We start from the raw sequence: 125,880 nt of genomic DNA on the forward strand, positions 1-125,880 counted from the left end.
GAACTCAGATACACTAGTGTAAATTGGAGGTAACGCATGTATTTCCTCCAGAGTAAATGAGATCAGACTCTAGCCCAAAGTGAACTAGTCGCAGAGTTCAGTTATATTATTATAATAAGGTGAAAAAGAAAAAAACGGATTTGCAAAAACTATTGAGGACACTGGTACAATCTTAGAGTATGTCTACACTGCAATGTTATTTCAAAATAACTAGTGTTATTTCAAAATAACTTACTCCGCGTCTACACAGCAGGAAGCTATTTTGAAATAATGTCGAAATACTGTCAAGCTGGAGGACTTCTTACTCTGACTCCTGTTACTCTCATTGTATGAGGAGTAAGGGAAGTCAGAGGAAAAGTGCTCTATTTTGAAATAAGTGCTGTGTAGATGCTCTAAATTTTGAAATAAACTATGCAATTGATGTAGCTCAATTTGTGTGGCTTATTTTGAGTTCAGCCCTGTTGTATAGACACACTCACGGTATTGCCATCCCTCACAATTTTATTGCAAGTCTCACAATATCTGAAGTTTCTTTTACAGCCTAGGATCTAGATCAGTGTTTCTTAAACTGTGTTCTGCTTCCGTGAACAACCCACAGGTGTTCCACGACCTCTTTTTTGTTTTTGTCTTTTTTTGTCTGACAATTTTTTTTTAAAGAAAATTTTCATAGGTGTTCCACATAAAAAAATATTATTGTTTGGTGTTCTGTGGTGTCAAAAAGTTTAAGAAACATGGATCTAAATCTATGTGACTAGAGAAAACGGTATTTGTTAAGCCTCAGGGTTGCTGAGAAACATTTGAAAATGTGATCCTCAGTGCAACCTTCCATTTCAGAGACCAGAGGAAAATTAAAAAAACCCTTTATTTGATTTGATTTGATTTTTTTAAGACTAATTTAACATTGGAAGGAGTTACTCAGTTTGTTGAGTGTTGCTCCCATACCTGAAAAAGCTCTAAGTAAGCTTGTCTCTCTCACTGACAAAAGTTGGCCTTATAAAAGATAGTCTCTCACCCACTTTGTTTCACTGGAACATATGCACCCATTTTTCATCATAACAAGGAGACTAAAAAAAAAAAACTGCCTTAGGATTGATCCCAGAGGAGGGTATTTCCCCTTCAAATCAGCATGCTCTGGCCAATCTGATGTTTCCTGTAGTTTTAAAGCAGGAGCAGCCCTGAGCAGGGAAGGCAGGAAAAAAAGGCCCTTGCCACTTTAAATGACTCAGGAAGTAAAAACCAGGATGGCCTGAACTTTAAAAGTGAAAGTAGCTGCTTCTGTATAGTGTGGCCTGCTGCTTGCTTTGGGGGCAGCTGGGCGGCCTGCTCACCCCCCATCAAAACTACCGGGGGGACGAGGTCAGTTGGGTGAGTTAAGCCCCAGCTGCTCAGAGGGTGGGAGGCGAAAGGGGATCCGCTCGGCCAGAAATAGAGGGATTGTGGCTGGCGAAGAGGCCGCAGAGCAACTGGGCCGTTCCAGTGTCTCTGGGCCGGCAGCAGCTGGAGGCCCGCGCCGGGAGCGGGGAGGCAGCAGCGAACCAGCCCGCGAGCAGCCGCAGGGTAAGCGGCCAGGAGGGGAAGGGGGCTGCAGCACCAGCCAGGCCGCCCCCGGAGGAGGCTCGCCATGGCCGCCCCGGGGAGGGAGCGCGCCGAGGAGCTTCCCCCCGATGGCACGTGCGATGTGTGCGAGCCCGATGAAGCCAAGAGCGCGGTGGGGCTGTGCGGGGAGTGCGGCTTCTCTTTCTGCCAGCCCCACGCGGCGGAGCACGCCCAGAAGCACCCGGCCCACCGCCTGCAGGGCCCTGCTGCCTCCGGCCGCGCCGAAGAGGAGGCGGAGGAGAGCGGGCCGGCGGGGGAAGAGGCGCCCAAGCTGGAGCGGAAGAAGTGCGAGGAGCACGGGCAGGAGCTGAGCCTGTACTGCAAGGAGCACGAGAAGATCATCTGCGTGCTGTGCGCCGTCACCGGCACCCACAAGCAGCACCAGCTCATCACCCTGGACGAAGCCTACCGGGCCATGAGGGTAAGCGCCTCTTGCACCTTCCCGGCAGGGGCAGGGCTCCTGCTGCCTCCCCCGGCTGCTGACCGCCCTGGGACCGGTTCCTCTCAGGGTTGCAGCATGGGAGCGGGAACTCCTTGAACACCTGGGGAAACTGAACAAAGAGGCGAGGCCCTCCCTTTCCAGGGCTCCTTTAGGCAGTGGGTCAGTGTTAGGGTCTTGTATGGCCCTTGCCAGCATGTTTGTGTGGGGATGGTGGGCCACACGCTGTTGCCCTGGGGCTGCTAGGTGCAGTTGTGTCAGTGCAAAGGGATGTTCCAGCAGGTGGATAGGAGAATCTTATGTTTCCCCCCTCTCCCTGCAAGAGACAGGCCACAGATTGCTGCCTCCGCCAGTCCTGTACTTCAGCAGTTCCCCATTGCCACAAGTTCCTTTGGGACTATGGTATTGGGGAATGTAAAATCAGCTAATCACAGGACTCCAGTATTCTGTGTTGGAAACTGAACTGGCCCATGTGCCTGAATAAGGAAGGCACAAACAACCTGTGCTTTGTTCTTTTGTCAGTGAAGAGGTTAATTTCCCCCTTACAGTCATCTACTCATTCTTGGTATTGTGGGGTTGAGTCTCGTCTCTCAGGAGTTGATTCAGGAGTAATTCCATTGATGGCAGGGAAGTTGCTTTTGAATTTGGTCAGAACCCCAAGAGAGTAAGGCCCTCTATCCTTTTTATCTCTTCAATGCAGCCAGGAAACGGACATAGCCACATTCTTTGTTATGTATTGCTGCTTACAACCAAATATAAACCAGATCTCAACTTCTGCAGTGTCCCATTGTGGAAGTTTCATTTGGACCCATCAGTAGGTTGCTTGTTGGAAGCATAGTCATTGATGCAAACGCAGGCCTGATTCATGCTGCACAGTTTTATCAGTAAAACTTGCCCTCCGTTGGCTCACAGACTGTATGCTGTGTATACCCTATTAAAGATCCCTGTGGAGGTTTTGTCTTCTAGCATTTCTATGCCTCATTCTGAGGGGATGGTTTGTTGTGCCTTATGTATTCTTCCCTTTCCAGAAATTATTATTTTCCCAAATTTTTAAACACGTTGGGATCACAGCTGATCTGCAAATTCCATGATGTAAACAGCCCCATGAGAAGAGCCCTGTATGGATACAAAAATTTGTATCTGTGTCTACAAAAATGAGTTGCGGATACCTGCATCACCTTAAAAACTAACAAAACATGTAGATGGTTGTGCCCATGAAAACTCATGATACCCATTTCTTCAAATGAATGGAGTTATTAGAGGTCCAATTTCTAAATAAATAGGGAATGGGAGGTGGGGGAAGAGAGAAAGTCAATTAGTGTCCCTGCTACATGTTCTTGAAGTTTCACCACTGTCTGGTTTCACCACCACTAATATTCAGCACCAGCTTAGATCATACCTAAGGAAGGCTTTCCTACCATAGGCTTTCAACCTTGACTGCTGCTGGTTTGATTCCAAAGAAGCAGAGAAAAGAATCAGCCCGACCAAGGTTTGTTTCTTTCTCTACTTCTTTAGTATGAGGAGGCAGCTATGGGTTGGCCACAGGGAATTATCAATGGACTGCTTCTTTCTCTCTCACTTCCCACCATTCTGGGTAAGATGGGGAGACAACAGACAGGGCAAGAATCAAGACAGAATGTGGAGTGGAGGTAGGAAAATATGTGGGGAAGAGAGATGGTGAGAGAGATGCACAGCAGCAGTGCTGGGGCATTGGGATGTGAGGATGTGGAGAAAAGTCACTAGCCACCAATCTGTTATAATGATGGTGCCAATGGGAGGGTGGGGAGGAGAAACCCATGGAAACTGTGGAATAAAATTTGACTTCGGCAAGGAGCTCTTGAAGAATGTAGCATTGCTTGGAACAACTTGTTTGCCATCCTGTCATCCCCTCCTGCACTGTGTCTGTCTCCTCCATTCTGATGCCTAGGGAGGCGATCCACAGGTGTAAGCCTCTTGCTCTTGGAAGTGAGAAATTCTTGTATAATTCAGTAGCCTGCTGGGGTAGTGTGCCCTGACAAACCGAAACACAGCTGTTAGATTTAATTTTAGGACTCCCTTACAGCCTTGATAGTTGTTTTCCTACAGTCCCAGGAAAAGTGCTGTTCTGTTTTGAAGTGTGAGAGTTTTTAAAGCCATGGTGTTAATTTTCTAAATACCAAAATAGAAAGAGGAAAAAATACACAGCCGTGCTGCTTCCTCTTTGTTCACTTCACTTCAGATTTACTTGTTCTGTTACCAGCCGAAAGGATGAACTTAAGAATTGCTGTCTCCTTTGGACACATCTCTACTGCAGCTAGGAGCTTAGGGAGTTGCGTGGGCAGGAGATCCCAAACTCCAGCCCATGCTGCTACACCTACACTAAGATTAAGTGTGCTAACGCAAGTCCTGCTAGCTCAAGTTCATCTGCCCGGGTTGGGAAGCTTTCTCCTTGCTGCAGTCTTCCTTGTAATTGCCTTTCAGCCGCCTAACTTTTAAACCTCCTCCTATAGTTCCATAAAGAGAAGACTGGATGATTCATGGGGAATGGGTAATAAGATATTTTAAAAAAGCCTCTGAGTTGTATCCAGCTCCCACTAGTTACTACTCTTGATTAGCTGAGAGTTCCTACCATCTGATGGCTGTTGGGAGGCCTGGGTGAAATGAATTTGTTGGCTCAGTCCACATCTCGTGTACATCATAACAATTGGCAGTGCCTGGGGCACTGTTGTTAGCAGTTGAGCAGAAAGGCCACTCAGAGCATGCTCCTCTCCACTCTTAGAGTGGGTCCTTCACTCTGGGTTGAAGCACACGGGGTGGCTTGTCTGGCTGTTCTCCTTCTATTGCCAGTTTTCTATCTAAAGTTGAGACTTCAGACTCCAAAGCTGTCCAGCCAGCTCCTGTTCTAAGCTCTAAATTCACTTGCACAGTTTATTTTGTTTTGAAGAGGTGGTGGTAGGGGGAGATCTAAAAGTTCTGTAAAAATGCTCCCAAGCCCACGCTTGTTTCAGTCATGGTCAGTCAGTGCTGCTGGTGGAGAAAGGCCCTCAGCCCCACCCCTCTAAGGCCCTGCCCCCCCACTGCTAGGGTAGGAGGCAGGGCAGTACACCGAGCACACCTCCCACCCCCACACCATGGGAAGGTGAAGAGTTGGGAGAGGGCACACACCTGCCTGACCCCCGGAGCTCCAGAGAGGAAGGAGGCTGCATAGCTCCCGACTCCCCAGGCCTCAGAGCATCAGGGAAGGCAGGCGCTAAGGGCCACAACACTCTGCCCCCAGAACACCCCCAGAATGCCTGCTATAGGTAGAGTGTGGATGGGGCCATGCGTGGTGGTTTGGGAAGACAAAGCCTTCCCCTGTCTAGGCTACTGCATGCCCATGGTCTCAATGCTATCACTTGAGTGTCTCAGATTATTATTATTATGCTTCCTTTCCACTAGCTGCAGTCCATCCGCCAGCCAGCCATTCACAAAGGTGATGGGGCAGGTTAACAGACTGAAATCTTGTTCTTGTTTGGCAAGGTAGTACATTGGCTAAGGGTTCCAAGTCATAAGATGATTCCTAGAAAATCAGAGCTAGGTCTCTCCTGCTAAATTTGGATCTCCCAGGGTTTGAGGGGGTGAGAGGGTTGAGACTCTGTTAATTTTTGCAGTCTGAGTAGAAGTGTATTGTCTAGGGATGTAATAATGTAGTTGATTGATGGCTTTGCTCCGCGTCTCCCTGGTCTGACCAGCAGACCAGGGACACGGGGAGTAGCTTTTCTTGCCCTGGAGGATGCGGGCGGCGGGACCGCGGCTCATCTGGGTGTTCCGCTGCTCCCGGCCTCCGGGGCGAGAAAAGCCCTGTTCGTAACTGAGGATATGACATAAGTCGGATCCGCGTAACTCGGGGACTGTCTGTATTTTTTTTTTTTAATTCTTACTTGAATTTCTTTTTGTCCTCAAGTATTTTTTTTGATTAGGACAGGAGTAAGGAACCTTTTTTTTCATCAGGGCTGCTGACCTACAGAAAAATCAGTCATGGGGCCACACAAGTGAGAAGCAAACAAACAAATACATAAATAAAGCCCCCTCCACTGATGTGGACCCTGACTGACAAGGAAAAAGACACTCCCCATATTTGCCTTGCACACCAGAGCCTAAGGGGGCACAGGCTAGTAGATTTTGTGTGCTCCAGCCCCACAGGGAGGCAGTGGAGAATGGAGCTGGAGTGCCAGTGTGGACTCCCCAATACTGAGGGGGAGCCTCAAGCCTCAGGAGTTGGATCCAAGCAAGCCGGGGGCCCGATAGGATCCCTGTCCCTGGACTAGGACAAGATAAGTAATGCAACAGGATGAATGAAGGTCCCTTTCATTAAGGATTTTACTTTCAGATGTTCAGAACATCTGAAGTTTCCCGTGGTTTGAAGTGGAGCTGTGGTGCTTAGCATCTCTTTAAAAACATGGGGTGGGATCCTTGCCCCTCAAAGGGAAAAGGCTGAAATGATGTAAGAGGTTTTAAACCCCAAATACGGAAGGAACAGGATTCACTGGGGCAGGTACTGTGGAAACGGTCATAAGGTAGGGATGTCAGTGTGTAGACAACTAAACCCAGGATTATCAGTGAATTGTGTATCGGTTAATCCTGTGGGCTATACGCACACACCCTCAGTAAGGGGGGGAGCAAAAGGGGATGCAGCAAGGGGGGGAAATAGGCGGCGGTGCCTGTAGGTAGCCAGCCCCTGTCCATGAGGACGGGGGTGTCTGAGCTCCCTGTGAACAGGCTGCTGCTGTGGAGCAACCTCTGTCTATGTGGAGCTCGGCGCCTCCCCTTCCTCCTGCGGACAGGGGCTGCTGCCACCCCACACTGCTGCCTCTGTATGAGTGGCAGCAGGCAGGAACTGGTCTGTGTGGGAAGCCAGTTTTTGAACCGGCTGTTGGCCCCACCTCCAGGGACTATCAAATAATTGTCTCGCTGCTAACAACAATTCAGTTACATGTTATCTAATATCCCTATCATAAGGAGTCCCTGAGAGTTAGCCTTCGCAAGCTTTGGCATGGGGGGGACGGTTGAGAGGCATATTACGGACAGGGCTGTAGCAAGCACATAGTTTTGGGTTGTGAGGCAGCCCAGAGCAGTGTTGTCAATTTAGCAAATTTGTCACTAAGCTGTTTAGGGTTTTTTTGTGGCTTTGTTTCACCAAGTCTCTGTACAGTCGCTTCTAAATAAATCTGTTGGTGCTGTGCCTCTTGCTTTAGTTTCAGTCCGGCTTTCTTGGAGTTGGAGGCATCAGTTCACACGCACTTCAGAGGCATCAGAATTTTTCAGGAGGGAGGCGGGGGGAAATGTGGTCATGCCAGGTGCTCTTTGCGTAACTGTAGGCAGTGGCACACACCAGCTGCAGTTTGACCCATTGCTACTCAGCAACCAGTAGTGTGGAAGCCAGAGTCTCTAGCTGCTAATGGTCTCGCTTGACTCAGCAGGTAGGAAGGAGGGTGGCCAGCCAGGATGCAGTCAGTGAGGGCATCCTCCTAGACACTCATCCCAGCTCCCAGCCTCCCAGAGACACCCATCACTCAGCCCCTGCTTCCCCCGACACCTTCCTCCAGCAGGCACTCAGAACCCAAAAGCCTTCTGCAACCCTGAGCATCCACCACCCCTTGCATCCATCTAGACCAGGAGTTGGCAACCCCCGGCACGTGTGCCAGAAGCAACATGTGAGCTGATTTCCCATGGTATGCGAGGCGGGAGCTCAGCCTTGTGGTCGTTCACCCCCCCCCCCCCCCCCAATCCGGGAGCTCATGCTGCAGCTTCAGCCATGGCAGCTGCAGGCAGGAGCAGTAGCTCTAGCTCCCTGCTGGGAGGGGTAGGGTGGGGGGGAGATGAGAAGTCATGTGTGTAAATCCCTGGGGCTGCCCCTGACCAGCCTGGGTGTGCTACTCCTGGGAGCTAAGGAGTTAACCCCCGCCTTCTTGGCTAGGGTTGCCAGGTATCTGGTTTTGAATTTTCTGTTTGGGAAACAAATTGAGAAAATATAAATGTCTGGTATTTTCTAAATAAGATGTAATGTAGATTGTGATATGATGTCAGGTGTGTTCGGCATTTTGGTTGAAACCATCTGGCAACCCTATTCCTGGCTACAGGTTTATTGCTTCTGGAGGGGGCGGGGCTGGGCGGCCAGTCCCACGTGGGTCACTGGGGCCTAGGCTGCTCCCTGCGGGTTGTGTGCAGAGAGTCCCTTCCGCAGCACCCCTCTGTGCCTGGCTGGGCTGGAGTCAGTCCTGAGCTCTGCCTGCCCCAGACCCAAAGCCACAGCCTGCAAGCAAAGGGCTGGGCCTGGCAGGGAAGAGACTCTGCCCCCCCCCCCTTTGCCCCAGCACTGTGAGTGTGTGTGCTGGGGGTACAGAGGTGTGTGTGTGGGGGGGGGGGGATAGGATGGGCAGGGGAAGGGGTTGCACTGAAGGGCGTGGGGTGATGCAGTGGATCAGGCTGGGGAGGACTGAGGGGAGTGAGGTTGGAGCAGAGGGAAGATACAATTTTACTTTGCAAAAGCTGCACTTTCCTTTACTCCCCACTTCTTTGCCTCCCTCTCCAACTAGCTATTTGGCTGCATTCTCACCCTCTTGCCTTTTCTGTATTACTCCCCCAATCCCCTTCCTATACCACTTGCTGGAAGCCCTGTCCTGCATATTGAACCCCTCATTTTTGTTCCCACCCCAGAGACTAAGGAAATCCACAAATCCACTAACTCTGGAACCCCAGAAAAGTAAATCTGGACTATGGAAAGCCCTGAACCTCAGTCTTACCTGTCCCTTCCCCATATCCTTGAGGCTGGAATGCCAGAGGAGTGAGGTGTCTCAATTGGGGGCCACATCAGTGAGGTTTTGGGAGGAGTTTTTTTGCTTCTCACTTGTGTGGTCCCCAGCTGATTGATTTTTTTTTTTTTTTTTTTTTCCTGTGGGTCTGTGACTCCCAAAAGTTCCCCACTCCTGCCATAAAGAAAGAAAACATTGAAACCTTTTGTGTTGGACATATTTTACCTTTTTTAAAATGAAATTTAATAAACTAACCTGAGGAAGTTAAAATGCTTAATCTGTTTAATCATTTAAATTAAACCATTCTCTCCAGATGCAGCACTAGAAAAATGGCTCAGGCGTAATTATGTAATTAACAGTTTCCATTAACAGCTGGTAGTCCGTGGAAAGGTTTTCATTGACCCAGGTAGTACACCGGGCATGTGGTGTAGAGAGCCACTGCCCCCCTCCTCCCAGGAGTGTGGCATAGCCCAGAGCAAGAGGGTTACATTTTGGCACGCCACTTCCAAAAGGTTACTGACCCATGACCTAGACCAGTGGTCCCCAACGTGGTGCCTACAGGTGCCATGGCGCCCACCAGGGCATTTATATTCGCCCGCCTAGTGACCAGAGCTGGCCCGAGCCAGTGTGGATCAAACGACGAATGATTGGCACCACCGATTGTTTGGCTAAACACTGAAGAAGTACCACCCCCTTAGCAGTAGGAATGTGAGTGACTAGTTGAGTAGTTGACTACCTGATAAGCATACGCTTACTGAGTAGTTGAGTCACTACTTGACTAGTCGCCGCCTCCCCAACTTGCTGCCCCTTAAAAGCCAGTTCCCCCCAGCACCATCTTCGCAGGAAGGCAGAGGCACAGTGGGAGACAGGTGCAAGCTGTGGTTCGTGCCCCTGCTTTTTCAGTGGAGCAAGAGCTGCCCGGTTCTGCTACTTCTAAATCCATGATTGAGGGTGCAGGTAAAGGTTAAAATGTTCCCCTACAGGTTTGTGTGTGTGCCCATTTCTGAGGTGTGATTTATGTCCATTTATCCTTTGTCATGGAGACTGTCCGGTTCGTCTAGTATATATGGCTGAGGGGCATTGCTGGCACTTTAAAGTTACAGACTAACACAACCACCTCTCTGAGACTTTTTAGCAAGTTCTTGTTGTTCATCATGTTTCTTATTGAGTTCCTAGCAGGGTGGCTATATCCAACGTCACCTGCTATAGATGCAATCCTGCAGGATGCTGAGTGCTCTGGACTCAGTGAAATCTGTGAGCATGGAGGTTGCTCTGTACCCTTATTTGTGCAATGGTGGGCCTGCAGTACCAAGGATATAATCAACCTCCTTTATTCAGGTGGGTGGAAGGATAAGGTTGGGGTTTTTTTTTTTTTTTTTTTTTTTTTAACAAACTTCAAATTGCTGGCTGTACTCCTGAATCCACTAGGCTGTACTCCTGAATCCACTATAGAGAGAGAATATTTAATGGGTAGCAAACACTTTTATCAGTGACTTGGATCATCCTAATTTTAAAGTGTGTGTGTGTGTGTGTGTGTGTTTTCAGACTCCGTTTTTCTTTCCAAAAGAGCATGCTCAAAATAGTAGCTGGAAGGACAATTGTAAGTGAGGTGATTGGGTAGCTACTTACCCACTGAGGCATTGCTATCTTATGAACAAGTGACAATAGCCAGCCTTGTTTGACTTTCAAAAGTCACACTCGGATAGCTTATTTATCAAAAATAATTCAGACGATGTCTTAATGCCGTGGAAGAGCCACATGGCAGGTGAAAAGAAAGACTCAGTAAATGCCCTAAGCTGATCCTAGTCGCTGAATAAGGATCATAGGAGCTACTGTGGAGGAGCACAGCAGAAGTTTACATCAGATGCAACACGCTCCCATCTCTATGCTTTGACATTTAATGTCTTTTGAGAGGAAAAATGCTCTTGTTTTCTGTCTCTGTTGTGTCAGAGTATGTGTAAGGATCATTGGAATGCTGCTTGCTTTGTTTAAATCACTCTGCCTTCTGTCTCCCCTCAGATGGACACTTGCCATTGGTGCCTAATTAAACTTTTATTTGGAAACAATCCTTCTTCTATACCATATTTCAATAGGTTACCATTTATTTGGTTGAATACTTGGATCACCTGTATAAAAATGAGATCTTTGTTGCTTTCATTTTTTGTCTGTTCCTGTTGCTTCTATCTCCTTTGAAATCCTAATCTGAACATGTGATGTCAGAATAGAGAATACTGTGCCTGCAAACTGGCCCTATATAAACACCTTTCAGTGAGGATTAAGCAACAGAAGCAAATGACATTGTCAGTACATTCCTGTTTTGATTCAGTTGTGTGTGTGTGTGGGGGGGGGCGGGGGGGGGGGGTTTGTTGGCAAGGAAGACCTCAGAAATATGCAGTATAAGCAAGGGATGTTAACGATCAGTTAATTGAGTAGTGGATGGAATTTCCATTGACTTCTTGATTAGTTGATGGGGAGACCCCCCCCCCCCCCAATGTGGCTCTGCACTTTAAAGTGCAGAACTGCAGCATCCCAGGGGCGGTGTGAACTGGGACTGTTGAATCCCAGTCCATGCCACCCCCAGGAGCTAATCCCACGGTGGGTTACCCTGCGGTAGCTCCCAGGAACGGTGCAAGCCAGGACTGAATAGTCCCAGCTCGTCCCGACCCTGCGGCTCTCTCTCTCCTGCCACCCGCTCCATGCTGCAGAGACAGGTCCCACCAGCTGCTGCTCTCCCTGACTTGCTGCCTCTGATATGGAGGCAGCGGGGTGGGGGGAGGGAAGCGAGTAGTTATTCAACTGCCCAATAGGCTTATGTTTATTGGGTAGTCGACTGCTCGCTTACATCCCTAAGCGATGTAGTACAAGCAGAATATCATGAAATGGAGAGGTATGTTTTGGTTAAGGGACTGTCCATGAGGTATAGAGTGGGAGCAGTTCAGAGGGACTCCTCTGCAGCAGCAATTCCTGACGAAATCCTGTCTGGTTCACCTGGTATATGTTCAGGGAGCAATTGCATCACTGTTGCCACATCTTTTGAAAGAAGCCGTTGCTCTTTGAAGAGGGCCTCCCTTCATTCCCACCCCACATTTAGCTAGTTCACTGCAGCACTTGCTTTATCCTCTCTCATTTTGAAGAGTTCCATGTCAACGCTATCAAACGTCAGGAGCAACAGATTGGGTGGGAGAACTGGAGTGGACTGGGATTGTGGCTAGCCCTTCCATAAAACTGCTTTGCTTTTCAGGCTAGTGATTGATCTGGGGGAGAGGAATGAGTGCTATCCTTCTAAACACTGCACACAAACAAAGCTTTTCCATTTTCAGACCATACAAAATGAAGCAGACTTACACGGTCAGCCCCACTCCCATTACTGGCTCTTGTGGGTTTGACTCGGGGATGTCAGGCATAATAGGTATGCCCATCCTTTGTGCAGTGGGAACAGCATCCCCGCAGGACACTACCACATTGGGTTTATCTACACTGTAGCTGGGACTGAGCCTCCCAATCCAGGTAGGGCTCTAATAAGCGCACTAACAATAGCAGTGTGGACATTGAGGCTCTAGTGGAAACTTGGGCTCAGATCAAGGGAGTCAGTTATGGTGCCTTTGCAGCAACCTCCATGCTGCTCTTTTTAGTGCTCAAGCCCCACTGGCATAAGTCTTCTCAGAGATAGCTGGTACCTGTTGCTGACAGCATGAGTCATGCACACTCTTTTTCCCTTAGGGCCCCTCCTTGCAGCTTCCCAGTGTTTGCTTCTACCTCTCCCCACATAGCTAAAACAATGCTCCCTTCCTGTAACTCCCAGCTGTTTACTGGTGCCTCTCCCCAGGGCTGGAGGAAAGCAAATACCCAAGGAGGAGGCCCAGCCAGCAAATACTGGCAGAAATGGGGAGGGGGATGTGACCTCACATTTTCCTCCCCCAAACTACACATCGCCTCTGAATTTATATGTCCAAGCTGCGGGGCTAGCTCCAAGCTGCAGAGTAGTCAAACCGAATGTGGCCCAACTACTATACGGCTCTTCTCTGGTGGAGTTTGGACCACATTCCTCGGTCATGGTTGGATTCAACTGGTTTGTTGACTCTCCCTCGTGGGGGAGAGCTTGGTTACTGCCTATGCAGTTTTTCCTATGTGCTGTTGGGGTGCTGGTTCTGCCCCCACAGGCAGGCAAAAAGAATTATTGACAGTGAGGTTTTTGAGTAGCAATGGTGCCCATCAGCTGGAGCTGTCAGGTTCCTTGTGGTAATGTGTTGATCTCTCTTGGCTTTTGAACCCAGACATGTATTTGGTGCCAAAGGTCTTCTGGCCAGTAGTGTTGGTGATAACACAGCTGGCTGCTGAGGACTGGGGCGAGACCAGGAAAATTCAAAATGGCAGTTGGCACCAAAAAAAGACCTGGCTTGCTGAGCAACTACAAGCAGGTGCACTTCTTGCACTGGGGTTCTGGGTAGCCTCTGCAGAATGCACAAGGAGATGTACTTGTATGCTTTCCTCCTTTCTGTGCAACATGCCCAAGAATATTTCCCATGGGATGTCAATTGCTCTTTTAAATGCCATTCTGATAGGTGTATCTTTGGAAAAAATTGCCTTAAGACTAGGGATGTTAGATATTGGGTAATAGAATAGTCGACTAACGGCATAAATTCTTAGTAGTTAATTGACTATTCTATAGTTTCCAGGGGCGGGGCCGGCAGCCAGTGAATTCCTGGGGAGCCCTCTGCCATCCTGCACTGCTGCCTCTGATGCAGAGGCAGCAGTGTGAGGTGGCAGCAGCCGCTGTCCACAGGGGGTCCAAGCTCCCTACGGACAGGGGCTACTGCCAGAGCAGCCAATGTCTGTGACGAGCCTGGGCCTACTATGAGCAGCGGCTCAGAGGCAGCAGAACGGGGGGAAGGGAGGCAGATGGCACAGCGGTGCCAGTGCTGGAGGCTCCTTTCTGCCTCTGGTATAGCAACGGTGGGGAAGGGGGAAACGTGAGTAGTCAACTAGATTAACTGATAAACCTAGGTTTTATCAATTATTCGTATAGTCCCCTACTTGTTAGGAAGTGAGTGAATAACTAATCGTGTAGTTGATAGACATTCTATTTACATTTAAACAGCAGAGCCGCAGCAAGGGTAGGTCCCGGGTCTGCCCTGTCCTCCTGGCTCTTACTACATTTAAACTGCAGAGCTGTAGCAGGGGTAGCTACTGGACCTGGCACGACCCGGGACCCCTTTGTGGATGGGATGTGGAGCAGCCTCTGCCTGCAGCAAGCCTGGACCTGCAGCAGAGAGAGTCTGCTTTGTGGCAGCCTCCCCTCTTGCAACCCCATCCCCCCACACTGCTGCTTTTAAGACAGCTCCCCCAAGCACTGGCTCCTGCTCTCCCCCCTCCAGCTTTGCTGCCTCTGATACAGAGGCAGCGGGGGATGCAACTACCAGACAACTCCTTTACATCCCTACATAAGATTCCTGTTTAACTCTTGTATTTGGGATCATTCTTTTCAAATAAGTGTAATTTAATTTTTTGTAGAGAACAGTTGAAGCAAAGAAATGAATATTCCAGGGATTCCATAAGTGCCTCACACTTCACTTCTTCTCTCTTCTGAAGTATGAACTCTTGATTGCTTCCTTAATTAGTTCTTTCCTTTTATAATATCCCTCACTGCTCCCATTTATAAATAGATATACAAAAAGTGCAAGATTAAATTATCAGGCAGCTAGTGCCCATTATAGAAAATAAATGTTACTGGACCTAGGCCACCCCATTCTTGCAGAGCCTCAGGAAGAGCCTTATCCTGTAAAGTCCTGAGTGCATCCTGCAAATTGCTGAGCCATTGGCTTTAGTTGTAGCTGGGGAGCAATGAGCATTTTATAGGATTGGGCCCTAATTCAGTGAACATGGGTGCAGCTGAGCTATAAGACAAAGCAATGAATGAGTCAGCCTGTGCAATTGCATTTCATTTTCATTCCAATAGTCTTCTCAGCTCACTTGGCGGCTGGTTTGGTTTTTTTCTTCCTTGAGCCTTTTGCTTGAACAAAAATAGTCTCAGAAGAGCAAGCAAATGTATTCATGGGTTTGCTGCAATTTGGCTGATAGAATTAGCTGAAAAATTGCTGTAGCCCATTGTCCTGTGAAAATCCTTGTTGTGCTTGGTAAAGTTAAAATGCATGCTGTTTAGTGACCTCTGCCCTCTCTTTCTTGTAGAATAGAGAACCTGTTGACCTGAAGGTGGCCATGCTGGAGATGGTGGAAAGGTTAAAGTTCAAGTGTGCAGACCCTAAAGTAAGTAACTGAAACGATTGTTTGAACGCTCGCTCGCTCTCTCTCCTTTCATTCTCCTTGAGTTAAGCACAGTATTGTTAATGAGTGTGTCAATCAAAACACAAACCAGTCTTCTGATATGCCTAGTGATATGTCATATTTTCCCCTTCTATCTTATGACTTTGAACATGCACTCTTAATTGTTTTTCCTCAATCGCAAACAACTGCATTATTTTTCTTTTCGGTAGCACTTTTCGGTGGCCCACAGCCACTCTAAAACCAGTGTAACAACTGGGAAAACAACTTGGGTGAAGTCAACAACAAGCTGTACCTGCTGCTAAGATGGCCCCAGATAAACATGATCTATTGGGGAAACTAGAATATCATTCTTTCTTCAGTCTGTTAAGTGGCAATAGTAACCAAGAGCCCTTTGGAGAATGTGCTAAGGCGCTATGTGACTAGGAATCTTGTTGGGAGATGTAAAGGTGACAATCTTCCTGGAAATAAAAGGGAAGGTATAACCTCTCGAGTACTTATGCCAGTGCAGTGTCACTAGAGTGACATCTGTTAATACGGACTTCCATTTGCTAGTCAAAAAATTGCAACAGAAATAGCATTTCCAAAGCTTCATCTGATGTAATGGGTGGTGGTCAGAAGGGGGAGCCACAAACAGCTTAGCGAGAGAGAGGAAAGAGGGCTTCTGCTTCTCAATGTTGTAGTAAGTATAAGGCATGCTACATCAGCAAAAGTGAGGCTAAAAGTTTCTTGTATGAACCACATCTCACTCTTGAGGAACAATGTGAGGAAAAACTAGCTATCAGGAGAAACTTCAGAACAGCAAGATCTGTTTGATTATGGAGGAGCATCCCAAGGGAAGCTACAAAAGCCCCATTGCTTGATTTATTGAAAACACAGTGGGACAAAATAGTACCATCACAAAAGGGGACACAATATATAGAGTACAGTAAAATCTAAGAGATGCAAACAGACCAGTCAATCACACACTTCATTTGGAACCAGAAGCATGCAGTCAGGCAGCAACAGAACCTCTCCCTCCACCCCCCCCAAAAAAGCAAAGTATGGTACTGTGTTTAAATGTAAACTACTAAAAATATGAAGGGAGAGCACCTGCATAGTAAAGTTCCACAACGGTATTAAATCAATGTTCAGTTGTAAACTTCTAAAAGAACCATAATATTTTGTTCAGAGTTACACACGGCCTCCATTTCCAAAGTGTTTGTAACTGAGGTTCTGCTGTAGAAAACAGGGTGGCTACGTCTACACTGGCCCCTTTTTTGAAAGGGGCGTGCTAATTTTAAACTTCGGAATAGGGAAATCCGCGGGGGATTTAAATATCCCCCGCGGGATTTAAATAAAGATGTCCGCCGCTTTTTTCCGGCTTGGGGAAAAGCCGGAAAAAAGCGTCTAGACTGGCCCGATCCTCCGGAATAAAGCCCTATTCCGGAGGATCTCTTATTCCTACTTCGAAGATTTCCCTATTCCGAAGTTTAAAATTAGCACGCCCCTTTCGAAAAAGGGGCCAGTGTAGATGTAGCCGGTGGGTCTCACTTATCTCTAGTCCTGTTTACTTGTATTCTTTTGCAGTTTCCGATTTGTTTCCCTGTTTCCCTCCAGTTGCTAAATCATTTACCTATTTTTAAGTATTTTTAGAATTTGCATAGTGTGTGGTAATTGTATCTGGCTTGCTTCAGGCACACCAGTAAATGTAAGATACTCAACTCCAGCTATGTCAGTTACTTAGCTGGGATTGAAGTACCTTAAATTGTTTTTTGACGCCATCCTCACATCCCTTGCTCCTGTGAGGAGCAGGACTATCAGCACCAACTGGAGCACCCTCTCAGTTTGAATTAGCAGGTCTTCACTAGACCCGCTAATTCAAACCCTGGAAGATCAACTGCAGCACCAGCCATCTTCTCCATAGTGTAGACAAGCCCTAATAGACTATTTTGTGATTGAGATTTTTTTCCCCCCCCCCTTCCTCTTCTGTAATCATCCTAGAACATCTGCTTGAACCTGAAATAAACAGCAGTTGGTTCTCTGGATGCTGCGTCCTTGCCTGTACACTCTGGCCCTGAATCCTCTAGCACTTTGTTCCTGTAGCATTTTTTCCCTCTAGCACCACAAGACTTGATTAATCCAAATGTTGAAGTCCTGCAGGCGCTGGAGTTATTTTTAGCTTTAGAGCTCTGCAAAGGGTGGATGAAGATTTATGAGTTCATCTAATATAAATCTAGCAGCTCTTCCTTTCCCAGCTAGGACTTGGATAGATTCCAGCAATCTCCTCCCCTCTCTTAAATAGCCTTTTATTTCTTTAATTAAAAAGTTCAGAAGGGCCAGTGATTCCTTCAAGATCATAAGAAGTGTGGATGAAATAAGTACAATGTAGAGTGTTAGGAATTTCTGCTTATGTCTGCTTTTATTTGGGGATTATAAATTGATTTTTGAAAACAGCCATTTATTTTGTGCTTCAGTTCAATGTTTTGGAGGTGGAAGGAAGAGGAGGCTGATTAGGCTAGTGATTAACCTTCAAAAGTTTGGAGATCCATTTTGGACACTCACCTAAGTTCTAAGGCTCTCTTATTAGAATATCTCCTTAAGAATGTCCTCCGTCTTTACTCTACCCTTCCATTGCCTCATGTAGTCAGTGTTTTTACAGTTTGCTTTCAGAGAAGATGGTGCTTATTCTGAGGGAATAAACCTTAGAACATAAAAATAGCCATATTGGGTCAGACAAATTGTTCAGCTAGCCCAGTATCCAATCCTTTGACAGCAGCCATTACCAGATTTCTCAAAGGGAATGGACATGAAAGGGAAACCATCAAGCAATCCATCTCCTGTCAGCTAGTCCCAGCCTCTAGCAGCCAGAGGCTTAGGGACACTCTGACAATCTTGTCTAATAGCCATTGATGGACCCATCCTTTCTTTAACCCAGCTATAGTTTTTGCTTTCAACGTCCACTGGCAACAAAGTTGCCTGTGCATTGTGTGAATTAGTATTTCCATATGTTTGTTTTAAACCTGCTGCCTATTACTTTTGTTGGGTGATTTTGTTCTGTTTTATTTCACTTACCCCTTCACATAATACTTTCTTTCATAACACTTTACTTTCCATATTCATTTACACCACACTGTTCACATTTTATAGACCTCTATCACAGTGTTTCCCAATTGGTGCTCTGTGGAACCCCAGGGTTCTGAAAAGCGAAAGTAAGGGTTCCGCGAGAATGCAGCATTGCCCCACCCCCTCTTAAAGAGACAGAGTATTTTGCAGGTTTTGTTGCTCGACCAATTCTGGCGGTTTTTTTTTTTTTTTTTTTTTTGCTTGCCAAATTTTATTCTGGGAACCCTAGGGGTTCCTTCAAATTATTTTAAGCTGAAAAGGGTTCTGTGGTCAAATAAAATCAGGAAACACTGCTCTATCAATCCTTGCTCCCCACTCTGAACAGACCCAATATTTTTGATCTCTCCTTGTATGGAAGCTGTTCCATGTCCCTATCGTTTTGTTGCTCATCTTTGTATTTTTTCCGTTTCTAATATATCTTTTTTGAGATAGGACAGCCAGAACCTTATGCAGCTCTGAAGATGTGAGGATACCATGGATTTATATAGTGGCAGTATGATATTACTTTCTTATTATCTATCCCTTTCCTCATGGCTAGCTTTATTGTTAGCTTTTTTGACTGCTGATCCACATTGAGTGGATGTTTTCAGAGAAGGAGCCACAATAGCTATTTATCTTTCTTGATGATCACTGCTAATTTAGACCCCTTTGTTTTATATGTATAGTTGGCATTATATTTCCCAATGTGTATTACTTTGCATTTATCAACACTGGATTCCATCTGTTATTGTGATACCATGTCACCCAGTTTTGAGAGATCCTCTTGTAATTCTTTGAAGTCAGGTTTGGATTTAACTATTTGGAGTAATTTTGTATTGTTTGCAAATTTTTTCTCCTCACTATTTATCCTTTTTCCAGATCATTTTTTATTAATTTGAACAGCACTGGTCTCAGTACAGATTCCTGATGGACCCTGCTATTTACCCCTCTCCATTCTGAAAACTGACCATATATTCCTACTCTTTGTTTCCTGCCTTTTTAAATAGTTATTGACCCATGAGAGACCTTCCCTCTCATTCCTTAATTGCCTACTCTGCTTAAAAGCTATAGAGACCTTGTCAAAGATTTTTATGGAAGTCGAACTTCACTATATCCACTGGATCACCCTGGTCTGCATTTTTATTGACCTCCCTCAAAGAATTGGTGAGCTATGATTTCCCTTTACATAAGTCATGGAGACTCTACCCAAACAAAATGTGTTCATTTGTTTGTCTTCTAATTCTGCTCTTTGCTACAGTTTCAGCCACTTTGCCAGGTACTAAAGTTAGGTTTACTGGCCTCTAGTTGCCAGGGTTATCTGTGTAGTGTCTTTTTAAAATTGGCATCACATTAGCTATCCTCCAGTCATCTGGTAGAGAGGCTGATTTTTAAGCAATTGGTTACATACCACAGTTAGTAGTTCTGTAATTGCTCTGAAGTAGTTGCTTCAGAAATCTTGGGTAAATATCATCTAGTACAGGTTGCGTATTATAGTTCAGTGTATCTGTTTGTTCCAAAACCTCCTCTATCAGAACCTCAATCTGGGACAGTTCTTCACCTATTGTTTGGATTCTAGAGTAGGCTCAGTAGTAAATAATTTACATTTACATACCAACTTCCATCAAATTAAAGGTCCAATTCTGTTCCCATAGAATTCAGTGGCTTGTGGGACCACCACCAGTGGTCTGTGCCTAAGTTCCCTCTAAGCTGTGCAGCTGCCTAATACGCCCCACATAGGGGCTCAGGGCTGCCTCACACATAGCTCCTCGGGAAGAGGTCCCTCTCCCACAGCCATAGAAGCTCTTTTCTGAGGCCAGAGGAGCATGCTCGGGAGAGGCATGCTGGCTCCAGTAGGGAGCTGCCACAGATGTGCTGGGGGGGAAGGGATGCCTTCCCCCCCCCCCCCCCCACTCAACCTCCCCAGAGATGCTATGGCTGGCAAAAAGTACTTCTTAACTGGCCTGGAACTGCTGCAGTGAGAGAGGATTGTGGGGAAACCCTTTCTCCTGGGGGGAATCTGTACCCAAAGCCCCTCATCTCCGACCCCATCGCAGATCTCATGCCCTTAGCCACAGCATGCACCCCAATACTTTCTCCTGGCCCTGAGCCTTCTCCAACACCATAAACCCTCATCCTTAGCCAGATCCTTCACCACTTTCCACACTCCAAACCTCTTGATCCTACCCCCATCCACGTGCACAATGAATTTTGTTACATGCATCAATATGGAGGTGATGTGTTGCACGTCATCGTAATATGGATTCACACACAGACATAAAAAATTAAAGGGAACACTGGTCAATGCATGTTTTCTATATCTCACTTGAGGGAAAGCACCCAGCAGTGCCACAATGGGGCATGAGTTCTGCACAGACCAAGGAGGAAACACTCCACTCAGTGAATTATTTAACCTTGATTCCTAAGCAGTCTCTCCCCAGGGTTGGGGATGCAAGTTGTGCTCCCACCCCCGTTTCCCCGGGAACAGCTGAACAGCCAACACAGGCTGCCCCAGAGCAGGAGCTGGCTCTTCCAGATTGAGCTGGCCTGACCCACTTCAGACTGCAGAATCTGACAGGGTCATAGCAATGCCAATATCATCAAACTTTTTTAAGAATGCAGCTTTTCCTGTTCATAGTGACAAGGTTGTCAGTATTAATGCCCTTTTCTCTCTGGGGCATTCCGTTAATGGATTGATGAAATTTGCATTAGTCTGGTGGGAAATTAGCAATTGCATGAACTAGTTGCAGGACCCTATAGTGCCATTATCCTCTACCCCAATGCATCTTCCTTTTGCATTGCATACATCTGCCTGGCATATAAGAAGAGAGGGAGTGAATGACCCCAGAGATGAAAATCGTTGTCAGATCTCATTCTTTCATAAAAATGTGAGATTAAACCTCTTAACTCGAGTAAGGCACCTGAGCCCTAACTGAACAAGGCAAAGAGACAAAGACTCTGTTAAATGTAGCACTTTGTCACTATTATCATAGTAAAGTTTTATAAGTAGGTAGCAAGGGACTTAAATGTTACACATCATTTGGCACTGGGAACATGAAAGGGAGATTCCTTGAGGGAAAAAGTCTGACAGCTCTGCTTTCCTCCTCAAAGTAGCATTTGCCTCCTAATCAGCTGTTCTGGCAAATGAATCACCATTTGGCAGAGACCATCACTGGAATCACCATTTGGCAGAGACCATCACTGGAAACTACAGCCGCTCCCCGAATTGCGAACGGTCGAGTTATGACCGTTTGCACTTACGACCAAAGCTCCCATGGAGCGGTTGTAAAGGCGGTCCCCGAGTTACAAATGCAACCCGCGCTTGCGAACAGCGTGGTCACGTGTAACTCAATGGGGTTTGAGTTACTGCTAAGTGTTTGGTCTGTAACTCGTTCGTAACTCGGAGAGAGGCTGTACTTGCTAAAACTTCAGATGAAGAAGCAAGTCTGTTTTTGTATTGAACTGTTCACAGCCCTTGTTCCTCTAACAGTAATCATAAAATTCAGAGGGGTAGCTGAGTTAATCTGTAGCAGGAAAAACTTTAAAAACAACAAATGGATTAGTAGCACCTTAAAGACTAACAAAACATGTAGATGGCATGAGCTTTTGTGGGCGCAACCCACTTCTTCAGATGACAAGTGTTAGAAGTGCAGATCCAAGAATAAATAAGGGGGGGGGAGTGAGGAAAAATCATAAAGCAGAAGAGATGACAAAGAACATTTTACAACTTTAAAAATTATGCTTAAATGGCCTCTTAAATCTTTCTCCCCTTCCTGCCTCTCCTTCCTCACCAAACAAAAGGGACATGCTGTAACTATTTCCTTTCTAAACAAAAGCTTCAGGGGGTAGCCGAGTTAGTCTCTTACAGAAAAAATGGTCTGGTAGCACTTTGGAGACCACTGGTCTATAACCTTTTGGGGCTGCCATGCGTCTGTCCAGGGGCCAGGGTCAGCCCAGATCGTTCGGTGGGCGCACATAAATGCCCCTGCGGGCGCCATGGCACCCGCGGGTACCACGTTGGGGACAACTGTTATAGACTAACAAAACATGTAGATGGTATTATGAGCTTTCGTAGGCACAGCCCACTTCTTCAGATGACTGAAGATAACTCCGGTCATCTGAAGGAGTGGGCTGTGCCCACGAAAGCTCATGATACCATCCACATCTTTTGTTAGTCTATAAAGTGCTACCAAGCCATTTGTTGTTTCTTTCTAAACAAGTTAGGGACTGTGGCTGCCTTTTCTGAGTTGGCTCCAGAAAGATTAACTAGATTTTTTCCACTCTAGTGAACTGCTTGAGGGTATGGATCTCTTATTTGTATAAATACACACAGGCCCCTTTTTCCCCCACTCTGTTAGACTTGTCATACCTTTCACATTAGTAACACCGCTGCCTTGAACTAGTTCACAGAAGAGTAGGTCCTTTGGAACAAAGAGGGGATCCTTTAATTCAGATGCTGCTATGATAATTTGCTTCTGTTATAAAAATAACTATGTATAATTTATAGCATTGCAGATTGAGAAGACTGTTGATAACCATATGGGCTGAAAACTGAAGTGCTGAAAAGGGAAAAAGTTAGTACTTTCTAAATTACCCTGCTTTTCTGTACAATATGCCAGTTTAAAAAGCATCCATTTTCTTGGGGGCCTGTTCCTGCCTGTTGCTAAACACCCTCATCTCCCACTGACATCATGCTACAGTAACAATTTTACTGAGATGCGTTTTTGAGCAAGAAAATCTATAGTCAATCGACAGAACAGAGGGCTTTTTGCGGTGTAGGTATGCCTCCTTCTACGAGGCATAACTCCTTTTTGCATAAGAGTTCTTGAGCATCCACATGCCTTTTTGTGCAACAGGCTTGTTTTGCACAAGAAACCCCTATCTCAAAAAGCGCAGGTGGCCATCAGAACTTCCTTGTGCAAGGGTGTCCACACAGCGCGGATGCTCTCTTGCGCAAAAGCACATCGCTTTAGCAATGTGCTGTTGAGATGTGGAAGCGGGAATATTATCTGCTGGCTTCTTTTAGGTGTACTCTGAATATCACATGCCAGTACTCTGCCTCAATCGAGCATCACACCAGTGCTATGTATTAATGGCATCACACCAGTGGAGAGGTATTAATGGCAATCTTAGGACAAACTTGTGAGGGGAGAAAAAGTGAGTGAAACTTTTAACCAAGAAGCTATATTTGCAGTCTTGCACCAGAACTAAAAAAAGCATATGTGGAGAAACTAGCAGGCTGATGTTTGAACTGTCTTTCATTCTGAAATAAACGGACTTATTTGAGCGGGAAATAAATCACACTGTTCAGTTTACAGAGATAAAAAGAGCCCCCACAAACCTTTTGTGTCATTTTCAACCACCCACTTCCTGTGTGATTACTCCTAGAGTGGAATTGTTTCTCTCCTCTCAAAAATCTAGAATGGGTAGGAGCATTGCAGAAATCTAATAACATTAGACAGCCAAGATTCTTGGAGTGTACTGTGGCACAGTACTTAGCGCTGCCAGTTCCTATAATGGGTAGTATTATCTAAACTATAGACCCATCTTACACACACAGAAAGGGAGGACAAGTCCACTGAAGCAACATGATTATAATGGGTATTGCTATATTATTTCTGCATGAAAACGTACCGCCATGTAACATTCAGAATACATGGCTACTTTCTAGAAATAATACAATGTTGGTTGAATATCCAAGATCAAGTCTTTTTTTTTTTTAAAGATTTTGTTAAATCAAGGTAGTTGCTATACATTAATTCCCATTTACAATGGCAAACCGATCTCTTTAGCCTGATGACTAACCATTAAAAGGCAAATACTCAGTGTACTAATGAGCTGCTAAGCTACTGTCAGAGCCATCATTTTTAAAGGCACTAAATTGCACTGTTATTGCACTCTAAACAGATGGAGCAGGATGTCTGTGATGTTCCAGTAATTGCTTGAATTTGGTTTCTAGTCACGAGTGGAGGTTCCAATATTAATTAGAGTGCAGGGTGACACTGTTTTGCTTTTTTGGGAGGTGTTTTGTTTGGCAATGGAATGTCTGCTGTCCAGTAGGAGCTTTCACCTTAAACTAGCAGATAATTGTGTGAAAGATGGTGAATAATAAAATCCTGGACACATGGATCCAACTCCCCTTTCTACCATAGACTTTGCCTTTGGACAAGGGTTAGGCGGTGGTGGCGTGTAGTGGACATGTATATGCAATAGTGAAAAACAAGCTGTGTCCACACTCACGGTGATGTGTGTAGCTACACACATTAAAGTTTTCTAGCAGAGGGGAGGCAACAAAAAATGGTAGCTCCCCGCTGCTGAAAGTGAAGTCTTTCTCTGCTGCTGGAGTCTTTCCCTGCTACAGGAAAGATTCTGGCAGGTGGAGGCAGTGAGGGGGCAGTACACTACTAAAAAGCGGCCTAACTGGGAAGGGCTGCTGGTAGGTTGCCAGCCCTTTAGGATTATCCTGGAGTCTCTAGGAATTAAAGATTAAATTTATGTGGTTAAATATCCAGGAATTTGTCCAACCACATTTTGCGGCCTTAGCTATTAGAGAGCTGTGTACATAGGGCCCTTCATTTTCAGTTTGAATTTTATTGAATTTTTCTCCAGGAATTTCAGTGTTTACTACTACAAGAGAAGCAAGTGAAAAATCAATGCAAAAAATTGCTAGTGGTTTTTCTGGGTAAATATCAGGGTTTATTTTGGTGAACAGAAAGATGGAGGGGTGGGGGGAAGTATTCTGTAGATCAGTGGTCTCCAAGCTTTTTACACCCAAGATCACTTTTTAAATGACAGACCAAGCCAAGATCTACCGCCTCGCCCCTTACTTGAAGCCCTGCCCCTTCCTTGAAGCCCCGCCCTCTCTATTCTTCTCCTCTCCATCACTTGCTATCCCCAATCCTTATACTGCTGTTTATTTTTTTTATTATTATTATTCTGTAGGAAAAGGTTTTTCCAACATTTGGCCTGTCTACACTGGACCAAATGTCAGGGGAAAAAAAACCTTCTTTTGGAAGCCACCTTATTCCTTGTGGAAAAAGGAATATAGGGGTGACCAAAAGAGCCTGTTTGCTCTTCCACTAAAAAAGCAGAAGAACAAACACAACCCTGGATGCAGAAGAGTTTTTCTGGGATATCTCCAGAATCCTGAAAAACTCCTGCAGTCTAGCTGGACCCTTGCTGTGTTGAGACAGGATGTGTAGGCTCTGGGGTGAGAATGAGGGATTTGGGTGTGGGAAGGGGTGAGAGGTGCAAGCTCTGGGAGGAAATCTGGATGCAGGTGGAGGTGGAGAAGGGGACACTGGCTCGGGGAGGGGGCTCCAGGCTGGGCAGTGTTGGGATACTAAGCAAGCCACAGGCTTGCGGATGTGAGGGTGCAGGAATTTGGGTTGGGGTATGTGAGGGTCTGAGGGCATGAGCTTCCAGTGTTTGATAGGCTCAGATCTAGGGCCTGGGGAAGAGGGAGTGCAGGAGTGGTTGTGGCTTGGCCCCAATTGAGGGTTTGTTGGCCAGGCTTCATTTTTAAATAGAATACTATGTTAAACACAAAAAGTTTCTGCATTGTCTTTATTTATGAGAATGGCAGGGAACCTGCCTTGAGTCAGGTGTGTCTGACCCATAAAGTCATTTGGGAGCAGGGGATACAGTACTAGGGAGGAGTGCTAGTGGGTTCTGGAGCAGAGAACAGGATGCCAGTGGGAGCAGGGGAGAGGTGGCAGGGTGCCAGGACAGGTTTCTGCAGCAGGGGTCAGGGTGCTGGGGGGGGACAGGTTTCTGCAGAGGGGAGCAGGGGGACAGGTTTCTGTAGTAGGAGACGGTGCCAGAAGGAACTGGTTTCTGCAGGGGGGGCAGGGTGCTGGGGGACAAGTTTCTGTGGGGGGGGGCAGGTTTCTGCAGCGGGGTTGGGGGGGGGGGTAAGGGAGAGGGAACAGGGGGCCAGGAGGGTGGGGGACAAGTTTGGGGCAAAGGAGAGGGAACAAGGTTGGGGACAGGGAGTTCCCTACACCAGCCACGGAGGGAAGCCTCCGACCCGCGCTCCCTCTGGACTGACCGCAAGGCAGCCGGGCTGGAGCGAAGAAAAGTGGCTGCCTGGCCAGCTGGCCATGGCGCTCAGCCAGGGTGCCATCAAGCTCCACGTGGGCAGGCGCAGAGGGGAAGCTGCACAATCAGCTGGAGCGTGGTTCAGCCTCCTGGGCTGAACGCCACAGCCAGCAGGCCAGGCGGCTTCTCCTCTGCGCCAGCCCATGTGGAGCGAGGTGCACCCTGGCTGAGCGCCATGGCCAGCTGGCCAGGCAGCTGCTTCTCTTCCCTCCAGCCCGGCTGCCCTGTGCTCAGCCCAGGAAGGTTGTGCCTAGCTCCAGCTGTGAAAGCCACAGTCAGCTGGCTGGGGTGTTTCAGCCCTCCTGGCCTCCCAGCTCTCACCATTCCTCGCAGCTACTCACCTGTGTTGTTGCTCAGTGAGTAGCTGCTCCTCAAATGAGGAAATCTAATGTAAATGTACTGTGCAGGTGCGCAGTTCAGAGAGGGCTCAAGAGCTACTTTTAGAGCCTCTGAGATCTACCGGTAGCTCACGATCTACTGGTTGGTGACCATGGCTGTAGATTAATGCTTGGAATTCCATTCTTCAGTTGCTGCAGACCTAAAACACAATGCTAGCTATGAGTTTAAGAAAACAATGCACCTCTACTCCTCAGATAAAATTTTGAATAAACAATTTCCTGCTGTTGAGTTAAAACTGTTAGCTTGTAAGTGTTTACATTTAATAACTAAGCTACTCCTTTTGCAGTGCATTCATTCATCCCTTTTCTTCTATTTTTTGTTTCTTTTAAAACTTCCTTGTATTCTGAAACCTATTCTAATATGCCTTTTTTTCCTTTCCCATTTGTGTCAATTTTTTAAACCATTATCTGCTAACAGCTTGAAATGTGTACGTGGTGGGCGTGAGATTCATCACACTGTTCAGACGCATATCATAGAAGATTAGAATTGGAAGAGACCTCTGGAGCTTGTGTGCATGTTTGTATCTTTTAGACTTAACACCTGGCCTTACAGGCAGCTTTGCACATACACACAAGCTAGTATTGTCCTAATAATAATTATATGTATATAATACAATGTATTGTATTTTCCTAATAAAACGTTATTTATATTGGATACAAAAAGGGTGAAAATCAGAAAAAAAATGAACTTTTTTTGTAACATCTCAATTTTTCAGTGAAAATAGGTTTAAATGGAAAACAAAGGGGTTTATGTATAGGGTTGCTAACTACATAATATATAAAAACTGGACACTCAAGCTAAGTGTCAGAACCTCCGCTTATATTACCCCTTTCTCCCCCATCTTGCTGCTCTTGCCTCTCCTCCTCCTATTATTTCCCTGCAGGGGTCAGAAGGAACTTGCCTGCAGCGCTGTGGTTGGGAGCTGCAGCTTCCCAGTGCAAAGTAGCAGGTGACTCTACCTCAGCATGGGTAGTGACTCGGCACTTCCCTGCCTGCTGGAACCAGACATGGAGTGTCCAGTCAGTAGATCTGGCCAGACGCTGCCCGGTCCCCATAAAAAACTAGAGACCTGGCCAAACTAGATACTTGTGAAATTCACATGAATGCCCATAACCCTTGGGCCAGTTCACCTAAGATGTGTGGCCCTGGTCTCATGGTTTATACTGCTATCCTGTGCTGGCGGGCAGGGCCGTCCTTAGCATTTATGGTGCCCTAGGCGGGATTATTAAACTGGTGCCCCTATGCCTGACTTGCTCTTCCACCCCTACTCCCTCCCCATCCCAGAGACTCCAGCAGCCAATCCCCTCCCTCAGACTGTGATGCAGGCAGTGCATTTGGCCCTCTCTAGGACCCAGCCCTCCTGTTCCATGTGTAACCCTTCCACCAGATAGGCCCGGCAGCAGCCAGGGCCCGTGGCAGTATGGACGCTCTCTTGCGTAAAAGAGCTCTGATAGCCATTTTAGCCACAGGGCTTTCTTGCGCAAAAGCACATGTTGCTCGTGGCAGTATGGATGTGTTCTTGCACAAGACTTCTTGCATAAGACCCCTTGCACAAGAACCTGCCAGTGTAGATATAGCTGGAGCCTGAGGCTAGGCCACCTTTGTGCTACTCCTGTAGTCTGCTGGCCGCTCCCGCCAGCTGCTCGCCGGTCATTCCCACCAGTCGCTCCACTAAACCAGTGATTTCAGCTCTTAGCAATTTCAACTCTTTAGCCACCACCTCGGCTGGCAAAAGATTCCAGCTTCCACTGAACTAGCAAAAAGACTCCCCATGGAGTCTGCTTTAGGTCTGTCCTTAAAACCAGGAGGAAAGGGGCAGGTTGAGCCAGTCTTACAGCTCATACCTGGCAGGCATGAAGCAGGCTGACTCAGCACTCAAGCCCTTTTTCTGCCCCCCCCCCCCCCAACTCAGTTCACTCAACTCTGGTAGGGGGGAGGCTTGTTCCTCTGAGACCTCTTACAATGATGGTGTCTCTCCTGCAAGCACTGGTGTCATGTTTTACAATTCCCACATTTAGGGGTAGCATGATTTGTGACCCCCCCCCCCCCCCCCAGCAACAGCCGCAAATTAGTTACAATACATCACATTCCATTCCAACACTGATCCTCCAAGGCCCTGGCTGAATTGGGTTTACATAACCACAGCTCGGATTCCTTCCCCCTCCTGGCATGAGCTGTGTTTACATGTTAACAGTTAATTATCTTGCAGAGCTAAACAATTGAAGTGAGCGTGAGCACACCCACCCCCAGGGTAGCTCTCTCCTTTTAGCTGGCTGATAGCAAGCAGTAGTTTACCCCCTGCTTACACATGCTCCACTACTACCAGTCCATCCCTGCAGAGTGGTGCCCCAGGCAACTGCCTATTCTGCCTATGCCTAAGGACGGCCCTGCTGGCAGGGGGAAGAGTGTATGCAGATATATGTTCTACATACTGGCAAAAACATGCAGTGTAGCCATTATATCTCAGCTTCCCCAAGCTCACCACTGTTGTAGTGCTGCTGTACAAACAAGGCATGGTTATTTTACTAGTCCTCCCAGTAGTCTTACGGTTGATCCTGCTGCTGCTCTGTTCAAGGTCTTCTGTAATCCTGATTATTAGCTGGCAGATTATGTAACTTTGTATATGAGTTTTCTTTGTTTATAAGGTGTAATGTATGCAGCCTTACAGCATTTCTTGTTAAAATACATAACACATTGCATACATTAGAGAGATGCACACTTCATTACTTCTGTTGGCTGAGCTCATTGCATTTCTTCTCCCTCTCTTCCCCAAAGCTTTCTGCTTGTCACTGCCTTACTGGGGCTCTATGAATCCCCTCCCCCTGATTTATTTTTCTTCTATCTGATAAGTCATTCATTGTGTCAATATTTACAGCTTTTTTGATATGTAAAAAATTGCAGAGCTAGTTGAGGATGCTGTTGAACTTGCTGACCAGATGTTAGGGGTTCCGTGTGTCCCCCATCTCTTTTGTTTTCTGATTTTTCACTAAATGGTCAGGTACTGCACATTGATGCCTAGAATATTCCCTGACGTTTTGTAATTGGTGGGAGGTAGTGTTCAAAAGTTATTTTGTAACAAATGAGCATCATCAAGTTCTGTGTAAGTCCCCTTCCTCTCCCTCTCTTCCCCTGCCCATAATTCGTCTCCTTAGAGTAATGTTGGATTCACAGTACACCCAGCTGGTAGTGGGAAAGAGAGGCATTATCTCGGGGGTGGAAAATGGGTTGTTGGGTCTAAGCTCCAGAGACCTTGTGATGAGCATGACCCAACTCTTTCTTCCTGATTCCTGCCCTATGTAGTGCCTACAGAGGGGAATATGGGCTGGATTTGGTGAAGGTAGGGAGCAGGAAGTCAGGAGCCATCTGGCTCTCTTTGCCCTCTTGCTCATTGTAGCAGCTGCCAGACATTCTCACTGGTGCAGTGTGCTATTACTTTGGGGGCAGGGTGGGTATGGCTTATTAGAATGTATGTATTCAATTAGTTGTTGAGTTTTCTTGTCACCATATTCCTGAGCAACAGAAGGAAAATAACAATTATTAGTAGCTAATGGATCTGAAAAACCAACTGTCCTTTCAAAAGACAAAAGGTATTTCTCTGGCCAGAAAGCTTTCAGGTAGCTGAATTTCCGAGACCTGTTGCAAACATAAAGGTGCCAGAATCTCTCTGACAAGATGGAGTAATCTTTCATTCTGGGAAGTGCAAACTAGCTACAGCGAGCACTGTCTGCTTCCCCTATGCTATTTATGCAGTGCTGATCCATGTTAATTTCACAAAATGCCCATTGCTTAACACAATGAAATGGCAACTTGCAGAATTTATATTTTGAAAATTAAAAACGCTTAAGCTGGAATGTTGCTCTGACAAACGTCTGCTTCAAGCAGCTGTGCTGGGATCTGCAGGATATGTACTTTTGGGTACTACAAGGCTGTGTGGGGACACAGTGAGTTTGTTTTACATGAAGCACAATGATTAGTGAGTGTGGTTACTTGGAACTGGGGCCACCCCTACAGAGGCGTGGGGCCCAGGACAACTACCTCCGCTTCGCCTCTTCCTCCCTTTGCTCTGCCCCCCTCCCCTCTTTCCAGCTTCCACACCCTCTCCTGAGCAATGTCGGAGCCAGAGTGAAGTGGGTTGTGGCTGAGTCACTTGCTGCTGCCAGCGCCAGGCCCCCTGCTAACTCTTTAGGCCGCCCTCGACCCCACGTTCCCCAAAGGAGTTTTTGGTTCATTTTTAGAAAGAAGTCTGTAAGGATGTTTCAGGCATGCAGGTCCAGACATCTAATTAAACTTAAAATATCAACAAAACCTATCATTCCCCTGGCAAATCAGAGCTCTGGAAGGCAGCAGGATAAATTTATCAAGGACAAATGAAGACGCTTTCACTCCATGCTTATGAACTTCAAAACCCTAGTGTGCCAGTGCTACTGTGCCTGCTGCTGTGCTGGCTGGGAAAAGGAAGGTTCTCACAGAAGGGTGCCATCTTCTCTCACTTCTGATTTTTTTTAAATTCTATTTTTTTCTTTTCAGATCAGTGATCATTCAAATCAGCATCTGAGGTGGTTCTCTTGCCTAGATTTTTATGATTAGATCTTAAGTTTCAATTCCACCTTCCTTTCAGTCCTTTCCTCCATAAGGTTAGGCACAGAATGGCTTCCTTTATACCTGGCAGGCAGTCTGGCTAATAGGATGAAGGCTTCAGAAGCAACTGAGCCATTTCAGCTTTCTGTTTGTGCTGCATTCTGCCCTTGACCCTTGCAGGTTTTTGCTGGAGAATGCCCTGTGAGTGTTTTCAAGGAGTACTCCCAGCACAGGTTCCCATCATTATCTAATAATTTTGATTAAAGGGGAAAATGTATCGCGTCTTGCAACTTGCTGATAACAGCCCTGCCAGCAGATCTGGGATTAACTGTCAGAGGTTCACAGAATTATACCTGCAAAGCTAGTGTGCGGTGTGTGTATGTTATTAATTCCAGCTTTCTTTTTCTGCTCCTCATTTTTAACCATTATGGGGGAGCTGCCTACTATAAAGATTACATGGGACTTTCTATTATCAGACTCTGTACTCAGTTTCTTAGAACATCGGCAAACTGTAACAAGTCACACCGATATTTTCCATGTCAAGGGTCCATCTCTGACTAAACTTTGGAACTTTTCAGCAAAATCAATGCAACCATTTTTGAGAACGAGGTTAAGGTGGGAAAAGTTGTTTTGCAATGTTTATAAAGTATTATATTAATATGGGAAGGACCAACATTCACAAGACCAATTCAAAATGGGCCACATCCACGCTGATTTAATTGGCCTCATTAACACTGGTCCTCCACATCATAATGTAATATTACCATCTTAGTGTATATTTACTTGGTGATAGATAACCTTAGTGATCGTACATGCATTTATAGGCTGAAATGGATGCTTCTCATTATTTCTCTTATCTTGATTCCTTTTTCTTTTAAAGGAAACTGTCTGTTAAAAAAGCATATGGAAAAACTGCTATATTCTGAAGGCTTTTGCAAGCCATCCTATTTATGAAGTGTGAATTTATGCATTATGTTACAGGCCCCTGCTCAGAGGAAACTGAACATTCGTCAGGATTAACAGAACCTTTTACATGAGAAGTGTTAAAATGAGTTGTCAGCATAATGAATGTGTTCCTGTTGTTCAGTTCTGCAACTGATGCTGTCATATTGATGTGTCCTTTAAAAAATATTATTTATTTGCATGGTGCCAGTTATGGGCTTTAAAGCCTTTACAGACAACGAGCCTGATTCTAAAATCTAAACTCACACCATTGAAACTCAAGTGACATAAGTGGAGTTACTCCCAATTTACATAGTGGTCAGCTCAGGTTCTTAAATATCCTCTCACTCAAAATTATGGCTAGGACCTTTTGAGTCAATGTAGGGGGAAGCTTAGACTGCCACTGCCAGAGTAGTATCTGTTCTATGGATAACAAGACTTCAGCCTATAGGGCTATCAATCCGGGACCTTTCTTTAGAGATAATTATCTATATAAACAGGGCTTGACAAACCCTGTGCATGCACCAGACCAGCACTGTGCACGCGCGAAACGCTGGTGAATGGGGCACACAGAGCGACTGGCTGAAATCTACTTACCACGGGCGAGTAGATTCAGCGGTTTGTCGAGCCCTGTATATAAATACTAGTCTTGCAAAATTCTGTCATTCCAGGATGAGCAAGTGAATTTTTTTAAAAAATGTACTAAGTAAAATCATTAGTCTGTTCATCAACAGTGATCGAGCGCCAGGGCTTTTTTGGCAATGCTGATAATGATATATAAATTGTAGAGAGAGGAAGAACGTTGCTTGAAGTTCATAAACAGAAAAATACTGTAGCTGTGAATGATCTAGTTCAACTTTCTTAATTGGTTTGGCCCTTTTTTGATATCCACATCCTACAGGAACTACAGGGAAGACTACATAAAATGTATCTCCTGTGCATGTTTATTTGAAGTGTTGGGTGATTTGTTCACCCAACTCTATTACTCTTACCTCAGGGCTTTTTCCCAATGGAATCCCAGCAGCCACCAGTCCAGAGTTACCATCTGCTTTCCTCCAATTTCATCAAAAAACTGATTTTGCACTGGCTCAGTAGCTCTCCTTATATTAGCTTGTTGGATCCTGATCTGCTACTTCTCATACAGCTGTTCTAGGCATTTCTGAGGATCTCTCTAGTGCCCCTTTTCTGGGGCAGTGTGTGGCAGGACCACTAGGCCTCCAGCAGGCGGCCTCAGGACTTAGTCCAACTCATAAGCATGACTTATATAACCAATGTCTTATCTACACATCCAGCAATGCAGTGCTGAGAAGCGAGTTTTCCCATTAACAAAATTAATCCAACCCCAATGAGCATCAGTACACACTACTGTGCACACAACTGCTTCTACAGGCATAATGGATGTTGCTCATGAAGGTAGAATATTTACCCCTAAGCAACATGAGTTTTTCCAGCATAAGTTGTAACACAGACATAGCCTTAGTGAAGATGCTACCCACCTACCATCAGTGTGGGTACTCCACCTCCTCAAGAGGTAGTAGCTGTGTCAACGGGAGACACGCTCTCATTGACATAGCACTGTATATATTCGGGGCTATGTTGATTTAACAGTGTCACTCTGAGATGTGGATTTTTCCATGCCCTGAGTAACATAGTTGTACCTACGGAGTGCTTTTTTTGTTTTTGTTTTTGTTTTGTTTTGGTAAGAAAACAGGTGCAGGTACTCATGGGCAAAGTTGTTGAACCAAAAAAAAAAAAAAAAACCCAAGCCCCATGCTGGGGGCTAAAACCCAAAATGTGGTCATGGCCCCTTTAAGGCCCAAATGCCATGCTGGGAGCTTGGGGGGGGGGGGGAGGGAGGAAAGAGGAGAGGGGGACCCGCACATCCCGAGCAGGCTTCCATCAGGTGCCGAGCCGCCCCAGGAGAACATGTGCCTGTACACCTGGGGGGAATGCCATTCCTTTTCCGTGTGCTGGGAAAGTAGGTGACAGTAGTTTTGTTGTTAAATGTTGGGTCCTTCACCTTGCTGCATTAGAAAAATCTTTGTTTGTGAGTCTGTTTTTATACCAATTTTGAGACCTTCCAAGTTAAAATAATTTTACTTTACTTTAATTGCTTTATTCTCATCTTTGGTGAATGAAATAATGCCCCACTTCCACTTCCTATCTGATAACTGATCTTGTCAGGGTCATAAAGCATGTTTAACTTTGGTTCACTGCACCTCTGAATTCATTGGTCCTCTAGAGTACAGAGGTGAACGTAAGACTCATTGTGCAGAATGTCCTGCTTACCTATAAAGCAGACATATACGTTTCATGCTGCTGAGCTGGAAACAAAGTCTTGGGAGCAACTTGGGACCTTTGGTACCCCTACAGAAATGTCAGGGAGCGAGGGAGAGTGACACTTCTATTGGAGTGGCAGCAAAGTTAGCCTAGTTGTCATCCTTCTTACGTGGGGAATGAGCTCCGTGTATAGAGTGAGCAGTTTGAGGGGGAGATAGGAATTCACTTGGAGGAGAATGATTACCTCTACCTTGAAGGAATGGGCCTCTTCTAGAAATACTTAATAATAGTCTTTTGTTCTGTGGGTTTATAGGTGCAGTCATGAAGAAGGGAGGCTCGAATGCCCTTGGGTGCAGGGTCCAGCTCAGTGCTTTGCCTGCTTCCAAGGAATCCCTTTGAAGGGTAGGGATGTGATTGGTTAACTGGTAAGCCTCACCTTTAATGGGTGATGGTTACCGGTCACGATTAACCAGCAGAGACTGGAGCAGACAACCACCTGCCGTGAACGGGGGGCTGCTCTAGCCCAGCGAGGCCCTGTGGGAGCACTCCAGGCCATCTAGTCTGGAATGGGCCTCCCATTTAAGCGGTTAACCCATTAAACATAACATTTAATCAGGTAACTGATTAAACAGAATTTTACATCCCTGGTGAAGGGATGATTGCTTTGATACTTGCACAATAAAGCTCTTCTCTAACAAGCAACCTTTTTCTCCCATGTGCCTGATCTGCAGGTGACTCGGAGTGAGATGAAGCTGTGCGTTCAGCAGGAATTTGAGAATGTTCGGCGGCTGGTCTGTGAAGAGGAACGGAAAGCTCTCCACCTGGTGGACCTCCAGGAAGCAGTGGCCACTGCTCATGTCACAGAGGTGCTGGCAGAAATCAATGTCCACATGGCAAAGCTGATGACTGAGATGGCAGAGATCAGAAGGCAGCTGAACACCTTCAATGAGCTAGCCCTGCTCAAGCCTGAGGTAAAACTAAAAGCAGATGAACAGGAGGCAACACAAATCTGTGATGGATACAGAAAAGAAGTCTCCCCTGTTGCATATGTCAACATTAAAGATGCCTACAAATCCCAATAAATAGTGATATGCCCAGATACAGTGCAGGATGAGTTGTGTGGTCATATTGGGTGCCCACATACTTTAGGTGGTTGGAGGGGCACAAGGCCAAATACCCGCAACCACTTAAGTGGATTTCTAATGTTCTGCAGTCACAATTTTTGAAGTGTGCTATTACTTCATAAAACATCTAGTGAATGCTTTAACTTTCTTGTAACCTGGCTAAAGATTGGTGAGCTGCCTGCCCTTGCCCTCTCCTGGATTGCTCCTTCCAGGATACCACATCAGGACTATTGTAGATATAATGGTGCATATGCATTCATGGGAAAACGAAACACCTAGATCAGTGGTATTCCATTATTGGTTCTTAAACTATGTGTAGATCTCTCAGGTCTAAGTCTGATCAGCACTCTTCTCCCACTACATGGGTTCCGAGTTTGTGACTGGATAAGCAGCCACCAAACATAAATCTAGAGCCAAACACCTTGAGCATACACCCCTTAACTATAAAAAAAACTCTGGCATTTTTGCTTCTTATCCTCATTGAAATCCCTGCTTGCAAAGATGGGGTTGAGGACAGTGCAAGGGAAATTATGGTTGTGTCAGGGAAATTGGAAGTGTATTTTAACAGTTGTGTACAAGTTCAATTCTAAATTTTTTTGTTTGCTTTTGTATTTCTCCAAACCAATTTGCTTCTCTTGTCTTTCACTTTACCCAGCAGTTTATGCTCTCTCTATCTTCAGGTCAGTAAAAGCATCATAAAACACATGGGTTTTTGAGTATTCATTACATGGTGAATGAAATTAATGCAACTCTTAGACCATATAATGATATGGTAACTTGATACAGGCCCGCTAAGGGAAGCTCATTCTTCACATGTGGGCTCCTAGATATGAGCATCAACGCTGAAGGCATAAAATGGACATTTATTTGCCTAAATTCTGTCTGTCTTCCCTCAGTGGGGAACTATTTTTGTTTTTGTTGTTTTATGGGCCAAAGACCCCACCAAGATGAGAGTCTCTTTGTGCTGGACGCTGTACACCTCATAAGAGAGAGTCCTTGCCCCAAAGAGTTTGTAATCTAATACTGAACACCTTTATAAGGCCCATGCATGAAAACTACAGGTTTGCAGTCTAAAGATGTACAGTTTTAAATCATAGAAATTTCTTTTAATCTTCAGACAGTGGTTGAAATTCAACCCTGGTGAAACTGTAGCTACTTCCCTGGAGTTGCAGCAGGGATGAATTTAAGAGAAACTCAGGTTGGAAAGAACCCCATCAGGTCAAGAATTAAACTTCAACTTTTGTGATGCTCTAGGAACAAATTAATTGGGCTCTTCTGATGCAGTTGCACTTGTAATATAAAGGGAAATGAAGACACACTGATAGCTGGATTGAATTAACTACTTTTCAGTGCTTGATACCTCTGGAGTCTGTGTTCAGTTGCTAGTTTGCAGCTGCTTTCACATTATTCATGAATTGCCACAGATGTGCCTACAATAGTGGCATCATTAGGAGATTATCTCCACAGCAGTGAGAGAAGAGTGTTGCTGAATCGTGACGTTAGGCATTTCTAGACCGGTACCAAGAAGGTCTGCACTTAAAGTGAATGTCTTAAAATTAAAACTTGGAATGAGTAACTCTGCTTCCTCTGAACTAAACTTTGGAGAACGTATACCATGCACAACAGGGTCCTGGTATAAGATTGGAGTTTCTAGGCATAACTGGATTATAAGTAATAATTGCTTTGCTGCTAGTCCCTGTTTAAAATCACTGTCTTGAATTTGAGTCACCATGTGCATTCCAACTGTGCAATATGGGTGTGATTCTCAGTTACACTAAGGCAGCTTTACGCTGCTCTTACAACATAACAAGACTCCTAAATAATGTTGGAGGGTGCTCCCAGCCTGCTTAAGAATGTCAGTAGTGGGCAGAGCCAGCTGGAGAGCTGAACTGGGAAAGGTAGTTGGAGAACGCTCTTCTTTGGTTATTCTTTCCTTTCTGGGAGCTAGAAGAAACAAGGTACAATAGAAAGATTAGAGTAACCTTCAGGCCACTGTAATTTTTGCTGAGGGCCAGGCTCTGCCAAGTTCAGAACACAGGGAACTCAAAGAAAGCTTAAAACTATCTTTACCCCAAGCACAGTAATTGCAAAGCGGCAAAGAGTGTTCCTGATCTGCATTGGTAGTCTTACACCCATGTTTGCGTACGCAAGTACAAGGCAGTAATTGAATCAAACCCAAAGGGCCAAGTTCTGTTCTTGGTTATAATTGTACAACCCTACTGGAGTCAACAGCCTTGCATAGCCTCACCAAAAGCAGAATTTAGTCTCCTACTTCAGAAATAATGGAGCAAATGAATCCATGCTTAAATTCAACAGCTGCTCCCCCCCCCCCAATGTGCTGCTGCCTCCGATATAGAGGCACCAGCATTGGAAGGCAGATGGGAGCTAGTATGCACAGGGAACTGGTTTTTAAACAGACTCACCAGATGTACCAGTTCTCGTGGAACCCCCATCACTCCACACTGCTATCTCTGATAGAAACAGCACGGGGCGAGGGGGAAAGGCAGGCTCCTCCCACCTTGTAAACGTGTACCCACTGAAATTTTCAAAATTCCAGTGGAAATATGGAGTTGGAGAGGAAACTGTGTTCTCTCTGAATGAATAACATGGTCCTGTGACTCTTGCAGCCCAAACACTTGCAGTCTAGTTTTGGTACCTGAAAACTAAAAGTAAAATGGATTAGAAACCTGATTCTGATGCCACTTACGCTGAAGTAATTGGGAGTAAGGCAGGTGTGTGAGCAGAATTTTACCTGACTATAAATAGAGGTGAAGGTCCAAGGCAAGAGAAATTAAAGGAACCAGAGAAATATCATCAATAAGTAGTAAGAAAAGTAAATCAGAGTTGGAGTTCTCTTAATCTAAGGTTAGATTAATAACCTAGGGAAAAGAACATGCTTTTTGCTTAGGTTACTAACTTTAGGTTAAGAGAATTCTCTTTTCCCTGTCTATGGTTGGAATGGAAGGCTGATTGGTACTTGCCAATCTAAGGTGCAGCAAGAACAAACCAAAGTCTGCTTCAGCAAGTGGTTGGTTTCTGACATTAGACACACAGGTGAAAGATATTGGGGTGAGCAAGCAAATTTGCCCATGACTTTTTGCTATAGTGGATGACTGATGTGGAAACATTTCTGAAAGGTTAAAAAACAGTGACTTGGGGCAGATGGCAGTCCAAACAATCTCTGCTTGTGCATCTGTTTTTGCTTACTTGTATTTTTCTCCATTGTAATTAATTTAATGTCAAGTGTTTGTCCATGAGGTATTACCTAGTCTATAAGGCAAATGATTGAAGCATTTAAAAATGTATTGAGAGATGCTGTATATATGTTTAGTTGCTTAGTTCTGAAAATCATTACCTGGCATGACTACTCTGGCTCACATAATATTCCCTATCAGACTGTCCAAGCAATCAGAAATCAGAGCTTGCTTAACATAGCTTTTTTTGTTTTGCTTTTCTAGAGGAATGTAGTGGAAGGGCAGAATTGTTTGTATATCCCTATTTGCAAGAAATTTATGACTGATGCAATTGCAATGCTCCATGCTGATTAGTCTTACTGCTCTGTACTGAAAGAATAGCTTTAATGAAGAGAGACCAATTCCTTCTTGCATCAATTTTACATCTTTATATTTCCGCTGAGTTCAGTGGAGCTATTTCTTATTTCCCAGTGTATGTGAACTGAAAATCCAAGCCCAGCATGTTTTGCTTTATAGGCAGTTACTATTTAAACTCCACTGTGTATATAGAAATATTGAAGATGCTAGGTGATATTAGGCCCTGGTGCATTTACACACCATCTGCTTCTACACATACTGAGTATCTGGTCAATCTGTCTATGTAGTAGGTAATAGGATGCAGGTCCACTAACAGCAATTCTGGATCCAAGACAAAACAGACTATGGGCCCTCCTCTCCTTCCTTTTCTGGAGCCACAAGCCCCCTCAAGCACAGGGCCTCTGGCTGGTTGCAGCCTCTCCACCATCATCTGCCCGGAGGAGCCCTGTATCAGCTGTAGCCATCCCCCTCCTTCCCTCCCTTCCCTAGATCCAACCCAGCAGTATTTGGTACTCAGGCTGCCTTCACACCTGCATAGGGCATATCAAAAGCATTGAGGAGTTGCTTTTCTGCAGAGCAGGGCTCCTGGGGGCAGGGGTTGCTTCGAGCTTCAGTGAGGGAGGCCTGTAGTTCGTCCAGGACTCCTGGCCAGGGGAAAGGTGCATGGGGCTTCTCTGGGCTGGGGTGGGAGGGCCAGGGGTCTGAGCTTGGCCTGGGACTCCTATGGCCAAGGAAAGTCACATGGGGCTTCTCTGGGTGGAAGTTTCTTTGGGCAGGGTGGTGGCGGCTTGTGGCTCTAACCAAGGGAGGAGGACTGGGTAGCAGGGTCATGCAGCTCCAGCCAGGAAGGGATGGTGTGAGTGCAAGGAGTGAAGTCAGGGGTTAGCCTCCTTCAAGAAAGCTCCACCTGCTGCCCATGCAACCAGACCTGCAGCCTGCCTGGGTGATTTAAAAGGGCCCGGTGGGGTTCTTGGCTGTTGCTGCAGTGGCAGGGGCCTCTGGGCCTTTTTAAATCATCCAGGCCCCATGGCAATTACTCCCCTCTCGCCTGTTGGTGGGTCTGACAGGATAGTGTTACCATAAACTGGTTGCATTACTCCTGATTCTCCTTTGGTGCAAGTGGGAGGAAAAGGAGGCTTGAAGGATGTGAAAATATTTCCGCTGTATGCTAATATGATCATGTATTGATGGGAGATACCGAGCTGCCTAGGCCTTATTATTAATGATGACCTGTCCCTCTTGATTCCTGGTCAAGTCAAGCCTGCTATTTAAAAATGTGATCCTGATGACCTCAGCTATTGGAGTATAAACCCTTTCCTGTCTTTAAAGACAGCCAGCCGTAAATGTGCATGTGCAATACTAAGTAACTCACTAAAATGTTTGCTTTTATCTGAAAACATCCTTTTCAAAGTGCTGAACCCAACACTGCTTTTTTTTTTCTCTCTCTCTCCCTTTTTTTTTTTCCCCTGCAGAGCAGAGACGAGGAATCCAGGTAAGAGCACTTAATTTTTCTGACGTTCTATAATGTCTAAAAGGAGTAGGTGCTCAGACTAGAGATTATGAGAAGCCGCATAGTCCAATGGATCGATTATGGGACTGAAATCCAGCGACAACGGAGCTCTAGTCTTAGTTGTGCTCCTGACTCCCTCCTTAGTCTTGGGCAAGACTCTTATGCCAGAATATTCAAACTTAAGTCCCCATAGTTAGGCAGCTATTACCATAGTTCTGCTGTCTTTACTTTCGTGGCTCAATAGTCAGAGATGCTTAGTATTCACAGCTCCCATTAGCTTCAGGTATACCTGGATTTGCGATATAACTTGTTTTGGAAGCAGTTTTAATATAATTTTTGTTTCTGTAGCAATCCAGTCAGGACAAAAAATTATTAAAGCTCAATGTCTATCAAAGGAGCTAGTGTTCCTGGCCATACCCAATTCATTGCACTGTAAAACTCCCTATAGAGCAGTTTTTAAAGAATGTGAACATGTGCACAACTGTCCTCTACAAGAGGGATCCGACCTGCTAGACTGCATGTCATCAATACTCTTCTTTTCACGGAGATTCTCCTTTTAGCTCCAGTTGAGTACAGACTTGTGCTTCTGGAGCAGGAAAACTTGAGTTTATTCTTAGTTGGTGGCCATTGTTGCAGATATGATTTAACAAACAGATTTTTCACTGTGTTGTGGGATAATGTAAAATGAAGGGACCCAATCTTCTTTAATCCTGTGTTACAAAAGTGAACAAGTACAATGAGAATCAGTGGATACTGAGCCCTGTAGTTACTGTTACATTATGTAACTCTTATTCAAGCCTAAATTTAAATATGTTGAGCTTTTAAAAATGTGAAAATACATGATGCTGAAATGTTAAATCCAAGATTTAGAAAGAAAGGGAGAAATTAATTGTGGTTGAACACAAGGGTTGGTCTATCATCGTGTTGCCAACAGTTACCGGAAAAAGGTACAAGAAACTGCAGAAAGCCGTACTAGAATAACCAACTCATTGCCCTACCAGGGAAAGTTTCTTCCTAGTTAGAAGTCCCAAAATGTGAGGGTTTATAACAGGTGGACAAGAGGCTGCCAGTGGGCCAGATCCGGCCCTCCAAGCTACCGGATCCGGCCCATGGCTGTCTCATTGGGACCCTTAAGCACAGTGCCGTGGCAGCTGCTTTAAATGTGGCTGGTTATTCTGGGAGCAAGGAGGGAGGCGTTGTGCTCTGTCCCATGCCTCAGCAAAATCTCTCGGCTCCCATTGGCCAGTTTCCGACCAAAAGCAGCTGACATATTTTTCTGGTGGTAGAGGCAGCCAATGAATCTTCCTCCCTCCCTGCCTTCCTTCACCCTGCCCTAAACAGAGCCCTATGGAGCAGCTTGCAGCCTTCAGGTTCCTGCAGGGTTGTTTGCTGGGAGCCACCTAGGTAAGTGCCTCCCAGCCAGAGCCTGACTCTGGCACCTCCCTTTTCCTCCCCCCAAACTACCTTCCCCAAGCCATCACCCAGAGCCTTTGTATGCCTTTCCCCCAGGTCACAACGTCCTCCCAGATGCTGATGAACACTCTCCTACATTCTTCTCCTAGGCCAGAATCCTCTCTGGAACCCATACCCCCTCCCTGACCCTGCACCCCACTCCTACCCTAAGTCATCACCCAAACCCTCTGCACTCCCTTCATCCAGGTCAAAACTCCCTCCCAGATCCTGCATCCGCCTACTAGAGTCCCTTCCTCAGGCCAGAATCCTCTCCTGCACCCATAATCCCTCCTCGACTCTGGCTCCCAAGCATCTGCCCCAGATCACAACACTCTCCTTCACCCAAACTCCCTCTCAGATTCCACACCAGTCTCCTACCCCAAGCTCCCTTCTGCTCCCCACCTCTTTCTCAGACCCCAAACGCCCTTGGTAGAAATGTGGCCCTTGACCACTTGCCAAAATCTTGAAGCGGTCCCCCCCATTAAAAATTATTGCCCATCCCTGGTTTATAACCTTTCCATAACTTAGAGTTATGATGCTAAGTTTTAAACAAATAACTCTGAACATTCTTACTAGCCAAATAAATATCCACAAATTCTAATCAGCCTGCAATTTTTCCCCTTCTGTGTGGGTTTCCCTTGGCTTTCTGAGTTCTTGAAATCCAGTTATTTGGTGTCTGTTATGTTGCACTTCTCTTTTTTTGATAACAAGCATTCTTTTTTGCATAGAGCCACTTACAGGATTACATCTAGGAAATAGGGATTCATCTGAAGAATGTCACATGCCACCCTTAGAAAGTCCTGTTTTCTCAATTAGTGTTATTCAGATAGCCCAAGATAGTGCAGGCTGATATACTGAAGGGCTTGTTCTAATTCTTACTCATCTTGGCTTTCCTTTTTGCCCTCCTCATCCCCCCAGCTGCATGTTGTTCTGCATTAGGGGTGTTTGGTTTAATTCTTATGGGAACTTGGCATTCTAGGCCCTTTAAGGATATTGATGTTTTACAGACTGCCAGTTCATTGATGCTCTGGCAAGTGCTACATGTATGCTCTTGATCTACAAAACACTTGTAGCATTCTACATATGTGGGATCCTAAATGAAGAATAGACTCTGTGAATGGGCTGAATTAGGGAATATGGTAAGAATGAACCACTTAGGGTAATGGGACGCCAGAGGAAAAGCAGGTCTTTGTTCTATTAGCCAGCCCCAGAATCCCACACTGTAGATAGTTTAGTGCAGTGGTGGGCAAAAGAGCCTCTGCAGGCCGAATCTGGCCCATCAAGCGAGTTGATCTGGCCCACGGAGGCCCTGCTGTTCTCACCCCCCCCCCCCAGGCTAATCAGGGTCTGGGGGAGAGGGGAGGCACACAGTCTCCTCCCACCCTGCCCCCCTCCTTGCAAGGAGTGCACGGCACTTAGAAGCACCGCGTGCTCCTGGCAGCATGGAAGGCGACTTTGCGCACTTCTCCTACTCCAAGCCCTGATTGGCCTGGGGGGTTGAGGGCACTTCTATGCACCGTGCACTGCTTGCAGGGTGGGGCAGGGCGGGAGGAGACTTCCCATGTTCCCTGCCCCCCAAGCCCTGATTGGCCTGGGGGTGGAAGGAGGGAAGTGCATGAAGTCTCCTCACGTCCTGTGAGGGGTGTGGCACTTCTAAGCACTGCACGCTCCTTGCAGGATGGGGGCAGGGTGGGAGGAGACGTTGCATGCTCCCGCTATCCCCAGACCAATCAGGGCTTGGGGCGGGCGGGCGGGGGGTGTGTTAAGTTTCCTCCCGCCCTGCAAGTGCTCAGCATTTAAAGTTAACCACCAGCTGCTGTTCAGCTGGCGGTTGACTCTCAGCGTGGCACTCCCTTGAAGGGTGGAGGCAGGGAGCGAGAGACTTCTGTGCTCCCCCTCCCCAGGCCCTGATTTGATCTGGGAGCAACAGGGGGAGAGCACACAAAATCTCCTCCCACTGCCAGGGGCACAGGTACCTAGAGGGAATCACCAGCTGTTCAGAACAGCAGCGGTTCTCTCTAGGGGAAGGCAGACTTTACACGCTCCCCAGACCAGTCACGGTCTGTGGGTAGAGAAGCATGGAAGTGTCCTGGCCCTGCCCCTTCTGGGATGGCCTGGGGGCACTTGAAAAATTTCTGAAGTGGCCCCCGGTCAGATATTATTGTCCTCTCCCCTGTTTTAGTGTCACTTCAAGACAGCAGCCAATAGGTAGCAAAGGGTGTTAAGTTGTTAGAAGCCAGTGAAGCATTGCTGCCTCCACAGAGATGCCCTGGTGTACTCATTGGTACTGATTAGTTTGTTTAGGCCAGCTACTGTCTGACTGGATCTGTTGTAACTAACACTTCAGTGCCAGTTGTGGTTGACTTTTTAAATTTGACGTGCTCTTCACCATCACTGGAAGCCAAGTGCATCTCGTTGACAGAGGTGTTGATAACAATTTTGAAATGCAACATAATATGAGAGAGAGATCAGGAGAGGTGACAGCACTTCTCAAAGTGGGAGAGTATAGTTAAAAATAACACTGTGAATTGCTGTTTCGATTCTTGCACGAGATACGATTGTCTGGACCCCAGGGCAAGTAATATTGTGCCTGTTGTTATGAAACCATTCCGTGCAGTGTTTACATTCTCTCTCAACAGTGTTAATAACCCAGAAAACTATAGAAGCACTGAAGTACACTGCAAATGTGGAAAAAGTGTGGAACTGACTTTAATATCCAAGTTACACAAGGTAACTGTGCCGACTGTTGTCTGGTTAATAAAAACCTCAATTCTTTCAACCTATCTGAAGCTGCTGCAGAGTCAAGGGACCCTGAAGCAGATTTTAGGTCTAATGTTCCATGAAGTAAATGAGACCTTGTGCACAGACTGAGGCAGCTGCCAGCTGGCCATGAGTCTGTTTACTTCAGCAGAAGGAGGAATAGCTTCAAAGGCCACCTGGACCACTGAAGCATAGATGATCCTTGCTCATCTGGGAGGATTCTGCTGATGTCACCCAGCAGCAAATAACTCTGGGAACAAGGCTGGTGTCAGCAAGACACCCCATCCTTGCAGTCCACTGCTTAGGTGGGCAGGTGTTGAGTCCTCTCTCCTTTTGAGATAGACCCCAGTCCATCCTGTACATAGGGTCTCACCTATGCAATGACACATCAAACCTAAAATCTGCTTCCAGGTTGCTGGATTGTACAGCAACTTCAGATATGCCAGAGAAACCATTAGGAAAAGAATTGGTAATAAGGTAGAAAATATCATAATGCTACTATATAAATCTGTGCTGCACCCACTTCTTGAATACTGTGTGCAGTTTGATTGTCCTATCTCAGAAAAGGCATAGAGAAGGGCAACAGAAATGATTAGAGGTATGTAACAGCTCCCACATGAGGAGAAAATAAAAAAACTGGGACTGTTCAGCTTAGAAGAGTGAGAAGATGTATATATGTGGGGGGGAATATGATAGTCTATACAGTCATGAACAGTGTGAAGAAAGTGAATAAGGAGGGGATAAACAACAGTTCGTGCAATTCAAGAACCAGGGGTCACCCTATGCAATTAATAGGCAGCAAGCTTAAAACAAACAAAAGGAAGTACAGTAAACTTCCGATAATCCGGCACCTTTAGGGGTCCCCAAGTCAGCCGCTGCTGAAACAGATCAGCGGCTGATTCCAGGAAGCCCCGGGGCAGAGCAGCTCTGTTTCAACAGCAGCTGAATCGGGGACCCCTGGGACAGAGCAGCTGGGGTGCTGCCGGGTTGGTCCCGCAGCCCCGAGGGGCAGTGCTACGAGACCAACCCAGCAGCACCCCAGCTGCTCTGCTCCCAGCTTCCCCGATTCAGCTGCTGGTCAGTTTCAGCAGCAGCTGAATGGGGGAAGCCTGTCCGGCTGCCCCAGCACTTCCGGGTTCCTGATGGTGCTGGACCATCAGGAGTCCCGGAGCATTGGATGCTGGACTAATGGAGTTTTACTGTACTTCACATAATGCATAGTCAGCATATGGAACTTGTTGCCAAGGGATGTTGTGAAGGCCAGAAGAATAACTGGGATCAGAAAATAATTAGATAAGTTCATGAAGGGGATAGTTAATCAACGGATGCAAACCTATGCTCTGGGTGTCCCTAAACTTCTAACAGCCAAATGCTAAGACTGGACAGCAGGGGAACACTTGATAACTGCCATGTTCTGTTTTATTCCCTGTGGAGCAGATAGCACAGGCCACTTTCAGAAGACAGGATACTGGACTAGATGGACCATTGGTGTGACCCAATATAGCTATTCTTATGTGGTGGCCCAGAGGTTAGGAGAAGCTTTCACTTGTCCAAAGAATGGTGCCTGGGGAGAAATGCTTCAGCTTTTGTATGGGTGGCCCTTTCCACTATCATCCCAAAGAATTAGAGGGTGACAGAACTGTCAGGGCCTCCATAGAGGAGTATTCCTAGTGAATTAAACTGCGTTGATCTAGCCCACGTGGAAGTGCATATTGGATCGGGGCTTTTTAAGAATCAGTGTTCTGTGTGGATAGTAAAATTTTCATGCCTCTCTTTGTGAGAGGAGGAGTTCACATTGGTGTCCTTGTCAACATCTCCTTTATCTGCCTCTCTACTGTTGCCTTCCCTGCTGCACGGGTTTGCATTTTGCTCATGCTCTGTTTCTATAGCATGTAAAACACGTTAGGATGAAAGCCCCAAAGGAAATGTAAATTGTCATTTCTCTGGCCTAAACGGTTGGCTTCTGATAACTTCACCTTTCCCACTTACCTCCACGCCTCTGTGCATTGTAATAAATGGCTTAGTATCTCCTATCATATCCATGCTTTTTATAGCCACTTCACCTTGTATATATGCAGTACTGTTATAGCAGATATTCCAGATGCTGTGCTTGCTTTGCAGTAGTTGAGCTACAGGATTTCTATGCTGTGCATTTCCTAGGATTCAGAATGTAACCCATCATTATTCTAACATCAGTCACTGAAATCCCTGCTGAAACTGAAGGGAGTGATATAAAGCAGATATGAACCAAACAAACAAAATATAAATAACCACCTAACCCTAAAATAGTAATGTGTGTGGAATCTGCACATGCCTCACTTATGCCACAGCAATATTGGACAGTAATTTTCTCATGCACTTTTATGATGATAGATTCTTATTCCTGCATCATTTACAAATCCCCTTCAATGTGATGAATAAAGGAAGAGTTTTATTACTAACATAACTTCCAGAAGTTACTTTGGGCACCCATTCAACCCTGCAGCCTTCAGAGTTGTAGCTTTACTAAGGCTGTCTCAGTGACATGAAAGAGATATTAACAGGATCCCTGAAGAGTAAATTACAAACAGGAACAATCTGCTCACCTTACATAGAACAATTTTTGAGTTAATAGCCTCACTTTGCCGCTAGGGAGTAGTTGTCCACTGTCTTTCCATCTGCCCTTATTCTGTCTCTCTTTGATTAGAACTCGTTTGGGTGGGAGTGTATTGATGTGCACGGAGATAGAGGTTTAACCAGTGGTTAGTCATTTTTAAGAGGGTTTTTGCAGAGGGCAGATTTGTAAAGCGGACACTTAAATGAATGAGCTGTTTAAGCAGCAATTTTCCATTTTCTGCCTACTGTTCTGGGCTCTTTCTGTCCAAATGAGTTTCTTGTCCCCCTTCTGCCCAAGTCAGAGGTGAAATATACACTGTGTGTAACTGTCATAAAAAAAATTCCCACCAAACACAAAATCAAATCACCACTCCTTTCCAGATGAAACAAGCCCAATTCTTTCAGTCTTCCTTCATAGGTCATGTTCTCTAGACTTTTAATCATTCTTGTTGCTCTTCTCTGGACCTTCTCCAATTTCTCCACATCTTTCTTGAAACGTGGTGCCCAGAACGAGACACAATACTCCAACTGAGGCCTGATCAGCACAGAGTAGAGTGGAAGAATGACTTATCGTGTCTTGCTCACAACACTTATGTTTGTTGCAAAAAAAACAATCCACTGGGTCATGTCTTGCAGTGTCGGTGTTCACATATGATTCTGGGATGCACTGTGTCACACTGTTGACTCCTATTTAGCTTGTGGTCCACTATGACCCCTGGATCACTTTCTGCAGTACTCCTTCCTAGACAGTTGCTTCCCCTTCTGTATGTGTGAAACTGATTGTTCCTTCCTAAGTGAAGTACTTTGCATTTGTCCTTGTTCAACCTCATACTGTTTACCTCAGACCATTTCTCCAGTTTATCCAGATCATTTTGAATTATGACCTTGTACTTCAAAGTGGTTGCCACTCCTCCCAGGTTGGTATCAACTGCAAACTTAATAAGCGTACTCTCTATGCCAATATCTAAATTGTTGATGAAGATATTGAACAGAACTGGTCCCAGAATCCCTGCAGAACCCCTTACTGCATGATTCTGAACCATTATTACCATAAAATTGCAAGTATAATGCACACTTTTTTTTTCTGGATTTTTTTTAACGTCAAAGTCGGGATGCGCATTATCTATAGGAGTTGGGTTTTTTTAAGTTTTCGTTTGGCAGTTCCACGTCAGTTAATTAATTGCTGGACACCGGAGGTTAAGTTGAATTTTATTAGCATAGGCAAACAATCATATACACTTTCAAAAAAGTAAGTAAAAGTAAGGAAATCAACACCGCAGCTCAAACACGCTTCTACTCATCTTCGAAGCCCTTGAATTTGCTGCTGTTAGAATCTTCCTCGAACAGACAAGCAATATCTTCCGGGATATAGCCCTTGACATCTTCATTCAGGTAATACAAGTCATGGTCATCTTCGCATAAATCACCCTCAGCCGATTCATTGTCACTCAGATCTGTCCACAGGGCATCATCCTCGCTGCCACTCATAGCATTAGAGATGCTGCATTTCAGAAACCCCTTACTTATGATGGCAGGATCAAGTTGAAGCCAGACATCCTCTATCCACTGGGTCACGTCTTGCAGCGTCAGTGTTCGCATATGTCCACCTGCAGTAAATGTATGTTCACCTTCCAAATACCAGGTGTTCCATTTCCTGTGTAGTGCATCTTTCATTGGCTTGTTAACTGTCACGTCAAGCGGCTGCAACATTTTGGTCATTCCACCAGGAATAATTGCCAAGTCTGTTTTGTCCTGCTGAAGCCTTTTCTTGATGGATGGCATACGATGACAACGAAATGCATCCAAAACTATTAAAGACCGCTTTCTCGTAAGTCCACCCGGCTGCTTCGCCCAAACTGTCTGTAGCCAATTAAGCATTAAAGCTTCATCAATCCAGCCTTTAGGGTGAACACGCACATGAACAGTGTTTGGGAATATAACATTCTTTGGCATTGTCTTGTGCTTGAAGACAATATAAGGAGGCAGCTTCGGTTCTGTTGGCCATGCAAACAAGCATTATGGCGAACCTCGACTTTTCATGCCCTGCGGTAACAATTGAGACGGTCTTGGTACCTTTCACTTCAAGCGTTCTATCGTAAGGATTATTGAAATTTAAAGGCGTCTGATCTGCATTACCGATTAATGAAAGGTCGTACCTGTGCTCCTTGAATAGTTTTATGATAAACTTTTGGAACTGTAGTAACTTAGTGTCAGAGTCCAGGGGTAGCTTCTGCGTGATTGCCGTTCGGCGTCGGACCGATAGGCCATGCCGATGCATGAACCAATCGCCCCAGCCATGTGACGCTTTAAACCCGGCTATGTTAGTGCAAATTTTCACAATCATCAAAGCCTTCATTCGAACCTCCACAATGGTAACACCGCTGCCTTGGTGTCAACGCTCAGCAATCCACTCAAGCAGCTTGGCCTCCAGTTCAGGATATACAGTGCTTTTACCTCGCTCAGCTATCTTCGTCCAAGGAAACGCTTGCAGGCTCTCTTTCTGCCATCTCCAAAGCCGAATGTTAGAGTCTGCTATGCCATCAAAGAGTCTGTTGCCATGAGCCTCAGCATACCTAACTACCTTAAGTTTTTCAGCTGTAGTGTAAGATCGCCAACAACTCATGGTAGCACAAAGAGAGCATCGAAATGCCGTGCATTATATACTCATGCATTCACGTGCAATTGACCAGCAATACAAAAGGGCAGGAAATACAGCAAATTCGGGGTGTGCATTATATATAGGTGTTCAGTTTTTCCATGATTTTGACATTGAAAAGTTAGAGTGCGCGTTATACTCGCGATTTTACAGTAACTACTTTCTGAGAATCTGAAGGGGTCATTTATCGAGGTAGCACTCCAGTAATTACTTATGAAGAAGAATGGCTGTATGCCCTTTGAATCAGTTTCAAAGTCTCTTAAGCCAGTACCCCTCCACAGTTCCTTTAAGAGCAGGTCCCAGTGGTGAAATTTTTATGTATTGTTGGCCTTAGTGTCTGTTTTCCCGAGACGAGAAGATGTCAGAAACCAGTGAACTGTTTTCTCAGCCTCATTTAATGGTATTGTAGGCCACTGGCCTGCCTCCATCAGCCCAGGGAAGACTTAACGCCACATTCGAAGTCTGTTCAGGGCCTTAATTCAGAGTGCAATTTTATTCTTTAAACTCAAGACAAAGTAACACCAAATAAAGCAATTCCCTGCACCAAAGCAGGCCTGCAGGGGCCCAAAGGCCTCTTTTCCACTTCCAGAGCAAGAAACAGAAAGCCATCTGCTTCACACAGTTTGCTTCCTCAACTGAGGCAGGTATGGGCTTTTTATAATCACTTGATCAGTCTCGGGTGGGAAGTAGCTGATCATTCACAGGTGAGACTGAGCCCCTACTTTCTTTAAAAGGACATTCACCCTGAGGCAAGTAGCATTTTACTGAAGAACTGGAATGTAATATTCCCCTGTCATTCAGAAGCTGGTAAATGTGATTGGGGACTCTTAGGTGGTCTATTCTTACAATTATATTTTAAATTTAATAAGTGATTTGAGATTCTAGCCATAGGTGAACAGGCTTTTCCTCCTCTAATCGTCTGCATACCAGTTGTAAACGAAAACTCTATCCCATCTTCCTGGAGAATGTGTGACCTCTTTAGTAATGCATAGAGAGGAATTTAGTCAGATGTCTGACAGTTTGTTTTTGCCAGAGACAGAACTGGCTCTTTAAACTACTCTGACAATACCCAGATGTTCTTTCTGGCGCATAGAGTTTTCATTTTTCTGTCATTGCTCCATTCATCTTACCCTTGTCCGCCATACATCTATTTGCTGGGGCTTTTGGGGGAGGCTGTTAATACAAGTGGGACAGGAGTCTTTAATGGGGGCACAGTGTGGGTGTGTATGCATGCTTAATTATTGGCTGTCTGATCCTGTTACTGTGTGGGTTTTGCTATCAGGCTATTAAATGGAGTGTCATTTTGAATAATCGTCAAGGTGCCTCGAGCTGAAGTCGATCTTACTTTTTTAAAAAAAGCGTTTCACTTTAGTACCCAGTCTTAGACATTATTCATGCAGATTTCAGCCTTCTCTTCTCATACTCATGTCATACGGTTCATAATAAAATTTCATATTTATTTTATGAGCCAACCAGCTGGTGGATTCAGTATGGGACAAGAATGAGAAATCCTGATGAAATCTTTATAAGTCTAATCTATATAGGCATTTACACTGTGATATTCTTGCCGGGGTATTGTCAGTGACTTCATTCTCTGCACAGCTAGAAGTGCGTTTCTTACTTTGACTTACTAATTTCTCCCACTTACTGAATGTGATCTGATTAGTTTTTGGTGCATACAGTTACTCTTGATGATGTATGTAGTAAAGGATGTTTTTTAAATACTTAGTTTTCTTTTCAGATATTTGATGGACTTTCTTTTAAAAAATGTAAATGCATAAACTACACCAGTGGCTTTGTGTGTCTCTGTTGATTCAAAGCAGCTGTAAGCCCATTGAATCCAACTCTCTAAAGAGTGGCCCACTTTGAGAAACACTGGTCTACAGCTTTTTTCAGAGTTCTTTAGAGTTCTTTGTTGCCAGGTTTTTTCGTTTGTATCCTCAGAGGGTGGGCAACGCAGTTTCAAAGACCAGCTGAAGACAGAGAAAGGATTGTTTTCCCTTCCTTAAATAGAATTTTCACCATGGCAGAAACCCTTTGTTTAGTACTATCCATCCCTATGGAAAAATACCAGGTTCAAGATGGAGTTTGGTACCAGGAGGCATGGTCACATGTCTTTCCAGAACCAAACATAGTTTGGGCTTTCAGGAAGAATAAAACCATTCATGGGTTGTTGGTTTGAGTACTGAGCCATTATGATCCTGAAGTATTCCTAATTACTCTCATTAGCACATTCAGAATTAAAAGCAGATTCATGCTTCATATTTCTAACTTCACATACAAGAATGATCCATGCACCAAAATAAGATATACATATACAGCAGACTGTAACTTTAAAATTGATATGTTACATGACTGGTTTTGCAGACAGAATCTTTGAGTTATAGATACATCAATTTTCATAAAGCGGGGGGAGGGGAAGCACACACACACACACACACCCCTTAATGAGCTTGACAGCACATTCCATTGGAAAGCTATTCTGCTTAAACAATAAAAGGGAGGGAGATGAAAGTAATCTGGCTTCCAGGTATGCCCAGTTTAGCACAACTTGACCCGTATCTGCAAAAGTAACTACTTTAACACACAAGTGGGAGAAAACAGGCATGATGTTTTGTCAGCTAAAAAGGCCTATAAAAAGTCTGATGTGGGGCTGCTTATAAAGTGCTGACCTCATCCCCATAAGTGGCCGCGGTACTTACGCTACCTGATTACAGGAGATGGATTCCCAGAGATAAGAAGGGCGGAGCTTGATTCACATCCCTGAGATTAGCATCTCCGATTAGCTTGTTTAGTCCACTCTCTGTCTAGTATGCTTGCTTTTGTGAATTATATTCTCGGATGCCATCTCCCCCGGTTCACTGTATAAGGAGCCGATGTTCCTGACTCGGCTTTATGAATCTCAGTATCGTGCCTGTAATTTTTTTAGGTGGCTAAAAATTAGGTGCTGTGATGCTCAGCATTGCATCACATAACACTTCCTGGATTCTACCCTAAGTGCTTAACAAGCTCTATGCCCCTTTTTTTCTTCAGCCCTGCACTATTTATCTGCCATCCCTCTATTCCCAGGTTAAGAGACTGTGTGGTCTGCTAAAAGGTGAGCCTAGGCACCAGTGTTTCCTGTAAGGCACACACTTGGGTAGGCCAAATAGGAGACATTCAAATGGTAACCCACCCCATCTTAGAAGATTATTTCACAGCAGGGGTGGGCAATAAGTAGCCCGAAGGCCAACACGGTTTGCCAGGGTTACTCTCTGGTGAGCCACCAGGGCTTTATTTACTTGCACTTCCACAAATATGGACACTTGCAGCTCCTGTTGACTGCAGATGCCATTCCTAGCTAACGGGAGTTGTGGGAAGTAGCCATATCTGCAGGTGTGCAGGTAAATAAAGTGCCAGCCACCCAACAGAAGCTAACACTGGAGGACCGCTTTATTGCCCACCCCAGTTTTAGTCTTCAGCTGTATAAATCTAGCTATCAGAAAGTTTTTCCTCATTAGACCTATGACATTCATTCCTTATCCCACTGTCTTTTTATTATTATTATTATTATTATTATTATTATTATTATTATTCTCTGTATGATGCAAAATAATTCTTCATCTTGATGTTTATTTCCTTCAAATATTTAGAAATGGTTACATCCCCCACCTCTGCCCTTATTTGTTGATTAGTCAGTCTCTCTGTGTCTGCAAAATATTCTTTTTGTGGAAAGCTTTCCTCATTCGTTTTGTTGACTTTTTCAGTGTCAAGTGCAATGCAAGCATAAAGTATTTGTAAATAAATTATTACAAGGGAATTTTATAGATCTGGTGCATTCCCTCTGTGTAAATGGGGATTGATTGGCTGGCATAATTTAAAAAAAAGTAACACTATCTCAGCTACTTTTTAAACATATTTAAAAAATCAGACTTGAACAAACTCAAAGAATGAGTAGGTAAGATCCCCTGGGAAGAAAATCTAAGGGAAGAAGTTCAGGAGAGCTGACAATTTCTCAAAGAAACAATTTTGAAGGCACAACTGCAGACTATGCCAATACAAAGGAAACCTCTGAAGAACAGTAGGAGACTAATATGGGTCAGGTGAAAACTCTTTAATTACCTGAAAATCAAAAATGAATTCTACAAAAAATGGATACATGGACAAATTGCTATTAAAGAGAACACAAAGAAATAGCACAAACATGTAGGATCAAATTTAGAAAGGCTAAGGCACAAAAGGATTTGCATGTAGCAAAGGACACAAAAGGCAATAAGATTTTCTTTAAATACATTTAAAGAGGAAAAATAAAGGAAAGTATAATCCTCTAGTTAGCAGGGAAGAAGAGCTAATAATTGATGACATCAAGAAAACTGAGTGTTTAATGACCCCTTTGCTTCTGTCTTCTCTAAAATGATTAATGGTGACCATATATTCAACACAATTAGTATTAACAGTAAGGGGAAGGAATGCAAGCCAAAATAGGGAAAAAACAGGTTAAAGAATTAAAGAATATTTAGAGAAGTTATATGTATTTAGGTCAACAGGGTTTAATGAAATTCTTCCTAGGGTACTTAAGGAGGTACCTGAAGAAATTTTGGAGCAATTAGGGATTATCTTTTAAGACCTCCTAGAGGACTGGTGAGGTCCCAGAGAACTGGGGAACAGCAAATATAGCACCTGTCTTTAAAAAGCAGGGGGGATTATAGACCAGTCACCCTAACTTGTATTCCTGGAAAGACACTGGAACTAATTTGTAAGCAGCTAGAAGAAATATGATTATATGGAATAATCAGCAAGGTTTTGTCAAGAACAAATCATAAGAATGGCCATACTGTATCAGACCAAAGGTCCATCCAGCCCAGTAACCTGTCTGCCAACAGTGGCCAATGCCAGGTGTCCTAGAGGGAGTGAATCGAAGAGGTAATGATCAAGCGATCTCACTCCTGCCATCCATCTCCACCCTCTGACAAACAGAGGCTAGGGACACCATTCCTTACCCATCCTGGCTAATAGCCAGGGCTTGACAAGCGGCGGTGAGCCCCACTTGCCAGCCACACGGTTTGGCACGCTGCGCATGCATAGATCGCGGTGCCGTGCCGGGCTAAAATCTACTCGCCATGGGCGAGAAGATTGCCCCAATTGTTGAGCCCTGCTAATAGCCATTTATGGACTTAACCTCCATGAATTTATCTAGTTCTGTTTTAAACTCTGTTATACTCCTAGCCTTCACAGCCTCCTCAGGCAAGGAGTTCCACAGATTGACTATGCGCCGTGTGTAGACAAACTTCCTTTTATTTGTGTTAAACATGCTGCCATTAGTTTCATTTGGTGGCCCATAGTTCTTATATTATGGGACCAAGTAAATAACTTTTCCTTATTCACTTTCTCCGCATCACTCATGATTTTATATACCTCTATCATATCCCCCCTTAGTCTCCTCTTTTCCAAGCTGAAAAGTCACAGTCTCTTTAATCTCTCCTCATATGGGACCCGTTCCAAACCCCTAATCATTTTAGTTTCCCTTCTCTGAACCTTTTCTAATGCCAGTATATCTTTTTTTGAGATGATGAGACCACATTTGCACACAGTATTCCAGATTTGGGCGTACCATGGATTTATATAAGGGCAATAAGATATTCTCCGTTTTAGTCTCTATCCCTCTTTTAATGATTCCTAATCATATCAAACCAACCTATTTTCCTTCTTTAACAAGGTTAGTGGCCTAATGGACAGAGGGGGAAGCAGTAGATATGTAGAGCCCTGAAAATCTGCAGATAATCCGCTTTATATCTGTGGGAATATGGTTGTAGGTATCCACAACTCACTTTTGTGGATACATACATGGATAAAATTTTGTATCTAGAACCCTGCAAATTTGCAGATATCTGTGAGTATCTGTGGATGTGGATATCTGCGGTTCATTTTTGCGGATACGGATGTGGGTACAAAAATGTGTATCTGTGCAGGGTTCTATAGCTGTAATATCTTGATTTTTAGTAAGGCTTTTGACACCATTCTACGTGATATTCCCATAAGAAAACTAGATTAAATTATTATAAGGTGGGTGCACAGCTGGTTGAAAGACCATACTCTGAGAAGTTACCAATGGTTTACTATTACATTTAGAGGGCAAATTTAGTGGAATCCTGCAGAGGTCAGTCCTGGGTTCAGTATTACTCAATATTTTCATTAATGACTTGGATAATGTAATGGAGAGCATGCTTATAAAATGTTCAGATGATAACTAGTGTTCCTTCTAAGCTGCATGGCAGCACAGCTTCACAGGTGATTAATCCACCTTGCCCAGTCAGTCAGCTCCCAGCACAAAGCAGGGCTGATTAATCACCTGTGCTGCTGTGCACTTTAGAGGGAACACTGATGACAAGTAGGGATGTAAGTAGTAGTCGAGGAGTGACTTGACTAGTCGCTTCCCATCAACTACTAGATTAGCTGATTAAATTCCATCAACTACAGGCAGTCCCTGAGTTACGCGGATCCGACTTATGTCGGATCCGCAGTTACGAACGGGGCTTTTCTCGCCCCGGAGGACTGGAGCAGCGGGACACCCAGATGCGCTGCAGTCCCGCCGCCCCCGTCCTCCGGGGCGAGAAAAGCTGCTCCACGTCTCCCTGGTCTGCTGGAGGGGCAGCCCCCCCCAGCAGACCAGGGAGACGTGGAGCAAAGCCTTGGAGCACGCCCGCAGCGGAACAGCCCAGGCGCGCGTGCTCCAAGGCTTTGCTCCCCGTCTCCCTGCAGACCAGGGAGACGCAGAGCAAAGCCGCGGAGCACACCCGCAGCGGGACAGCCCGGGCGTGCCTGGGCTGTCCCGCTGCAGGCGTGCTCCAAGGCTTTGCTCCCCGTCTCCCTTGGTCTGCTGACCAGGGAGACGGAACAAAGCTGTGGAGGACGCGGGTGGTCCTGCCACCCGCGTCTCCCTGGTCTGCTGGGGGGGGGGTGCAGCTAGTGCTCCTCCCCCCTTCGGCCCCCCGCCCCCCCGAGCAGACCAGGCTTTTCTTGCCTACGCCTGGGGTAGAGCAGCTGGGGCGCTGCCGGGTTGGTCCCGCAGCGCCGCTGCTCAGCGCTACTATACCAACCCGACAGCACCCCAGCTGCTCTGCCCCAGGCGTCCTGATTCAGCCGCTGCTGGTCAGTTTCAGCAGTGGCTGAATCAGGACGCCTGGGGCAGAGCAGCTGGGGTGCTGCTGGGTTGCTCCAGTAGCGCCGAGGAGCAGCGCTACTGGAGCAACCCAGCAGCACCCCAGCTGCTCTGCCCCAGGCGTCCCCAAGTCAGCCGCTGCTGAAACTGACCAGGGGCTGACTACAGGAAGCCCGAGGCAGAGTTGCTCTGCCCCGGGCTTCCTGGAATCTGCCGCTGATCAGTTTCAGCAGCAGCTGACTTGGGGACGCCTGGGTTTCTTAAGTTGAATCCGTATGTAAGTCAGAACTGGCGTCCAGATTCAGCCGCTGTTGAAACTGATCAGTTTCAGCAGCGGCTGACGCCAGTTCAGACTTACATACAGATTCAACTTAAGAACACACCTACAGTCCCTATCTTGTATGTAACCTGGGGACTGCCTGTACTCGATTAGGGATGTTAAATTGTGTTTAATCAGCTAATGACAACAAGCTGGGAGGGGTTGCAAGCATTTTGGAGGGTAGGATTAGAATTCCAAATTGTCTTGAGAATTTAGAGAGTAGGTTTGAAATCATCAAGATGCAGTTCAATAAAGGCAAGTGCAGAGTGCTTCATTTAGAAAGAAAAAAACCAAATGCACAAATTCAAAATGGGGAATAACTAACTAGGTAGTAGTACATCTGAAAAGGAGGATATAGTGGATCACAGATTGAATGGGTCAACAATGTGATGCAGTTGTGAAAACGGCCTCAGTTGGAATACTGTGTCCAGTACTGGGTATCTCACTTTAAGAAAGAGGTGGAGAAATTGGAGAAAATTAAGAGAACAAAACTAATAAAAGATATAGAAAACCTGACCACTGAGGAAAGGTTAATAAAACCTGGGCTTGTTTTGTCTTGAGAAAATAAAACTAGGGAAGAGGGCTCCTGATAAGTTTTCAAATATGTTAGGGACAATGTTAGGGATTGTGATGTATTGGTCTCCATGTTCACTGAAGGTGGGAAGAAGTGATGGGCTGTAGCAAGGAAAACTTAGGTTAAATATCAGGCAAAACTTTCCAGTCATAAGAATAAGTAAGCTCTGGAATAAGCTTGCAGTGGTGAATCCCCATTATCAGATGTTTTTTAAAAAGAAGATGGACAAACATCTGTTGGGGATGGTTGTAATTAACAAAACAAAAACAAAAAATCCCAGATACATTGGCTAACTTCAAGGATTGGTAATGGCATATAGAACCTTCCATTTCTCCCGTGCACACCAAATCAATAGTGAACAAAAGTTGTCTCTGTTTTGCAAACTGAATATATACTCATTTGTACTCTCCTAGAATAACTCTATCTGCAATTCTTTTAGGGGCTGTAAGGAGCTAATACTTTTGTACAATGCTTTTCATCCATGAATCTCAGAAGAGGGTAAGCATTTAACCTCTATAGAGATGGGAGAAATTAAATTACGGAAAAATTATAGTCAAATGTTTTAGAGGTGAGTATGCATTTTGCATCCCGAGCAGGGTGGGTTGGAGTCTTTTGAAGGTGCTGAAGCTGGATTTCTGCTGGTACTCAACACCTAGAAGGCTCAAGATATCTCAAATTGGACATCCAGAAACATCGTAGGCTCCCAGAATTAGCGAGCACCCTTGAAAAATGTTGTCCTAAGTCATTTAACAAACATCATGTAGTCAGTCTGTGGCATAGCTGGATCTAGGTCTCCTGGCACCTTTTCCGCTAGGCCACACAACCTTTGTATATTAGAGAAACAAGGTGGGTGAAGTATTATTTTTTTATTCTACACTTCGAAAGCTGGTGTGTCTCATTAGCAAATGTTGATCCAATAAAAAGCTATTACCTCACCCAAACTTGGCTCTCTGCATACCACCTTTGCATGTGGCAGTTTGCTCCTTATACTCAGTTTTCCATATAATACATGCTGAACAGGAAGTTGCCTGTTGCAGCAAAGTGACCTCCCTATCTTCAACTGATGCCATCTCCAGCCCGAGGGAAGCTGGTATCAGCTGCCCAACTTGGGAGGCAGGGGGTGTTGAACCCAAAATCCCAGGCTCTACAGGCTGACGTCAGAGCTATTAAGCCACTGAGATCCACCCCATCTCCCTACCTTCAGCTGATATCTTAGACTCCCTTCATGAACTGGGCATCCAAATCTTCAGCTACTTTATGTGGGTGACCGTGTCTGTTCTTCATAGCCCAGATACTGGGCTGCCTAGAGCAGCAGACTGCCTTCAGATGGCACTCTCTTGATACAGTCCCACCAAATGTCACTCTTACCTCTTCTTATAGGGGATCCCTAACAATTTATGGGAAGAAATAATCACTGCTGCTACTGTGATTTTTTTTTTTCTTTCCAAAAGTACCACTGTGCACCCAGTGGCAGGTGCAGGTCTGTTGTTTGTTGTCATGACAACAAGGGCAGAGGGAGGAAAGCAGCATAATTCCAGGGCTGATAATTAACGGGGGGGAGGGAGGAGTAATTGTAGCAGGAGGGGAAGCTCTCAGTAATTATAGAACAGCACAGATGAAAAAGCAGGGCACAGTTGCTGTCAATGTTGTGTGCCCTGCGATAGCTGTTTAAGTCAGTGGTCCCCAATGTGGTGCCCATGGGCGCCAGGGCGCCCACCAGGGCATTTGTGTGCCCGCCAAATCATCTGGGCCAGCTCGTCCCCATCTCCCCCCAAGCGCTCAGCACATGCGTGGTGCCGGGTGCATAGTGCATGGGCTGCGCCGGGCGCACGGCACATGCACGGTGCTAGCCCCGGGTGCATGGCACATGGGCGGCCCCTACCCCGGGCATGCAGCACATGTGTGGTGCTGGCCCTGGGTGCCTGGGTGGCCCCGCCCCTGGGCGACCAGCAGCCCCGAAAGGTTGGGGACCACTGGTTTAAGTCATTGCAGGTTGGGAACTTAAGTGTTGTGTCATGGGACACAATGCTATTCCTGTCATGGCAGAACACCATGTGAGGAGCTTTTACTTGAGGAGGGATTAAAGCAGGGGTGGAGAACCTTTATGGGGTTGGAGGCTGCACACAAGTGAGAAGTTCAAACCTCCTCCCAAACCCTCACTGACATGGCCTCTGACTGAGAAGCAGAAAGACACTCCTGACATTCCCCTCGCACACCAGAGTCTAGGGAGGCCCAAGCTAGTAGATTTTGTGTGTGCTCCAGCCCAGTGGCAGGACAGCAGTGGTGGGGGGGACTGGAGTTCCAGTGTGGGCTTCCCTATGCTAGGGGGAGCCCTGAGCCTCAGGGCCCAAATCTAGCCTCCAAGCCTTAGTTTCCCAACCCCTGGATTAAAGGAACGGACCTATTAGGGCAGCCATTAGGAGATCATTAGAAAGGGGGAACCACTTAAATTTACAAGCAGATTCTAAAATACTTTATAGATCACTAACCAAATTCTGTTCATGCATACATCAGTTTTTACCAGTAACACAACAGAAGAGCTGAAATCAAAATTAGTGGTAGGTAGGCAGATATGTGCACAGAGAACATAATGCCTTTGACTGGAGTGCGGTTACTCAAGGCTTACACTTTGATAGAGAGTAAAATTACAATTAGATGAAATACACTCAGACTACGTCTACACTGCACGTGTGTTCTTGTGCAAGTAAATTTACAGTAAGGCGTCGGAACAGAGGACTTCTTGCACAAGAGTTATTCCTCTCCCCATGAGGAATAAGCCCTCTTGCGTAAGAGCTCTTGCACAAGAAGGCAATGTGGACAGGCAACAGGGGTTTCTTGCACAAGAAACCCTTATAGCTAAAATGACGACCAGGGCTTTCTTGCACAAGAGAGCATCCACACTGCCATGGACGTTCTTGCGCAAAAGCACGTGGCAGTGTGGACGCACTCTTGCGCAAGACCTTTTGCGCAAGAAGCCTGCAGTGTAGACGTAGCCTCATGGTTAGCTGTGAAATGCAGCCATTTCTGAGGTGGAACACTACAACCAGTCTTTTTGGCATCATTGAACAGTTCTTCAGAAGGCAGCTTCTGCTGACTACAAGTTGTCGAGGCTTTGGCTTGATATCATCTGAAAGGCAGCAACACAGCACCCCACCTCCCATCTCTATGCTAAGCACTGCTTTATTGCTAACTCAGAAACACATGAAGCCCAATTTCTGAATTATCAATGCCATTATCTACAGCTGCTGTTTCCCCTTGGAGATGTGACTAAGCCTGACTCTCTCTAGTGTGAGATCTGACACAATCACAGGGAAAAGTGTTTTGGTTTTTAGGATGTTATTTGAGGTGAACTTTGTGACACTCTGCTTGTGTGCCCTGAGGACTGCAGAGTAGATGGTTTGTGACAGAAGCAGCTGTGAGTGGAGAGGACGCTGCTGTCAGTAGGATATTCATTAGTGCAGTGACCTACTTCTGGCCAAGCTTCTGGGACGTCTGTGGCTACCCCACTTAGAATCTGTTCTACCAAAATCACCGTGGCTTTCAGTTAATAACATGAACTTTCTCTTGTTTCCTTCCCAGAGTTTGCCATCTACCAAGCTGCTGTTAGAATTTGTAGAGAAGCAATTTAGCATTGGAGTTGGGGTGTCTGACTGACATAATAATTATGCTGGAAAATGTAATTTTCCCTGAATATTAGAGATGGGATTATTTCAAGGAGATCTCATTAATGCGCTGTTTGCCAACAAAGAGCCCAGTAACCTCTCTTTTAACAAGATTAGTGTGTGGGGTCACAATGCAGCAGGCTGTTAGGATGATATATTCAGCTTTTTGTTCTAAGGAAAAAAATTATCTTCTGCTATCTATGATGGTATAAAGGAGTGGCTTTCATTTAGAGAGATAGAGACTTGATAGTCGCTCCTTCCCTAGTAACCAATGCCCACCTTTCTATGTCCAGATGCTGTGCCCTCTCACATGGGAAGTTTTGGAGTTGGGAGGGAGTGTGGTATAGAGGCTAAAGCAGAAGACTGGAAGCTAGGTCTCTTGGATTGTCTAAATCTGGTATTTTAGTGCCATGTTTTCATCAGCAAACCCCTATAACAGCTGTCATTTTTCCCATCTATGAAATGTAGATAATATTTGCCTTCCCAAAGTCTTTTTGTAGAACATTCAAAGGGACTGACAATTGGCTTTATTTTTTAATTAGCTAATTTTTGAAACTTCAGAATTCCAATGGAACACCTTTTATGCAATGTACACAGTAATCGTTGTTAAAAAAAAGGGGGGGGAAATCTTTCATTGTTCCTGGCTGATGTTTGGAGGTGAGCCACGGCACAGTACAACCAAACTCGTATAATATCCCATTTCCCCCTTTTCCCTGAGTACACATCTGCTCATCACCTGTTTTGGTTTCAGCTCTACTGCTGTGCTATTGGTAAATAACATCTTGCGGGGCTTGGGACACAGAGGGCATGGGAGCTTTTTTTAATATAGAAACACAAACACGTTTTTCCTGCAGGACATGCCTCCTGCCTGCACCGTCCCTCCCTCTGCCCTCCTCTTTCCTCAGAGCTCAACTGCTGCGCAGGGCCTGGGGAGGCCCTGGAGCAGCATCTTTCCATGGTGCTCTGGGTGAGGAGAGCCAAAGCCGTGAACTGCAAGGCCCAGGAGCTCCGTGGCCTCCTCTCTCCCCCCGTGCTTGCAGGGGGAGGGGGAGGAGAGGTAGAAGCCACGAGCTGTGCAACCTCTCCTCTCTCCCATGCTCTAGGGGGCATCCCCATCTTTGAGGTTTTCCCCTCTCTGGTGATCCAGGGGGGCAGGAATCGTGTCCCCTTTCTGCACCCCATCCCCCTCACACATCCCATAGATCGAGGAAGAGCCGGATCAGCCTTGCCCCAGCCCCTCCCCTCTCCCCCCGGCAGCCGGGGAAGAAAAGAGCCAGGGCAGGTTGCGGAGGAGGAGCTGGGGGGGCGCGAGAGCAGGGGTAGGGTGAGCAAGAGCAGGTGCAGCCTCTGGGCCGGGGGCAGGGGAGAAGAGCCAGGACTGGTGGAGGGGAGGAAGGGGCTTGGAGGCAGGAAGGGAAGAGCCAGGGCCCTTTGGGTAGAGAAGAGCTTCAGCCTCAGGCCAACCCTGGCGCCAGGGTTAGAGAGCTGGAGCAGGCCAGGGCTGCCATGCCATGCCTTGGCCTGGCCCTCCATGGCAGCTGCGGGTAATGGGAGCCAGGGCTGCCTACCCCCCAGAGAGGAGGATTGGTGAGTGTAGTGAGCAGGGGTCACCGCCCGTTAGTTCCATTTAGAGCAGCATGTGAGAGCTGTCCTCTTGATAGCACATTAAACAGGAAATGCAATTGATAAAGTTGCCAACTTCCTAGAAGTCTCCAGGAATTATACATTAATCTTTAAATAAAGATTGTCATGTGATGAAACCTCCGGGAATACATTCAGCCAAAGTTGGAAGTCCTAGCAATTGACCATCAGCCGAACAGTGAAAGTTGCTATAGGCAAAGTGCTGCATCAGGGACCAGATCAAGTAGGATCAGCTGCTGGTTTGCTCCTTGAGTAAATTTGCTTCTAGGCACCCAGTGAGCCCAGCTTCACTGCTCTGGAACTGACAGAATGGCAACAGCCCCTGACTGGCTTCTGGTCAAGCAGCCCTGCTTATAAGCCCAGCCACCAAAGCAGATGAGCAACTACTCAATAGGCACCAAGCTTGCAGTTGTGCTTGCCTTTTTCTAGTCCCTGCTCCATCCTGCTTCTGCCCCCTGTTCCCTTCCTGCTTCTGGTTTCTCGTTTCAGTCCCCAGCTCTGCCTCTGGCTTACGACTCTGGTATTCAGCTTCTCTCTCCTTGGTACTGACCCTCCGCCTACTTCCTGGATTCTGCCCACAATGGACCCACCTCTCTGAAGGATGTTAGAGTATAACTGAGTAACGGTTAAGCTGATGTTTATTGGTGAATGGTCTCAGTTACACTCAGCCAGCTCCCAGGGAGGCAGCTTCACTGCAGCAGGGCAGCAAAGCCATCTCCCTGGGATCCAGAAAGGGAGGAGGCTTCTCCCTGGGAGCCAGGCCAGCAGGTTAATCTTTATACTGCAGAGCCCACAGCCTGTGTAACCCCTGATATTTTCAGCAGTTACATGTAGAATTTCTAGATACTCTCACAAAAAATCCCAAACATGGCAGGGAAAAAATTGGTTGAACAAAAAAAAAGGGAGGGGGGAGGGGAGAGGGTGGACCAAAGGGAGACCAAACTTGTTGCGCCAAAAAAAAAAAAAAAAAAGAGTCTATGGGCCTTTAAATTCCCCCACCAGAAGTGTCAGGAGAAAAATGTCCCCGCTGGCCTTCTGTCTGACAAAAACAGAAAATGTCCGGTATTTTCTGGCGTTTTTTACTGTACAGATGATGCGGTTACCTGACTGTCCGGGCAAAAACCAGACAGCTGGCAACCTTAGTTACACGGTTACTCTGATGCACGATTTTTAACAGCCTTTCCTCTAACTAGCGGGCAATACTGTTGCTTTTACAAGTAGGCCTGACCAACTGCAGCCTGGTTGGTCTGTGATGTCATGTCCATACAATAACTTGTGGGTGGAGGAGCAGAAAAATACTCCCCCCATTTTTCTCTTTTTTGCTTGTTATTTTAGACCTTACATGTAGCAACAGTTAGTACAGTATTTTAAGGTAGAAATATTTTTTCATCCCTGCATTAAAGACCAAATTTTGATTTGTGAACCGCCATCATATAGCACACATATAGCAAGGCCAGGTGAAGTGAAGTATGTGCTGATTGCACACAATATTGTTAGAGCTGTGTGCTCCCTCTGCATCCAATCAAAGTGCTGTTATAATTCAGTCAGTGCAACCTGCAAATGCTAGATACGCAGGCACAGTTAGAAAAATACTCACTTCCTGGGAGATTGTCTTGGTTATGACAATATTATGGCCTAGGTTGCCCATTACTGAGTTCTGTAGTATGTCACAAAGCCACATTCTTCTTTCTAGCCTTCTGCTCACTAATAACCTTCCTTATGAATTATTGTAACATGCCAAACTGTCATTGAATCCCTTTATTTTAAATCTTTTTATTTTGCAGTCTAAGGTACTGGGAACATAGGACTATAGAAAAGATGTCGTGTATGAGCAGAGTTGGGTGAATAACTGATTTGTTTTCTGGTTTGCTAGCAGTTCTGAAAAATGAGGGGGGTTGGTTTGGGTTGAATTGAATCTGGATTTTTTGGCAAATTGACAGTTAATTTTGGAATGAATAAAACATTTTGTTTCTGTGCATTTTAAAGGGATAAGTTCTCAAAATCAAGGAAATGTGGTGACCTCCTTATAACTTTCAACCCAGTAGCTAAGGTGCTCACCAATATTTCTTCTATTTTTTCCTTCCACGTGTTTCTCTAAAACATCTATCAACCATCAATATTTTTCGTAGTGTTTGAATGCTTAGAATGCTTAAAAAAGAAATATTTTTCTTTAGGAATTTTAGAACTGGGTTTTTTTCTCTGTGAAAGAAAAACAGCCCACTCTTATGACTTAGTCTTTGAAAGCACATATCTACATTCCCTTATGTTCTAAAAGAGCATTCTTATATACTTTTGAAGTCAGGATGCTTTCTAAAACACAAATATCTTACTGAGATTGGTTTTTTGAGATTTATTTCTATAACCTACTGTTATCTTGTCTCTGAGAACACAAGCATGTCATTTTTTGCTTTTTTTAACTAAAATGGCCCTTTCATTTATAACCTGCCATTAGCAGAATATTTACAATTTGCAACTAAAGACTTTTATTAAATATGCTATACAAAACATATATTACAACAAACGATGCTTGTGTCCACTTTCAAAACTTGACATAAAAGTAAATAGAAACATAAAACAAAATAGAAGTTAGGAAAGCTGCATTTAGAGTTTGTCAACACCCTGGAGTATAATAAACATGTTTTTGTATCCAGAGGTGTTCTCTTCCCTGATATTTGGCTTGCCGCTGGTGACAGAAAGCAGAAGCCTCTTGGAATTTCTTTAAATTAGTCTGACGTTTCATATAATAAAATAAGTAACCAAAACCATAAGCTTGTGTTATATTTCTTCTTCAAGCATCATGGATACAGAGTTGTAGGTATCCCTTAACATCAATAATGCATCAATATTGAGATTGGGAGAAAAGGGATCTCTCAGGCAAGCAAACATCCCCTTATTCAAGGACCAAGGTGACTAAGATTCAGCTTTGGTTGGGAAAGGTTTTCTGTAATGAACAAATTTGAAAAACTGTGATACTTTATGTGTAATATCTCTCTGCAGAGATGAAAAGAAGAATTGTAAACCATTAAGACGGGAAGATTATAGACAACAGAATACATGTTTTACCCAAAATGTGTAATGGTCACTTTTTCCCTCCAAGGACTTGGGCTTAGAAATTCCAGTAATAACGTGTCTACGAGTTGTTGGTTTTTTTTGTTTGTTTTTTTTTTACCAACATTTGAGAATGAAAGATGATGCATAGGAAATTTTAGGTGAATACAAAAAAGCATGCACAACCAGAGCCATATTTCAGTACACAGTAGACAAAATCCCACATTTCATAGCTGCTCAGCTAATGCGCTCACAACTTAATACATATAAGTTTAAAAAATACCTATTTTCTGTTTGGTGCCAAACAGTAGGTAGCAACACAATAGCATTTTCCAAATATATAAGCCAAATGGGACTCTGCATTTGCAGAGATAAAGTTCCACTTTAGTAAGTAAACAAAAAATATTGAACATTTCTCTTTAGGTTGAATGATGTAAACATTGCTCCAGCTTTTCTATGTATGGTGGCACACTTTTTCAGCATTAACATATTATTTCAGTACAGGCAGTCCCCGGGTTACGTACAAGATAGGGACTGTAGGTTTATTCTTAAGTTGAATCTGTATGTAAGTCGGAACTGGCGTCCAGATTCAGCCGCTGCTGAAACTGACCGCCAGTTCTGACTTACATACAGATTCAACTTAAGAACCCCAAGCGTCCCCAAGTCAGCTGCTGCTGAAACTGATCAGCAGCTGATTCCAGGAAGCCCGGGGCAGAGCAACTCTGCCTTGGGCTTCCTGTAGTCAGCGCTGGTCAGTTTCAGTAGCAGCTGACTTGGGGACGCCTGGGGCAGAGCAGCTGGGCTGCTGCTGGGTTGCTCCAGTAGCGCCGAGGAGCGGCGCTACTGGATCAACCCAGCAGCACCCCAGCTGCTCTGCCCCAGGGGTCCTGATTCAGCTGCTGCTGAAACTGACCAGCAGCGGCTGAATCAGGATGCCTGGGGCAGAGCAACTGGGGTGCTGCCGGGTTGGTTCAGTAGTGCCCAGAGCGGCGCTGCGGGACCAACCGGCAGTGCCCCAGCTGCTCTGCCCCAGGGTCCACAACAAAAGCCTGGTCTGCTGGGGGGGGGGCACACTAGCTGCGCCCCCCCCTCCCCCAGCAGACCAGGGACACGGGGAGCAAAGCCACAGCGGCAGCGGGGTGCCACGCCTCTGAGGCTTTGCTCTGGAAAAGCCTCAGAGGCGCGGGACCCTGCCACCGCTGCGGCTTTGCTCCCGGTGTCCCTGGTCTGCTGGAGACGGTCCCCAGCAGACCAGGGGCACCGGGAGCAGCTTTTCTCGCCCCGGAGGTCAAGGTGGCGGTCCCGCTGCCTGCGAGCTCCGGGGCGAGAGAGCCCCATTCATAAGTGCGGATCCGACATAAGTCGGATCCGCGTAAGTCGGGGATTGCCTGTATTACTACCAGCTAACTCCACTTTCATTTGTTGGGCAAAGTTTCCTTCAAGTAAAAAGTGTGTGTAGTCTCCATATGGGATATCAGTAAGAAAAAAAATTAGCAGGGGGACCTGCATGGGTTTGAAAATAGGTAATACATAGATTAAAAGAGATCACTGGATTATCTAATCTGATGGCCTGTGTAACGTAGGCCATAGAATACCGGTTTCTCCAATAGTGAGCTCAGTAACTTGTGTTTGACTAAAGCATCTCTTCCAGAAAGTCTCCCAGTCTTAACCTGGGCATTTAATTAAGGAGTAGGAATGCATATAGTTAACTGGTGGGCTGAAGCAGACTCCTACCAAATGTGGGTAGGGGATTGCTCCAGCCCAGCAGAGCCTGCTGTGGGGGGGATGACAGCTCCAGCCTATGCAGAGCAGCCCCTGCCCACAGCAGCATTCTGTGGAAAGGGGCAGCTGAGCCAGCCCCCGCTCATAGTGTGTGTGGGGGGAAGATGCTCCATCCCACCCTCATTTAAGTGGTTAAACATAATGTTTAGCTGATTAACTGATTAAATGGGATTTTACACCGCTATTAAAGAGCTGTTCTTCTCAGTGGTCTGTTCAAATCTAACTCAGGTTAAACCTCCCAAATCCAGGATTTTCTGGTTTGGCAACATCCATGGTCCAGCACACTATGAGTGTGTGCGCAGAGCGGCCCGGCCGGCTGTGAGCAGTTGCTGTAGCGCAGAGCGGCCTGGCCAGGTGTGAGCAGGCACTCAGCCACGTGCTCCGAGCAGCCAGCGGGCTGCACTTTATTCTTTTATAAAAATGTTCTGGCAGGCCACAAAAAATTCGATCAAGCCACATGTGGTCCCCCAAATGCCAGTTTGACATGCCGGCTGTAGACTGATTAAAAAACTGTGACTTGATGATAGATATTTGGTAGTATATGAGGTGGCTTGATGTACTCTAATTCCTAAGGGAGAGGTGAATTCTTTACAGAAGTCCACCACTGCAATAATTTCCCCTGCGGCAGTTTAGCAGAAAGGCCTTGGATACAATGGACCTCAGTTCCTGTCTCCTCCTTAGAGGGTCTCCCTCCTCCAGCTTTCATAGTGTCTCCTGCCCTCTTCGTTTTGGTCCTTTTTAGGAGGCAGTGATCTGTCTTTTTGTGTGTTGTATGTTGTTGGTTACTTGTGATCATTGCTAAATAAAAGCACTAATGGGGTTTTACTGTCTATTCGTATGTGAAGAAATAAGGGGATCTCTGTCATTACAAATGGCATCATGAGGGTATAAAAGGAGGCAGCCATTCCATTTGGATGGCTATAGTTTGGCTAAAGAAATGTTTGTTTGCTTTCACTTTAAAATTAGGTGGACATAAGGGAAAATGTAGGGTAAACAGGTACTTGTATATTATGGCGATGAATGTGACATGCGATGATGGGGGCACCTAGGTTTTGAGAGTGGGAATTTTTAAGGCACGCTTTGCCAACCTAACTTTGCATCCAATTGATGTCCATAGCAAAACTCCCATCCTTGACTTTTTTGAGTGTGTCAATGTCTGCTTTTCAGTATATTTTCCAAGTCAGATTTAGCGGCTCAGGAATAAGGCAGAGATTGTCTGTCTCTCTAGTGAGTCTCTTCATCTACAGTCACCATGCTGCCATGAAATCAACTGAGTAAATTCTTTACCTCTCAGGTGTATTTCCATGGTCTCTTGCGACTGAAGGGCACCTAGTATAGAATGCCTGCTTTTTTGCAGTATCCAGCCCTTCAGTTTGCTTGTGCTATAGCCCAAGCACTTTGTGCTCCTATTCTCTTGTGAAATGGCCACTGTTGGCTCCTGTTAAAGCATTCCATTTTCTGAGTAGCAGGGCTGATGCTTGGAGAGAGAATTCTCTTTTCCTTCAAAAGCAATGTCTCTCTGAGATGCAGCAGCTTCTTAGAATTTTGTCTTCCCTCCAAAAGCTGATGCACAGACGTTGAAAGTTCCAAAGCTATAATTGTGCAATATATACATTTAGTAGAGATCCTATGGCATTTCTCAGTGAGATTGAGGGTCATCCCTCTGTGTCCAGGGTAAGATGAAGGTCAGTTAGTTTCACATAAAGAGAGTATTAAATGTGTGAGAGGTTGACTTATTTTGAGTAGGGATGTGAAAGTGTAACCATGTACGCTTTTAAACCAATAATCCTGGACTCATTGGTTAACCTTCACAGTTCCATGCAGGCTCCCAGCTCCTGCCAGCTTCTGCCCCTCTCCTTCCCGCTGCTGCCTCTGATACAGAGGCGGCGGCCGGGGGGGGGGGGCGGGAGCTGGTACATACAGGCCTACCATGTCTCAGGGTGCTGCCTGCTGCCCCCCTCTCCTGTGTGTATAACCACTGAATTTTTCAGCAGTTACATGGTTAATTAATTAAAATGCATTTTAACATCTCTAGTTTTGAAGTGAGCCTTGCTTGCCTTCAGACTTCCAAAATATATTTCAACACCTCGATGATTGTGATAAATTCTACAATAGCAGTTGTTGGCAATGTCAAGCAACAGTGGTCACTCTGATATTTGCAGCAAAGTTTCCATGGTAAGATTTTTGGTTCCCTCCCTAAAATCCTCAAGATATATTTTTTTCAGGTTTTCAAATAGGATTCCCAATATTACAAGCCAAGCCAAGCTTTCATTTAAAAAAACAAAGTCTTTCTGCACAGAGCCAGATCTTACATTTTAAGTAGGTGAGGTTTTGTCAGTGTTAAAACCAGAAGTTTTCTACCTAAGAGGCATGTAAATGAGATGTCACAAGTCTTGTAAATCTTGTGGGTCTTGCCCTCCTGCATACCTAAGGAGGTTCTCAGAAGGGGTGACTGCATATTCTCTGCCTGTGCTTAAAAAATCAAGGGACCAAAATCAGTGCTAGTGATGTAAAGCATTGGAACCATACGAATTCCAGTGGCATTATATCCATTTACTCCAATGCTTGAAAGTTCTGTCAGTGGGCTTTCCCCTGACTAGGTTAGGAGCGTGTAACCATTTCTTGCATAAGGGTCGGGATGTCTTTGTGTTTTCTTGTATCTTTGATTGCAGGGGAAGGAGGGAAATGCATAGACTTGAATGCAACTTTTTCTGGCAGACTGATCTGGACAAAACTGCTAGTGCCGAAGAAATAGTGATTAAAATATTTGTCTGCATTACAGGCTGTGAGATGAATGGCTGACAAACTTGTTTCTGCCCACAGCTTGAGGGAGACTAGGTAGGCATCTGGCACAGAATCAAGGATAGTGAACCTGGACAATGGACTCATTTTTTTCTTCATTAAAAGTACAAACAACATTGGGGTTTTTTTCTTGTTGCCATTTCTTGGTGAATAGCATAAGGTAATGGAGTCCTGCCTCCGGGGCATGCGAATGGTGAGTGAAATAAACACACAGATTCTCAGAGCTATGCAGCTCTCTCATTTCTGCCACAGGGAAGCCACAGCTATTGCTCGCCGTCATGTTTTTAAAGTAATTTTAGTGCTGGTGAAAGCTCCAGTAGTGCAATTTTGACCTCCTCTGTGCCTTGCTGATATATATCAGTGTTCAACAGAAGAGAGATGCCCATCTAGGGAAGTTCAGGGTTAGGATTGGGTTAGGTTTAGGTTGCATCTAGCTGACTTATATTTCATCCAGGGCCTCCCTCCAGCACCCCTCTTCTGCCGCTGGTAAATGTTTCAACTCTGTTAACTAATCTAATGCAACGTTGGAAATGAGATGTAAATGGTTTGTACAGGACCCAGTTTTTTTCCTGGCTGTTGAATAAATTAAGAAAGTAAATTTAGGCTAAATATCAGGATTTTTTTCTACCCATCTGTTTTGATATATTGTGGAGTAGTTTCCTAGGGAAAGTGGTGAAAGTTTTACCTCTTCAGGAACCTAAACCTAAGTTGACTAAAGCACTGGTAAATATACTGTAGGAAACTACCCTGCACTGGCCACAGAAAAGAATAAGACCAAATTGGCTCAGATTTAGAGGGGGGGGGGGGAGAAAGACCTATATTAGGATAAAGCAGCAATAATTTTACAGGAGATTAAGAGCATGTGCACTTAGATCTCCTTAGAGCCTTTGAAGAAGCAGTTTGCCATTATGAAAGTCTTCCTTTAATTTATGTGTTGCACACGTTTCCTTATTATCACTTTTATAGACATGGAATCCAGCAACACATTACTTTTTAAATGACCTGCCATTATGAATGCATTTGCTGCTTATTGTAATAGCACTGATCATAATGAATTTAGCTTGCATTCATGTGAATGTCACTGACACTTTGGATTGTTTAGCTGTAATTTATAATGGTAAATGGACACTTAAAAGCATTACTGTACCTGCATGCCCATCAGTCTACTAAGAGAGGAAGGGTTAAGTGTGTGTGGATGTCAGGCTCACCCTCCAACGTGTGTAATCAGAAAGCTGCCCCCTGGTTCAGAATTAGTGATCAAACGTTCAGGATTGATTGACTATTCCTTGTAACAGCATATACCCTATGCACTTTGCCACATATGCTACTTGCACATTAGTGTTCATGGTATAGGTGTTCCCCTGTGAGTCAGCAGTTGGCTCAGTTTAATGGGACACTTACTGTATCAAATATCTATCTTAAGTTTTTCAGGCCAGGTGAAGAGGAAGGACATTCTCTTAAATGTATCATAAGGAGCATTCCTTGCTCATTTGCTGAATGCTGTGGGTCATTCCCCTCACATATGCAGGCTTTAGCTGAGAGGGGCTGGCACTGAGATGGTGAGCCTGCTGTCAATGGATAAACTCTCCAGTTCAGTGATGCAGAATCGGTGCTCAATGAACCGAGAGAAAGAGATAATTTGGTGGCAGATGTTTGTATCTCAGAAAGTACAGACATCTAACTACTGATATGAATTGTATTTTGTGGGAGATGGAGAACAGAGGAGGGCAGAGCAGAGGGGACCGGAGAAGTTAAGAGGTCATGTAGGCCCAAGAACAAAGGGTACCAAATGCTAAGCTGAGGCATTTTGGCTCTTCGTAACTTTCTTAATGTAGGAAATGAGCTGCATTGGGTGAGTCCCATTAAAGAACAAAAGCTTGTAGGGCTGGCTGCATGTGTGGCAGCAATGAGTACTTCTTGACCCCTATAAGCTCAGTCTTCTAAGTGATAAGCATCTCCTGGGAAGCACTGATTGGGCTCTACTCCCAGGCTGTGTCTACACTGGCATGAATTTCCAGAAATGCTTAAAACGGAATACTATTCCGTTTTCAGTTTTTCCGGAAAAGGAGCGTCTACATTGGCAGGCTGCTTTTCCGGAAAAGCCCTTTTTCCGGAAAAGCGTCTGTAGCCAATGTAGACGTGCTTTTCCAGAAAAGAGCCCCGATCGCCATTTTCGCGATCGGGGCTTTTTTCCAGAAAAGACTACTGGGCTGTCTACACTGGCCCTTTTCTGGAACAGTGTTCCGGAATAAGGACTTATGCCCGAGCGGGAGCATAATTTTCCGGAATAGCGGCAGATTTTGTACAGTAGAGCATCGTTGCTTTTCCGGAAATTCAAGGGCCAGTGTAGACAGCTTGCAGCTTATTCCGGAAAAGCGGCTGATTTTCCGGAATAAGTGGCCCAGTGTAGACACAGCCCCAGGGTAGGTCTACACTGCATTCCTTTTTGGAAAGAGGAATGCAAATGCAGCCGAACAAAATTGAAATTAAGCAGGGATTTGAATTTCCCATGCTTCATTTGCATAATTGAGGCCAGCCGCTTTTTCGAAATACCCTATTTCGAAAAAAAATGCTGTGTAGAGTAGGTGAGTCGAGAAAAAACCTTTCTTTCTAAATAACCTTTACTCCTTATAAAATGAGATTTAAGGGTTATTTCAAAAAAAGGGTTTTTTCTCGACTCACCCAGTCTACACAGCAGGGTTTTTTTTTTAAATAGGGTATTTCAAAAAAGCGGCTGGCCGCGATTATGCAAATGAAGCATGGGAAATTCAAATCCCTGCTTCATTTGCAATTTCATTCTGCTGCATTTGCATTCCTCTCTCGAAAGAGGAATGCAGTGTAGACATACCCCCAGGGACTTCAGTTGGAGTGAACAGCATAGAAACCCACCAGAAAATGTTAGCACGTGATTGGACCTGTGGACTGCCTGCACCTCCATGTATGAGTTTGCTATTTTTGTAAAGGTAGAGAAACAGAAGTACAGAGACTACTGAGTCAGTCATAGCTGGGATTACAATTTGGAAGACTTTCTCTCTCTCTCTCATAATATAGCTCCATATGCAGACCTGAAAACAGGAATCCCCACCAACTGGTCATTACTTGCAGGCATGATATGTTCATACTGCATTCTGGGGCAATATATTTCTTAAAGTTGTACCCATTAAGAAGGTCTTGTCCCCATCACAACAGGTAGATTAGATATATACGGAATACAATTACAAACAACATGTCTGGCACATCCACTGATCCCAATGTTTGGCTCCAACCAAGAGTGGAAAATAGTGAGTTGATGCCTCTGAGTTAGCATAAACCAGAGCATTTCATTTAATAAAGGCTCGCATCCCCTGAGTTCTACTCACTTGAATGTAGAGTAACCTTTGGACCCTCTTATGCAGAAGAGAAAATTTAACTTGAGTGTTTTGACTAAACATACCAGAGAGAGAACTCTAAATTGTGAAGAATAGGCGGAGCATTGGCTAAATCTGAAATGGAGGGAAAGGGTTTCTCTTAGTCATTGTTCTTGGTTATTTTTCAGCTGGAGACATATAAGAACTAAGGCCTGCTTGTTTCATGGCTGCAGCGATGAGTGGAAACGTTCAGTAGCTAGGCCCACTTCATCAGAAGTATGTGTGAGTTGCTTGAATGCTTTTGCCCAAATTAATCTCTGATGTAACTCTGATGGCTTCCACAGAGCTCCAGCTGTATCTCAGTCTGAGGACCATGATCTCCAGACACAGTTATTTTTAGTTTATTAGAAATGAGGGTGAAAGGGTTAGTCTGGTTTCCAAATGAAACTCAAACTTTGCAACCAAAATCTGTTCTTTAAAGTAGTAGGATTCTGGGATAAGATCTTGCAAGATGCTGTGTCCTCATACCCCATTCATTTGAAATTAGGAATCTGATCCTGTAAAGTGCCACACCCCCCCAACTCCATTCAAGTCATGGCCTGAGGTTTTTGACTTTCTGCCCATTCTGAAATTCAGAGCAGGTTCAACGACAGGTTCATAAGTGATCAACAGCCCGTCAAATCAGTGTAGACTGTGTTTCAGGTGAATCTCTTCCAATTTATAGAGGCAATCTGAAACTTGATTTTTTTAAGTTCATTTCAGCCCCAAACCAAACCACATATAGCATTTTAGAAGAGTTTTTTACCGTTAATTTTTGTAACTGTTTGAAGATTCAACTCAAAGCAAAACACAAGAAGTGGGATGCAAGCATGTATGAAAATGGAAAGAGAAGGAAGGTTCTCATGAAAGAAAACCTCTGACTTGCACTCATCCCTAATTGTAATAGGGCACATGGGCACATACGGTGCCTGCGGTGGTTACTACTGGTATTACCAGTGATGCCTAGATACTGTGGAAGATATTCTTCCCCTGTGCTTTGCAGGCCTGTGGAAAGCTGACTGGCTAGATGGTGCTGGCCCCTCCTTGTTTCCAGGTGCTAAACTGCTTTAAAATATGTTATACATTAAATGTTTCCCTAGGGTGTTTTAGCATAAGAAATTGCTGAGGATTCTTCAATGATGATAGCTGTGTCGATGTGCCCAGGAAATCATAAATGCAGGGGATGTGGTCCCGACTTAATTTCTTTAGTAAGATGTGGTCTGCACTGTGGGAATGTTGGAGACCTCCTGTACTACTTGACTACATATGCCTGAAATAATAGGTAGTGTTGGCAAGTATACCATGATGATACTACTGATTCTGCTAAATACTGCTTACGTGCCACCCTAAATCTTCACACAGTCAAAGCTGTTAGGTTCCAGAGCCTGCCCAATGAAATTTTGAGGTAGTTTATGGTATAAGGCTTGGCCAAGCATAGTCCATAATGAATCCGTTTTTGGGGGGGAGGCAGCCATCATCAATGATGTCTTTTATGGGAGTGCAGAAAACAAGAACCAAATTTCCCCCACCCCCATTCATAGCATAGTGTTGTTCTGCCTACTGTGTAATTTTCTCTGCTTCTCCTGCCTCTCTGGCTTTGTTCAAATGAGCTGAGCCAGCATAAAGAGATTTCACTGCTAGAGAACTGGGGGCGTACTGCATTCCCAGAGACAGACCTAGGTTTGATTGATGCATCAGGGAGTTGGAATAAGATCTGATAGCTTTGTGGAATCACTTTAAAGAGAACCTCAGAGACTAGAAACCAAATTATAAAGGTGTAAATAGCCTAATAAAGATGTCACGTGAATTTTAAAGAGGTGTTTCCCCTCCAAAACATGTAGAGATGTGGCTAAGGATGTGGTCTGAGCTTTGCATAATCATATTGTCTTCATATCGTTTTATTTTTATAGCTATTAGTTTCTTTTTTTTTTTTAAGACTGTATTTTCATGTAAAACTTACTATATTAACTGGCAGAATGGCTAAATGGACATCTCTGGGCAGTCAGTGTGCGTGTTACACAAGACTGGGGCTGGGAACCGTTAGCATTCAAGAGCATTCCCACTTGTGCAAAGATGAGGTTTTAAATCTTTACAAATTAGAGACATGGGAGTGGAGTGGTGGTGGAGGGAAGGCCGAGAAGGAAGTGATAGTGGTGAATCTTCATTCCTCCAATGAAAAGTATTGGCAATCCAGAACCTACTTCAGTAGCTAGAGATATTAACAAAAGCCCACTATTTTATTATTAAGAGGACATGGAAAAAAGATATTTAGATATAAGAGATTTGAATACCCGATTCAAATTAAAAATAGTGGGAAATTAGTGTTCAAAGCTCGTAGGTGGCTTTAAAAATTGTGATCTTAGGCTGTGTCTACACTAGCACTTTTGTTGTTGTAACATGTCCCTCGGGGTGCAAAAGAAACACACACCTGAGCAACATAAGTTACACTGACAGAAATTCTGGTGTGGACAGGGCTGTGTTGGTGGGAGATAGCTACTGTCCCTTGTTGGAGTGGTTGCATTATGTTGACAAGAGAGCTCTCCACAGAGATCTTACAGCAATGATGCACCTGTGCCCACTGTAAGTTCTTTAGTATAGAGGTGGCCTTAGATAACAGAACAGTATTAATTACAAAAGGCTTTCAAGAATTAGAGCTAAGATCTAAGTGCAGAGTAACTGAAGAGCAAACCCTGAAGTCCTAACTTAGTATGTAGTTGGGGGAAAAAATCCCATTGAAATAGATAGGAATTTTTTGCTTGAGTAAACATTAGGGTTTATCCAATATAACAGCAGACTCGTGTTTCTAAGCAACCAGGTGAGAGACCTTTCAGGGTAAGCGACAGACTTGACTGGTGCTGCCTCTCTCTTTCTCTTGAGTGGTTCAGCTGAATCCTGCTAGCAGTGTTAAATGGCTCTGTGCTATAGTACTAGAAATTCTGTGTATTGACATGTGTGTTAAAGAAAGTTAACCTGGGTCAGCTTTGTGCCCACAAATAATTGTGGCCCTATTTTATTACACTCAGGATGGTGAGAGAGAGTTGTTTTTCCTCCATGATTTGCAGCCTTACACTGGTCATCTAGTTCCTAAGAATTGCACTCGTAAGTCAGTCTTAACCAATAATTATTTAAAATGTGAAGTAAATAATTGGCTATTAAATTAGATTCATCATTCTGCTTTTGCATGCAATGGTAGCTGTAAATGCAATTTAAATGTATGGTTGAGAAATGGAAAATCCTTGCTGGAATCTTTTTTTTTTTTTTTTATTCCAGATATTAGGTACTCAAGGTCTGAAATCCCTCCAGATGGCTGAGTGACCAGTCTTTTTCTTCCCTCTCTTGACAGTAGTGTTGCTTTCATTAGTGAAGAATGGAGGAAGGAAAACTTACAAAACTAGGAGAGGAGGACTGTCTTTCATTGTGTCTAGAAACTCTAGATTCTTCCCTCAGCCCACCTTCGTGATTTTCTTAAGTATGTTTTAATGGCTGCTTGACACTGGAAAGAGAGTGTCTAAGCATGAGTTTAATTTGTCACCCCTGCTTGTGGCCAGAAATGACCTTGAGGCTTGCTTCTCATTGTGACCTGAAAAAAGAACTCTGCTTGGTAGAAGTGCAAGATAATGAGCCCAAGTCATTCCTGTGCAAAACCAGAGAAGCAGCAGCTAGCATCTCTTCTATTCTAAGGCAAAGAGGCTGGCACAATGCAATATGAGTAGCAATGTCATGATCCTTGTAGTCCACTGGTCCCCAATGCGGTGCCCGCGGGCGCCATGGCGCCCGCCGGGGTATTTGTGTGCGCCCGCCAACGACCTGGGCCGGCCCCAGCACATGGCGCACTGGAGGCGCCGGCCCCAGGCGCACGACACGCACCGGAGCCTGGTGCGCGGCGCTCGGGTGGCCCCAGTCCTGGCCCTGGGGCACATGCCGGCGCCGGGTGCAAGGGAATCCCTGCCCCTGGCATGCCCCACCCCCCCGGGCACCCAGCGCGTGAGTGGCCCCGCCCCCGGGCGCCTGGTGCGTGAGTGGCCCCGCCCCCAGGCGCCCGGGAGCCTCTAAAGGTTGGGGACCACTGTTGTAGTCCATTGTAGGGTGCAGAATTGCCAAAGCACAAGCCTATCTGAGAACATCCCTGAACCAGGGCTTTCTGTAGGAGGAGCTGGCTCTAGGAAAGGTCTCCTATGCTGCAGGTATTCCTTCAAGTAGGAGCCTTGTGAGCCCTGTGCATTGGTTTAGCTAGCAGCCAGTGGCTGCAGTGCAGAGGTAAATTTCTCTGTTACTGGGAGATAGGAGTTTATTGGAGGTTATTCTTTAATTTATTCTAGCTCCTATGTACTCTGTATACATGCATTCTCTCATACACATATAATGATTTAATGAGCAAGAAGTAGCTGAAACATGCTGCATGCCTTTACAGCATTCCTTGGGTTTATGTGAGTATGTGCAGTGCTGGGAAAATAACCCCTGAGTGTTGGCAAGGTAGCGGGAAGGAACTAAGTGGTGAGCGCAGATTGGACTGTGATTTTTCAGTAATAGGATGTTATGACACATTTTTATATTGCTATGTCTGATTTTGTAAGCAAGTTATTTTTAAGTGAGGTAAAACTTAGGGTATGCAAAACAAATCAACTTCCTGAAAGGGGTACAGTGGTCTGAAAAGGTTGAAAACCACAGGTTAGAGGACCTGAAGATAAGAGGGGGAATCTGTGTTGGTCTCTAGTTCAGGAGCCGCTATCATCCTTTCCAAAGGTGACTGCAGACAGTGGGTGGGTGAAGCAGTCCCTATTTTTAGAGCTAATTGTGCTCAGTTGTACCAGTGTAGGACAGGAATTCATTTTACTATTGTATCTGAGGGTGCAGTTTGATCCACATATTATACTGCGCTGTGGGATCCTAAGATGCTAGGAGAGGGTTTTATGGGGCAAGATTTAGCATAAATAGAGCATTTGCCTTATTTGCTTACTGAAATGAGTATGCAAGTATATTCTAACCTGAGATAGTAACAGTGATTGCATTTCTTACATCCTTCGCACTGGAAGTTATCTTTTGATAAGCCATATAAACAAATGAACTGACGAGTGACGGATCTCAGCACTTTTAAATAAGTAGAGCTGGTGTAGGTCCTGAGGAGACTTGGGATTTGTGCAGGAAGAACCTAGTGCTTCTCAAGGCTAGGATGGATGGCAATCCTTGAGTTCACCCAGCCTTCTCTGATAATTGCTAATATTCACTCCGCCACGCCTCTTTCTAGGTATATTTTCTTTCTGATGTGGCTCACATCATGAGGTTTAGATTTTATGGGAGAAAAAGAGATATCTCAGGGTGAACTAAAGGCTCGCACGCCCATATGCAAATTTAGAGATGGGAGTCACTCTTCACCGCCTGTCTACTATTCCCTTATTACATGGCATGGGAACATTCCTGAGGAACGGGCTCATATTTTCACAAATTCTCTGGGGAACAGGATTAAACAGCACATTCAAAAAAAATCCTGTGGTTTTAAGAGCAGAAAATAAGGAATTTATGGACGTAATTATCCATTGTGAAATATTCCTTCTATTTTAGCCCTTTTCTGAAGAGTGTTTAAATCTGTTGCTGGCTAACACTGCGAGGCTAGCGCCCCACACCCTAACCTCTACCATTGCTGGATTTTTGGTGCTGAAACTTTGTTCAGAAACACAGTTCAGTCACATTTATATGTTGGGAATTCCAAAAACTGCAGAAATTCCAGTATCTAGCTAATTGGTTGAATTGTGTATCCGTCCCTTTAATTGCTGGACATGTGTATCAGCATTCTTTCTGATAATGATTCTTTCTTCCTCCTGGCTTTGTTCTCGCAGATAAAGCATTTCAAAATGTTGAACACAGAATATAGAACAGCAGATTTTACATTTTGTGAAAAATTGAACATGAATGGTACAGAATAGGGTTGTCTTTCATGAGGCAGTGAAATGACTGTCTGTCAGCTGCTTCTCGCAGGTCAATTTTGTCAGGGAGCAAGGCTGAATTCAAACTAGTTTGACATCTGCAGTACAGTGAAATGATTACGCTGTCCTGAGAGTCAGGCATTGGCACTGGAGGTATATGTGAGGAAAGGGTGCCACTAGTGGCATTGTGAACAGTGCTCAGTAATCTAGTTTATATGTTTGGTTCTCCTTGATAGCAACAATTAAGCTTAGGTAGAGGTGTCCTTTCCCATCCCTGGTGCCTGTGTTCAGCCTCTTTGCACTCCTTCCCCTCTTCAGTTTGTGGTAAAGCTCATCATGCTTAAGCTCAGCTTTAGAAGTAATTTTGGTTTGGGGAAAGCTTTCTTCAAAATCCACTTGACAGTTTTGAGTTTGGCCCTCAGGAGGCAGGGAAAAAGGACCTTTTACTGTTAAACTTTGCAGGTGCTTCTCTTTACAGGTTGGTAACTAAAAATGCCACTGCATTGAATACTTAGAAGTACATAGCGCAGAGTGGTGTATGCGTGCTTTCCCTTGTAAAATAGCAACATTTCTTGTAAGAGTTTTGTGTAAGAATTGAACCAGTGTACTTGATATGGACAGTACATTAGTTTCCTTAAGATCTGTAACCTACAATTTGGTGTTATGATTCTCAGATTCTTAAGGGCATATGTTGAAATAGACAAGCAGGAGAGAGGGAAGGAGCAATTTGTGAAATTTTTACTTGGATGCTTTTGAAAATTGTACTTGATGCTTATTGTCAGGAAAAGGATTCCAGCACCTCTCTAACCAGGAAAGCCTGCTCTATGCTGTTTCTTTCAGTGATAAAAACAAAAGAAAATCTGGGAGCACTATAAGGAAAACAGATGAGGGTTTTTTTGGAAAGCTTTAAAAAAAAACCAACACTTCTGCAAGCCCTGAACACTGAATGGCAATAACTGGACCATATTTGTAAACTTGTTCAGTCACAGCTTTATTCTGTGATGTTTCATCCTCTACCCAAGAAATACCTTCCCTTGGCATGACAATTGGGGTAATACCTTGGCTCTATTGAAGTAAAAGGTAAAACTTTCCCAGACTTCAGTAAAGCTGGTATTTCTTGTGGCTCAATCTAACATCATATCTACACTACTACTTTAGAAGTGTGAGGAGACCCCGGTACCATAGCAATGCTCTTTATTGCTATCAGGATGTTAACTGTCCGCACATTGACGTGTCCACAGCTTTTGCAGAATTCAAATAGAGGGTTAAAAGCTGGGCCCTGTCTATACTACAAACTAGAACAGAATTCCTACCATATCCCCAACCTAATTCTCAGAGCTATCATACCTAAGGTTGCTTAACAATCAGTCAACCACATTGTTTTCTTTTAGCGTTCTTAATAAGGAGATGACTGGCATGTCAGCACATGAAATACCACACTAGTGAAGGCAAAATTAATTTCTGAGGCTTGTATCATTATGTCTGAGGAGAGAGAAAGAAAGTATGATTGTTCATATAGCCATGCAATCTCTTTCTAGTCAGCCACCAGTCTGTGGCCTCTGGTGTAAGAAGGACTTGGTGTTGGTTCTATGGGGTGACGATAGTTTTAGGCAACACAAGTTTAAAGATTTAGGTCTTGGTTTTTAGGAAGTATTACAGTTACTAAGTAACCCAGCAATGCTAGAAATTTACTAATGATGCTGTAAAAATTGGAACTAGTTTATTAGATCGTTAAAAAGAAAAACCATCCTGCTTATCTGCCTTGTTAAAAAAAAAAATTCACAGCTTTTTCCTTTTGAAAAGTGTAAATTCAGTGTGCTAGTTTTTATCACCATGTTGCATTCAAAATAGAAGAAGGACTAAAAATAGTTTCCTAGATGGGTAGGTGCAGTTTTTCCTTTTAAGTAGCTTGATTTTTTTTTCAAAGCCTAATAATCTTTTTCCTCTTTACTAAGCAGAATGATCTAGTCCATCCATTAGTAACTGATTGTCTCTTGTCTCTTACAGCACTAGTAAGAGCTCTCATTTCTACCCCTTGTTATGTTAAAATGCCACTTGGGGACATTCTGAACACAGCATCCATCCATTGGAAGGAGAGAATTCCATTGAGAATTCCAAAACATGTATGAGCCTGAAATCTTCCGCATAATCCATTAGAGTTCATGTATAATTTACTTTTTATGTAACTGTTTTGGTGCTGTGAAGTATCTTTAACAATAACTTGCTTGCTTTAAAAAGATAGCAATGACTGTAAATAGATAACATGCTCTTGGAACAGTGAAACCATTTGCTGCTTCATTAATTTATAAAATCTGCTTAATTATAAAGCAAATAAAACCGGTTTATTTTCTCCAGTAGCCAAAGAGAAGAGATTCTCAGTAGATCTTGGCTGCTTTGGACCAGAAACACAATCCAGTGTTTAGACCTTACTGAGAAGGTGTTTAGATGTGATCTCAAATACAGTGTTGTCATGCAGAGATGCTGTCTACACTGGACTTTTAGACCTAAAGTTTCCCTTCAGTACAACTACATACTTTTAAATATCCAGTCTTGCTCCAAGCAGTTCTAGACAATATTGGCAACTCTCAGGACCTTGTCTACACTAAAGCTCCCACCACTACAACAGTGGGATATATTTTTAAAATTAGTCTAGTATAGACCAAGCAAGGGAAAGAGGAAATCTCTCCAGGACTAAGCCTTCATGGGACTTTATTGACTAAAGTGAGATGGAGAACAAGAAGGTTGGTTACAAAAAAGTGAAAGCGGGTTAAAATAAGTAGTTAACCTTTCAGCCTATTTTCCCCCTTCATCAAAGGGAGATGTAGGATCCACGTTGTACACCATCTTTCTGGTAACCTGTGTGAAATGAGTCAGTGGTCTGTCTTCTGTTCTCTTAGCAAGAAGCTCTCTTCATCACAGCTAGCCCCACATTGGCAGTCTTAATGGAATTCCTCTGTGTGCCAAGAGGGGTGCCCTCTGAAACAAGACTGAAGACAAGCTAGTAGGAGATCACAGGCATTGCTGAGTGGGAAGGAAGCTTGCATTGCTGCTGTACCTGTTCAGTGAAAGTATTGAGGGCATCATTCCTGAAGGCGGTTGAGCACCGCACTTTCCATGAGCCCTGAATTCATCGAAGGTACGTCTACACAGCAGCATTATTTCAGAATAACTGACGTGCTTTTTGTTACTTCAGAATAACGTCTGCACTACAAGCCTTTATTCCAAAATGATGTCAAGCTGGAAGACTTCTTACTGTGATTCATGGTAATCCTCATTTCACGAGGAGTAAGGGAAGTTGAAGGAAGGCTGTTCTTCCTTTGACTTCCTGCTATGTAGACAGCGCCAAAAGCCGAATTAAGGTATTTTGACTTCAGCTATGCAATTGACGTAGCTGTAGTTGCTCAGCTTAATTTGACTTTAGCCTTGCTGTGTAGATATACCCTAAGAGATCTCAGCCCAACAATATGCTGTGCCTTCCTGTGGGGGATGGCGAACTGTCACAGGAACAGAGATGATCGTCGTCACGTGCCAGGGTTGTGTTACTGCAGCTTTTAGTAGGATCTCAATCATCCATCTGTCTCAGAGGATTTTGCATGTCTGCTCTCTTGATCTCCAAGGGAAAACCTTAGGCAGTGAAAAGTATTCCAAGATCTCCCTTGCTTCCTGCTTCTTATCTGCATTCTCAGAAATGAATCAAAATTGTTAAAGGAGTTTGTGTTTGGTCCTACGCTTTAAAAGGCTGGAGGGGAAGAGCAGGGAGGAAAGAGATGAGATATATTTATAGACCAAGAACAGACTTTTCTCGTCTAATACTTCAAGGTCTTATTTGAGCAGACAGTCTGGTGAGAAGAAGAGTTATAGATGTGTCCTACTCCCCTAGCACCTTAATAATAAATACTGATGTTATAACTAATACTCCAAAAGAACTTAGTGTTGTTTTTCTATTTTATCTTCATCTCTTGCTACAGTGTTGTGTATGTGTGCCTTTATATTGAGCTGGCACCTTTCCATATTTAAATGGAAAAAAATAAACAAAATAAAATGCAGGTTTGGGCAAATGACAGTGAATTTGATTAGACACTTATCTCCTGTCTGGGCTGTACAACTCTTTGCCTGTTAGGACAAGTGAATTTTAATGAAATCTGGCACCATTCTTCTACCAGCCACTCAGGGAAACTTTTTTTTTTTAATTTTATTTTTCCCCAGTGAGGGGAAACTCTCTGGCTTGAGCGTTCATGCTGCCGAATAGCTAGAAATAACAATGTGAAGAATTAGGAGATGCAGTGTGTTCCAGTGGCTAAAGATTGTGACTAGGAGTCAGAAGACAACCTGGGTTCTCTTCCCAGATCTGCCACTGACCTCAGAGAATTCATTTGGCTTCTGTTTCACCCTCATTCCCCCTTCACACACACACTTCTTCTTGTTCATTAAAATTGTAAGCCCTTCAAGGCAGTGGCATTCTCTCATTGTGTTTGTGTGGTGCCAAGTACGGTGAGGCTCTGAGCTCTGTTTGGGCCCAGAATTGTACCATAATAAATACAAATAGGTGGGGAAAACTCTGGGCAAAAATGTACTATTTCTGCTTTTCATTCTGTAACCTTTTGTTTCCAGGAAATGTGTGGCTATTCTGCATATTTGCATACAGAGAAATCATAATGCCTGAGACTTGCTGCAACATTTGCCTTCTCAGTGAGAAAAAACTTGTGTGAATTTTTTTTTCTTCCATAGACATTAAGTGATCATTAACAAAGAATACAGAAGAAGTTAAGTGGTCTGATGATGTCTTCCATGGTCCCAGTGTTTTAATTTTGCCAAACAAATATGAAGCTCTCTGGCAAAGGGGGAAACTGCAAGCTTAGGAGCCTGATTTTTCTTGGCTCATCCCCCGAAATGTTCTTCCCGGTGATATGCACAAGAATTATCATTCCAAACATGCTCCCGATTGTGTATAATGTGTAAAAATGTTTTTGAGAGCCCTGGAGTGTGGATGCATTGCATGAAACATTCTCGGTCTACTTTTAAAACATCTGTGTTTTTGCTGCCTCCAACAGGATTGCACTGAAAGTGTTCCTGATTATTTGAAACACAAAATGAAGCGTGGGACTAACAGACCTCAGTGGGATAACTTTTTTTTATAGGGCTGGCCAGCTTATTGGCTTGGTTTTCCCTTTCTTAAGAGCAGGGCCTCTATTCTCAAAAGGTTCCACTGCTCCCTTCTCACTACTAATTTCCCCTACCGTCTTCAAAACACGCCAAATGCCATCTTAGACTAGGCAGGGGTGAAAATAACTTAAATTTCTTACAGGTACTGTTGTATTACCTGGGGATGGGGGGGGAGGGTGTCAGGGCAGGTTTGTTTGGGGCTTACAAACCAGCTAGGACTGTGGAAGGCAGGCCTACAACCCTGCCCCCTCTGCTGATGCCACCTCTCCCAGTGAGGGGAGGAGGCAGGGCAGTGTGCCAAGTGCACATATCCTGTCCCTGGCCCTGCCCCAACCTCCCCGGCCCTGGAGGAGGCCGGGTTGAGGACTGGGGGCAGAGTATGGATGGGGCCATGCCTGGAAGTTTGGGAAGGCAAAACCTTCCCCTGTGTTTGTGTGTTGAGGACAGTGCACAACATGGGTCATTCACTCCTCTGTTCCCTGCTAGGGATGTTAGCATGTAATTGAATAGTCATGTAATCGCATTAATTGTTAGCAGTTACATGACTATTCAATAGCCCCCAGGGGCAGGGCTGTCAACCAGTGTACTCCCAGTCCCACTTGTGGGGAATCCACTGCCTCCCTGCATTGCTGCCTCTTTATCAGACGCAACAGCTCAGGGTGGCAGGCGGGCACTGGTCCATGAGAGGAGCCAGTTTAAAAACCGGCTTCCTGCACAGACCAGCTCCTGCCTGCCACCCTGCAGCAGCCCCTGTCTGCGGGGGTTTGATCTCCCTGTGGACAGAGGCTGCTTCGCGGCAGCCTCCCCTTCTCTCTCCCTCTCCCCCTCTTCCTTGGCGCTACTGCCTCTGATAGAGGCAAGAGTGGGAGGGGACCGGCTTTTAAACTGGCTCCTCCCCCCCCAGTACTGGCCTCTGCCTGGTTCCCTTTCCTTCTCTCCCCTCCACTCCCCCGCACCCGCCTCTGTAGATGGCAGCAAATGGGGGGAGCAGGCAGGTCCATGGAGCCCCCCACGTCTCAGCTCTTGTCTGCCCCCTCATCCTCCACGCTGCTGCCTGCCAGGGGTTTGTGGGGAGCAGGCTTCTAAGTCTCCTGGGCACCAACTCCCACTCCCCGCTCCACTTGCTGCCTCTGGTACAGAGACTGCAGGAGTGGGAGGATGCATGTAGTCGACACAATTTGCCCAGGCTTATCGATTAATCGTGTAGTCGTCTACATGATGACATCCCTATTCCCTGCCTTCCCCAGCGTGTTCTTTCCTCTCACTCCAGAAGAGTGACAGGAAGGGGAAGAGCAAACAGCATCTTGGTAAGAATTGAGGGGGACTTCAGCCCTCTTCCCTCAGCCCTCCCTACATGGATCCTTGGGGAGGGGTGCAGCTGGCATAGTCCCAGATTGGTGGGGAAACACGCCCCCTGTCAGCCCTTTAACCTGCCTGGCTGCCTGTTGCTTAGCACACCAGCCTGCAGGGAAGCCCTGGAAGGCCCACCTGGAAGCGTGCCGTGCATCCTTTTCCTTGTCAGAGGAGTGTACCGAGACGCACTACCTTACTTTCACTTCTGAGAATAGGGATGAAGATCTGGCTCCTTCCTAAATATAGAGGGAAAATATGGAGCAGTCCTACACGAACAATGGGTTGCATTAGGTCATCAAGTAGATCTCCCCCAACTTTATGTTGAAGCTTATCCCCAAATTGGCCAGAAGGGATCCCTTTGGTGTGAGGCATTCCTTTTCTCTGGGGACTGAGCACCTTGCCAGCTAGGGAGCAGAGGTTTGAACTGTTGGAAGGACTCAGTTACTTGTCTTTTGCCCAGTTGCAAGTACACTCAACTCCCAGAGGAGGACAGGTCTGATAGAACTGAAGAGATTTACCAAATTCAGCCAGATCTCATCAGAGGCAGATAGAACAAGCAGGGGCGGCCCGTGAGCCTAGGCGAGCTAGGCAGTTGCCTAGGGCGCCGCTGCTCCGGGCGCCTGATGATGATGATGTCACGGGATGCCGGGGGCACCCCGTGATGACGTCATGGCCATTGACGGCAGTGCAGGCAGGGTTGGCGATTGCGCCGCCCCGCCTAGGGCGACAGCTGCTGTAGCCGGCCTTGGGCCGCTCCTCAGAACAAGTCAGGTATATTTATTAGGCATGTGCTTGAATAGGACACTTCTGTGGAGCCAGCCTTAGGAAATGGCTGTCTCTGGTGTCCCTGCTAGAGAATGATGGTTTGGGCTAGGAGCTGTCTTCCATCGCCTCCCTTTGAAAGTTGAGCCATCAATTCAGTCTTCCCAGGACACCCAAGAGGGGATTTCCCCTAGACCCCTTTAACTGAGGGCATCATGTACTCCAGGACCACTTTCCTTCCATCCTGCAAACCTTTGAAAGAAGATTCCATTAATTGCTGAGTTTGCCCCTTATCCCCCTCCCCCAGCCCATCCAGTTCTTTTTCAGAAACTGTCCCACCCTTCAGTTGCAGACTGATGACTGTTTCTCCCTCATTTCTCCATTTATCCCAGCAGTTGTCTGCAGCTGTGCCTGTGTAGCTGCCATCACAGTATTGATGTCTTGCATAAACTGGGAGGTTGTTCTCTCCCACCCTCCCTCCACCCATCTCCTTCAAATGATGGATAGGCTGCACAATAGACTGTGGAAGATCCTGGGGACACTTTCCCCAATGCCTCACAAAATAGAACAGACTTCCTGAGATTCTCACTGCTGTAGTGAGTCTCTCTGCTACTGTTTAGTATAAATGCTCAGTGTAAGCCTCAGGTTCTTATGGAAGACAGCCCGTCGCCACCCCTCTTTAGTTTGGTCACTTTGGCACAGCTTGTTACGCAATCACGCATGCAGTATTTTTATGTGTAAATCATTTGCATACCTAGCCAGACTGCTCTGTAGAGCTACGCCAACTCTATAAAAATATGATCAATAATGTAAATCTCAGTATTAAAACAAAAAATGCAAATTAAGTAAGAGCTTTATTTCAAAATCAAGAAGGGGCCGCACACATGTAGATCATGCATAAAATACAATATGATTCTCAAAGTGAGTGTTCTCTAAGTAGGGATTCACTCTGCACTGTGTACACCTGCTTCTATAGCAGGGCAGACTGCTGGTGTGTGGAATAGCAATTGCTGTCCTATATATACAAACAGTATATAAACATGATAGAGTACAACAAGCACGTTGTTGGAGGCAGTGAGGTTTTGCTTGTCAGCAGCAAAACCAGATTGCATACAGCTGTGTACGCATACTTATGCAGAAGAGGTTTTATATGTGATGTGTATCCTGCATGACATTCACTTACTTATGCAAAATGCTAGTGTGGTGTAACATATGCTCACTTAAAGTGGTCTGAGAAGTCTCTTGGTTTTAAGTAATGGTTAGTTTGTGGCTTAATGAAAAAGTATGGAGTAAAAGCCAGAACAGGGGATCGGGAGCCTAGCTTACTGGATTCCATTCCAAACTTTGCCACTGACCTGTTCTGTGACCTTCAGCAAATCCGCTAACCTCACTATGCCTCATTTCTCCTATCTGAAATGAATATGGTGATACTTGCCTTTCTCATAGGGCTGTTCTAATGTCTGTTGAGTTCCTCTGATGAAAGAGCCCAGCAGAATTGGAAAGGTATTGTCACTATCTTCCAGGCTTTTCATCTTTTACAGATCATGTTCATTTGCAATCAGCTATCTAACTATTAGCACAGATTTTAGCAAATCAAGATGAGGCAATGGGACTCCATTCTTTTGTCCCCTCACAAAGAGGAATGTTCTTTCAAGACTTCAGCACAGGGGCCAACCAGATGAGCTTTTGTGTATGTTGAAGATAGCTTGACAGCAGGAATATTCCAGAGGCAGAATGGGTGCAATTGGTCTCCCTGGTGCTTTTTGAGAACACCTGATTGAAGGTGCTCTGGGGGATGTTCCAGGAAAGATTAGTGTGCTGGAGGAGTCTCACTAGTTCCCCAGGAAGGATTTCAGTGTTGCAGGGGGACATAGATCCTTTCTCATTTGAGTTGCTAATACATGAAAGCTGCGTTCAGTGGATGGCTGTTTCACTGAGCCTGCGTGAAATGATTTTTTGCAGTCTCAGTCTCCACAGACAAGTATCTACAAGACAAGCCACTACCACAGATGGCACTAGTTGACCCTTCCTGCCCATCTCAGCAGAGACCCAGGGCTGACTAGACCATGAACACTGACATTCATGCCACTCATTCCCTAGCAACGTTCCCTGCTGGCCTGGGCGTTGTGGGGGAAGTTTACATTGCTCTTACCGTTGCTTCAGCCTACTCTGTGGATAAATAAAGCTTCAATCTGATGGGCTTTCTGTCTAGCACGGGTCAGTAGCACAAAACAGAAGGGACCAAAACAAACAAATACATTCATCAGGATGGATTAGGAATTGGTTTAAGATTGCTAATTGCCTCCGCTTGAAGTCAGTACTCATGTAACGGAAGAAGAAGGGTGTAAGCGAGCGCTGTCCTCTGTGATTAACTGGAGCTATGTCCCCTGCTGCTGCCTGCCATGTCTTACTAGTTCCAATTTTCCTTTTCCTGAGGGCATGTCTACAATTAAAAATAGTGTCTTCACTGCAGACCCTATTTATGCCAGCAGGAGGACTTCTCCCTTTGGTATAGTAGGTATTCCACCTTCCCAAGAGGTGGTAGTTAGGTCAATGGAAGAATTCTTCTGGCAACCTGATGCTAGCTATCCTGGGGATTATGTTGGTGTAGCTGTGTCTGGATTTTTCACATGCCTGAGAGAGGAAGCTATGCCAATGTACGTTTCTAGTAGAGCCCAGCCCGGAGTTTCCTAAGAGGGAGATGTACTTGGTCATGAAAGCTGCTCACAGCTGGATGCAGAGTTCAACACATTGCCAGATGAGCAGATGTCTTGTGTGGAAGACAGATTAGTGCAGCCGTTCAGAGATTAATAGATTTAGCCGGAATCCTTGGTTGCTGTGTGCATGCTAGTTTCTGGTTTGTGTACTGCCAATTTCATTGTGAAATAAGATTTCCCTCACCCCCACTGTGTTGACGCTGCTCTTCCTGCCTATTTGTGTCAGCAGGCCGTTCCATCTAATCTCATTATTGTGTTGTTTTTTATATTAGTTTATACGAGTAATAGTCATTTATGGTGCATCATTCAAAGTTCAGTTCCTAAGGACATTTACCTCTGAGGTGATTATTACTGCATAGAGACCCTAGCCAGTAGGACAGAGCTTTTATTTTAATGGCATTAGTGAGAAGTGGCGGGAAAGCAGGGCTGAGCATCTGTGAAAGTAAAGGGGGTGCTGAAGTTGTGAAATTCTCAAATGTCACACTGTGCACAGGCAAGCCAGAACATCTAGAGATGTATGAACTTATTAATCACTGCAGGGCAGCTGCCAGCTCTCTGGCTTTAATTGGGGGCCTTCTAATTGAAGCTGATTTGGGAAGGGGAGGGGCAGTGCTATTAGGGGCTTTGTCTACAATGTGAATGGAGTGACTTATGTTGTTCTCTCCCCTCCTCCTCTCTGCCCCAAGATGAACGTTTTGCTTTGGCACGGGGCAGTGTAAATGGGCAGGAGGCTCTCCTGTCAACAACGTGACGTCCGCTCATAGGGGTGGAATTTTGTCTGCAAAAGTGCTGCCAAACAAAACAGGGTTTAGCTTGCCCAGCTTTTTAGTGTAGACAAAGCCTAGAAAATTTTATTCCCCTCCCAGTGAGGCTGAAGACAAAGTGAGGTGTGAACTTAACTCGTTTGCCGAGTGATTTGCAACACTGGAGAAAATAATGTTACTCAGCACCACTTTCCTTCAGAGATTGGATTGGTCTATATTTATCTCTAAATTTCCTGTTGCCCAAGCCCTCTATCTTAATGATTTTCAATCCACTGCATTTTTATTAAAGACTCTCATGGAAGGAAACTGCTTCAGAGAGCATTGCTTTTCAATATCCCTGCCCTGAGAGGAGGGTGTGAGAGTTGGGGAGGAAACAGCTACTTACTCAACAGGGAGAGGTGGCTTATGAAGTATGTATTCAAGAAGAATGGTGGAAAGCATATAATAAATTCCACCGACTCTCTAATAAAAGAGGATGCAGGTCTATCTAAAACAAAATACCCACATAGACAAGAAAACTTTTGCAGGGGGTGCACCGCCTCTCCTTTAATTTAACAGAAATTGAGTCCTCATTTGTCTTTCCCCGTTGTATATAGTTTTCTCCCACAATTTTTTATTTTTAAGTGGTGGTTCTGTGCCATTTGGTAATATGGTGCCACCACCTGATTAACCCATATTCCCAAGAGCATGTGAGACCAGGAGCTTTGAATCTGATATTGCACTGACATTACATTATCCTTTAGTGTTTTATTTCAGTCCTATGGGTGCATCTTGCTGTTGTATAACTTTGTATACCTGTTACAAAGTCCGGCCTTGTCTCCAGAGGGAGGCTTTTTTGCAGACCATCTGTCTCTCAGGTGGCAGGGCTGGCAGAGAAGATTTTCCCCGGTGTATTGTTTACATGCTCTTTGAGCTCTTTCTCCATTTTTGTTTTGTTTGATAACAGAGCTGATGCTTTCCCTCCAGCCTCACCTTCCCGCACAGACAGGCGATATGATGACAAGGACCCATCATCAGCTAATGGGCCCTGCTGAGACAAGACAGGTTTGGCTGCAGTGGAGACCTTACAGGTATTTTTCATTTCCTCATCAACTGCTGCCTCTTACATTTTCAGCGCAGGAAAAGATAGGAAGGACCTTGCTCCTCCGGTGACCTCCCAAGTGATGGCTGGGGACTGACTGACTGGGAATAAATAGAAGCACAAACTAATTTATTTTGGGTTTTACATTGCACCCTTCACCATGTATCTGAGCACCTTTTAATGCTACGTTAAGCAGTGTAACTGGCCCATGTTGCCTTCTTCAGAAAGAAGTAAAGTCAATTCTAAGGTCCTTTGGCGATCTCCATCTAGGCACTCAAATCCCACTGAATTTCAATGGGATTTTGGAGGTCTTATTCCCTTATGGATCCTTTTGGAAATCCCAACTTTAGCCAATATATGTTGGTTGAAAAAAGTCTCAAGCTGAACGTGGCAAACAAATTATAGTTCCCACGTTAAAGTCTGGGAATTATATGCCCTCCATGTTTAATCGCCTCACCCCATTTTATATTCCATCTCTGGTAATGCTCATAGATTTTCTTAAGTTGTAGTAAAGTGAATTCAAGTGCTTGGAAAAGGGCAGCCCCAACGTGGTTGATTAGCCATATTTTCTTTATTTGGATTTTCAGCCCACATTCGGTAGTAAAAGCAATGGAGAACAATAAGATCTTGCTTTGAGTTTCATACCAGTGGATTCCAGTAACATAGTTCGGTGGGAGCCTTTCACAAAAGATACTTTGTTCCCTTTGGGACATATGCCACCAAAGAGTAGAGTTTATTTTGCAATTACTTTTCCAGAGCCTCACTGATTACGAGCAAGTTGGAAACAGTTCACATAGAGATTTGCTTGGAATGGCACGAAGGGGGACCAACACTGAGGATTTGCATTCTATGCATGGCATGGCGTGCCTTGTCTGCATGAGCTCTTTCTTGTTCCTAGGATACACTTGCTTGCCTTAATTTATGGGGCTAGTTCCCCCGCCCTTCCCTTTGGCTGAGATGTGTTTTGACTCTCTCACTAAGCTCCTTTCTGTGCAGGAGCAAACCCACTAGCAGTGAATTTAAGTGAAATGAAAGGACAGTCCTTATGCTCAGGTAGGGTCTGGGATGCTGCAATGCACTCAGCATGCTTGGATGCAAAAGAAACCTCATGTTTTGATCAATCGGAACCCCCCTGAAGAGCAGGGGTAGGGGGAGGGCGCTGCAGAGAGACTCTGTTCCCATTAGTGTAAGTTGAAAGATGTGGACTACAATAGCGATGGCATGTGAACTAAGCAAAGGAAAGAACTGACCCCCTGGATCAGACCAAATATCCACCTACTCCTCTCTCTTAACAGCCTGTAGCTCCAAAGGCTTCAGAAAATTATATAACTTCTCCAGTCCCCTTTTGCAGCAGTGACAATTAACAATGGAAAATAATCATAATTACTAATATCATATCAATACATATTACCAAACTTAATGATGGATGGCACCTCTTTACCTTATTCTGCAGTAATATTCCAAAGGTTTGGGGGAAAGGGAATTTCTTCCTGGCCACTGATTTGCTCTCTGAGACATGAAGATTGATGGCCCTTGTAACTCACCCTAGTAGGTGTAATTGCAGGTATCAATCTTGTTCATATGTATGTAATGTTTGGATTCTTATTGCACCATTAGGTCAAGATGAGTAGAAAATTCAAGGCTTCACAGTGGCTCCACAGAAACGTTATACCAGGGAAAATCTCATGTTAAAATCTATGTATCTTGTAGGTACTTGCTGCTTGGTGTGGACTGGATTTGTCCACCTTTAAACCATTTAGAAAAGTTGACTCCACCACACTCATTCAATTTCTGGGAGCTACTTACTAACTGTCTTTCATGGTGTTGCTGCCCACAATGAGCTCCAGTTTTCTGCCCATCGCCAGTGGGAGGGAAGATCAGTGATCAAGTTCCAACCTTGGGCTCTTTTGACTCTTTATGGACTGGGAATACTATGAGAGACAGTTAGGGAAAGGGAGAGAGAGGATTATTATTTGTAGTTGGCTAATAACCAGGGCTCGACAAATCACTGAATCTACTCGCCATGGCGAGTAGATTTCAGCCAGTCGCCCTGTTCACTGGCAGCGCACACATGTGCAATGCAGGTCTTGCGCATACGCAGTGCGGGGCTGACGAGTAGGTTTCACCGCCGTTTGTCAAGCCCTGTTAATAACTATTCATTGGAGTGGGTTCAGAGAGTTGGAAAATCTTAGTCCAGTTCTCCTGTGGACAGGTGCCCACATCACACATTTGGGCCTCTATGGCACTAACTGCCCCCCTTTTTGGCAGTCTTCATAGAGTTCCCAAGGATTGAATGGATGATAGTCTCTCAGCCAGAACATCATTGTCCAGAATCCTGTTGAGACATACCATAGGTACAAAATTGGCTTGTCTTTTGTAATTACCTAATCATGTAGGTCATCAGAGCTTGATATTAGGTCCTTCAGGGTCAGACTGGTAGCAATAGTTGGTTGTTTCCCTACTAGTGTCTTGTCCACAGATGAGTATCAGCCAGGCCCTCTGCCAAGGGTATTACACATGCTGTCCCTCATCTTTCGTCTAGGGCTGTCAGTTGTGCACCTTTCACCAATACTAATGTCTCTAAATCAGTAGTTTCCAACCAGGGGCACATCAGCTCATCTAGATATTTGCCTAGTTTTAGAACAGGCTACATAAAAAACACTAGCAAAGTCAGTACAAACTAAAATTTCATACAATGACCTTTTTATATTGTTTTATATACTATAGGCTGAAAAGTAAGTACAATATTCATATTCCAATCGATTTGTAATTATATGGTAAAAATGATAAAATAAACACATTTTCAGTAATAGTATGCTGTGAAACTCTTTTGAGAGGGGGGTTATGTCTGATTTTGTAAGCAAGTAATTATTAAGTGAAGTGAAACTTGGGCTACACAAGACAAATCAGACTCCTGAAAGGGGTATAGTAGTCTGAAAAGGCTGAGAACAATTGCTCTAAATGACAGAGAAAATGTTCAGTATTTGATGGTGATTAATTCATGTAGGCCTTTACATTCCACTTGGGGAGACGTACTCATCATCACGAGCCATACATTTTCCACCTGTAGATCATCTGCCATTTCACTATTGTTCCCTTCCTGACAGGAAATCTTCTTTTTCTTCACAGAAGGATCCTCTCCACTCTGACTTTGTGATGATGAGGAATGCAGGAAGCGCGTCTTCAGTCACACAACTGCAGCAGAAGCAGCAGCTGATATTTTCTCCCTATTTTGCTGTGTCTTTGAGTCTCCAAGATAAAAATGTGATCTTTCCTCATTCTGACCTTTGGGAACACACTTATTGTCATGTGTAGCAACATGTTTTGCTGATCTGCCTCTTCTTAGGAGGACAAATAATCTGCTGAGATAGTACACTGGTCTTTGAAAATGTGGACCCAGTAATTAATATGAAGAATGCATTACAGTGGAAAGTAGAAATATGAGTCTAAAAGACATTCTGGTTTGTTTACTGTTGGAGTTACTGAGGACTTCAGTTTCAATAATTCATTGCAGCTAAGATTAATACATGACATGAGGTGGAAATGGTCTTTCAAGATGAAGGATTGGAGTGGTGTAGTTCAGTGTTTAATTTTGTGTTTTCTGAAAGATGCTGCATGAAAGACTGCATAACAACTGAGCATAGTCCATATTTCTGAGCCTTTGTATGGGGAAGAAAGTGTATCATGAATGACGTTTATGCTTCATGAGTGAGGCTGTCTGAGCACAGGTTAGAGAATCAGGAATCCCTGCTTTGACACTGGCTTCCCCAAGGGCTTCCAGAAAGTCTCTTTACCTCTCTAGCTCAGTCTCTCCACCTGTAGCATGGCCAGAGGACTGCCCCAGGAACTCCCATAAAGCTCTCATCTTCAGGCTTCCCACTTGTAGCCTCGGGGCACTTGATATATTATAGTTCCCTATAACCCCTATCTGTCCTCTTTGCGTGCTCTGTAATGTGAGTGAATTACAGCCCTGCTTAATGAAAGGACTGCAGCAGATGTACAGTGAGTAAGAAATTAGATGAGGGTCTGTGCATCTTAGAGATTCATCCTGCCACCACCTACTACATATCGTTGGCTCACATCCACAAGGGTACTTGGGTGCCTAAATACTTAATTATTGGGCCAAAGAGAGAAAGAAAGTGAAAGTTGCCTGGTGGATACAGTACCCACTGGGAGGTGAGTGCAGTCCCCCAGCTACAATAAACAGAGTAGAACAGTTTCAATAGGAGAGACTGGGGGAGCCCCACCTTAGAATATCCCATAGTTCAGTGGTTAGAGCACTCCACTGAGGAGTGGGTTTTTGTGTTCAAATTGTTCCTCCCCCTCAGACCAAGGAGGAAATTGAACCTGGGTCTTCCTCATCCCTGCTGAGAGTGCTAACACTTAGGCTAAAAATTATAAGGGAGCTGCAACCCTTGGGAACAATGAAACTGTCCAATATGGGGAGGCTCATGAGAATAGTGATTAGACCCTTCTGAAGAGCTGTGTGCTCACATTGGTGAAAGATAAGAATGCCTCCTAAACATGCCGCATTCAGACCCTAGATTCAGTGAGGTCCTTAAGCAGTGAGCAGTCCGTTGACTTCCTCCTCCACTGTTCTCTTGTTCCTCACTCCTAATGACTCCTGGCCAGTGTGAAACTGATTTGCTGTTTACCTTGGCACTCTAGAGAAGATTTGGGGAAAAAATCTTATTTTCTGTGTAGGCTTGAGATCTACTACAACCATACTGCTGGAGTACAAGTGGTATAAGAGTTTACTGTTAGGGATGAAGGATGTCATAATGTATTACACATGTGACCAGAGCCTTCTCAAACATGTTACCTCTTGCCCTAACATATATTTAGTTTATACAACTCAGTTTGTTTAGTTTCAGTTTAAGAACAAACAACCAAAACCCTTCTGCTTTCTTTTTCCCATTTGATCATTAATTGTTACTGAAGAACTAGGTCAAACTCTTTACCGATATAAGCCAATCCAGTTCCATTGAAGTCAGTGGTATAACTCTGTTTGCAGTAATGGTGAATTGGGCTCTGGAGTTCAATAGTGTAGATCAGCCCTGGGCAAAATACAGCCCATGGGCCAGATCTGGCATGCCAAACCACAGGATCTGGCCAATGGACGGTGTGGGGAGCCCCAGGCAGGCTCCCTGCTTGCCTCGCCCCACCCGCACATCGCTCAGAAACAGGCTGCAGGGCAGTTTCACTTTAAAAACTGAGCCCGGAGGGGGGGAAAGCTTTAGGAGCTGCTCCCTACCCCAGCACAATTCCATTGGTTGGCATCTGGCCAGAAACTGGCCAATGGGAGCTGCCAGTTTCAATACAGGCAGCCATGAAGCATAAGGGGCTTGTAGGTATTCACAGAGCACATGACTACACCCTGGGTGGGGTCAGGCAGGGAGACTGATTCAGGAGCAGGCTACTGGCTAGTAAGTTTCCTGGCCCGAGCCTGCCTCTGGCACTCCAACCCCTCCCTTCCCCAACCCTCTGCCCGCCTATTCCACATACGCAAATCTTCTGCCCCCCTCCTGCACCTCCATACCCTCTCCCAGATCTGGCACCCCAATCTCCTGCCCCTGATCACAGTCCTCCTGCCCTAGCTCACAGCCCAAACTCCTGCACATCCTGTACCCCAATTCCCTGCCCTAGGTCACAATTCAAACTCCTGAACCCCAGTCCAGTGCCCCAGGTCACAACTGCCTCCTTCACCCAAACTCTCTCCCTTACCCCAAGCTCCCTTCTGAACCTAGCCTCCATCCCAGATCCCACACCTCCTCCATTAATATATATCAAAAAGTGCAGCCCTCGTCCACTTTCCAAATTTATGGAGTGGCCCCCTGTCAAATATTTTTACCCACCCCTGATGTAGATGGAATGTAGTGACTTCCTAAGTTTCAGTGTAATGTGTCAGTTTCTAGAGTAGCTTGAAATTGAATATCAAGGTTTGGAAAACAGATGGGTTATTTAGGTAAAAAAATAGCAGCATCAGTGGAACCAGGCATGTGAATAAGGAAAGCAAATATGGCCCTGAATCTCTAAACAACACAATCCACCTAGTAAATAGGGTTTTCACAAATCTGAGAAGTTGCACAGTGCTGTTTTTGTTAGGTTTTTTAACAACTCCCACTGGGAGGGTTTTTTTCCTCAGCAGCACAGATTTTTGCAGAATATATCATTTAGATAGATTTCAGGGGAAACATTTGTTTAATCATTGAGCGAAACAAATTTTTACTTCCAAAAATTTTTTTTATCACAATTTGCATAAAAATAAAGACCATGATCCAGAAACCTGCTATACAAAACTCAATAATCCAGACAGACAGAGGCACTTGCAATGTATGTTTGGAATGATTTTTTTAATCTCTTTTGCAGTCGTATTCTATCTAGGACACCTGGTAAAAATATGAAGCAGAATGGACCATGATTTCTGTTTTATGCATTTGATCAATTTAAATCTTGAGATATTTCCTATGATTGTTCCAGCAGCCTTCTGTAAGCTACACAGTGCCATGTTAGTCCTTCAGCACAAGAATTACATTGTGCCCATTTTGTTCTTTGGCCGTACTGTGTAAGTGCAGATGTATTATTCAGATTAGCTTGACTTAAGTTTTGATTTGACATGTGCTGCAGTGCTCACAGAAATACCAAGTAAGGCTTTATCATGGGAGTAGGTAACAGCTTCTGTAATGAATCAGAAGCTGAATAAGGGTGACTGGTTGCTATCCAAACAGAAGAAAAAGTTCCTTTTTAGCATGGCTTATTAAAATGATGGTGCACCGAAGTGGGTAACAGTAGCAGCAGAAGAGAAATCCTATAGGTATCAAGGCACTGATATAACTACACTGGGAGGAAATAGCTGTTAATTCCCATAGCTTTACTCCCCAAACTCCCTGTGTTTTAAACAAATGCCTCTGGCAGTGGGCTGCAGAGATGGACAAATCAAAGTACTTTATTGACATTAATTAATCCCCACAACCTCCCTCTGAGATAAATGATTATTATTCAACAGGTCAGGAAACTGTGGCATTGAATGACTAAATGACCTAGCCAAGGTCCCTCAGTGACACAGTGGGAAATAAAACCCAAAGCTCTGGGCTCCATTTTGGTAAGCCTTGTGGATAAGGGGAAAGTGGTAGATGAGGCATATCAAGACTTTAGTAACATATTTGATATAGTCTCACATGACCTTCTCATTAACGAACTAGGAAAATACAATCTAATGGAGCTACTCTAAGATGGATGCATAACTGGTTCAATAACCATTCTCTGAGAGTAGTAGTGATCAATGCTTCAGAGTCATGCAAGAAGGGACTAATAAATAGGGTTCCACAGGGATCAGTTCTGTTCAATATCTTCATTAGTGATTTACATAATGGCATAGAGAGTATGCTTATAAATTTTGCAGATGATACCAAGCTGGGAGGGTTTGCAAGTGCTTTGGAAGCTTGGATTATAATTCAAAATAATCAGGACAAACTGGTAAATAGGATGAAATTCAGTACGGACAAATGCAAATTACTCCTTAGGAAGGAACAATCACTTACACATATACAAAATGGGAAATGAGTCAACAGTGAGACATAGCTGAAAGAAAAAACAAACATCATTCTGGAATGTATCGGCAGGAGTATTGTAAGCAAGACACGAAAAGTAATTCTTTTACTCTACTCCATGCTGATTATGCCTCAACAGGTGCAGTGTATCCAACACTGGGCACATTACAGGAAATATGTGGCCAAATTGGGAAAAGTCCAGAGAAGAGCAACCAAAATGATTAAAGGTCTAAAAAATGTGACCTTTGAGGGAAGACTGGGTTTGTTTAGTCTGGAAAAGCGAAACTAAGAGGAGATATGATAACAGCTTTCAAAGACATAAAAGGTTGTTACAGAGAGGAAGGAGAAAAAAATACTCTCCTTAATCTCTGATCATAGGACAAGAAGTAATGGGCTCAAGGAAGGTTTAGGCTGGATGTAGAAAAAACTTCCTGTTAGGGTTGTTAAACACTGGAATAAATTATCTTGAGACGCTGCAGAATGTCTATCAGTGAAGATTTTTAAGAGCAGGCTAGACAAATACCTCTCAGGGATATTCTAGATCAGCAGTGGGTAATAACCAGCCCACGGGCTGGACAGAGTTCTCCAGAATTATCCCTGGCAGTTCACCAGCAATTTATTTACCTGCACCTCCACAGGTCTGGCCTCTTGAAACTCCTGTTCGCCACAGATTGCTGATCCCATCCAATGGGAACTTCAGGCAGCTGTACCTGCGGAGGTGAAGGAAAACAAACCATCGACAGCCTGCCTGGGCTAACCTTGGCAAGCCATGTCTAGCTTATTGCCCACCTCTGCTCTAAATGATGGTTGGTCCTGCCATAGGTACACGGGACTGGACTTGATGACCTCTCATGGTTCTTTCCAGTTCTGTGTTTCTAAGAATCATAAGCTTCAGGGGGTAGCCGAATTAGTCTGTTACAGAAAAAAACAGCAACCAAATGGTCTGGTAGCACTTTATAGATTAACACAATATGTAGATGGTATCATGAGCTTTCGTGGGCACAGCCCACTTCTTCAGATGACCGGAGTTATGATTAGGGGATAAGGAAACTCGAAATGAATAGGAGAAGGGAAGGGGGGGAGGGAGGGGAGAAAGATGTTCTGTCGCCCATCCCCCTACCTCTATGCATAAAGTATCAGGAGAAAGGGTGCTAAACCTGAGTAGATAAAGATCAAAGTCAGTGGATAAATAAAAAAACAGGTCTATGTAGCACTTTAAAGACTAACAAGATGGTTTATTAGGTGATGAGCATTCGTGGGACAGACCCACTACCTCAGATCAAATAGTGGAAAAAAATTGTCACAACCATATATACCAAAGGATACAATTTAAAAAATGAACACATATGAAAAGGACAAATCAAATTTCAGAACAGGAGGAGGATGCGGGGGGGGGGGAGGTAAATGTCTGTGAGCTAATGATATTAGAGGTGATAATTGGGGAAGCTATCTTTGTAACGGGTAAGATAATTAGAGTCTTTATTCAAACTTAGGTGTAAAGTGCAGAATTTAAGCATGAATGACAGTTCAGAAGATTCTCTTTCAAGTGTAGTCTTAAAAGGCCTTTGAAGCAGGATGCAGGTAATCAAGGCAAGAAATTGTTTTTTCTTTGTGATCCTGTCTAATATCTGTTTTGTAGGCATTGATCCTTTGGCGAAGGGTCTGAGACGTTTGTCCAGTGTACATAATGGCTACGTCTACACTGGCATGATTTTCCGGAAATACTTTTAATGGAAAAGTTTTCCGTTAAAAGCATTTTCGGAAAAGCACGTCTATATTGGCAGGACGCTTTTCCGGAAAAGCGTCCGTGGCCAATCTAGACGCGCTTTTCCGCAAAAAAGTCCCAATCGTCAATTTCGCGATCAGGGCTTTTTTTGCGGAAAACACTACTGTGCTGTCTACACTGGCCCTTTTCCGGAACAGTTTTCCGGAAAAAGACTTTTGCCCAAACGGGAGCAGCATAATTTTTTACATTAGATAGTCAGTGCTTTTGCGGAAATTCAAGCAGCCAGTGTAGACAGCTAGCAAGCTTTTCCGAAAAAGCGGCTGATTTTCCGGAATAACTTGCCAGTGTAGACACAACCAATGTGTTGGACAGGTTTAAGTTGGGGGCTGTAGGTGATGACAAGTGGTGTTCTATTATTGGTTTTCTTGGGTCTGTCTTGAAGTAGATGTTTTCTAGGTATTCGTCTGGCTCGTTCAATTTGCTTTTTTATTTCTCCGGGTGGGTAGTTGAGGTTTATGAATGCTTGGTAGAGATCCTGAAGTTTCTGGTCTCTGATGGATAAGGCCGGAAGGATACCATTCGGAAAGTAGTTAGCACCTTCATTGATAAAGGTTCCACCACCCCACATTGTGTGATTTCATCATATTGTGTGATTCCATTTCCAGTGTCAGCATTAATAGAGAACTTGCTGTATCCTGCCCTCAATGGGTAGTAGTTAATGTCTGATGTAGTGTTTAGAAAAAACACACCACATCTAAGCCAAATAAAATATTAAACTCATAGGCATACTGGAAATTCAGCTGCTGTTAGTATGAAGCACTCTTGGTCCTACGGATGGTGCTGTCTATTTTTACATAGTCATTAGTCTTATCCATCCTCTTGGGTCAATGCAGCCTTAAATATAGTTGCAGGTATTTTTCTCTGACCAAAGAAAGCCTGCTTCCTATTTTTGCCATGTAGGCTAAAATGCATAAAAGCTAAAAGACATTGCTATCCGTAAGACTGTTGTTATAAAGTTAACTTTGCTGCAGTTCCTGCAACAGAACCACTGCATTGTAATGGCCATGTCAACTCCTGTGCTGCAAATGGTGCAGAGCTGTTGGGAAAAGCTATCTTCCTCATTTAGCTTTGGCTCCCATGAAAGAAGATGATTGCCATTTCAATCACTCTCCATAAAAGCTACAATTCAAGTCCCGTCATAACTAAAGAGAGCTCAGTGTGGTGTCATCATTACTTAGCTCAGGGTGAACATGAGAAACAAGGTGCTCAATCCTGGCCTAATTGCAAGTGTCACAAATTACTTGTTGTTGAGAGACTGGCTCATTATTGGAGGGCCTTTTGCATGAGGAGGCCTAGAACGTATGATGCAGAGTGGCACTGCCGGAGTGGAATGAGAAGAAAACCCAGCAGAAGTCACATACAGTAGGATTTCTCTTAATGTCTTGCTGTGATGCACTGATTAGCTTAAAGAGGAGAGGATTTCCAGGGTAGAATTTTTTCTACTACAACTCTGCTCCCACAATGTATTTTTATTTAGGCCTGATTCTGCACAAGGGCGCCATTTCGAGGGGGGGGGGGAGCAATTGTGCACTCCAGAATGCGTCTACTTTTTCATCCCATTCCCAGAACTATCAGGGAGTGAGGGGGAAGTGCCTGCATCCAGTCCAGGCCTCTCACATCTGGCTAGTGAAGGGAGCTCACTAGCCAGGTGTGAGGCATGCATGGAATGCAGGCAGTTCCCCCTCACTCCCTGATAGTCTGGGAAAACGGATGTAAAACAAGCTGCGCCCAGGAATGCACAGCTGCTGACCCCCCCCCCGCGCACACACACCCCTCCGGAAATGACGCCCTTGATTCTGCAAAGCTCTTAAGCCTGCACTTAACCTCAAATACATGCTTAAGTCTAATCATGTGTTTAAGTGCTTTGTGTGGGAACTACTACTGATTAATAATTGCTCTTGTTCAGTTGCCAAATGTTCATCACACAAGCCATAAGGGTAGGCTCTGGGCTTATTGAAAATTAGTACAATCTGTAATGAACATTTCTCAGTGGAAAAAATGGCTTGGCTATTTTTTCCCCCCTTGCCAGATCTTTTATCAGTCAAATCAGGGAGGAGGCATGCTTTGTGTATGCACCTGAAAGTCAGGAATTTGCATTGTAACTCCAAATCTGGCCTTGGGCAAGACATGTAACCTGTCTGTGCCTAGGGCTTTGTCTACACTTCTAAAATTAAAGAGAGGCAGTGCTTTACAGTGAAAGTGCATCTTCGGCAGGAACGCTGGGATAGAGCTCTCCCAGCATTGTATGAACTATCTGTACCAGGGAGTAACTAACAGCACTGGGAATCCGTTTATACTGGCACTTTACAGTGCTATATCTTGTTATGGGAGTGGGGGGGGGGGAGCGTGTCACACTCTTGAGCCAGAAAGTTGCAGTGCAAAGAAGTGGCATTGTGAACCAAGCTGTGAACTAACACGGCTACCCCTCTGATACTTGAACCAAGCTGTAGCACTGGAAGCTGCACTCCCATTGCTGTTAGCAACTCCCCTAGTGGAGATGGTTTACACAGAACACTGAAATGGCTACGTCTAGACTAGCATGATTTTCCGGAAATGCTTTTAACGGAAAACTATCAAAGGAGTTTGCCTGAAGCCAGACTACATGAGTGGATGAGGACTTTAGGACTTTGACCCTTGGTGAGGGCAAATAAGTGCCTGACTGGGGGTTAGGCACCCAGGTGCTTTTGAAATTCCCACTGAGGCACCTAAGTGTACCTTTATATGTCTAAATGTCTTTTAAAATATGGCCCCAACTCATATGCACTACTTGTCGAAGAAAAAAAGAACTGTATCCACACACAAGGTCAAAACGCACCTCTCTTATCTTTAGGCACTTGGACCCAGATCCTCAAAGTTTTTTAGGCACCTAACTCCTGTTGGTTTCAGTAGTATCTAAATACCTTTCAGGATCTGGCTCTTAAATACCTTTGAAAATGTGTCTCTACATCCCTTTTGTGTCTCAGATTGATCTTTAGACCTTATTAGACTTTAAATAGTTAAAATAAGCTTCTTTGAAACAACAATATTTGTATTATTATATTTCCATTACAAAGTTTGTTAAAAGGGAGAAGGATCTGAGATGGGAAAACCAGAGGCTGTCACATTGGTTTGATTTTTGTTTCAGGAGAATGCAAACATTATTTTAATTTAAAGGACAAATCAAATCCCATGAGGCATTACTGACATCAGCATTACCACAAGGGAAACCAAGCAGACTCCTTTTTAGCATAGAATGTGCTTTGTAATATATATAATTCTTAATAAACTGCAAATATTGCTTTTTTGCACTTTCTGGGCTCTGTGTCTTCAATTCAAGTGATGTTCTCCATGAACATTATTTATTGATGGCTTAAAGTTGCAGACTTTTCTTTTGTTTGTTCTCAGGACCTGTCCAGCGAAAGAGAAAAAGTGAGTCTGCAGCCTGAGGCTGAGACTTTTGGAAGGCAGCAGTGGTAAATGGTGACAGTGAGTGAAGCAATCAAGTGGCCAATCTTAGTTACTGGAAAAAGAAAAAAGGGATGAAATGCTCCTTGAAGTCAATTGAGTCATTAGCAGGCTTTCAATATGACTAAAATGCTACTGTCCGTGTGACAGCACCTGCCTTGTTTATTGCAGTGTTAGTATCCGTGTATGCATCTATAGCAGTTCCATTTCCATCTGCAGGGAGTGTAACGGTCTCAGTCTGATGCTCTGCAGATTGAACTTCTTAAAATCTATTTTAATGGGATGAAAAATACTGAGCCAGTTATAGATCAGATTTATAAACTCATTTATATATCAGAGTGAGAGTTTGTTTCTGGTCTCATTCACACAGCTGTAAAGCCCCCTGAAGTCACTAGACTTTACACTTGAGGTCAGAATTTGGCCCAGTATTCTTAGGCTTTCCCCATAAAGCTCAGGATATTTTTAGTCCTGCAACACTCAAGCCTCTTTATTCATGTTTCCAAATATTGTTCCCATCTGCTGATTTGGTTTATGACAACACTAGCAACGGCCACTTTCCCTAGGGCCACATCAAATTCTTTAAGACATCTGAATCTGAAGACTGGATGAGTGGGAAAAATGCAACTGACAATATTCACCCTCCTCATTCGCAAAGGCCTGGATAATGAAATCTTTAGGCAAAATAAAGCAAAGCGAAGAAAATCTGTTTCCTGTGGGCTTAGAAACCACTACGGCAGCCAGCTTCTGGGAGGCTGATTTAATTATACCAATCTGAGAGATCACTTGACATCTCTCCAGCCCTCAGTCTTGGAACTGGACTGGAGAAATCATTTTAACTCAGTGGTGCTCATTCTAGTCAGGAAGACATTACAATAGAATTAAGATTATAAAATACTCCCTCTTGTGTTCTTTGTTGCCAAAATCAGAGAGGGTATGTCTACACTACCCCGCTAGTTCGAACTAGCGGGGTAATGTATGCATACCGCACTTGCTAATGAAGCCCGGGATTTGAATTTCCCGGGCTTCATTAGCATAAGCGGGGAGCCGCCATTTTTAAATCCCCGCTGCTTCGAACCCCGTGTAGCGCGGCTACACGGGGCTCGAACTAGGTAGTTCGGACTAGGGTCCTATTCCGAACTACCGGTACTCCTCGTGAAACGAGGTGTACCGGTAGTTCGGAATAGGCACCCTAGTCCGAACTACCTAGTTCGAGCCCCGTGTAGCCGCGCTACACGGGGTTCGAAGCAGCGGGGATTTAAAAATGGCGGCTCCCCGCTTATGCTAATGAAGCCCGGGAAATTCAAATCCCGGGCTTCATTAGCAAGTGCGGTATGCATACATTACCCTCCTAGTTCGAACTAGGAGGGTAGTGTAGACATACCCAGAGAGAGTTTCCACATCCTCAAAAGACAGCTGTTTGGTTTCTTCCCTTTTGCTGTGATTTCTGACTGCTCCCTGTCTGTACTCTTGCAGCAGGCCCTGTGGAGATATTTTGGGAGGAACCAAAGTGTGGAATATTTTTGCATGGCAGGAGGTGAAGGTGGGTTGACTGGGTGAGAAAGATATGGAAGGGTGCCAAACTGACTAAAGATACCTGCAATAGGGACTACTAGCGAAGGTAACGGGGGACATTGGTCACATGACACCTGCACAACCCCTAACCTGGGGAGGGCCCTGCCTCTCCTTCTCCCCCCGCCACCACAATTCCACCCTTTCTCCCAGGCCCCCTCCATCTAGTGATGCAGCCCAGGGGACTAGCAAAGGGGGAGGGTCAATTGCCCCAGAGCCTGGAGATTTAAAGGGCCACAGAGCTCCTGGCTGCCACTGCTACTGTGGCAGCAACAGTGATGAAGCCCTGGGCCTCTTTGAATTGTTGACGGACCAGTGTTCCATGTGGCTCTGAGGACGCAGGGCGGGGAGCGGGGAGAGAATGTGTGTGGTGGCCTGGGTGATGCCAAGGGCTGACTGCTCTCGGCCCTGCCCCTTCTGCCCAAAGCCCTGCTCCTTCCAGGGCATGGAGCTGCCCCGCCTTGCCAGGGGCCCACGGAGGCTGTCAGTGCCCCTGCATTAGACTGTGAGAGTGCTCTAAAACTTAGCTGTGGATTGCATAGGAGACTGTACTTTGGGCAGTCACTTCCAGTTGTGTGCCCAACATTTCATATGTAAAGTTTTCCCAATGGAAAACCAAACCATGTATTCCTGTTACTATGCAGCTACTATTCTGCCATTACTTTAACACAGCAGGTTTCAAATTGTGGGTTGGGACCCCAAAGTGGCATTTTAATAGGGTCACTAGGGCTGGCTTTAGACTTGCTGGGGCCTGAGACCAAAGTAGAAGCCTGAGCTCCACGGCTGAAGCTCAAGGTCTTCAGCCTTAGGTTCCAGGCCCCACGGCTAGGACTGAAGCCTTCAGGATTTGACTTTGTCCCTTGCCCCAAGCAAGGTGATGGGGCTTGGGTGGGCTCATGCTCTGCGCCCCGTTTGTGTGGTCATGTAATTTGTATTGTGAGAAGGGGATCACGGTGCAATGAAGTCTGAGAACACCACACCTTTGAAGAATATGCAGTGAGATGTGACCATCAAAATTGGGACTTAGCTGCTGCAACACACAGGTGATTCCACATATCTTGGGTTATGTGGCTAGATTCCCCCACACAGTGCATGCGGAGAGAGACAGGGCCTGAGATGACAGTCACAAAAGCCAGCATGGAAGGCAGGAAGCCACCTAAGATACCACCAGAGTGGTATGCCCTACGCCCCCACCTCTCTCAGGCACCAACGGGGGAAGGAGCTCTAGTCTAGAGTCCCCAGGTTCATAAGCTATTTCTTGCTAGACCATCAGCAGTGCACAGCGAATTCCCCACACAACAGCTGGGTATGCAAGCCTCCACAGCTTTGGGCCAGTGGATAATTTCCTTCCCTAGGATGTAGAAGACCCAGATTCAATTCCCTTTTCTGACTGGTGAGAAGGGATTTGAACTAGGCACTCTGTTTCTCTTGTTGATGCCATGCCACTTTGTATAAATAAAAATACTTGTAGCCCCAGAAAGAGTGGGTCAGGCACTCCATTGAGATGTAAGCCACCAACATTCAAATCCATCCTCCTCCTCAGGCAAAGGGGAGGGGAAATGGCCCAGCAGCTTCCATCTCTGGGTCAGTACCTAAGCACTGGGCTAAAGATTATAAAGGAGATCATCTGCCATTTAGTGTGGAGGTAGGCGTGCTCTCTCCTACCAGATTGGGCCAGACAAGCAAGATGGGAAGGCACTGTCTGTCTTCACTTGGTTTGATGATGGTGCTGGGCTTTAGACATGAGAGAGGCAACAACCTTAGGCAGCAATGCACATGCTCAGACAGAAACTTATCCAGGAGGGGAACTGTTACAAAAAATTAGGCCCCAAGTGAGTCTAGGCACCTACAGCATTTGGTGGCAGTGAAACAGGTGTTTTATGGATCTCACTAGCACCTAAAACTGAAACTTTGTGGATCTGAGCAACATTTATTCCCCCTTTTAAAGTATACTTCACTATGGCTACTTCTGCACTGTAGGCTTCTTGCACAAGAACTGTTTTGCACAAGAGTTCTTGCGAAAAGGTCTTGCGCAAGAGCACATCCACACTGCCATGTGCTTTTGCGCAAGAGTGTCCATGGCAGTGTGAACACTCTCTTGCGCAAGAAAGCTCTGATGGCCATTTTAGTCATAAGGGTTTCTTGCACAAGAAACCCTGTTGCCCATCCACACTGCTTTCTTGCACAAGAGGGCTTATTCCTCGTGGGGAGAGGAATAACTCTTGCGCAAAAGCCCTCTGTTCTGACACTTTGCTGTAAATTTACTGTTGCAAGAACGCGCGTGTAGTGTAGACGCTCTGCAAGTTTTTGCACAAGAACAGATGTTCTTGCACAAAAAGTCTGCAGTGTAGATGTAGCCTATAGAAATTTCTCCTGACTATATCACTACAGCTATGGCTACACTACTGGTATCCTGGAAAACCTCTACCGTGTCCAGGGAATGCATCTGCTCTTCTGAAAATTTTTTCAGAAGAGCAGATGTGCTCTGTTAGAAGCCCTGAAAATCTTGTTGCATGAGGAAAAAGAGCTCTTCCAAAAGAGGTTTTTCCAATATTTGGCCCAGTGTAGATGGACCAAATTTTGGAAAAGCCTCTTCCAAAAAAAGAATTGGAAAAAGGTACGAAAATTGCAGAGTGCAATTTGAGTACCTTTTTTCGAAAAAGAAGTGTAGTGTAGACATAGCCTCCATCACCTACTCTGATATTCTGTCAGTAACGGAGGCCAGCACAATGCCATTCCCAAAGGAACATTCTTCCTGACTCATCTTGCAGTTGTCTTATGCCTTGAAGCATGAGGATTAACTACCAACCTGGTAATTTTATCCTAGCCTGGCTAACTACAAGTGCCATTCTGAATCACGGAACCTTTCTTTAAAACTACCTGAGAAGTTTTACCTCACACATGGTTCCAAAGGTTATAGAAACTAGATGCTGCCCTGATACTTAACTTGGGGCTTTAAAGCCTCCTGCTCCTCTTTGGTATCTGTGGCTTTCTTCACACCTGATCAGAGCTCTTGCTGCTTAGCCAGCTGTAAGCAATTCAGATATAGCGCTGATTGCAGGGAGAACAAGATGCTTCAGGAGACAACAGAAAAAACCAGAGGGTTGGACACACTTCTATTTCTGTTTGCAGCTCAAGATGGAAGAGAACAAGGTGCTGCTTGTTCTTCTTCCCCTTAGGCAACCAGAGAAAAAGGAATCATGGACTGCCACAAATTCACCACAGTGCTACATCTGCCTGCAGCACATTGGGCCATCAGATTACGAAGACAACACAGCCAAAACTGTCAGGAGTTTCTGCTGCAATTATTTCGTGGTTCCCTTCCATTCCCTGTGAGCAGAGCTAGATTGAGTGCAGCAGGGGGTCTGGTTACACTGATGACTGAAAGCAAGAGCTTTATTCTTGGAGAAGGAAAAACAAAACATCTCACAAGAATTTTAGCGTAACTCTGGCATTGCTCTGTAAAACCCACCCTGCTGCTATTTCTGCAGTCCTCCCTCAGCTGAGCTAATTCAGGCTTTATACAGCTAAAACAGCTGTCCCATCAAGCAAAGCTTCCTTAAAGAAACAGTGACAGCATTTTCCAGCAGCTCCTTCTGCCTCTTGAGACGTCAGCTTCTAAAGGCTCTTTGGCTAGGTCTACACTACAGGCTTCTTGCGCAAGAATGGCTGTTCTTGTGCAAAAACTTGCAAAGTGTCTACACTGCACGCTCGTTCTTGCACAAGTAAATTTACAGTACAGCGTCAGAAAACAGGGCTTCTTCCGGAAGAGTTATTCCTCTCCCCAGGAGGAATAAGCCCTCTTGCACAAGAGCTCTTCCACAAGAAGGCAGTGTAGACAGACAACATGAATTTCTTGCACAAGAAAGCCCTATAGCTAAAATGGCCATCAGAGCTTTTCTTGTGCAAGAGAGTATCTTTACCATGGATGCTCTTGCGCAAAAGCACATGGCAGTGTGGACGCACTCTTGTGGAAGATCTTTTGCACAAGAACTCGTACGCAAAACAGTTCTTGTGCAAGAAGCCTGCAGTGTAGACGTAGCTTTACTGTTTAAGAGTTGTTGGTTCCAAAAAAAAAGGGCTCCAGGCTCTTTCTGGATGCTCCTTTGTGTAAGAGAGGAAAGGACCAGGAAGTGTTTCCCTACCAACCTTACAGTCAGAAGGAAATAGAAGAACTTCCTAGCTACTGAAGCAACTGAGAAAAGCCCTTTCCACGCAGACTCCTAATCACAGCAGGTAAGTGCTGCTATTTCCAGACAGTTACAGAGAGCTACAGTCCAACTTCAAACAACTCTTTCCTATAGCACCGAGGTCACCAACCAGTAGATCGTGAGCTACCGGTAGATCTCTGGGGCTCTAAGAGTAGCTCTTGAGCCCTCTCTGAACTGCGCACCTGCACAGTACATTTACATTAGATTTCCTCATTTGAGGAGCAGCTACTCACTGAGCAACAACACAGGTGAGTAGCTGCGAGGAATGCTGGGAGCTGGGAGGCCAGGAGGGCTGAAACACCCCAGTCAGCTGACTGTGGCTTTCACAGCTGGAGCTAGGCACAGCCTCCCTGGGCTGAGCGCAGGGCAGCAGGGCTGGAGGGAAGAGAAGCAGCTGCCTGGCCAGCTGGCCATGGCGCTCAGCCAGGGTGCACCACGCTCCACGTGGGCTGGCACAGAGGAGAAGCTGCCTGGCCTGCTGGCTGTGGTGTTCAGCCCAGGGGAGGCTGAACCACGCTCCAGCTGATTGGGCGGCTTCCCCTCTGCGCCTGCCCACGTGGAGCTTGATGGCACCCTGGCTGAGCGCCATGGCCAGCTGGCCAGGCAGCCACTTTTCTTCGCTCCAGCCTGGCTGCACTGCAGTCAGTCCGGAGGGAGCGCGGGTCGGAGGCTTCCCTCCGTGGCTAGTGTAGGGAACGCCCTGCCCCCAACCTTGTTCCCTCTCCTCTGCTCCAAACTTGTCCCCGCCCTCATGGCCCCCTGTTCCCTCTCCCTTGCCCCCCGACCCTGCTGCAGAAACCTGTCCCTCCCCCCAGCACCCTGTCCCCTGCTGCAGAAACCTGTCCTGGCACCCTGCCCCCTCTCCCCTGCCCCCACTGGCACCCTGTTCCCTGCTCCAGAACCCACTAGCACTACTCCCCAGTACTGTGTCCCCTGCTCCAAAATGTCTTTTCTATGGGTCAGTGACACCTGACTCAAGGCAGGTTCCCTGCCATTCTCATAAATAAAGACAATGCAGAAACTTTGTGTTTAACATAGTATTCTATTTAAAAATGAAGCCTGGCCAACAAACCCCCAATTGGGGCCAAGCCCCCATCTGGCCACAACCACTCCTGCACTCCCCCTTGCCCAGACCCTAGATCTGAGCCTATCAAACACTGGAACCTCATGCCCTCAGACCCTCACATACCCCAACCCAAATTCCTGCACCCTCACATCCTCAAGCCTGTGGCTTGCTTAGTATCCCAACACTGCCCAGCCTGGAGCCCCCTCCCCGAGCCAGTGTCCCCTTCTCCACCTCCTCCTGCATCCAGATTTCCTCCCAGAGCTTGCACCTCTCACCCCTTCCCACACCCAAATCCCTCATTCTCACCCCAGAGCCTACACATCCTGCCTCAACACAGCAAGGGTCCAGCTAGACTGCAGGAGTTTTTCAGGATTCTGGAGATATCCCAGAAAAACTCTTCTGCATCCAGGGTTGTCTTTGTTCTTCCGCTTTTTTAGTGGAAGAGCAAACAGGCTCTTTCGGTCACCCCTATATTCCTCTTTCCACAAGGAATAAGGTGGCTTCCAAAAGAAGGGTTTTTTTTCTGACATTTGGTCCAGGTTAGACAGGCCAAATGTTGGAAAAACCTCTTCCCACAGAATAATAATAATACAAAAAAATAAGCAGAAGTATAAGGATTGGGGATAGCAAGTGATGGAGAGGAGGAGAATAGAGAGGGCGGGGCTTCAAGGAAGGGGCGGGGCGGTAGATCTTGGCTTGGTCTGTCATTTAAAAAGAAATCTTGGGTGTAAAAAGGTTGGAGACCACTGCTATAGCAGCTCTACCTCCTGTCCTATAGGAAAGGAAGGCGAGGGGAATAGCAACACCCAGCCCACTCCTGCCCCAAGAACTCCTCTTTACAAACTCCCAGAAAATGGATTGATGCTCTTGCCTGCAACGAGTGCGCCAGGGCTCAGCCTACAAGTCCGTGTTTAAATGCCCCTGAAATGAAACTAATCTCTGGCATCTTCTTTCACCTGGGGAGTAATTAGGTGAGGGGCCTGTATCCCTTCTCTCTCCCTTTGATGGTTAACTGCCTCCCCATTTATCTACCAGATAAGATATTTGATTTGCTATCCATTCCATGGTCACCTTTTTTCCCCCCACTGCTTCCTTTCACTGTGGCACTTTTTGAGTTTTAGGAGTTTGTCAGTGAATACAATTTATTTCTGTTCACAATCTTTTGATTGACTATAATCCCTCCTGTTGTGAGAGAGGTTCACTCGTATCAGGGCCCAGTAATGGCATAAACAGTAGACAAAAGGAGGGATGGAAAGTGATTCCGTGTCCTGGCTTCCTCTCTAATAGCTGGCTTCCAAGGCACATTCAGATTGTGTCCAAAGGAAGTCTATAAATTCCGAGTGCTTCATTTGGAAAATGAAGTGGCAGCCTGTGTCACATCTGTAATTCACAGTGAAATCCAGGCTTCTCCTAGTGGAATTCATTCACTGTATCTCACTTTTCCTGCAAGCGGAGGAGAGTGTTTAGTATTTATTTCCCCTGATCCAACAGGACAGGTTAAGTAAATACTTCATACATGGTTCTGCTTCTGGAAAATTGAGATGAAGTGAGTGAGCGTTTCCTCCTAGCAAGTTGCACACTGGGGACTTGCTATCTTCATAAACAGTAAGGGAGCTGTAAGGACAATAAGCTTGTTATAGGGAGACATCCCTGGAAGTTTACAGAAGTTTATTACAGCTCCAGCAGCTGAAGGTCAGGATTCCTTGGTGCCCAAGGAGATTTGGTATCCAACCCAGAACACAATCTGATCCTGCTAAGTACTCTGTGCCTCTTGCAAGGTGCTTAGCACTGGGGGCACTCAGGCCAGAAAATACATCCTCTGACCTTATCTGAATGGCAAGCACCAGCAACAGGATAAAGCAGTAAGAAAAACAAGTTAAAAGAGAAGCAAGAATGTGACCTGGGAGATGCCAGATTAGGTTACAGTGATTTATGATGATGGATCCCACCCTGCTATTTAATAATAACCATGCTGATCTGCATGGGAAAAGCTTGCATGGAGAAAGTTGTATGCCTCTGCTATAATGTCCAGGCCTTCATCAGTGGAAAGAAGCAAATCTAAGGAGTAAGGCTCTGTGTGTCTTAAGACCGAACTAAAGGAAAGCCTGAACCCTCCCCTCCCATTGTGCACGTGGTTTGGCTCTTGATATCCATGTCAGTGCTGCTCTGTTTTCCCAAGTGGGAAAACCTTAGATCTAAACACCCCAAACCTGGTGGTTCAGGCCTAACTCTGACCATGGTAGTTCAATCTAATCAGTCAGCTGAGCAAAGAGAAGTTTTAAAATGAACAGCAGCATTGTATGGCTCTTGTTATCAGGGTGTGGGTTTTTACCCTTTTACATTATTAGATGTTGGAACTGCAGGCAACAATAGGCGAGTGTGTAAACGTTCATGAGGAAACCGCGGGGGAGCCACTTTTTGTCTTTGCTGCCTCTTGATTTGTAAGACTTCTGGGAGGGTGAACGCCAGGCATAGATGCTCAGGCTCTTCCACATAGAATGTTCTTTTTCCTGCTACAAAACCTCATTGTTAGGTAATAAGAGCTGAGATGTTTCCAGAGGGAAGAAAATGAATGAGGGCTCTTTCTTTTTTCCAGGTTTATTACAGAAAAGCCACCCACTGTGTATTTGTGAAAAAAGAGAAACCAGGTCCCCTCAGGAGTAAATCCAACAAAAAAGAAAATAAATAATGAATTCCTCCCTGTTTAGGGATATCCCAACAAGGGTTTGGCATACAGCTCTTTTCCTGCCTTGAAATGGTTCTCCATGGTTGTGTCACAGGGGGTACGAGTAAGAAAAACAGGATGAAAGTGAACAAAGGAAACCAGAGAGAGATTATAAAAGGAAACCTATTAACCTGCAGTACCCTCTTTCAAAGGAAAAGGCCAGAGTGCCCCTACTGAGGTTATGTAAATCTAAGCTGCACCGGGAAACACTCCTGCTCTGACAGGAGAGAGATGGGATACCTATGCTACAAGGGGATCTGATGGGCACCTAAAAGGGTCATTTGGGCCCATCCTAACCACTAGGCCAGTGGTCTCCAACCTTTTTAAGCACAAGATCACTTTTTTGAATTTAATTGCAATCCAGGATCGACCTCAAATGCAAATACCCTTGCCTCCTCCTTTGTGCCTCTTCTCGAAGGCCCTACCCCTGCTCACTCCATCCTCCCGTTCTCCTCCCTTTCACCAGGCAGGGGCAGACAGTTGTGGCACAGGCTCTGGTCTTGGGCTAAGGGATCTGGAGTGTGAGGGGGCTCTGAGCTGAGCCTGGGGCAGAGAGTTGCAGTGCAGGAGAGAGTTCAGGGTGCAGGTTCTATAAGGGAGTTTGGGTCTGAGGGGGCTCAGGGCTAGAGCAGAGGCTTCGGGTGTAGAGGGGGGTACATGACTGGGGCAGGGGTTCAGAGCTGGCTCCAGCTGGATGCTGCTTACCACAGGTGGCTCCTGGGTAGTGGTGCAGGGGGCTAAGGCAGGCTCACCCCTGCCCTGGCCCTGCACCACTCTCAAAAGCAGCCAGCAAACTCCTCCCATCCCAGGCCCTGTTGTCCCTCCCTCCCCGTTGTGTGGAGATAGGATACAGGGTGGAATAAGGAGCTCCTTGACATCAGCACCCCTCCTCTCCCTTCCCTGCTCTGTACCACAAGCAGGAGGCTCCTGGGGCGAGGGGGAAACTCCCAGGCAAAGTGCAGGAGGTGTGCAGCAGTGGGGGGAGAGGCAGCTGAAGTACCGGCCTGGCCAAACCAGTCAGGATCTCCTGCCAGAGGCTCCAAGATCTACCCGTAGATTCCGATCTACTGGTGACCACTGCACTAGGCTATAGAGTCATCCTCATACTCTGGCCCAGGGACTATGTAAATAGTTACACTCATCGGAACAACTTCAACAGGAAGATTGAAAGACCTAGTTCAGGGGTTGAGAGACTGCCTTGATATGTGGGAAGCTAGGATTCAAGTTCTAGCTCCTTGACCTCTTGGCTTTTCTTGACAGCACTGATCTGGGTTAGGCATCTAATTCCAGGAGAGGGTTCGTGGCTCTGAATCTCAAATAAATATTGGCTCTCCCCCCACCCCACATGGAGGCACCTAAGACTTTCTGAGAAGCACAGTCCTGCTTGGCATTGACTACAGTTTGGTTTAGTCGGTGCCCTACTCAGTGTACAGGCTTCTGTGAATCCTTCTTTCAGGTACCTAACTCTCCTCCTCATTGTACAGGGAGCTGGGAGCCTAAATCAGGTTGTGAATTCCACTCGGCGGTAGGACATGGAAAAGTGCGGTACTGCTATGCCGAAGTGTCCTTTGTGAAACTAGCCTTAGGTATTTACCCCTGGGACAACTAGAATATGATCCTGATCGGTGTAGTTCCACTCATCAACTTCAGTGAAATGCAAATATGAGACTAATCATGATTGGGAAAACTGTTAGATTTCACAATTCTTATGGCCGTTAAAAGTTTCGGCACATGGCACTGGATTATGCATTACAAATTCTTAATGTGTAGGTTAATCATACAGCTAAAGTCTCAGAGGAGTACCCATGTTAGTCTGTAACTGTTAAAAACTTTAAAAAACAATGAATGGTCCTGCAACACCTTATAAACTAATAAAAATGTAGATGGTATCCTGAGCTTTCATGGGCTCAACCCACTTCTTCAGATGACTGGAGCAAAGGGTCCAGAGGAAGAAATGCCTCTTTTTCTTCTTTTTTTTTTGTACCTCTGGCCCCCTTGTTCGATCTGAAGAAGTGGGTTGTGCCCACAAAAGCGCATGATACCATCTGCATTTTTTTGGTTAGTCTCCAAGGTGCTGCAGGACCCTTTGTTGTTTTTTCTAAGTTCATACAGCTAAAGGAACTCCATCTGTCCGTTTATCACACTATCAGCCCACGTGTTTGACAAATTCCGCTATAGAGCTGAGTGACTGGCCTTTAGCCTAGAACTCACACCTATCCAGAACAGCTCGCAAATCCAGTCAGCATCTCCTGAAAGCAACAGTGTCTTGGGATACAAAGCTACCTGTTTCCCTTTCCCCTCATTATAAGAACCAACATTAGCATTCAACATCTGCATATACATTTGTGAGCGCTTCACAATAGCTGCTGTTTGTCTAGGCAGCTGGCGCCATCTGTGCTGTGTCGTGGCCTCACATTGAACCCCTGACGCAGCGAGGGAGGAAGATGGAAGTTCTGTGCTCAGTGAGTCGAAGGCATGCTGAACAATGGGACGTGGCTCTGTTTGTTAGAGAGGCAAAGCTGGGCCCGCCTCCCCTGCTGTTGTTGCCATCTAGTTGAGGCAACCTTAATTGAATACTGTTTCTAAAGCGACTTGTTGTGGAAGTGAGACGTGGGTGGTGCTGCCAGGATCAGATGAGTCTGTGACAGTTGCTGCCGGGAAGGGGAGTGCCCCTGCCAGCCACCAAATAGAAGAGAGGCAGGCAGGCCTCCATTTTAACCATGCAGCCTACAGTGAGTGTGCCAGTGGTATCCCTTGAAGCAACACCCTGTGTTCTGGTTGTACCTGTCCCAGTGACTAGGAATGTCTCTGGTGGTTATGTTTGATTATAGAGTGAATGGGGCATAACACACTGGCTATTTATATTACCCAGGGCTGAGAGGCCCTAGCTGAGAGCATGACCCCGTCCAGTTAAATGCTGTACTTACACATAACAGGCAGCCCCTGTTCCAAGCACTTGCACTGTAAAAGGCATGACAAAGGAAAAGTTATTGTCTTCAAGAACAAGTGTAGAAACTGAGGCATGGAGCAATTAAGTGACTTCCCAGTACTGTATGGGAAGATGCTGGCAGAGTGGAGAAGTGATCGCCTGAGGTCCAAGCCAGTGCTGTCCTCACAAGACCATCCTTCTTTCATATGCAACCTCCCCACCAGACAATTACACACCACTCTCATTTGTATGACCAAGAAAAAGGTGCTCAATGGAGGAAGCAGAACATGTAACAGACATCCGGCTCTCCCAAAACTCCTGCCACAAGAGCCAAGAGGAGCTGGACCCCTGCAGATTAGTCCTGCGATACAGAGTGTGATTGCCTGATGGTTTGTGTGAAGACTTCGGACTTGACCATACTTTGGCTGCATGAGCATTGATGAACTCAGCTGAGAGGCCCTTCCTTGCATTTAGAGCAGGCTTTCTAGTGAGCAGAGAGCAGCAGGGGAGCAAATCAATACATGTTGAGGCGGGTCTGTACAGGACAGCAAGTGAGCCAGCAATGTTTTGGGGTCTCTAGGCAAAACTCTGCTCTTCTGGCAACAATCCCAGAGATTCTTCAGCCCACTCCAAGGTTTTGGAAGTACTGTGGCATGAGGAAAGGTCAGTGCCACTGGCTGTGGAGGCAGGAGGAGAGTCTGTCTGTCTGCCAATTAATCCCGTCTCTGATACAGATAGTCTCCTTTTCCTTCCAGACTTACAGTCTTTAGTCATCAAAACTAGGGGCATCTCATCCCTGATAGTGATTTACTGCCCTTGCTGCCACTCTGGGTCACTATCATTTCAATTTTCCCAGGGCCACCAGAGCAGTGGAATAAAAAAATAAAAGTGTGTGAGAGAGTAGAAGGCTGGGGTCAAACAAGGAAGAAGACAGAACCCCTGCGGAATAAACATTCTGCAGCTAATGAAGTGTGAATCCAAATGGTAGGGAGGGGTTAAGTGACCAGCAAGCCACCAGCATTCATTAAGCTGTATAGTAACTTCGAAACATAATGAGGGTCAGAGTCCATCTGGCTGTGATCCACAACATTTAATGAGGGGCCAGCCCATTAAAGTGAGGTAATGAAATGCATGAATTTTTTCATGTTCCCATTAATTTCTTTCCTGCTTTAAAAAAGGAGGGAAAAGTGAGCAGGAGTAAGAGAATGACAAATACAGAGGTTTATTCCTGACCAGAACTATAGTGTTACTGTGGCCATTCTAGGAAGATGACGTTGGATGGCTGTAGGGGCCACATCGAAGCTCCTAAACTCTCGAGGCTGATTGCTGCATGTGCAGAGAAAATAATTTCCAGAGAATTACACGTGCTGGTTTATTTCAGCTCTGGGTGTGATTCTAAACTAATCCAGCAGGTGTCTGACTATTGCATTTATCAGACAAAACAGCTTACAAGAAATATGCTCTGCTCCTTTATGGACAATAGTTGCCTGTTGATTAGAGCCATTCTCATGGTAAAAATGCATCCCTTTTCCTAACAGGAATGCCCACAGCAACAGCTCTCTTATTTTTCTGGAGAAAAAGTAAATCAAGACTTTTTATATACACTTGTCAGCACTGAAGAATATCAAGTACACTACAAGCCAAGCGTTCATGTTACCCTAGCAAATATCTTCATTCAGAGAGCCACTCAGGCCAGCTGCTTTCCAGCATCTGTGTATTTACTGCGGATTGCTTCTTCCCAGACACACCAATCAGAACAAAATCTTTTCAGCAAGTCACCAACACCAGCAAATTGTGTAGGCCCTGTAGAGAAGCTTTGTTTCTAAATAAAGATTTCAGATCACTGAATGTGACTGGAATGGAGGCATACAGAGCACTGTGCAGTTTGTCCAGAAATGTTCCTGAGCCGAAATCTGGGAGCTGAACAATCCAAGAAGGTGGGTGGATTGAGAGTCAGAGCTTGGCTCCAGACCTGAATTGCACAGTTGGGTTCCCTCAGCCATCTTTATAATGGGCTGAATTCAAACACTTCTGAATCATGTCCTGGATAAGACTGAGAAGATTTTTCAGTTTGGGAGCATCGTAGCTGTAGGTCTATATGGTGTCTCTGGAAACACCTAAGAAGACACACGCCGGGCTCGCTCCACAATTTTAACTTAAGGATAAGTAATGTCAGTGACAACAAACCTACACCTAATTTGAACTGGTGCAAGTGTCAGAGGAACCAGGCCTTAAGTCCCTACGTCCAAGAGCTTAGGCCAAAGTTTTCAAAAGTGGTTTCTCATTAGGGTCTCTTTCCGCTTATTTCTGTACTTCCTGTGCAAGGTTGGGAACCTGTACCATGTGCTACTCCATAAGCCCCTTAGTGTGTGAGAGAGATTTCCTGAGCCTGTAAGGCATTGTTTCATGATTTCAAGCTCTTCTCAGCAACTGTTAGGGTTAGAAACTTGTTTTGTAAATAACAGCTGATATTCTCACTTCATCATGTGAAGCTGGAGCTCTATGGAAAAAAACCATGGCATGGCAGGAGACTTGCAATAAAATTGTGAGCACCCGCAAACAACAATGCTACAAATGGTGTCACCTTTTAAGAGTCCAGCCAGGGTTTGTGTTCTTGTATTTTTTTAATAGCATTATTAATTTGTTGACAATATTGGGCCAAACTGTTCACTTGGTGAGCCCAGCACAGCCCTGTTAAGGCCCATGAACCGGTACCAGTGCATCAGAGGGGAGTGTTTGTCTCAGTATTTTCAACAGTCTAACCTCAAGGGTCTCTCACATCAGAGTTTTGAATAGGAGGGTGTTGCATGGCTAAGCATCAGCTCAAGTCAAGAAGCCATTGTGACACCTCTTGATTCAGAGCGGGGTGATGAGTATGTCCTGATTGGGGTTGCTGGATGAAGGTGAAGCAGATAGTGATCCCATGATTAGATGCTTGGAGCATCCCTGGTGATTTCTACTCTGCCTCCTCCAACTAAAGTAGTGGGGTCTGGGAAGCAGTAGCTGCTGCTGCATGGTTGCTACACTGGGCCTCCCCAGGACATGAGGTGAAGGGGATTCACCAGTGAGATCCAGAGTGAGCCTGGTCCATCCCTCCCTATTCAGGAGCTGCAAGGTCTTGAGTGAGAGGAGGACAGTGTATGTAGTGGGGTGGCAAACATGAGACTGCCCCTCAGAAAGCAGATAGTAAATAAGAGAAGGAAATAATGTTATCAAGCAAAAGAATATTTCTACTGCTTCCTCTGATTGTTCACAGCAATATGGCCTGATGTTCCTGTGTGTGCCTGTAAATTTCCCTGGCTTTAGAGGGAGTTCAGGGGATCAGGAAAGACTTCTGAAAATCAGGCCATAAACCTCACTCCTACCCCTTCACACTCTCTCTCTACCTTTCTCCTTTTTTTTTCCAGGCTAGTCGTAAATACAATTCTATCCCTTCTTGTTTCCACTGTTTGGGAACTTTTTTATGGGGGTTAAATGCAGTGAAAGACATTGTTACCCAAATTCGCATACCTGGTGCCCGCTTTGGAAATCTGGAGCAGACCTTAACTTGACGCCTGGGGTTAAAAGAAAAGTTTTGGCGTTCACCTTGCGCTACAGTTGCAAACCTCGTTAAGCTCAGAACTGCTGCAGTTCCCTTTTTGGTGGTTAGCATTATTTCTGTCAGGATCGCCATGTAATTGTATTAGATCCACTCTACTGCTACTGATAAAATGCAGCCCTGTGAACAGATGAGAACAGGGACAGGGTATATAAAATTAGATTGGTTGTCACTCTGAACGCAAACGGATATATTTTCCATCATTTTATGTTTCAAGTCCCAGTCTTTCAAGTATCTCAACAAGACTTCTTTCTCTCCCCCTCGGTGTAGCTTAACTTCCCTCACCACACACTCATCTCACCCCTTTCACACACATGCCAGTTTCTCCTCTCTGCCCCTTTCTTCCATCGCCTGGTAACCACAGCCATTTCTGCTTCCCATTGTGTTTGTGTCCTTGAGCTGAAAGTGCCTCTGGTATTACAGCATGTAGCCTTTGCATTCTCCCATATCTGCCTAAAAACAGTCAGTAATGTGAGCACAGGTCACAAGAACAAATATTGGACAACAGGGCTGCATTTGAGTCCCTTGCTTGCCTGCTTTTTTTTCTCTTTTGTGCTACAAACCTCTAGTAAAAAAGTCTATGTACAAAATGCAGCTTTTACTATATATTAACTCCAGCACATTCTAAGCCAGAGCAATCACCTTCCATTGCTTTTTTCTCATGCTTTGCTCTGCCACCCCGTGACACTCCTGCATCTGTGCTGCTCTATGCCCTTGTGCTAGGGCACCAAGGTGGGAATGGAGCTACTGCTGCTCATCAAAATTTAATCTCTTCTGACCTCAGTAGCAGCTGCAGCATGGCAGGGAAAACACACACGCAACACCTCAGCATGGAGATGAAAAAGACCATCTCCAAATAGCCTCTCCAGGTGAGTTCTCTACCCCAGAAATCCAGAGAAGGTGTGAAAAGTGAAAGGAACATGTAACACTGCTGGTTTTACAAAGCAAAGGCCTAGAGCAGACAGGTAGTGAGTGCCCACCACTCCAATGGGCGTCAAAACGATTTTAACCATGCACAAGCTTCCAGAGTCAAACTCACTCACATACCTTCACCCTCAACATAATAGCTTGTGTACCCCCATGTGCTTATGTCAGTTCCGTGATTACTGTGTGACAGTGATACTGACCTCCTTTGTGAAGTGTTTTGAGATTTACTGATGACAATCACTAGATAAGAGTGAGGTGTTACTCTACATAAAATTGAATACTGGGATGACACATTTACTTGCAGTATATGATATCTTTCAGTCACTAGATGGTTCTGTGTTTGGTACAGAGTTCCAGTCAGTGTGTAGGTAAACAGGGGAGACAATGCTATAACCTAAACTCTGGATATATTTTTGTTCCCGTGGAGTCTGTAGCCTTTTTATCTTTTAAATTCCCACTGTTTACATCAGACTCTATTCTATAGATTGTGACTCATGCCAAAATGTGAGCAATCACTAATAACAAAGATAATTCATTCACATACCATTTCCTATATGCTCCAGGAAAAACAGATCCCACAACCAGCATTTGGAGTCCGTCACACTCACTTTCTCACATGCAAAATCAAGAACAGAGCTACCTACATACAATACAACTTAGAAAATCTATGTGTTACTCTTCACAATACCTAAGCATATAGCCAGTAAACCTGGTCAGGGTTAAGGCTGCATGTTGGTTGTTCTGCATGAAAGTGGGGTTAGGTGGGCTGAGCACAGGGAAAGGGAAATGGATGAGGTTGAGGAAGTACAATAAAGCATGTAGTGGAGATGGGGTATTAAATGACACTGTGCTTATTCTGTTGCTTTTTATGGTTTATACTAATGGAATATGGATGCTAGCAACTTCAACTTTAGGGCTACGTCTACACTGCCCTCTCTTGCACAAGAAAATATGCAAATGAGGTGAAGCGATGAATATCGCTGTGCCTCATTTGCATACTTAATGAGCCACCATTTTGCACAAGGGGCTTTTGCACAAAAAGGAGCCATCTACACAGCTCCTTTTTGTGCAAAAAAAACCTCTCTTACACAAGAGCCATTCTGCCACTTTTTTTCAGAAAGGACAGCTCTTGCGCAAGAGAGGATTTTATGCAAGAAAGAGCCGTGTAGACGGCGCCTTTTTGCGCAAAAGCCCCTTGTGCAAAAAATGGCAGCTCATTAAGTATGCAAATGAGGCATGGTGATGTTCACCGCTTTGCCTCATTTGCATATTTTCTTGCGCAAGAGAGGGTAGCGTAAACATAGCCTAGAAGTTTTTGAGTGTGTGTGTGTGTGTGGGTGGGGGTGGGGGTGTATATATATATATATATATATAGTATATATGCAGCACAGCTTCAGGTATCCCTACATTTTTGCAATCTTAAACAGCAGCATGTTACCATGATGTTTACTGACTATACTGAAAAATCCTCTAATTATCTATACTTGTTTCCTGGAACATTCAGATAATTAAGGCTATATTGTGTGTGTTTATTTTATGCATAATATTCACACCCAGCATGTCTCTCTGTGGTTAGATCAGTCTTTTACATTTCCAGGAAAAATTCAAAGTCAAGCTGTCTTAGATGCTATATATCCCCCATTGTGCTACCTGTTCAGTGCACAGACTCTTGCTGTCACTATAAAAAACAACATAGCGAAGCCCCATCAGCAGTCTTAGTGTTACACAATTCCCCTTCTCCTTCCAATTTCTGTGTCCCATTGCTCAATCCGACATATTTATTACTCGCCTCCGTCTTGCGTGGTCAACTATCTTATGAGCTGTGCAGTGCAAAGCAACAGGGAGAACTTAATAAAGGCAAGTCAGACCACACAGGATACTCCTCAGTGCTTCAGAGGGGAGAGAGGGACTTTATAAGCACAACTTTGCTGCTAGTACCATGCCTGTCAGTATTTCTTCCTGAGGAGCTCGGCTGTTATTACTACGACAAAGGAAGCTGAGAGATTTTCATTATTTATCCTAGGAGATGGTTCCCTGGATCCCAGAAGTCACGTTTGTAAGCTCAAACTGCCGCCTCATCCCACAGCAGACAGTAAACTAGGCAAGAGAATGAGAGACGAGGGAGTATGGCTCATGGGACCATAGTGGAGAAACAGCATTGTATGCTGCTAGATCACAGTTCAGATTGAACCCAAGTCCAGAGTGAATGAAAGCTGTTATTCTAAGGTCACCACACAGCCATTACTGTGTCGAGCTGATGTCTCAGTCTAGCTTCTGATGGCCTGGAATCTGTATAACAAAAATCTCACCCTCACAGGTGTTATTAACTGGCTCCCATGCTATGCAGCAGAGAGGCCAAGGACTGAGGGTCATACTGATACACAATCTATGAGACAGTTTGATCTGTACCTCATCTGCAGATAAAGTGAACAATCAAATGCTCTGTCTGCTAGTTTGGCTTTGGTATCCCCTAGGGTTATGACTGTTTCCTAACAGGATGCTTTTCCATTGTGAGAGCCAAGAGAAAAAATGTAACAGGGGTCACAAACATGTCTCCCATAGTGTGGATTGGGCAGCAGGAATCAGCTGATCTCTGCAAGGTCACGAAGGAACATTCCCCGTTCTGTACAAAGTTGGCTGGGACTCTTATAGGAAGTTGCCAGGTAATGTAACAAGCCTATCAGGCACAGTCATTGTATATCACTAAGGCTATGTCTAGACTGCATGCTTCTTTCGAAAGAATCATTTTTCAGAAGCGATCTTCTGAAAAAATGTCTTCCAAAAGAGAGCGTTCACACACAAAAGCGCATCGAAAAAACGACCTGCTTTTTCAAAAGAGGGCATCCACACTGATTGGACACTATCTCGCATTTAAGCTGTGATTACTATGGACGGAGTGGCTTTTTCCTCTTTCCTCTTCTTTCGAAAGAACTTCCTCTTCCCCACACGCCTTTTTCTGAAAGAGCTCTTTCGGGGAAATACTTCTTCCTCGTAGAAAGAGGATTACCAACACCAGAAAAACCCCACTGTTCTTTCAATTTACTTTCAGAAGAACACGACTGCAGTGTGGACATAACTCAGGTTTTGTTGGAAAAATGGCTATTTTTCTGACAAAACTCTGTAGAGTAGAATAGTGATAGAGATGTAGCCGTGTTAGTCTGGGGTAGTTGAAGCAAAATGCAGGACAATGTAGCACTTTAAAGACTAACAAGATGGTTTATTAGATGATGAGCTTTCGTGGGCCAGACCCACTTCCTCAGATCAAATAGTGGAAGAACACGAGGAGTAACAGTAGTTCGAACTAGGAAGCCTAGTTTGAACTACCTAGTTCGTGCCGCGTGTAGCCGCGCGGCACGTAGTTCGAACCAGCGGGGATTTAAAAATGGCGGCGCCCCACTTATGCAAATGAAACCCGGGAAATTCAAATCCCGGGCTTCATTTGCAATTGCGGTATTCCTACATTACCCTCCTATTTCGAAATAGGAGGGTAGTGTAGACATACCCTAACTGACCACTATATTTGGGGTCAGGAAGGAATTTTCCCCAAGGCTGCATTGGCAGCATGGGGCATGCATAGCTCACTTGCAGGTTTAAACCAGTGTAAAGGGTAGATTGTCTGTCTGTAAGTTAAAGTCTTTAAAACATGATTTGAGGATTTCAGTACTTCAACCAGAGATTACAGGAGGAGATTACACTATTACTGGAGTGGCTGGAGGAGGTTCTGTGGGCTGCGATATGCAGGAGGTCAGACGAAATGATCATGATGGTCCCTCCTGATCTTAAAGTCCATTAATTTATTTATCAGACATTAAGTGTCTATTGGAGAGTTTAAAAGGCAGTTCAAGCTGTC

General features: G+C 45.1%; 1 protein-coding gene across 6 annotated transcripts; it reads left to right on the forward strand.

Annotated features, from left to right (window-relative positions):
* The first annotated feature begins 1,229 nt into the window (after positions 1-1,229).
* Positions 1,230-104,848, forward strand: TRIM44 (tripartite motif containing 44). Of its 6 annotated transcripts, none has more exons than XM_075927487.1 (7): positions 1,230-2,017; positions 14,992-15,069; positions 35,196-35,435; positions 40,612-40,631; positions 41,991-42,053; positions 92,091-92,214; positions 95,355-104,848. In XM_075927487.1, the coding sequence occupies exons 1-6, from the start codon at positions 1,622-1,624 to the stop codon at positions 92,176-92,178; spliced, it is 885 nt and encodes a 294-aa protein (XP_075783602.1). In that variant the 5' UTR covers positions 1,230-1,621; the 3' UTR covers positions 92,179-92,214; positions 95,355-104,848. The 6 variants fall into 6 exon arrangements, with proteins under 6 accessions (XP_075783602.1, XP_075783601.1, XP_075783606.1 ...); XM_075927486.1 differs by having other exon boundaries at positions 92,091-92,212; positions 95,352-104,848; XM_075927490.1 differs by lacking the exon at positions 41,991-42,053 and having other exon boundaries at positions 1,234-2,017.
* Positions 104,849-125,880: the final 21,032 nt, after the last annotated feature.

The sequence above is a fragment of the Pelodiscus sinensis genome, chromosome 4 (genome assembly GCF_049634645.1).
Source record: "Pelodiscus sinensis isolate JC-2024 chromosome 4, ASM4963464v1, whole genome shotgun sequence".
Lineage (NCBI taxonomy): Eukaryota > Metazoa > Chordata > Testudines > Trionychidae > Pelodiscus > Pelodiscus sinensis.

Coding starts and splice junctions, on each gene's coding strand:
- TRIM44 (XM_075927487.1), top strand. CDS start 1,622: ATGGCCGCCCCGGGGAGGGAGCGCGCCGAGGAGCTTCCCCCCGATGGC. Junction 35,436..40,611: donor TAGCCCTGCTCAAGCCTGAG/GTAAAACTAAAA, acceptor TTTCCCCTGCAG/AGCAGAGACGAGGAATCCAG. Junction 42,054..92,090: donor GTTTGCTGGGAGCCACCTAG/GTAAGTGCCTCC, acceptor GTTTGATAACAG/AGCTGATGCTTTCCCTCCAG.